The sequence below is a fragment of the Manacus candei genome, unplaced genomic scaffold, assembly GCF_025592945.1.
Source record: "Manacus candei isolate 608988 ecotype Guabito, Panama unplaced genomic scaffold, ASM2559294v1 h1tg000119l, whole genome shotgun sequence".
Classification (NCBI taxonomy): Eukaryota; Metazoa; Chordata; class Aves; order Passeriformes; family Pipridae; genus Manacus; species Manacus candei.
This window is the reverse complement of record NW_026138167.1, coordinates 377,758-521,413: the sequence shown is the minus strand read 5'-3', so window position 1 is coordinate 521,413 and position 143,656 is coordinate 377,758. Positions and strand designations below refer to the sequence as shown.

Sequence of the window (143,656 nt, the reverse complement as noted above, 5' to 3'; positions counted from 1 at the left end):
ACCCCAACATTAAAAGAGAGACTGGAAGCTATGCGCAAACCCTGTTCCCTAACCCTAACCCTAACCAAGAGACTGCAAGCTATGCGCAAACCCTTTACCCTAACCCTAACCCTAAAAACGAGACTGCAAGTTATGCGCAAACCCTCTTCCCTAACCCTAACCTTAAAAAAGAGACTGCAAGCTACTAGGGTTAGTGTTAGGGTTAGGGTTAGGGTTAGGGTTAGGATTCGGGTTAGGGTTAAGGTTAGGGTTAGGGTAAGGGTTAGGGGTTAGGGTTGGGGTTAGGGTTAGGGTTAGTCAGAATCTGTCTCAATGCGCGATCTAACTATTGCGGGTTTACCCCATTCCTGGAACGCAGTGGTGCCCACTAAACCCCTCTCGGGCTATAAACCCGATTCAGTGCCCACCGCTGTCAGAATCTTTTGCTTTTTCTCTTGGGTCTCTGCTTTTGCTGTTGCTGTTCTGTTGCGTGTCTGGCAGAATACCCACCGCCGTCCGGTATGTACTCTGCTTCTATAGAGCACTGGCCCCGCCCACTGGGTGGACTCAAGAGGTGGAGTCCGTGTTGATTGTTCTGTGTCACTGGCTCCGCCTACTGGGCGGAGTCAGTGCTGATTGGTGTTACAACCCGCCCCAGGAAAAGGGGAGAGGGGGTAACTCAGGTTTTTATTAATAATTCCCTTGGGGTGGATTAAAGTGAAACGACACTAAATAATCGGTGTCTGAAAACATATACTGGCAAGGTTTATTTTAACAGTTCTGTATCAACAGGCATGCTAGCAGTTTGGGTGCTGTCATACCACAATGTGACACGGTGTAAGGGGGGGACTTTTGAATTAGATGATCAATGGAGCATAGAGGCGTGAGAACGGAATCATATTAGGATGTGAAACCAGCTAGAGTATGGTACAATGTAACTTCATGGCAGAAGCTAATTTTAAGGTCCATTGTGCTTTTTAGCAAGTCAGCCTGATATCCCCTATTATCAGAGCTGAGTTCTTCCTTGGTTTTGTTACATATTGCAAGATAGATACATCTACCCTTGAAACACAATGGTAGAGGTCATCCATAGGGGTGAGAAAGATGATGATGGGAGGAAGATTATGTGGGCAGGGGTCGCTCGCCCCTTGCCCTACAAGTAGGGCATGCGCAGACTGCTGCCATGAGGTAATGATCAGGCGGTGTTTGGCTGCCATTCAGGCATCACCTTATACTGCGTACTGGCCCTACGTCGTGTAATGTGGAACTGATAAAAATGGGGTGTCGGAGCTGCTGAGTTGAGCGATACTCATCCTACCACCGAGACTGTGTTGCTCCGTGGGGACGCCCGCTAAGCATGGGTACCGACCAGCTGCTGCAGATCCTGACAGCCCTGGCCTGTCTGTGTGGGTAAGCACAGTTTTTTGATAGGAAGCAACTGAGAGAACAAACTTTTTTAATATCCTTTTAGTGTTCCTTTAATTCCCCTTTTATGTTTATCGTATTTTTCCTTTAGTTTTCCCTTTTTACTAACCAATATCGTGTTATCCATGATATTGTTTTAAGATCCTTCTTTGGTATCCCTTTTTCACTAGTTAATACTGTATTAAATGATGTTCGTAGTATTTGTTTTAATGCCACCTGATAAGATAGTTATTTTGTATCCCTTTTTCTTTTTAGTTTTTAATCCCTCTTGTTAAGTTTATTACTAGTGTTATTATTCTCACTGTAATAAAAGATATTTTGTGTGCTTGAGTATTTTTGGCGCTTGTCTTTATTCCGGACATGTATCCGAACGTACTGCTACATAAATTGGCGTAGTCGGCAGGATACATGGAGGAATAAGCAGTGCCCCAGGGAATTCGTTGGTGGAGTACTCAGCTGACGTGTCCCTGTGTATTGGTGGGAGATCTTCAGGTGGAGTGCACAGCCTGGAGAGCCGCGTCCCCGTGTGTGTTGTGTAAAAGGGAGATTCTCAGGTGGAGAGCATAGCCTGGGAAGCCGCGTCCCTGTGTGTGTGGTGAACTCTGTGTGGGTGCCGTGAGTGCCAGTGTCTGGGTTCATATCTTATAATTGTTTTGTTTTAAAGTGGTTTTTGTTGTTCTTGTTGATTAAGTTACTATATGGGTGGCAATGCTTGTGTTTTATATGCTTTGTTTGTTTTTTGCATATGGGAGGTAGTTCTGAGCAATTAATTGTGAGTATACCACACTTCTTGAGACCTAGAATTAAGATTTGTCCTTTTTTGCAACTGTTGTTTATATGTACGACTTTGTTGTATTAACTGTAATAAATATATCTTGGGACCTAGAGGCAGCCAGGAGATAAGGCTAGATCGGACTTTAAATTTTTATTGTATTCGGTGTGGAGCGAATCAAAGCCTAAAAGATACCCAGTGGATTAGGTTTTATTGTTGTTTCACTCATAGATATGTCTTTCTGAGGATTCATTTAGAGTTACTGTAGAGTGTGTATTTTGTGGTTGGTATATAGAGATTTTAGATTTGATGTGTATGTGTAGTTAGGCTTGTTTGTGATGTAAGAGCCATAGTTTGTGGATTAGTGTGTCTCATTGTGTTTAGCTTAAAAATTGAGAATCTTTTGTCATTGTTCCGTTAGTGAGAACATTAGTAGATTAAGATGAAAAAGTGGTTAGGAGGGTCAGCCGCAGGTGGCAATGAACCTAAGAAAGCTCCTCCCCGTGAATTAATAGAATTGGGGCAGGAGCCATAGATTACTTTGTAGAATAAGTGGGAAGCATGTACAAAGATTCCTCTTGAGTATTGGGGGCAGCAGACCCCAATGGAGGTATTGCAATACTGGGAGCAGTTTACCCCTACTACTAAATCAAGCAGTAATCTGGAACAGGTTGGACGAATGGGGGGGTGCACTGCTTACTGCATACAAGTTAACTGTGGAAAAATGCAAAAAACTGCAGGAGCAGCTGAATGCTGTAAGAGCCACTCAGCTGGTACAACGCCAGACTTTACTTGACCTTCAGGCCTAAAAGAACAGGGTAGAAGATAAATGTGTTACTTTAGCTGAGAAATATGCTGTGAGAACTGTTTGGCACAGACAAAGGAAAATAGACCCAAGTGATCGGGGACCAGGGGTGCGAGCTATAATCACTTCCCCTGATTGAGATCCAGAGAAGTGGGATAGTAACATATAGAGTAGTAGTGATGATTCTGATGAGGACGATTTTATAGAAAATTCAGAGAAGTTATCAACATCAGATGAATTGGCACACAGAGCAAGGGGCTGACTCTGTGATAATAGACGATGTTGATGCCACGAAGTTTTTAGGGTTAACTAATGATGTATATGTACAAAATGCCCTTCGACGTTTAAGACAAACACCAGGAGTTGATAGAACTTTGGTTTCAGTTATTGCTGAAGGTCTCAGTGACCGTTTTACTAATGATGGATCATGGCAGGATGGAAGTTCATCCTGGGTAACTCTGCATCAAGCAATCAAAATATTAAAGGGGGAAGAAATGAAAATAGCTATTGAGCTGCAAAGCCCTGAACTTTACATGCAACAGCCTTTAATTCCAGTAATGCAAAACAAATTGTTAGAAGGCTGTCCTGTACCCTGGAAACCATACATTATTCCACTGTTAGTGTCTAACTCAGGGGCACCCATAGAAGAGATCATAGAGAGGTTGCAGCAACTTGGTGACCTTCCAGGCCTCCCACCCACAGAACAAAACCTTAACTTGATACTGTTGTAATGAGGAGGGGTAATATGATACCTCAAGTAAATATTAAGTTGTTAGTATTTGGAAGGGGGGAGTTGTTTGTGTTTTGTCTCCCACAGGACCCTGCTGGCTTCCAGCATGTTTGATGAAACCTTATCATGAGCGGCAAGAATTCTGGACAGAGATCAGTGAATGCTGAGCAGCAAAAGACCAGTCCGAATATCACATGGAAGAAAAACATATCCTAAATATAATTAATTGTGTCTACTAACTTTTGCTAACTGGTGTAATGACTCAGTTATCGTGTACCTGTCTCTCGTGTGTCTTGTCCACACCTGATGTTGTGATTTATGTAATGAACAATGTCCTGGCCAGAGGCTGGGAGGCTATAGCTACCAAAGCCATGATTACTCCTGCATTAGCCTATTCAGTGCAGGTCATGTATCTTGAATAACAAGATGGATTGGTTATTCTTTCCTGCATAGCAAGTCTCGTGTCCCAATAGATCCCTGGATCTACTGCTCCAGAGATAAGAAGGTTTATATTTCTTAGATGAGTTGCACCAACGATCTGTATGCTTCGTTTTGTATTACTGGTAAGCAACAATCAGAATTGGAATCTTATTCCTGAACAGTGTGCTGCCAAGTTGTTCTGGCAGCAGTGTTAAAGGTAAAGGCTAAAGCTAAGCCCTGGCTTCAAGAAGTGAAGGACATATGTGATGCCGTGTGCAGAGGGACTGCAATTGTACTTGGTTTTGTCTCCTGGGATGGGGCAGACGTGCCATTAAGGGGGGAAAGAAGACAATAGAAAACTATAAAACTTGTAACATCCTGAAGCCTAATGGTCATCACTGTATAGAATGATCTGTTTCTGTGCTATTCATGCCACACCAATGATGTTTGTGAAGATCAGGCAGAACGGTGTGGTTTGGGAATTCTAAATCAGACACTGATTGTTTTGCAGTGCTCATATTTGTATGTGTTTCATCCCGGTAGTGTTACAGCAAGTGGCAAGAATTATTTGGAATCAACAAATGACAGAAACCTTTTGGCTTATGAGTCTATACAAGAATATATGTGATTGTGAAATAACCATGTGTGAGGTGCTGGGCCTCGCAGAAGAAAAGCTTATGTTGAAAAGCTGGTTGGTGAGACTGCAAATGAAGGACTGATGTTTGTGGACCTCCCTATGGGCTCTGGTTCGCATCATGTTTACAATTTTCTTATGATGAACTGGTAATATTCTAGTTAAGTACAGAAATGATTTCACACTCAATGGTATAGTTAATATGAAGATGGATAAAATTCTTTTATAGCATGGAGGCAAGAGATAACCTTTACTATCACTCCATGAGGTGAAGGGGGATTGACTGCAGTCAGGGGTAAACTGGGGCAGGACGGTTTGCTCCCGATGAGGCCTGGAATCTGTACAGAGAGTGCAAGCTTTCTGTGGGAGCGGTTGGTGAGACCAGGATGTTGTCTGGTGTTGCATCAAACTCCAGATAAACATTGCCTGTGATAGCTCCTAACAGACCTATAAACGTGTGACTGGCAGTCAACCACTTCATACTATAAAAGATGAATCCAGACTATAAAATTCTGAAATGAGAAGTTCTGTTGTACTAGACTTTCTATTTTGCAGAAATTCCTGAGATTCATTGTGTTGTCCGGGCCCATACGATTGGACACACCTGTTCACCTGCCCAAACTTGGAAACTAGGTCTGCCAACCGGCAAAAGATTATCTCAAGTACTGTTGACTCCAAGTAAATGACCACTGTAATCCACTTAGATCTCCTCACTGGGGATGGACATGATTATATTATTGTCTGTATTTTCACTGTTACTCAGTTGTTATGTTGTTTACATTTTTAGAAATGACACTTCATCAATACACTGTTGGAGTCATTCACCAGTGTCATGGTCCAACCATGGACCACGCGGTGGGATGGAATCCAACAGCCCCCAGGAGCTGGTTTCTCCCCTGAGGGTGCAGAGCAGCAGGGCCTTTTCCAGACCCAACTGTACCTTCCAGAAAGATATCAGCTATACTTTGCTTCTTTGCTGACTTCTGTTTTAGATGTCAATGTGTGGACCACCCTGGCCAACGTGACGAAGATGGACGTGATATGTGTGTCCATGGTAACTCCCACGAGTCCTTTTCGCACCTGTCTGGTTGGAGTACCCATTGATAACTACTGGTGGGGAACTCTATATAATGAGACCATGTTAGCAAACTGCACATATCCAGGAGTTGACATTTTTTCTTAGAGATATATACCAGAACGCATCAACTTGGTGCAATGAGACTCTGCAAAAACAATTTATTCCTGGATCTGATGCAATAGGTCTCCCAAAGGATCTGTTTCTCATTTGTGGACAAAGAGCATGGAAAGGTATTCCGGGAAAGGCTGTAGGAGGCCCTTGTACCTTTGGATGATTAACCTTTTTTCATCCTCGCAGCGTAACCTTGCCTAAACTAAGAAGACGCAGACGTAGCACACGGCGATTTATTCCAGACTGTAACTCTGATGTAGAGTTTTGGAATAAGGCTGAAAGAATAACTGCTAGTGTAATATCTCAGATAGGGACTGCTCATGCTTTGGCTTCTCTAAATAAACTAGGATGCTGGTTGGTTAAAGAAGCTAATGCTACTTCTGCTGCTTTGAGTGCATTGCTCACAGATGTAGACTCTGTTAGACATGCAAGTTTACAAAATAGAGCTGCTATTGATTTTTTTTTTTGTTGTTAGCCCAGGTACATGGCTGTCAAGATTCTGAGGGCATGTGTTGCATGAATTTAAGTGATCATTCTGAATCTGTTCATGCTAGCATCCAGAAATTAAAAGCCCTTACTCAACAATTACATGTTCATGATGAATGGAACCTCTTTGGTGATTGGAAATGGGGATGGCCCTGGTTACGAAAAGCGTTAATAGGTTTGTCAATAGTTGGATGTATAATAACATGCATATTGTGCATGATTCCCTGTATACTAACATGCGTACGTCAAATGATAAACACCAGGCTAAATGCGTTGCAATTTTGAGTAGTTCGTTATCACCCTCTTGCTACCATTGATCACGCGGTGGTATGTAAGGGGGGTACTTTTGAATTAGATGATCAATGGAGCATAGAGGCGTGAGAACGGAATCATATTAGGATGTGAAACCAGCTAGAGTATGGTACAATGTAACTTCATGGCAGAAGCTAATTGTAAGGTCCATTTTGCTTTTTAGCAAGTCAGCCTGATATCCCCTATTATCAGAGCTGAGTTCTTCCTTGGTTTTGTTACATATTGCAAGATAGATACATCTACCCTTGAAACACAATGGTAGAGGTCATCCATAGGGGTGAGAAAGATGATGATGGGAGGAAGATTATGTGGGCAGGGGTCGCTCGCCCCTTGCCCTACAAGTAGGGCATGCGCAGACTGCTGCCATGAGGTAATGATCAGGCGGTGTTTGGCTGCCATTCAGGCATCACCTTATACTGCGTACTGGCCCTACGTCGTGTAATGTGGAACTGATAAAAATGGGGTGTCGGAGCTGCTGAGTTGAGCGATACTCATCCTACCACCGAGACTGTGTTGCTCCGTGGGGACGCCCGCTAAGCATGGGTACCGACCAGCTGCTGCAGATCCTGACAGCCCTGGCCTGTCTGTGTGGGTAAGCACAGTTTTTTGATAGGAAGCAACTGAGAGAACAAACTTTTTTAATATCCTTTTAGTGTTCCTTTAATTCCCCTTTTATGTTTATCGTATTTTTCCTTTAGTTTTCCCTTTTTACTAACCAATATCGTGTTATCCATGATATTGTTTTAAGATCCTTCTTTGGTATCCCTTTTTCACTAGTTAATACTGTATTAAATGATGTTCGTAGTATTTGTTTTAATGCCACCTGATAAGATAGTTATTTTGTATCCCTTTTTCTTTTTAGTTTTTAATCCCTCTTGTTAAGTTTATTACTAGTGTTATTATTCTCACTGTAATAAAAGATATTTTGTGTGCTTGAGTATTTTTGGCGCTTGTCTTTATTCCGGACATGTATCCGAACGTACTGCTACATAAATTGGCGTAGTCGGCAGGATACATGGAGGAATAAGCAGTGCCCCAGGGAATTCGTTGGTGGAGTACTCAGCTGACGTGTCCCTGTGTATTGGTGGGAGATCTTCAGGTGGAGTGCACAGCCTGGAGAGCCGCGTCCCCGTGTGTGTTGTGTAAAAGGGAGATTCTCAGGTGGAGAGCATAGCCTGGGAAGCCGCGTCCCTGTGTGTGTGGTGAACTCTGTGTGGGTGCCGTGAGTGCCAGTGTCTGGGTTCATATCTTATAATTGTTTTGTTTTAAAGTGGTTTTTGTTGTTCTTGTTGATTAAGTTACTATATGGGTGGCAATGCTTGTGTTTTATATGCTTTGTTTGTTTTTTGCATATGGGAGGTAGTTCTGAGCAATTAATTGTGAGTATACCACACTTCTTGAGACCTAGAATTAAGATTTGTCCTTTTTTGCAACTGTTGTTTATATGTACGACTTTGTTGTATTAACTGTAATAAATATATCTTGGGACCTAGAGGCAGCCAGGAGATAAGGCTAGATCGGACTTTAAATTTTTATTGTATTCGGTGTGGAGCGAATCAAAGCCTAAAAGATACCCAGTGGATTAGGTTTTATTGTTGTTTCACTCATAGATATGTCTTTCTGAGGATTCATTTAGAGTTACTGTAGAGTGTGTATTTTGTGGTTGGTATATAGAGATTTTAGATTTGATGTGTATGTGTAGTTAGGCTTGTTTGTGATGTAAGAGCCATAGTTTGTGGATTAGTGTGTCTCATTGTGTTTAGCTTAAAAATTGAGAATCTTTTGTCATTGTTCCGTTAGTGAGAACATTAGTAGATTAAGATGAAAAAGTGGTTAGGAGGGTCAGCCACAGGCGGCAATGAACCTAAGAAAGCTCCTCCCCGTGAATTAATAGAATTGGGGTAGGAGCCATAGATTACTTTGTAGAATAAGTGGGAAGCATGTACAAAGATTCCTCTTGAGTATTGGGGGCAGCAGACCCCAATGGAGGTATTGCAATACTGGGAGCAGTTTACCCCTACTACTAAATCAAGCAGTCATCTGGAACAGGTTGGACGAATGGGGGGGTGCACTGCTTACTGCATACAAGTTAACTGTGGAAAAATGCAAAAAACTGCAGGAGCAGCTGAATGCTGTAAGAGCCACTCAGCTGGTACAACGCCAGACTTTACTTGACCTTCAGGCCTAAAAGAACAGGGTAGAAGATAAATGTGTTACTTTAGCTGAGAAATATGCTGTGAGAACTGTTCGGCACAGACAAAGGAAAATAGACCCAAGTGATCGGGGACCAGGGGTGCGAGCTATAATCACTTCCCCTGATTGAGATCCAGAGAAGTGGGATAGTAACATATAGAGTAGTAGTGATGATTCTGATGAGGACGATTTTATAGAAAATTCAGAGAAGTTATCAACATCAGATGAATTGGCACACAGAGCAAGGGGCTGACTCTGTGATAATAGACGATGTTGATGCCACGAAGTTTTTAGGGTTAACTAATGATGTATATGTACAAAATGCCCTTCGACGTTTAAGACAAACACCAGGAGTTGATAGAACTTTGGTTTCAGTTATTGCTGAAGGTCTCAGTGACCGTTTTACTAATGATGGATCATGGCAGGATGGAAGTTCATCCTGGGTAACTCTGCATCAAGCAATCAAAATATTAAAGGGGGAAGAAATGAAAATAGCTATTGAGCTGCAAAGCCCTGAACTTTACATGCAACAGCCTTTAATTCCAGTAATGCAAAACAAATTGTTAGAAGGTTGTCCTGTACCCTGGAAACCATACATTATTCCACTGTTAGTGTCTAACTCAGGGGCACCCATAGAAGAGATCATAGAGAGGTTGCAGCAACTTGGTGACCTTCCAGGCCTCCCACCCACAGAACAAAACCTTAACTTGATACTGTTGTAATGAGGAGGGGTAATATGATACCTCAAGTAAATATTAAGTTGTTAGTATTTGGAAGGGGGGAGTTGTTTGTGTTTTGTCTCCCACAGGACCCTGCTGGCTTCCAGCATGTTTGATGAAACCTTATCATGAGCGGCAAGAATTCTGGACAGAGATCAGTGAATGCTGAGCAGCACAAGACCAGTCCGAATATCACATGGAAGAAAAACATATCCTAAATATAATTAATTGTGTCTACTAACTTTTGCTAACTGGTGTAATGACTCAGTTATCGTGTACCTGTCTCTCGTGTGTCTTGTCCACACCTGATGTTGTGATTTATGTAATGAACAATGTCCTGGCCAGAGGCTGGGAGGCTATAGCTACCAAAGCCATGATTACTCCTGCATTAGCCTATTCAGTGCAGGTCATGTATCTTGAATAACAAGATGGATTGGTTATTCTTTCCTGCATAGCAAGTCTCGTGTCCCAATAGATCCCTGGATCTACTGCTCCAGAGATAAGAAGGTTTATATTTCTTAGATGAGTTGCACCAACGATCTGTATGCTTCGTTTTGTATTACTGGTAAGCAACAATCAGAATTGGAATCTTATTCCTGAACAGTGTGCTGCCAAGTTGTTCTGGCAGCAGTGTTAAAGGTAAAGGCTAAAGCTAAGCCCTGGCTTCAAGAAGTGAAGGACATATGTGATGCCGTGTGCAGAGGGACTGCAATTGTACTTGGTTTTGTCTCCTGGGATGGGGCAGACGTGCCATTAAGGGGGGAAAGAAGACAATAGAAAACTATAAAACTTGTAACATCCTGAAGCCTAATGGTCATCACTGTATAGAATGATCTGTTTCTGTGCTATTCATGCCACACCAATGATGTTTGTGAAGATCAGGCAGAACGGTGTGGTTTGGGAATTCTAAATCAGACACTGATTGTTTTGCAGTGCTCATATTTGTATGTGTTTCATCCCGGTAGTGTTACAGCAAGTGGCAAGAATTATTTGGAATCAACAAATGACAGAAACCTTTTGGCTTATGAGTCTATACAAGAATATATGTGATTGTGAAATAACCATGTGTGAGGTGCTGGGCCTCGCAGAAGAAAAGCTTATGTTGAAAAGCTGGTTGGTGAGACTGCAAATGAAGGACTGATGTTTGTGGACCTCCCTATGGGCTCTGGCTCGCATCATGTTTACAATTTTCTTATGATGAACTGGTAATATTCTAGTTAAGTACAGAAATGATTTCACACTCAATGGTATAGTTAATATGAAGATGGATAAAATTCTTTTATAGCATGGAGGCAAGAGATAACCTTTACTATCACTCCATGAGGTGAAGGGGGATTGACTGCAGTCAGGGGTAAACTGGGGCAGGACGGTTTGCTCCCGATGAGGCCTGGAATCTGTACAGAGAGTGCAAGCTTTCTGTGGGAGCGGTTGGTGAGACCAGGATGTTGTCTGGTGTTGCATCAAACTCCAGATAAACATTGCCTGTGATAGCTCCTAACAGACCTATAAACGTGTGACTGGCAGTCAACCACTTCATACTATAAAAGATGAATCCAGACTATAAAATTCTGAAATGAGAAGTTCTGTTGTACTAGACTTTCTATTTTGCAGAAATTCCTGAGATTCATTGTGTTGTCCGGGCCCATACGATTGGACACACCTGTTCACCTGCCCAAACTTGGAAACTAGGTCTGCCAACCGGCAAAAGATTATCTCAAGTACTGTTGACTCCAAGTAAATGACCACTGTAATCCACTTAGATCTCCTCACTGGGGATGGACATGATTATATTATTGTCTGTATTTTCACTGTTACTCAGTTGTTATGTTGTTTACATTTTTAGAAATGACACTTCATCAATACACTGTTGGAGTCATTCACCAGTGTCATGGTCCAACCATGGACCACGCGGTGGGATGGAATCCAACAGCCCCCAGGAGCTGGTTTCTCCCCTGAGGGTGCAGAGCAGCAGGGCCTTTTCCAGACCCAACTGTACCTTCCAGAAAGATATCAGCTATACTTTGCTTCTTTGCTGACTTCTGTTTTAGATGTCAATGTGTGGACCACCCTGGCCAACGTGACGAAGATGGACGTGATATGTGTGTCCATGGTAACTCCCACGAGTCCTTTTCGCACCTGTCTGGTTGGAGTACCCATTGATAACTACTGGTGGGGAACTCTATATAATGAGACCATGTTAGCAAACTGCACATATCCAGGAGTTGACATTTTTTCTTAGAGATATATACCAGAACGCATCAACTTGGTGCAATGAGACTCTGCAAAAACAATTTATTCCTGGATCTGATGCAATAGGTCTCCCAAAGGATCTGTTTCTCATTTGTGGACAAAGAGCATGGAAAGGTATTCCGGGAAAGGCTGTAGGAGGCCCTTGTACCTTTGGATGATTAACCTTTTTTCATCCTCGCAGCGTAACCTTGCCTAAACTAAGAAGACGCAGACGTAGCACACGGCGATTTATTCCAGACTGTAACTCTGATGTAGAGTTTTGGAATAAGGCTGAAAGAATAACTGCTAGTGTAATATCTCAGATAGGGACTGCTCATGCTTTGGCTTCTCTAAATAAACTAGGATGCTGGTTGGTTAAAGAAGCTAATGCTACTTCTGCTGCTTTGAGTGCATTGCTCACAGATGTAGACTCTGTTAGACATGCAAGTTTACAAAATAGAGCTGCTATTGATTTTTTTTTTTGTTGTTAGCCCAGGTACATGGCTGTCAAGATTCTGAGGGCATGTGTTGCATGAATTTAAGTGATCATTCTGAATCTGTTCATGCTAGCATCCAGAAATTAAAAGCCCTTACTCAACAATTACATGTTCATGATGAATGGAACCTCTTTGGTGATTGGAAATGGGGATGGCCCTGGTTACGAAAAGCGTTAATAGGTTTGTCAATAGTTGGATGTATAATAACATGCATATTGTGCATGATTCCCTGTATACTAACATGCGTACGTCAAATGATAAACACCAGGCTAAATGCGTTGCAATTTTGAGTAGTTCGTTATCACCCTCTTGCTACCATTGATCACGCGGTGGTATGTAAGGGGGGTACTTTTGAATTAGATGATCAATGGAGCATAGAGGCGTGAGAACGGAATCATATTAGGATGTGAAACCAGCTAGAGTATGGTACAATGTAACTTCATGGCAGAAGCTAATTGTAAGGTCCATTTTGCTTTTTAGCAAGTCAGCCTGATATCCCCTATTATCAGAGCTGAGTTCTTCCTTGGTTTTGTTACATATTGCAAGATAGATACATCTACCCTTGAAACACAATGGTAGAGGTCATCCATAGGGGTGAGAAAGATGATGATGGGAGGAAGATTATGTGGGCAGGGGTCGCTCGCCCCTTGCCCTACAAGTAGGGCATGCGCAGACTGCTGCCATGAGGTAATGATCAGGCGGTGTTTGGCTGCCATTCAGGCATCACCTTATACTGCGTACTGGCCCTACGTCGTGTAATGTGGAACTGATAAAAATGGGGTGTCGGAGCTGCTGAGTTGAGCGATACTCATCCTACCACCGAGACTGTGTTGCTCCGTGGGGACGCCCGCTAAGCATGGGTACCGACCAGCTGCTGCAGATCCTGACAGCCCTGGCCTGTCTGTGTGGGTAAGCACAGTTTTTTGATAGGAAGCAACTGAGAGAACAAACTTTTTTAATATCCTTTTAGTGTTCCTTTAATTCCCCTTTTATGTTTATCGTATTTTTCCTTTAGTTTTCCCTTTTTACTAACCAATATCGTGTTATCCATGATATTGTTTTAAGATCCTTCTTTGGTATCCCTTTTTCACTAGTTAATACTGTATTAAATGATGTTCGTAGTATTTGTTTTAATGCCACCTGATAAGATAGTTATTTTGTATCCCTTTTTCTTTTTAGTTTTTAATCCCTCTTGTTAAGTTTATTACTAGTGTTATTATTCTCACTGTAATAAAAGATATTTTGTGTGCTTGAGTATTTTTGGCGCTTGTCTTTATTCCGGACATGTATCCGAACGTACTGCTACATAAATTGGCGTAGTCGGCAGGATACATGGAGGAATAAGCAGTGCCCCAGGGAATTCGTTGGTGGAGTACTCAGCTGACGTGTCCCTGTGTATTGGTGGGAGATCTTCAGGTGGAGTGCACAGCCTGGAGAGCCGCGTCCCCGTGTGTGTTGTGTAAAAGGGAGATTCTCAGGTGGAGAGCATAGCCTGGGAAACCGCGTCCCTGTGTGTGTGGTGAACTCTGTGTGGGTGCCGTGAGTGCCAGTGTCTGGGTTCATATCTTATAATTGTTTTGTTTTAAAGTGGTTTTTGTTGTTCTTGTTGATTAAGTTACTATATGGGTGGCAATGCTTGTGTTTTATATGCTTTGTTTGTTTTTTGCATATGGGAGGTAGTTCTGAGCAATTAATTGTGAGTATGCCACACTTCTTGAGACCTAGAATTAAGATTTGTCCTTTTTTGCAACTGTTGTTTATATGTACGACTTTGTTGTATTAACTGTAATAAATATATCTTGGGACCTAGAGGCAGCCAGGAGATAAGGCTAGATCGGACTTTAAATTTTTATTGTATTCGGTGTGGAGCGAATCAAAGCCTAAAAGATACCCAGTGGATTAGGTTTTATTGTTGTTTCACTCATAGATATGTCTTTCTGAGGATTCATTTAGAGTTACTGTAGAGTGTGTATTTTGTGGTTGGTATATAGAGATTTTAGATTTGATGTGTATGTGTAGTTAGGCTTGTTTGTGATGTAAGAGCCATAGTTTGTGGATTAGTGTGTCTCATTGTGTTTAGCTTAAAAATTGAGAATCTTTTGTCATTGTTCCGTTAGTGAGAACATTAGTAGATTAAGATGAAAAAGTGGTTAGGAGGGTCAGCCGCAGGCGGCAATGAACCTAAGAAAGCTCCTCCCCGTGAATTAATAGAATTGGGGCAGGAGCCATAGATTACTTTGTAGAATAAGTGGGAAGCATGTACAAAGATTCCTCTTGAGTATTGGGGGCAGCAGACCCCAATGGAGGTATTGCAATACTGGGAGCAGTTTACCCCTACTACTAAATCAAGCAGTAATCTGGAACAGGTTGGACGAATGGGGGGGTGCACTGCTTACTGCATACAAGTTAACTGTGGAAAAATGCAAAAAACTGCAGGAGCAGCTGAATGCTGTAAGAGCCACTCAGCTGGTACAACGCCAGACTTTACTTGACCTTCAGGCCTAAAAGAACAGGGTAGAAGATAAATGTGTTACTTTAGCTGAGAAATATGCTGTGAGAACTGTTCGGCACAGACAAAGGAAAATAGACCCAAGTGATCGGGGACCAGGGGTGCGAGCTATAATCACTTCCCCTGATTGAGATCCAGAGAAGTGGGATAGTAACATATAGAGTAGTAGTGATGATTCTGATGAGGACGATTTTATAGAAAATTCAGAGAAGTTATCAACATCAGATGAATTGGCACACAGAGCAAGGGGCTGACTCTGTGATAATAGACGATGTTGATGCCACGAAGTTTTTAGGGTTAACTAATGATGTATATGTACAAAATGCCCTTCGACGTTTAAGACAAACACCAGGAGTTGATAGAACTTTGGTTTCAGTTATTGCTGAAGGTCTCAGTGACCGTTTTACTAATGATGGATCATGGCAGGATGGAAGTTCATCCTGGGTAACTCTGCATCAAGCAATCAAAATATTAAAGGGGGAAGAAATGAAAATAGCTATTGAGCTGCAAAGCCCTGAACTTTACATGCAACAGCCTTTAATTCCAGTAATGCAAAACAAATTGTTAGAAGGCTGTCCTGTACCCTGGAAACCATACATTATTCCACTGTTAGTGTCTAACTCAGGGGCACCCATAGAAGAGATCATAGAGAGGTTGCAGCAACTTGGTGACCTTCCAGGCCTCCCACCCACAGAACAAAACCTTAACTTGATACTGTTGTAATGAGGAGGGGTAATATGATACCTCAAGTAAATATTAAGTTGTTAGTATTTGGAAGGGGGGAGTTGTTTGTGTTTTGTCTCCCACAGGACCCTGCTGGCTTCCAGCATGTTTGATGAAACCTTATCATGAGCGGCAAGAATTCTGGACAGAGATCAGTGAATGCTGAGCAGCAAAAGACCAGTCCGAATATCACATGGAAGAAAAACATATCCTAAATATAATTAATTGTGTCTACTAACTTTTGCTAACTGGTGTAATGACTCAGTTATCGTGTACCTGTCTCTCGTGTGTCTTGTCCACACCTGATGTTGTGATTTATGTAATGAACAATGTCCTGGCCAGAGGCTGGGAGGCTATAGCTACCAAAGCCATGATTACTCCTGCATTAGCCTATTCAGTGCAGGTCATGTATCTTGAATAACAAGATGGATTGGTTATTCTTTCCTGCATAGCAAGTCTCGTGTCCCAATAGATCCCTGGATCTACTGCTCCAGAGATAAGAAGGTTTATATTTCTTAGATGAGTTGCACCAACGATCTGTATGCTTCGTTTTGTATTACTGGTAAGCAACAATCAGAATTGGAATCTTATTCCTGAACAGTGTGCTGCCAAGTTGTTCTGGCAGCAGTGTTAAAGGTAAAGGCTAAAGCTAAGCCCTGGCTTCAAGAAGTGAAGGACATATGTGATGCCGTGTGCAGAGGGACTGCAATTGTACTTGGTTTTGTCTCCTGGGATGGGGCAGACGTGCCATTAAGGGGGGAAAGAAGACAATAGAAAACTATAAAACTTGTAACATCCTGAAGCCTAATGGTCATCACTGTATAGAATGATCTGTTTCTGTGCTATTCATGCCACACCAATGATGTTTGTGAAGATCAGGCAGAACGGTGTGGTTTGGGAATTCTAAATCAGACACTGATTGTTTTGCAGTGCTCATATTTGTATGTGTTTCATCCCGGTAGTGTTACAGCAAGTGGCAAGAATTATTTGGAATCAACAAATGACAGAAACCTTTTGGCTTATGAGTCTATACAAGAATATATGTGATTGTGAAATAACCATGTGTGAGGTGCTGGGCCTCGCAGAAGAAAAGCTTATGTTGAAAAGCTGGTTGGTGAGACTGCAAATGAAGGACTGATGTTTGTGGACCTCCCTATGGGCTCTGGTTCGCATCATGTTTACAATTTTCTTATGATGAACTGGTAATATTCTAGTTAAGTACAGAAATGATTTCACACTCAATGGTATAGTTAATATGAAGATGGATAAAATTCTTTTATAGCATGGAGGCAAGAGATAACCTTTACTATCACTCCATGAGGTGAAGGGGGATTGACTGCAGTCAGGGGTAAACTGGGGCAGGACGGTTTGCTCCCGATGAGGCCTGGAATCTGTACAGAGAGTGCAAGCTTTCTGTGGGAGCGGTTGGTGAGACCAGGATGTTGTCTGGTGTTGCATCAAACTCCAGATAAACATTGCCTGTGATAGCTCCTAACAGACCTATAAACGTGTGACTGGCAGTCAACCACTTCATACTATAAAAGATGAATCCAGACTATAAAATTCTGAAATGAGAAGTTCTGTTGTACTAGACTTTCTATTTTGCAGAAATTCCTGAGATTCATTGTGTTGTCCGGGCCCATACGATTGGACACACCTGTTCACCTGCCCAAACTTGGAAACTAGGTCTGCCAACCGGCAAAAGATTATCTCAAGTACTGTTGACTCCAAGTAAATGACCACTGTAATCCACTTAGATCTCCTCACTGGGGATGGACATGATTATATTATTGTCTGTATTTTCACTGTTACTCAGTTGTTATGTTGTTTACATTTTTAGAAATGACACTTCATCAATACACTGTTGGAGTCATTCACCAGTGTCATGGTCCAACCATGGACCACGCGGTGGGATGGAATCCAACAGCCCCCAGGAGCTGGTTTCTCCCCTGAGGGTGCAGAGCAGCAGGGCCTTTTCCAGACCCAACTGTACCTTCCAGAAAGATATCAGCTATACTTTGCTTCTTTGCTGACTTCTGTTTTAGATGTCAATGTGTGGACCACCCTGGCCAGCGTGACGAAGATGGACGTGATATGTGTGTCCATGGTAACTCCCACGAGTCCTTTTCGCACCTGTCTGGTTGGAGTACCCATTGATAACTACTGGTGGGGAACTCTATATAATGAGACCATGTTAGCAAACTGCACATATCCAGGAGTTGACATTTTTTCTTAGAGATATATACCAGAACGCATCAACTTGGTGCAATGAGACTCTGCAAAAACAATTTATTCCTGGATCTGATGCAATAGGTCTCCCAAAGGATCTGTTTCTCATTTGTGGACAAAGAGCATGGAAAGGTATTCCGGGAAAGGCTGTAGGAGGCCCTTGTACCTTTGGATGATTAACCTTTTTTCATCCTCGCAGCGTAACCTTGCCTAAACTAAGAAGACGCAGACGTAGCACACGGCGATTTATTCCAGACTGTAACTCTGATGTAGAGTTTTGGAATAAGGCTGAAAGAATAACTGCTAGTGTAATATCTCAGATAGGGACTGCTCATGCTTTGGCTTCTCTAAATAAACTAGGATGCTGGTTGGTTAAAGAAGCTAATGCTACTTCTGCTGCTTTGAGTGCATTGCTCACAGATGTAGACTCTGTTAGACATGCAAGTTTACAAAATAGAGCTGCTATTGATTTTTTTTTTTGTTGTTAGCCCAGGTACATGGCTGTCAAGATTCTGAGGGCATGTGTTGCATGAATTTAAGTGATCATTCTGAATCTGTTCATGCTAGCATCCAGAAATTAAAAGCCCTTACTCAACAATTACATGTTCATGATGAATGGAACCTCTTTGGTGATTGGAAATGGGGATGGCCCTGGTTACGAAAAGCGTTAATAGGCTTGTCAATAGTTGGATGTATAATAACATGCACATTGTGCATGATTCCCTGTATACTAACATGCGTACGTCAAATGATCAACACCAGGCTAAATGCGTTGCAATTTTGAGTAGTTCGTTATCACCCTCTTGCTACCATTGATCACGCGGTGGTATGTAAGGGGGGTACTTTTGAATTAGATGATCAATGGAGCATAGAGGCGTGAGAACGGAATCATATTAGGATGTGAAACCAGCTAGAGTATGGTACAATGTAACTTCATGGCAGAAGCTAATTGTAAGGTCCATTTTGCTTTTTAGCAAGTCAGCCTGATATCCCCTATTATCAGAGCTGAGTTCTTCCTTGGTTTTGTTACATATTGCAAGATAGATACATCTACCCTTGAAACACAATGGTAGAGGTCATCCATAGGGGTGAGAAAGATGATGATGGGAGGAAGATTATGTGGGCAGGGGTCGCTCGCCCCTTGCCCTACAAGTAGGGCATGCGCAGACTGCTGCCATGAGGTAATGATCAGGCGGTGTTTGGCTGCCATTCAGGCATCACCTTATACTGCGTACTGGCCCTACGTCGTGTAATGTGGAACTGATAAAAATGGGGTGTCGGAGCTGCTGAGTTGAGCGATACTCATCCTACCACCGAGACTGTGTTGCTCCGTGGGGACGCCCGCTAAGCATGGGTACCGACCAGCTGCTGCAGATCCTGACAGCCCTGGCCTGTCTGTGTGGGTAAGCACAGTTTTTTGATAGGAAGCAACTGAGAGAACAAACTTTTTTAATATCCTTTTAGTGTTCCTTTAATTCCCCTTTTATGTTTATCGTATTTTTCCTTTAGTTTTCCCTTTTTACTAACCAATATCGTGTTATCCATGATATTGTTTTAAGATCCTTCTTTGGTATCCCTTTTTCACTAGTTAATACTGTATTAAATGATGTTCGTAGTATTTGTTTTAATGCCACCTGATAAGATAGTTATTTTGTATCCCTTTTTCTTTTTAGTTTTTAATCCCTCTTGTTAAGTTTATTACTAGTGTTATTATTCTCACTGTAATAAAAGATATTTTGTGTGCTTGAGTATTTTTGGCGCTTGTCTTTATTCCGGACATGTATCCGAACGTACTGCTACATAAATTGGCGTAGTCGGCAGGATACATGGAGGAATAAGCAGTGCCCCAGGGAATTCTTTGGTGGAGTACTCAGCTGACGTGTCCCTGTGTATTGGTGGGAGATCTTCAGGTGGAGTGCACAGCCTGGAGAGCCGCGTCCCCGTGTGTGTTGTGTAAAAGGGAGATTCTCAGGTGGAGAGCATAGCCTGGGAAGCCGCGTCCCTGTGTGTGTGGTGAACTCTGTGTGGGTGCCGTGAGTGCCAGTGTCTGGGTTCATATCTTATAATTGTTTTGTTTTAAAGTGGTTTTTGTTGTTCTTGTTGATTAAGTTACTATATGGGTGGCAATGCTTGTGTTTTATATGCTTTGTTTGTTTTTTGCATATGGGAGGTAGTTCTGAGCAATTAATTGTGAGTATACCACACTTCTTGAGACCTAGAATTAAGATTTGTCCTTTTTTGCAACTGTTGTTTATATGTACGACTTTGTTGTATTAACTGTAATAAATATATCTTGGGACCTAGAGGCAGCCAGGAGATAAGGCTAGATCGGACTTTAAATTTTTATTGTATTCGGTGTGGAGCGAATCAAAGCCTAAAAGATACCCAGTGGATTAGGTTTTATTGTTGTTTCACTCATAGATATGTCTTTCTGAGGATTCATTTAGAGTTACTGTAGAGTGTGTATTTTGTGGTTGGTATATAGAGATTTTAGATTTGATGTGTATGTGTAGTTAGGCTTGTTTGTGATGTAAGAGCCATAGTTTGTGGATTAGTGTGTCTCATTGTGTTTAGCTTAAAAATTGAGAATCTTTTGTCATTGTTCCGTTAGTGAGAACATTAGTAGATTAAGATGAAAAAGTGGTTAGGAGGGTCAGCCACAGGCGGCAATGAACCTAAGAAAGCTCCTCCCCGTGAATTAATAGAATTGGGGTAGGAGCCATAGATTACTTTGTAGAATAAGTGGGAAGCATGTACAAAGATTCCTCTTGAGTATTGGGGGCAGCAGACCCCAATGGAGGTATTGCAATACTGGGAGCAGTTTACCCCTACTACTAAATCAAGCAGTCATCTGGAACAGGTTGGACGAATGGGGGGGTGCACTGCTTACTGCATACAAGTTAACTGTGGAAAAATGCAAAAAACTGCAGGAGCAGCTGAATGCTGTAAGAGCCACTCAGCTGGTACAACGCCAGACTTTACTTGACCTTCAGGCCTAAAAGAACAGGGTAGAAGATAAATGTGTTACTTTAGCTGAGAAATATGCTGTGAGAACTGTTCGGCACAGACAAAGGAAAATAGACCCAAGTGATCGGGGACCAGGGGTGCGAGCTATAATCACTTCCCCTGATTGAGATCCAGAGAAGTGGGATAGTAACATATAGAGTAGTAGTGATGATTCTGATGAGGACGATTTTATAGAAAATTCAGAGAAGTTATCAACATCAGATGAATTGGCACACAGAGCAAGGGGCTGACTCTGTGATAATAGACGATGTTGATGCCACGAAGTTTTTAGGGTTAACTAATGATGTATATGTACAAAATGCCCTTCGACGTTTAAGACAAACACCAGGAGTTGATAGAACTTTGGTTTCAGTTATTGCTGAAGGTCTCAGTGACCGTTTTACTAATGATGGATCATGGCAGGATGGAAGTTCATCCTGGGTAACTCTGCATCAAGCAATCAAAATATTAAAGGGGGAAGAAATGAAAATAGCTATTGAGCTGCAAAGCCCTGAACTTTACATGCAACAGCCTTTAATTCCAGTAATGCAAAACAAATTGTTAGAAGGTTGTCCTGTACCCTGGAAACCATACATTATTCCACTGTTAGTGTCTAACTCAGGGGCACCCATAGAAGAGATCATAGAGAGGTTGCAGCAACTTGGTGACCTTCCAGGCCTCCCACCCACAGAACAAAACCTTAACTTGATACTGTTGTAATGAGGAGGGGTAATATGATACCTCAAGTAAATATTAAGTTGTTAGTATTTGGAAGGGGGGAGTTGTTTGTGTTTTGTCTCCCACAGGACCCTGCTGGCTTCCAGCATGTTTGATGAAACCTTATCATGAGCGGCAAGAATTCTGGACAGAGATCAGTGAATGCTGAGCAGCACAAGACCAGTCCGAATATCACATGGAAGAAAAACATATCCTAAATATAATTAATTGTGTCTACTAACTTTTGCTAACTGGTGTAATGACTCAGTTATCGTGTACCTGTCTCTCGTGTGTCTTGTCCACACCTGATGTTGTGATTTATGTAATGAACAATGTCCTGGCCAGAGGCTGGGAGGCTATAGCTACCAAAGCCATGATTACTCCTGCATTAGCCTATTCAGTGCAGGTCATGTATCTTGAATAACAAGATGGATTGGTTATTCTTTCCTGCATAGCAAGTCTCGTGTCCCAATAGATCCCTGGATCTACTGCTCCAGAGATAAGAAGGTTTATATTTCTTAGATGAGTTGCACCAACGATCTGTATGCTTCGTTTTGTATTACTGGTAAGCAACAATCAGAATTGGAATCTTATTCCTGAACAGTGTGCTGCCAAGTTGTTCTGGCAGCAGTGTTAAAGGTAAAGGCTAAAGCTAAGCCCTGGCTTCAAGAAGTGAAGGACATATGTGATGCCGTGTGCAGAGGGACTGCAATTGTACTTGGTTTTGTCTCCTGGGATGGGGCAGACGTGCCATTAAGGGGGGAAAGAAGACAATAGAAAACTATAAAACTTGTAACATCCTGAAGCCTAATGGTCATCACTGTATAGAATGATCTGTTTCTGTGCTATTCATGCCACACCAATGATGTTTGTGAAGATCAGGCAGAACGGTGTGGTTTGGGAATTCTAAATCAGACACTGATTGTTTTGCAGTGCTCATATTTGTATGTGTTTCATCCCGGTAGTGTTACAGCAAGTGGCAAGAATTATTTGGAATCAACAAATGACAGAAACCTTTTGGCTTATGAGTCTATACAAGAATATATGTGATTGTGAAATAACCATGTGTGAGGTGCTGGGCCTCGCAGAAGAAAAGCTTATGTTGAAAAGCTGGTTGGTGAGACTGCAAATGAAGGACTGATGTTTGTGGACCTCCCTATGGGCTCTGGCTCGCATCATGTTTACAATTTTCTTATGATGAACTGGTAATATTCTAGTTAAGTACAGAAATGATTTCACACTCAATGGTATAGTTAATATGAAGATGGATAAAATTCTTTTATAGCATGGAGGCAAGAGATAACCTTTACTATCACTCCATGAGGTGAAGGGGGATTGACTGCAGTCAGGGGTAAACTGGGGCAGGACGGTTTGCTCCCGATGAGGCCTGGAATCTGTACAGAGAGTGCAAGCTTTCTGTGGGAGCGGTTGGTGAGACCAGGATGTTGTCTGGTGTTGCATCAAACTCCAGATAAACATTGCCTGTGATAGCTCCTAACAGACCTATAAACGTGTGACTGGCAGTCAACCACTTCATACTATAAAAGATGAATCCAGACTATAAAATTCTGAAATGAGAAGTTCTGTTGTACTAGACTTTCTATTTTGCAGAAATTCCTGAGATTCATTGTGTTGTCCGGGCCCATACGATTGGACACACCTGTTCACCTGCCCAAACTTGGAAACTAGGTCTGCCAACCGGCAAAAGATTATCTCAAGTACTGTTGACTCCAAGTAAATGACCACTGTAATCCACTTAGATCTCCTCACTGGGGATGGACATGATTATATTATTGTCTGTATTTTCACTGTTACTCAGTTGTTATGTTGTTTACATTTTTAGAAATGACACTTCATCAATACACTGTTGGAGTCATTCACCAGTGTCATGGTCCAACCATGGACCACGCGGTGGGATGGAATCCAACAGCCCCCAGGAGCTGGTTTCTCCCCTGAGGGTGCAGAGCAGCAGGGCCTTTTCCAGACCCAACTGTACCTTCCAGAAAGATATCAGCTATACTTTGCTTCTTTGCTGACTTCTGTTTTAGATGTCAATGTGTGGACCACCCTGGCCAGCGTGACGAAGATGGACGTGATATGTGTGTCCATGGTAACTCCCACGAGTCCTTTTCGCACCTGTCTGGTTGGAGTACCCATTGATAACTACTGGTGGGGAACTCTATATAATGAGACCATGTTAGCAAACTGCACATATCCAGGAGTTGACATTTTTTCTTAGAGATATATACCAGAACGCATCAACTTGGTGCAATGAGACTCTGCAAAAACAATTTATTCCTGGATCTGATGCAATAGGTCTCCCAAAGGATCTGTTTCTCATTTGTGGACAAAGAGCATGGAAAGGTATTCCGGGAAAGGCTGTAGGAGGCCCTTGTACCTTTGGATGATTAACCTTTTTTCATCCTCGCAGCGTAACCTTGCCTAAACTAAGAAGACGCAGACGTAGCACACGGCGATTTATTCCAGACTGTAACTCTGATGTAGAGTTTTGGAATAAGGCTGAAAGAATAACTGCTAGTGTAATATCTCAGATAGGGACTGCTCATGCTTTGGCTTCTCTAAATAAACTAGGATGCTGGTTGGTTAAAGAAGCTAATGCTACTTCTGCTGCTTTGAGTGCATTGCTCACAGATGTAGACTCTGTTAGACATGCAAGTTTACAAAATAGAGCTGCTATTGATTTTTTTTTTTGTTGTTAGCCCAGGTACATGGCTGTCAAGATTCTGAGGGCATGTGTTGCATGAATTTAAGTGATCATTCTGAATCTGTTCATGCTAGCATCCAGAAATTAAAAGCCCTTACTCAACAATTACATGTTCATGATGAATGGAACCTCTTTGGTGATTGGAAATGGGGATGGCCCTGGTTACGAAAAGCGTTAATAGGCTTGTCAATAGTTGGATGTATAATAACATGCACATTGTGCATGATTCCCTGTATACTAACATGCGTACGTCAAATGATCAACACCAGGCTAAATGCGTTGCAATTTTGAGTAGTTCGTTATCACCCTCTTGCTACCATTGATCACGCGGTGGTATGTAAGGGGGGTACTTTTGAATTAGATGATCAATGGAGCATAGAGGCGTGAGAACGGAATCATATTAGGATGTGAAACCAGCTAGAGTATGGTACAATGTAACTTCATGGCAGAAGCTAATTGTAAGGTCCATTTTGCTTTTTAGCAAGTCAGCCTGATATCCCCTATTATCAGAGCTGAGTTCTTCCTTGGTTTTGTTACATATTGCAAGATAGATACATCTACCCTTGAAACACAATGGTAGAGGTCATCCATAGGGGTGAGAAAGATGATGATGGGAGGAAGATTATGTGGGCAGGGGTCGCTCGCCCCTTGCCCTACAAGTAGGGCATGCGCAGACTGCTGCCATGAGGTAATGATCAGGCGGTGTTTGGCTGCCATTCAGGCATCACCTTATACTGCGTACTGGCCCTACGTCGTGTAATGTGGAACTGATAAAAATGGGGTGTCGGAGCTGCTGAGTTGAGCGATACTCATCCTACCACCGAGACTGTGTTGCTCCGTGGGGACGCCCGCTAAGCATGGGTACCGACCAGCTGCTGCAGATCCTGACAGCCCTGGCCTGTCTGTGTGGGTAAGCACAGTTTTTTGATAGGAAGCAACTGAGAGAACAAACTTTTTTAATATCCTTTTAGTGTTCCTTTAATTCCCCTTTTATGTTTATCGTATTTTTCCTTTAGTTTTCCCTTTTTACTAACCAATATCGTGTTATCCATGATATTGTTTTAAGATCCTTCTTTGGTATCCCTTTTTCACTAGTTAATACTGTATTAAATGATGTTCGTAGTATTTGTTTTAATGCCACCTGATAAGATAGTTATTTTGTATCCCTTTTTCTTTTTAGTTTTTAATCCCTCTTGTTAAGTTTATTACTAGTGTTATTATTCTCACTGTAATAAAAGATATTTTGTGTGCTTGAGTATTTTTGGCGCTTGTCTTTATTCCGGACATGTATCCGAACGTACTGCTACATAAATTGGCGTAGTCGGCAGGATACATGGAGGAATAAGCAGTGCCCCAGGGAATTCTTTGGTGGAGTACTCAGCTGACGTGTCCCTGTGTATTGGTGGGAGATCTTCAGGTGGAGTGCACAGCCTGGAGAGCCGCGTCCCCGTGTGTGTTGTGTAAAAGGGAGATTCTCAGGTGGAGAGCATAGCCTGGGAAGCCGCGTCCCTGTGTGTGTGGTGAACTCTGTGTGGGTGCCGTGAGTGCCAGTGTCTGGGTTCATATCTTATAATTGTTTTGTTTTAAAGTGGTTTTTGTTGTTCTTGTTGATTAAGTTACTATATGGGTGGCAATGCTTGTGTTTTATATGCTTTGTTTGTTTTTTGCATATGGGAGGTAGTTCTGAGCAATTAATTGTGAGTATACCACACTTCTTGAGACCTAGAATTAAGATTTGTCCTTTTTTGCAACTGTTGTTTATATGTACGACTTTGTTGTATTAACTGTAATAAATATATCTTGGGACCTAGAGGCAGCCAGGAGATAAGGCTAGATCGGACTTTAAATTTTTATTGTATTCGGTGTGGAGCGAATCAAAGCCTAAAAGATACCCAGTGGATTAGGTTTTATTGTTGTTTCACTCATAGATATGTCTTTCTGAGGATTCATTTAGAGTTACTGTAGAGTGTGTATTTTGTGGTTGGTATATAGAGATTTTAGATTTGATGTGTATGTGTAGTTAGGCTTGTTTGTGATGTAAGAGCCATAGTTTGTGGATTAGTGTGTCTCATTGTGTTTAGCTTAAAAATTGAGAATCTTTTGTCATTGTTCCGTTAGTGAGAACATTAGTAGATTAAGATGAAAAAGTGGTTAGGAGGGTCAGCCACAGGCGGCAATGAACCTAAGAAAGCTCCTCCCCGTGAATTAATAGAATTGGGGTAGGAGCCATAGATTACTTTGTAGAATAAGTGGGAAGCATGTACAAAGATTCCTCTTGAGTATTGGGGGCAGCAGACCCCAATGGAGGTATTGCAATACTGGGAGCAGTTTACCCCTACTACTAAATCAAGCAGTCATCTGGAACAGGTTGGACGAATGGGGGGGTGCACTGCTTACTGCATACAAGTTAACTGTGGAAAAATGCAAAAAACTGCAGGAGCAGCTGAATGCTGTAAGAGCCACTCAGCTGGTACAACGCCAGACTTTACTTGACCTTCAGGCCTAAAAGAACAGGGTAGAAGATAAATGTGTTACTTTAGCTGAGAAATATGCTGTGAGAACTGTTCGGCACAGACAAAGGAAAATAGACCCAAGTGATCGGGGACCAGGGGTGCGAGCTATAATCACTTCCCCTGATTGAGATCCAGAGAAGTGGGATAGTAACATATAGAGTAGTAGTGATGATTCTGATGAGGACGATTTTATAGAAAATTCAGAGAAGTTATCAACATCAGATGAATTGGCACACAGAGCAAGGGGCTGACTCTGTGATAATAGACGATGTTGATGCCACGAAGTTTTTAGGGTTAACTAATGATGTATATGTACAAAATGCCCTTCGACGTTTAAGACAAACACCAGGAGTTGATAGAACTTTGGTTTCAGTTATTGCTGAAGGTCTCAGTGACCGTTTTACTAATGATGGATCATGGCAGGATGGAAGTTCATCCTGGGTAACTCTGCATCAAGCAATCAAAATATTAAAGGGGGAAGAAATGAAAATAGCTATTGAGCTGCAAAGCCCTGAACTTTACATGCAACAGCCTTTAATTCCAGTAATGCAAAACAAATTGTTAGAAGGTTGTCCTGTACCCTGGAAACCATACATTATTCCACTGTTAGTGTCTAACTCAGGGGCACCCATAGAAGAGATCATAGAGAGGTTGCAGCAACTTGGTGACCTTCCAGGCCTCCCACCCACAGAACAAAACCTTAACTTGATACTGTTGTAATGAGGAGGGGTAATATGATACCTCAAGTAAATATTAAGTTGTTAGTATTTGGAAGGGGGGAGTTGTTTGTGTTTTGTCTCCCACAGGACCCTGCTGGCTTCCAGCATGTTTGATGAAACCTTATCATGAGCGGCAAGAATTCTGGACAGAGATCAGTGAATGCTGAGCAGCACAAGACCAGTCCGAATATCACATGGAAGAAAAACATATCCTAAATATAATTAATTGTGTCTACTAACTTTTGCTAACTGGTGTAATGACTCAGTTATCGTGTACCTGTCTCTCGTGTGTCTTGTCCACACCTGATGTTGTGATTTATGTAATGAACAATGTCCTGGCCAGAGGCTGGGAGGCTATAGCTACCAAAGCCATGATTACTCCTGCATTAGCCTATTCAGTGCAGGTCATGTATCTTGAATAACAAGATGGATTGGTTATTCTTTCCTGCATAGCAAGTCTCGTGTCCCAATAGATCCCTGGATCTACTGCTCCAGAGATAAGAAGGTTTATATTTCTTAGATGAGTTGCACCAACGATCTGTATGCTTCGTTTTGTATTACTGGTAAGCAACAATCAGAATTGGAATCTTATTCCTGAACAGTGTGCTGCCAAGTTGTTCTGGCAGCAGTGTTAAAGGTAAAGGCTAAAGCTAAGCCCTGGCTTCAAGAAGTGAAGGACATATGTGATGCCGTGTGCAGAGGGACTGCAATTGTACTTGGTTTTGTCTCCTGGGATGGGGCAGACGTGCCATTAAGGGGGGAAAGAAGACAATAGAAAACTATAAAACTTGTAACATCCTGAAGCCTAATGGTCATCACTGTATAGAATGATCTGTTTCTGTGCTATTCATGCCACACCAATGATGTTTGTGAAGATCAGGCAGAACGGTGTGGTTTGGGAATTCTAAATCAGACACTGATTGTTTTGCAGTGCTCATATTTGTATGTGTTTCATCCCGGTAGTGTTACAGCAAGTGGCAAGAATTATTTGGAATCAACAAATGACAGAAACCTTTTGGCTTATGAGTCTATACAAGAATATATGTGATTGTGAAATAACCATGTGTGAGGTGCTGGGCCTCGCAGAAGAAAAGCTTATGTTGAAAAGCTGGTTGGTGAGACTGCAAATGAAGGACTGATGTTTGTGGACCTCCCTATGGGCTCTGGCTCGCATCATGTTTACAATTTTCTTATGATGAACTGGTAATATTCTAGTTAAGTACAGAAATGATTTCACACTCAATGGTATAGTTAATATGAAGATGGATAAAATTCTTTTATAGCATGGAGGCAAGAGATAACCTTTACTATCACTCCATGAGGTGAAGGGGGATTGACTGCAGTCAGGGGTAAACTGGGGCAGGACGGTTTGCTCCCGATGAGGCCTGGAATCTGTACAGAGAGTGCAAGCTTTCTGTGGGAGCGGTTGGTGAGACCAGGATGTTGTCTGGTGTTGCATCAAACTCCAGATAAACATTGCCTGTGATAGCTCCTAACAGACCTATAAACGTGTGACTGGCAGTCAACCACTTCATACTATAAAAGATGAATCCAGACTATAAAATTCTGAAATGAGAAGTTCTGTTGTACTAGACTTTCTATTTTGCAGAAATTCCTGAGATTCATTGTGTTGTCCGGGCCCATACGATTGGACACACCTGTTCACCTGCCCAAACTTGGAAACTAGGTCTGCCAACCGGCAAAAGATTATCTCAAGTACTGTTGACTCCAAGTAAATGACCACTGTAATCCACTTAGATCTCCTCACTGGGGATGGACATGATTATATTATTGTCTGTATTTTCACTGTTACTCAGTTGTTATGTTGTTTACATTTTTAGAAATGACACTTCATCAATACACTGTTGGAGTCATTCACCAGTGTCATGGTCCAACCATGGACCACGCGGTGGGATGGAATCCAACAGCCCCCAGGAGCTGGTTTCTCCCCTGAGGGTGCAGAGCAGCAGGGCCTTTTCCAGACCCAACTGTACCTTCCAGAAAGATATCAGCTATACTTTGCTTCTTTGCTGACTTCTGTTTTAGATGTCAATGTGTGGACCACCCTGGCCAACGTGACGAAGATGGACGTGATATGTGTGTCCATGGTAACTCCCACGAGTCCTTTTCGCACCTGTCTGGTTGGAGTACCCATTGATAACTACTGGTGGGGAACTCTATATAATGAGACCATGTTAGCAAACTGCACATATCCAGGAGTTGACATTTTTTCTTAGAGATATATACCAGAACGCATCAACTTGGTGCAATGAGACTCTGCAAAAACAATTTATTCCTGGATCTGATGCAATAGGTCTCCCAAAGGATCTGTTTCTCATTTGTGGACAAAGAGCATGGAAAGGTATTCCGGGAAAGGCTGTAGGAGGCCCTTGTACCTTTGGATGATTAACCTTTTTTCATCCTCGCAGCGTAACCTTGCCTAAACTAAGAAGACGCAGACGTAGCACACGGCGATTTATTCCAGACTGTAACTCTGATGTAGAGTTTTGGAATAAGGCTGAAAGAATAACTGCTAGTGTAATATCTCAGATAGGGACTGCTCATGCTTTGGCTTCTCTAAATAAACTAGGATGCTGGTTGGTTAAAGAAGCTAATGCTACTTCTGCTGCTTTGAGTGCATTGCTCACAGATGTAGACTCTGTTAGACATGCAAGTTTACAAAATAGAGCTGCTATTGATTTTTTTTTTTGTTGTTAGCCCAGGTACATGGCTGTCAAGATTCTGAGGGCATGTGTTGCATGAATTTAAGTGATCATTCTGAATCTGTTCATGCTAGCATCCAGAAATTAAAAGCCCTTACTCAACAATTACATGTTCATGATGAATGGAACCTCTTTGGTGATTGGAAATGGGGATGGCCCTGGTTACGAAAAGCGTTAATAGGCTTGTCAATAGTTGGATGTATAATAACATGCACATTGTGCATGATTCCCTGTATACTAACATGCGTACGTCAAATGATCAACACCAGGCTAAATGCGTTGCAATTTTGAGTAGTTCGTTATCACCCTCTTGCTACCATTGATCACGCGGTGGTATGTAAGGGGGGTACTTTTGAATTAGATGATCAATGGAGCATAGAGGCGTGAGAACGGAATCATATTAGGATGTGAAACCAGCTAGAGTATGGTACAATGTAACTTCATGGCAGAAGCTAATTGTAAGGTCCATTTTGCTTTTTAGCAAGTCAGCCTGATATCCCCTATTATCAGAGCTGAGTTCTTCCTTGGTTTTGTTACATATTGCAAGATAGATACATCTACCCTTGAAACACAATGGTAGAGGTCATCCATAGGGGTGAGAAAGATGATGATGGGAGGAAGATTATGTGGGCAGGGGTCGCTCGCCCCTTGCCCTACAAGTAGGGCATGCGCAGACTGCTGCCATGAGGTAATGATCAGGCGGTGTTTGGCTGCCATTCAGGCATCACCTTATACTGCGTACTGGCCCTACGTCGTGTAATGTGGAACTGATAAAAATGGGGTGTCGGAGCTGCTGAGTTGAGCGATACTCATCCTACCACCGAGACTGTGTTGCTCCGTGGGGACGCCCGCTAAGCATGGGTACCGACCAGCTGCTGCAGATCCTGACAGCCCTGGCCTGTCTGTGTGGGTAAGCACAGTTTTTTGATAGGAAGCAACTGAGAGAACAAACTTTTTTAATATCCTTTTAGTGTTCCTTTAATTCCCCTTTTATGTTTATCGTATTTTTCCTTTAGTTTTCCCTTTTTACTAACCAATATCGTGTTATCCATGATATTGTTTTAAGATCCTTCTTTGGTATCCCTTTTTCACTAGTTAATACTGTATTAAATGATGTTCGTAGTATTTGTTTTAATGCCACCTGATAAGATAGTTATTTTGTATCCCTTTTTCTTTTTAGTTTTTAATCCCTCTTGTTAAGTTTATTACTAGTGTTATTATTCTCACTGTAATAAAAGATATTTTGTGTGCTTGAGTATTTTTGGCGCTTGTCTTTATTCCGGACATGTATCCGAACGTACTGCTACATAAATTGGCGTAGTCGGCAGGATACATGGAGGAATAAGCAGTGCCCCAGGGAATTCGTTGGTGGAGTACTCAGCTGACGTGTCCCTGTGTATTGGTGGGAGATCTTCAGGTGGAGTGCACAGCCTGGAGAGCCGCGTCCCTGTGTGTGTTGTGTAAAAGGGAGATTCTCAGGTGGAGAGCATAGCCTGGGAAACCGCGTCCCTGTGTGTGTGGTGAACTCTGTGTGGGTGCCGTGAGTGCCAGTGTCTGGGTTCATATCTTATAATTGTTTTGTTTTAAAGTGGTTTTTGTTGTTCTTGTTGATTAAGTTACTATATGGGTGGCAATGCTTGTGTTTTATATGCTTTGTTTGTTTTTTGCATATGGGAGGTAGTTCTGAGCAATTAATTGTGAGTATACCACACTTCTTGAGACCTAGAATTAAGATTTGTCCTTTTTTGCAACTGTTGTTTATATGTACGACTTTGTTGTATTAACTGTAATAAATATATCTTGGGACCTAGAGGCAGCCAGGAGATAAGGCTAGATCGGACTTTAAATTTTTATTGTATTCGGTGTGGAGCGAATCAAAGCCTAAAAGATACCCAGTGGATTAGGTTTTATTGTTGTTTCACTCATAGATATGTCTTTCTGAGGATTCATTTAGAGTTACTGTAGAGTGTGTATTTTGTGGTTGGTATATAGAGATTTTAGATTTGATGTGTATGTGTAGTTAGGCTTGTTTGTGATGTAAGAGCCATAGTTTGTGGATTAGTGTGTCTCATTGTGTTTAGCTTAAAAATTGAGAATCTTTTGTCATTGTTCCGTTAGTGAGAACATTAGTAGATTAAGATGAAAAAGTGGTTAGGAGGGTCAGCCGCAGGCGGCAATGAACCTAAGAAAGCTCCTCCCCGTGAATTAATAGAATTGGGGCAGGAGCCATAGATTACTTTGTAGAATAAGTGGGAAGCATGTACAAAGATTCCTCTTGAGTATTGGGGGCAGCAGACCCCAATGGAGGTATTGCAATACTGGGAGCAGTTTACCCCTACTACTAAATCAAGCAGTAATCTGGAACAGGTTGGACGAATGGGGGGGTGCACTGCTTACTGCATACAAGTTAACTGTGGAAAAATGCAAAAAACTGCAGGAGCAGCTGAATGCTGTAAGAGCCACTCAGCTGGTACAACGCCAGACTTTACTTGACCTTCAGGCCTAAAAGAACAGGGTAGAAGATAAATGTGTTACTTTAGCTGAGAAATATGCTGTGAGAACTGTTCGGCACAGACAAAGGAAAATAGACCCAAGTGATCGGGGACCAGGGGTGCGAGCTATAATCACTTCCCCTGATTGAGATCCAGAGAAGTGGGATAGTAACATATAGAGTAGTAGTGATGATTCTGATGAGGACGATTTTATAGAAAATTCAGAGAAGTTATCAACATCAGATGAATTGGCACACAGAGCAAGGGGCTGACTCTGTGATAATAGACGATGTTGATGCCACGAAGTTTTTAGGGTTAACTAATGATGTATATGTACAAAATGCCCTTCGACGTTTAAGACAAACACCAGGAGTTGATAGAACTTTGGTTTCAGTTATTGCTGAAGGTCTCAGTGACCGTTTTACTAATGATGGATCATGGCAGGATGGAAGTTCATCCTGGGTAACTCTGCATCAAGCAATCAAAATATTAAAGGGGGAAGAAATGAAAATAGCTATTGAGCTGCAAAGCCCTGAACTTTACATGCAACAGCCTTTAATTCCAGTAATGCAAAACAAATTGTTAGAAGGCTGTCCTGTACCCTGGAAACCATACATTATTCCACTGTTAGTGTCTAACTCAGGGGCACCCATAGAAGAGATCATAGAGAGGTTGCAGCAACTTGGTGACCTTCCAGGCCTCCCACCCACAGAACAAAACCTTAACTTGATACTGTTGTAATGAGGAGGGGTAATATGATACCTCAAGTAAATATTAAGTTGTTAGTATTTGGAAGGGGGGAGTTGTTTGTGTTTTGTCTCCCACAGGACCCTGCTGGCTTCCAGCATGTTTGATGAAACCTTATCATGAGCGGCAAGAATTCTGGACAGAGATCAGTGAATGCTGAGCAGCACAAGACCAGTCCGAATATCACATGGAAGAAAAACATATCCTAAATATAATTAATTGTGTCTACTAACTTTTGCTAACTGGTGTAATGACTCAGTTATCGTGTACCTGTCTCTCGTGTGTCTTGTCCACACCTGATGTTGTGATTTATGTAATGAACAATGTCCTGGCCAGAGGCTGGGAGGCTATAGCTACCAAAGCCATGATTACTCCTGCATTAGCCTATTCAGTGCAGGTCATGTATCTTGAATAACAAGATGGATTGGTTATTCTTTCCTGCATAGCAAGTCTCGTGTCCCAATAGATCCCTGGATCTACTGCTCCAGAGATAAGAAGGTTTATATTTCTTAGATGAGTTGCACCAACGATCTGTATGCTTCGTTTTGTATTACTGGTAAGCAACAATCAGAATTGGAATCTTATTCCTGAACAGTGTGCTGCCAAGTTGTTCTGGCAGCAGTGTTAAAGGTAAAGGCTAAAGCTAAGCCCTGGCTTCAAGAAGTGAAGGACATATGTGATGCCGTGTGCAGAGGGACTGCAATTGTACTTGGTTTTGTCTCCTGGGATGGGGCAGACGTGCCATTAAGGGGGGAAAGAAGACAATAGAAAACTATAAAACTTGTAACATCCTGAAGCCTAATGGTCATCACTGTATAGAATGATCTGTTTCTGTGCTATTCATGCCACACCAATGATGTTTGTGAAGATCAGGCAGAACGGTGTGGTTTGGGAATTCTAAATCAGACACTGATTGTTTTGCAGTGCTCATATTTGTATGTGTTTCATCCCGGTAGTGTTACAGCAAGTGGCAAGAATTATTTGGAATCAACAAATGACAGAAACCTTTTGGCTTATGAGTCTATACAAGAATATATGTGATTGTGAAATAACCATGTGTGAGGTGCTGGGCCTCGCAGAAGAAAAGCTTATGTTGAAAAGCTGGTTGGTGAGACTGCAAATGAAGGACTGATGTTTGTGGACCTCCCTATGGGCTCTGGCTCGCATCATGTTTACAATTTTCTTATGATGAACTGGTAATATTCTAGTTAAGTACAGAAATGATTTCACACTCAATGGTATAGTTAATATGAAGATGGATAAAATTCTTTTATAGCATGGAGGCAAGAGATAACCTTTACTATCACTCCATGAGGTGAAGGGGGATTGACTGCAGTCAGGGGTAAACTGGGGCAGGACGGTTTGCTCCCGATGAGGCCTGGAATCTGTACAGAGAGTGCAAGCTTTCTGTGGGAGCGGTTGGTGAGACCAGGATGTTGTCTGGTGTTGCATCAAACTCCAGATAAACATTGCCTGTGATAGCTCCTAACAGACCTATAAACGTGTGACTGGCAGTCAACCACTTCATACTATAAAAGATGAATCCAGACTATAAAATTCTGAAATGAGAAGTTCTGTTGTACTAGACTTTCTATTTTGCAGAAATTCCTGAGATTCATTGTGTTGTCCGGGCCCATACGATTGGACACACCTGTTCACCTGCCCAAACTTGGAAACTAGGTCTGCCAACCGGCAAAAGATTATCTCAAGTACTGTTGACTCCAAGTAAATGACCACTGTAATCCACTTAGATCTCCTCACTGGGGATGGACATGATTATATTATTGTCTGTATTTTCACTGTTACTCAGTTGTTATGTTGTTTACATTTTTAGAAATGACACTTCATCAATACACTGTTGGAGTCATTCACCAGTGTCATGGTCCAACCATGGACCACGCGGTGGGATGGAATCCAACAGCCCCCAGGAGCTGGTTTCTCCCCTGAGGGTGCAGAGCAGCAGGGCCTTTTCCAGACCCAACTGTACCTTCCAGAAAGATATCAGCTATACTTTGCTTCTTTGCTGACTTCTGTTTTAGATGTCAATGTGTGGACCACCCTGGCCAACGTGACGAAGATGGACGTGATATGTGTGTCCATGGTAACTCCCACGAGTCCTTTTCGCACCTGTCTGGTTGGAGTACCCATTGATAACTACTGGTGGGGAACTCTATATAATGAGACCATGTTAGCAAACTGCACATATCCAGGAGTTGACATTTTTTCTTAGAGATATATACCAGAACGCATCAACTTGGTGCAATGAGACTCTGCAAAAACAATTTATTCCTGGATCTGATGCAATAGGTCTCCCAAAGGATCTGTTTCTCATTTGTGGACAAAGAGCATGGAAAGGTATTCCGGGAAAGGCTGTAGGAGGCCCTTGTACCTTTGGATGATTAACCTTTTTTCATCCTCGCAGCGTAACCTTGCCTAAACTAAGAAGACGCAGACGTAGCACACGGCGATTTATTCCAGACTGTAACTCTGATGTAGAGTTTTGGAATAAGGCTGAAAGAATAACTGCTAGTGTAATATCTCAGATAGGGACTGCTCATGCTTTGGCTTCTCTAAATAAACTAGGATGCTGGTTGGTTAAAGAAGCTAATGCTACTTCTGCTGCTTTGAGTGCATTGCTCACAGATGTAGACTCTGTTAGACATGCAAGTTTACAAAATAGAGCTGCTATTGATTTTTTTTTTTGTTGTTAGCCCAGGTACATGGCTGTCAAGATTCTGAGGGCATGTGTTGCATGAATTTAAGTGATCATTCTGAATCTATTCATGCTAGCATCCAGAAATTAAAAGCCCTTACTCAACAATTACATGTTCATGATGAATGGAACCTCTTTGGTGATTGGAAATGGGGATGGCCCTGGTTACGAAAAGCGTTAATAGGTTTGTCAATAGTTGGATGTATAATAACATGCATATTGTGCATGATTCCCTGTATACTAACATGCGTACGTCAAATGATAAACACCAGGCTAAATGCGTTGCAATTTTGAGTAGTTCGTTATCACCCTCTTGCTACCATTGATCACGCGGTGGTATGTAAGGGGGGTACTTTTGAATTAGATGATCAATGGAGCATAGAGGCGTGAGAACGGAATCATATTAGGATGTGAAACCAGCTAGAGTATGGTACAATGTAACTTCATGGCAGAAGCTAATTGTAAGGTCCATTTTGCTTTTTAGCAAGTCAGCCTGATATCCCCTATTATCAGAGCTGAGTTCTTCCTTGGTTTTGTTACATATTGCAAGATAGATACATCTACCCTTGAAACACAATGGTAGAGGTCATCCATAGGGGTGAGAAAGATGATGATGGGAGGAAGATTATGTGGGCAGGGGTCGCTCGCCCCTTGCCCTACAAGTAGGGCATGCGCAGACTGCTGCCATGAGGTAATGATCAGGCGGTGTTTGGCTGCCATTCAGGCATCACCTTATACTGCGTACTGGCCCTACGTCGTGTAATGTGGAACTGATAAAAATGGGGTGTCGGAGCTGCTGAGTTGAGCGATACTCATCCTACCACCGAGACTGTGTTGCTCCGTGGGGACGCCCGCTAAGCATGGGTACCGACCAGCTGCTGCAGATCCTGACAGCCCTGGCCTGTCTGTGTGGGTAAGCACAGTTTTTGATAGGAAGCAACTGAGAGAACAAACTTTTTTAATATCCTTTTAGTGTTCCTTTAATTCTCCTTTTATGTTTATACTATTTTTCCTTTAGTTTCCCCTTTTACTAAGATCCTTTTTTTTTTTTGGTATCCCTTTTCACTAGTTAATACTGTATTAAATGCTGTTTGTAGTATTTGTTTTAATGCCACCCGATAAGATAGTTACTTTGTATCCTTTTTTAGTTTTTAATTCCTCTTGCTAAGTTTATTACTATTATTATTATTCTCACTGTAATAAAAGATATTTTGTGTGCTTGAGTATTTTTTGGTACTTGTCTTTATTCCGGACATGTATCCGAAGGTACTGCTACACACAGAGATAACCTTTGGTGGGGGGAAAGAAAATGCATAGGGGAGAGAAAGGCAGGATAAGAGCAAGGGAGAGTAAGAGAAAGAAAAGCTGAGAGTGGACAGATGTATATAGTCACCGCCCACGGGGTCCAGCGATGCTTCCATGTCTGTCAGGTGAAGTGGTGGCCTTGATCTGCCGGGGGTGAAGGAGGGAAGTCCCCATACTCCAAGAAGTTAGGAGTTATAGCCATGATTAGTGTCACGGACCATGCCTCGAGCCTCCAACATCTCGAGGGTTGCAGTCTCTCTTCTAAGGTTAGGGAACAGGCTTTGGGCATAGCTTGCAGTTACTGTGTGGACCAATTGTCAGAGACTGAAATGGTTAATGATTTATGCATTCTAGGAGACTTTTCAGGCTTTTGACTTGCATGATACCTCTGATGAGCAGTCGGGCCCCTCCCTCCCTCCAGTGTTGACGGTGTGAAGCCCTTAAAAGGCAAGAGCTGAGCTTACAGGCTTTTGACTGTTGATATATCTGATGAGGAATCAGGCCCCTCCCTCCCTCTGCTATGAGATGTTAGGGTTAGGGTTAGGGTTAAGGTTAGCAAGGGTTAGGGTTTAGGTTTTAGGGTTTACGGTTTGCGTTCCTGGAATGGGGTAAACCCACGATAGTTAGATCGCGCATTGAGACAGATTCTGACTAACCCTAACCCTAACCCCAACTCTAACCCCTAACCCTTACACTAACCCTAACCTTAACCCTAACCCGAACCCTAACCCTAAACCCGAACCCCAACCCTAACCCTTACCCTAACCCTAACCCTAACCCTAGTAGCTTGCAGTCTCTTTTTTAAAGTTAGGGTTAGGGAACTGGTTTTGTGCATAGCTTGCAGTCACTTTTTTAAGGTTAAGGTTAGGGAACAGGGTTTGCACATAGCTTGCATTCACTTTTTTAGGATTAGGGTCAGGGAATCGGGTTTGCGCATAGCAACACTAACCCTAAAAAAGAGACTGCAAGCTATGCGCAAACCCGGTTCCCTAACCCTAAAAAAAACCCTAACCCTAACCCTAACCCTAACCCTAACCCTAAACCCTAACCCCAACCCTAAACCTAACTCTAACCCTAACCCTAACCCTGATTCTAAGTCTGAGGAGAGACAGAAACCAGGAGACTTTGAAGTTCAACTGGTGTTTCTACAGTCTCTCAACTTTCCTCACATTAATGAAAATTGGCTCATTGAGGATAATGAGGATGCAGCTTCTGCTATGGGGAATTCTAAGCATTCTGGGGTCGGTAAGACAACCTGGTAAGTAACACTTGAGTGAATGGGGGGTCGTCTTGGGGGCTTGTTTCCCTTCTCTTTTCTGTCTCTCGGTTTCTCATTTTGTTTGCTACTTTCTTTGGAATAAATGTTGTTTTGTTCAGCTTTCAACTGTGTACTGGTTTCAGTTTTGGCAATCTCCCTGCTGCCACGGTCCAGGGGGATGGGAAATAGGACAGAGCACTGCAATAACGGTTCTTGGCACAGTTGAGGGTTCGTGCAGCAATGCCACTTTATTCAGGGACAACAGGGGTTTAAATAAGGGGTTTAAAGTCTGAGGGGAGGATTCTGAACTGGGGAGGAGCATGGGACTGACAACTCAGGGAAAAGTGTGATAGGGAGACAGGGAAAAGGTGGGTGGAACTTCGGAGTCTCCAGGAGAAAGGGCCAATGGGAGCTCTCTTTGCACTGCAGCAAACTGTAGCCAATCAGTGGCAGAGGAGCGGGAAAGCAGGGGAGGACAGGGTGACAAACAACTTTGGGCGGGAAAATCTGAGGGAGAAAGGGGAACAATATGGAGGTATAACAAACTTCATAAAAATTCAACAGTAAACTGGGGTACATAAAACTCCATGACAATACAGCAATAAACTGGGGTAAAACTGGGGAACAACTGTCAATCCGGTGGATGAATTGTCCAGTGTATAAAAGTCCATCTAGTTCCCATAGATGCTTCTCCATGCCACATATCTTTCCCAATTGGTTTTTTCTTCCACCACACCCTGCTACATGCAAACATAAAAAATGACAGCATCAGCAGATGTCTTTCCATTCCTCTTTCCCTTCCCATTCTCCGTTCCTCTTCCCTTCCCATTCCTACAGCCAACACACTATTTCACTTCTCACTTTAACAAAGCTCTTTTCTCCTTCAAGCCCCTCAAAGGCGCCAAGGCCACATAGGAGGCCACACACAAACAGTACTCCTCTTCCCACTTGACTACACCTTCTCCCTCACTGTTCTACAGGGAACACCAGGAATCTGCTCGCAGAGGCCTCTCGTTTCCCATCAGTAGCTCAGCACAAGGAGCTAAAGGAGTTCAAGCCTTAGGCCACAAGAGCTGACAGCGAGGAAACTTTGGGAGCAAACTAATGCTGCTAACACGGACCCAGCTGAATCCAGCACACAATCACAGAATCCAAGAGTCCTTCAGCTTGGAAAAGACCTCCAAGCTCACTGAGTCTTGTGCAGCCCCTCCCCGACCGCCTGCAGGGATTGGATGATGCTTTGCACAAGCACCAAAAGGAATGTTGTGAAAGCCATGGCCTGCAGGACACAGAGAAGGGCTTGGTTGGGGCTGGGAAGGAGGGAGCTGGCGCTGGGGGAGCGGGGATGGAGCCTCGGGGATGTGGCACAGCAAGGACAGGGGCCCGGGCAGCTGGCAGGCGGCAAGGCATCATCCCCTGCCCCAGCAGCAGCACCGGGCCCTGCCCAAGGCGCTCCTGCCAGGGGCTGGGCCCTGCAGGCAGGGGCAGAACCCACTCCCTGGGGCGGCCTTGCTGCCCCGGCCCTCGTCCGGCCCAACCTCTCCCTGTGTGCGTGCTCCCCACAGCACAGGCTGCACTGGGCAGCATCCCCTGATGGGCCCTGCAGAGCTGCCCCACGGGGACACTTCCCTTTTATGTCACAGGTGCCACAGCCTGTCCCAGCCAGCCCTGTCCATTGTCCCCACCCCGGCTCAGTGACTCACAGTGGCCCCTGGCAACCAAAGAACCAAAGCCCCACACCCCCAGAGTGCAGCCCTACCCATGTGCAAGGGGCCCCCAAAGGGTTCCCTGCACAAAGCAGCCCCTCCAAACCCTTGTCAGATAGAAAACTGGGGGACGTGACCCTTGGATGCTTTTAGGACAGAGATACAAGCTTTTCTTGAATAATGGAGGGGGTCACTTTTTTATTATTAATATTTACAGTTATCCATTTGGGGACAGGATGTCCTACAGGCTAATGTGGTGTCACATTTGGAGTGAAAAGTACTTTTCAAAGAAACCCAGGGTGCATGGGTGATGCAGAGGAAGCTGCCAAGTCACCCAATGTGAAGCTCAACACTGCTTTGCAACAGCACTGCCCTTTCACACACATCTTTGGCAAAGACAAAGATGTCAGGGTTTAGTTTCTAAATCAGTAACACTTGACAAGACCTCTTTATGAACTGACAGCAAGAGAACTTAGGAGCAGCTTAGGGTTGGCAAGTGTAGGAGCCAAGAAGAGAAGGGTTGATGGGTATGTCATGAACACTGACAGCTGGATGGTCGTGGAGCGGACCAAGGACTGCCAGATACAAAAGACATCACCTGCTGGACTTGGCCCAAACACCAGCCCCCTCCTCTCCCTTCTCAACCACTCAACCACAGCCTGCACACACCCACACCTGCCAGGGCCAACTGGCTGTTTCTCTTCTCTTTTCTACCTGGGGGCAAAGGAAGAAGGACAGGGAGGGCATTTGCCTTCGGGCCAGAGGGAAGGGGAAGGAGATCCCCCCAAATCCATCCCTGGCAGGATGGGGGTTGGAGGAGACATTGGGGGACCCCCAAGAATATTTTCAAGGGGAAGAAAGGATGGGGGCACCCACAGGGGGTTGGGGGGGGGGAGGGACCCAGGAATCTCGTGGTGGGACACTGGGGAGTTCCCAGTAGTTTCTTGGGGGAGTGGACCCCCAGCAGTCCGGGGTGGAAAAATGGAAGGCGGAATCCGCCGTAAAGGGTGGGTGACACCCAAAAGACTCTAGGAGGGGGTCGGGAGGGGCCCCGGAGTCCTGAAGAGTGTTTGGGGGTCCCCAGGAGGGAGTCTGGGGGTCTGAGGTGGTCCCAGGAGATTTTCAAGGGTTAAGGGGATGCACAGGAGATTTGGGGGACGAGGGGGAAAGGCGGAGGGTCCCCATGAGTCTTGGGGGGGATCTGGGTGGTTCCCGAGAGTCTTGGGGGAGATTCGGAGGGGTCACCAGGAGCCCCCGGACCCCCTGAACTCACCCCACACCACCATGGCCTCGTTGGGGTTGCACATGAAAAACAGCGCGGCGGGGGGAGATCCTGGGGCCGGGATCGATCGGGACCAATCGGGTTCAATCGTGATCCTCCCCTCCCCCGCCATCACCGCCCCGCTCCCGGCAGCCCCCGCGGAAGTTTCGACGTTCTATTGGGTGACTCACCGGCACAAGGACAGGGGTCCAGCAGAATTTGGCAATGGCGTCATTCCAGCAGAGCCGTTCTATTGGCTGCGACCCATGAGGGAGCCCCAAAACCTGTCCTTGGTTTGGGGGGGAAGGACAGCCGGCACGGCCGGGAACAGGGGTGCAGAGGGTGTTCAAGTGCCCAGGAAAGGGGCAAAAAACTTTCCCCTCTCCCTCCCAGTGCCCCCTCAGCCCATCCCAGTGTCTCCCCTCACTCCCAGTGCCCCCTCAGCCCATCCCGGTCTCTCCCCTGCTCTCCCAGTGCCCCCGTCCATCGAGGTCCCAGCCCGGCCCTGCCCCCTGCTCTGCTCCGGCCTGGATTTCTCCCCCGCAGGGGCAGCTGAGGTGGCTCCAGGGCGGGCGGGAGCTTTCGGGGCAGGGGGTGGCTCCTGACATGCTGCTGGAACCGCCCCTGCCTGGGCGGGCCCGTCAGCCTGGGGCACCTCCTCACCCGAGCCTGGGGGACGGGCCGGCAACTGGGAGGGGCTTTGGGAAGGAATGGGGAGGCTGAGAAGGGCTTGGAGGTCGTGGGGGTAACTGGGAAGGTGTTTGGGGGAGTTTGGGGGTTTGGGAGGGAGGTTTGGAGATTGGGGCAGCTGTGAGGGGTTTTGGGGAATCGTCGGGGATGTGGGAAGGAACTGGGAGAGAGTTTGGGGGCATACTCAAGGGGAAGGGGGCAACTAGGAGAGGGTTTGAAAGGTCCTGGGAGGGCTGGAGGTAACTGGTAGGGGTTTGGGGGCATCTTGTGGGTTTTTGTGGGTCTGGGAGGCAGTCTGGGGGCCTCGGAGGGTTTAAGGGGAAGTTGGGAGTGTCCTGTGGGACCGGGATGGGATTTGAGGGTTCCTGGAGGGGCTGGGAGGGCTTTATGCCTTTATCCTGCGGGCATTGTCTAGTATTGATGGGGGTAATCCGTGAGTTGACTGTTTCATAATCATCCAAATTTTAACAAGACTTTTAAGGTGGTCAACCTCAGTTTGAAGCAGCTCATTTTTAGCAACAAATTTATCCGATTTTTCTCCTGTTTCCCTCTCAAAGGCTAACAATGACTTCAACACCACATTTTCTGATTTCAAAACAGTAGACTCAACATCAGAAATCCATTCATGACTTCCCTGTCAGCACTCCATGCGAATGTCTGTGCACTCACTGTGACCTGAGAGAAACCTGCCTGTTTGCAGCGCACTGACTGGGCAACTTTTCTTTTTGCAGGTGGAAAAGGGCAGATAAAGAAAAAACAGATGGGTTCAGCAGAAGTGATACTGCTTCTGTCAAAAGCAGAGCAGAGACCGAAAGCATAGGTTGCAGTCTCTTTTTTAAGGTTAGGTTCAGAGAAAAGGGTTTGCTTATAGCTTGCAGTCTCTTTTTTAAGGTTAGGGTTAGGTAACAGGGTTTGCGCATAGTTTGCAGTCTCTTTTTTAAGGTTAGGGTTAGGGAAGAGGGTTTGCGCATAACTTGCAGTCTCTTGGTTAGGGTTAGGGTTAGGGAACAGGGTTTGCACATAGCTTCCAGTCTCTCTTTTAATGTTGGGGTTAGGGGACAGTGCTCTATAGAAGCAGAGTACATACTGGACGGCGGTGGGTATTCTGCCAGACACGCAACAGAACAGCAACAGCAAAAGCAGAGACCCAAGAGAAAAAGTAAAAGATTCTGACAGCGGAGGGCAGTGAATCGGGCTTATAGCCTGAGAGGGGCTTATTGGGCACCGCTGCGTGTCCAGAATGGGCTAAAACCGCGATTGTTAGATCGCGCACTGAGACAAATTCTTCCTAACCGTAACCCTTACACATACCCCTAACCCTAACCCTAACCCTAACCCTAACAGTAACCCTGTCTTTTGCTAACCCTAAACCTAACCCTAACCCTAACCCTAACCCTAACCCTAACCCTAAACCTAAACCCTAACCCTAACCCTAACACTAAACCCTAAACCAAAAGGAAACTTCCTTTGCTATGCCTACTGGGCGGAGTCAGTGCTGATTGGTGTTACAACCCGCCCCAGTAAAAGGGGAGAGGGGGTAACTCAGGTTTTTATTAATAATTCCCTTGGGGTGGATTAAAATGAAACGACACTAAATAATCGGTGTCTGAAAACATATACTGGCAAGGTTTATTTTAACAATTCTGTATCAACAGGCATGCTAGCAGTTTGGGAGTTGGGCTATCAGTTGGGAGGCATGGCTGAAAATAGGAAACAACAGCCCTAATTCCCAGGAAAGAAAGCCTGGAAGCTTTGGCTTTGTGGTGCAGTTGGTGGGCCACACTGGGCACTCCATGGGCAGGCAGCAAGAGTTTTCTGGATCTGGGAGTCAATCTGGGGGCCTCGGAGTGTTTGAGGGGAAGTTGGGAGTGTCCTGTGGGACCAGGATGGGATTTGAGGGTTCCTGGAGGGGCTGGGACGGGTGTATACTGCGGGCATTGTCTAGTATTGATGGGGGTAATCAGTGAGCTGACTGTTTCATAATCATCCAAATTTTAACATACAATATGATTATTAGAATAAAAAGCAAAAAGGTAATATCACCAAAACAGTAACAGGGTGAAGCTCTTGGTTGAAGACTGGTTTCTTCTTTTTCTCCAGTGATTTTAATTCTTTTTCGTCTGGGTTTTAATCCCATCTTTGGCATTTTGCTGCGAACATTTTGTCCCCAATTGGAAATTGTATTAACTGTTGATGAGAACAAAGTGGAATCCCAAGGTATGTGATATATTGATAGGATTTCACTGGTTGGCTTTTAATTTGTCCAGGTTTATCGCCATAATGCTTCTGCTCTTTAACCACTTGAATCAGAATGAATTGAGTTGTTTTCTGGGTCGGGTTCTCTTTTTGAGTCCAAGGTTTTTTAGTGGATTCAGTATCAGGCACAAAGGAAATTGAGGGAGGTAAAGAATAATCTTCCCTTTGTTCATTATCACAGGGATCACTCAGTGTATTTTCATTAATGTGAGGAAAGCTGGGAGACTCTAGAAACATCAGTTGAACTTCAAATTCTCCTTGTTTCTTTCTCTCCTGAGACTTAGAATCAGGGTTCTCTGTGGTTTCCCAAGTCTCAATGCCAGGGTAAGACACTGGTTTATGAAGTTGCCTGACCAAACCAGGAGCCTGTTTTTTTAGCAACAGTTTTCTCTCTGCACTCTGGCGCAACAAGACTTTGAAGGTGGTCAACCTCAGTTTGAAGCAGCTCATTTTTAGCAACAAGTTTATCCGATTTTTCTCCCGTTTCCCTCTCAAAGGCTAACGATGACTTCAGCACCACATTTTCTGATTTAAAAACAGTAGATTCAACATCAGAAATCCATTCACGACTTCCCTGTCAGAACTCCATCCAAATGTCTGTGCTCTCACTTTGACCTGAGAGAAACCTCAGGCAGGTGGAAAAGGGCAGATAAAGAAAAAACAGATGGGTCCAGCAGAAGTGATGCTGCTTCTGTCAAAAGCAGAGCAGAGACCGAAAGCACTTTAGGAAGTTGCTTACAGAAGCACTTGTGCATTCCAAGTTACAGCTCAGGAGTCTCAGTGACTTGTCCAACATGAGAGTTTCTTTTCCATTTCTCAACCCCCAGATTCCTCAGGAGTAGGAAACTGGAAACACTGACTGAGAAAAGCTCCATTCCTTCCTAATAATTGTGCTTTGCCCTTCCCATTTGACAGTGCTCTTGGAAATATGCTGCTGTGATCTGGATCTGTGAGCAGCCCTGACCTCCCAGAGCACTCATCCAATGGCAGGAAGACCCCACCTGGCTCCTGCTGGGGTTCTTGCCACCACGACCCAGTATGGGTCAATGGAATGGGGAGCAGGGCGGTGGGACCAGTAAGGACCAGTTAAGGGGGTTGGGGGCACTTCAGCATCTCCATCAAGGTCAGAGCAGTACAGACCAGTATAAACCAGTATGGACCAGTATAGACCATTATAAACCAGGGTAGAGCAGTATAAACCGATATAAACCAGTACGGGTCACTGAAACAGGGAATGGGGTGGTGGGATCAGTAAGGACCAGTTAAGGGGGTTGGGGGCGCTTCATCATCTCCGCCAAGGTCAGACCAGTACAGACCAGTATAAACCAGTATAGACCAGTATGGACTGGTATAGACCGGTATAGACCAGTATAAACCAGTACAGACCGGTACGGGTCATTGGAATGGGGAATGGGGCAGTGGGACCAGTAAGGACCAGTTAAGGGGGTTGGGGACACTTCATCATCTCCATCAAGGTCAGACCAGTACAGACCAGTATAAACCAGGGTAGAGCAGTATAAACCAGTATAAACCAGTACGGGTCCCTGGAATGGGGAATGGGGTGGTGGGACCAGTAAGAACCAGTTAAGGGGGTTGGGGGCGCTTCAGCATCTCCATCAAGGTCAGACCAGTACAGACCAGTATAAACCAGGGTAGAGCAGTATAAACCAGTATAAACCAGTACGGGTCCCTGGAACGGGGAATGAGGTGGTGGGACCAGTAAGAACCAGTTAAGGGGGTTGGGGGCACTTCAGCATCTCCATCAAGGTCAGGTCAGTATAAACCCATATAGACCAGTATGGGCCAGTATAAACCGGTATAAACCAGTATGGACCAGTACAGGTCAGTGGAACGCGGAATGGGGTGGTGGGACCAGTAAGGACCAGTTAAGGCAAAACTCAACTGGGACTTAGTGGTTTGGGGGTGGGCGTGTCCCTTGTTTAGGTGGGCGTGGTCTCTCCCTGGTGGGCGTGTCCCATCCCAAGGTGGCCATAGCCTCTGCAAGTGGGCGTGTCTTTTGCATCCTCTCCCCCTCCCTGAACTGGGAGCTCAACTGGGACTTACTGGGTTTTGGGTGGGCGTGTCCCCTCCCAATGATGGACCCACTTTCAGCCCCTCCCCCCACCTTTAAGGGCCCCCAAAAGCCCCTCCCCCCCCTTCCTGCACCTCCCCAACCCTCAGGGTCCCTCCTGTCCCTCCCCCACCCTCAGGGTCCCTTCCTTCCCCTCCCCCCAGTGAACCTGCTACCCCTCCCCCACTCTCAGGAGCCCTCCCTGCCCCTCCCCCACCTTCAGGGGCCCTCAGGACCCCTCCCCCAACCTCAGAGACTCTCCTGCCCCTCCCCCACCCTCGGGGAACTTCCTACCCTTCCCCCACCCTCAGGGACCCTCAGGGCTCCACCTTCACTTTCAGGGTCCCTCCCTGCCCCTCCCCAACCCTCAGGACCCTCCTGCCCCTCCCCCCACCTCGGGGTCCCTCCTGCCCCTCCCCCACCCTCAGGGACCCGCCTACCCCTCCCCCACCCTCAGGGACGGTCCTGCCCTTCCTCCACCCTCAGGGAACCTCCTGCCCTTCCCCCACGCTCAAGGACCATCCTGCTCCATCCCCACCCTCAGTGTTCCCTCCTTCCCCTCCCCCCCCACTGGGGCCGTTACTGGTCCCTTACTGGTCTGTACTGGGAAGGGAGAGGGGAGGGGCCGCCGCCTCGAGGCCCCTCCCCCCCAGTGACGTCACCGGGTCCCAAAAATAGCCCTGGGGGCCCAAACTGGAGGGGGGACCTGGAGCCGCTCCCAGTGTGACCAGTTCAGGTACTGGGAGGGACTGGGAGGGAACTGGGAGGGACTGGGAGGGGGCAGGGCTTCCCCCCCTCCCCCCCTCCGTGTCCTTGGGGTGACCTTGGGGAGGGAGGGGGATGGGCCGCTCCCAGTGGCTCCCAGTAGCTCCCAGTAACCCCAGTAATGCCTCCGGTATCTCCAGCGACCCCCCCAGTAACCCCAGTCACCCCCCCAGTAGCTCCTAGTAGCTCCCAGTAACCCCAGTGTCTATCCCAGTAGCTCCCAGTAACTCCCAGTAATCCTAGTGTCCATCCCAGTAACTCCCAGTAACCCCAGTGTCCACCCCAGGAGCTCCCAGGAACTCCCAGTAAGCCCCCCAGTAGCTCCCAGTAACTCCCAGTAACCCCAGTGACCCCCCCAGTAGCTCCCAGTAACCCCAGTGTCCATCCCAGTAACCCCAGTGACCCCCCCAGTAGCTCCCAGGAACTCCCAGTACGCCCCCCAGTAGCTCCCAGTAACTCCCAGTAACCCCAGTGACCCCCCCAGTAGCTTCCAGTAGCTCCCGGTAACTCCCAGTGTCCCCCCCAGTGCCTCCCAGTATGTCCCAGTTTAACCCAGTTCCCCCCCCCCGTGGGCCCTGGGCCGGGTGGGGGAGGGGCGGGCTCACATTTCCATGGCAACATCCCTTTCCCTCTGGCCCAGTTTCTCCCAGTTCCTCCCAGTTTAACCCAGTTTTTCCACATTTTTCCACATTTCCCCCCATTTTCCCCATTTTTCCCAGATTTTCCCCCATTTTTCCACATTTTCCTGAATTTTTCCCCATTTCCCACTGTCCTAGTTAGGACAGCTGAGATCAGTTCATCATGGTGGGTGTAACCCAAAACTGTATTCTATAGCCTTCCATGTCATTTCCCAGAAACTAGACTATTGTTGTCAATAGACTATTCGCACCCTCTGCCCATAGAGCCTGACTCCTCAGGCTATAGACTAGGTGTTAAGAGGCCTGTGAGATAGGAGGATGTTTCTGTCCTCACACCCTTTGTGGAACTCCCCGCCCTGAGGGGAGCACTGAACATTCCTGCCTGAACTGGAGGATATATAATCTTGGAGTTTTGGAACATTTTTCAACCCACTCGTGGGATCCAGAGGACGGCTGCATCTCATCGCTCTCAACCAGACTTAGACCACCACTGGACTGCGATCACCAGTTCTGGCCAGACTGCAGCAGCTCTCCCACCAGCAGGTTCTTCCCCTCTCCCTTTACTTTGGACTCAAACAGGGCCCAAGGAACACCACTTTGTTCATGCCCCAGGGCACTGGGTTATACATTTGGGTTTTTGTGGGTTGAGACCAATTGTTTGTTTGTATTATTGTACTTACTGTATTATTTTAATAAATTGTTATTCTGACTTATAATCTCTCCTTTGAGTTGAGTTCATGCCCCCTGCTGGTTAACTTTTAAACCAGCACACCCCCATTTTCCAGATTTTTCCCAATTTTCCTACATTTTCCCAGATTTTTTCCCATTTTTACCCCATTTTCCCAGATTTTTCCCCATTTTGTCCAGATTTTCCAAGATTTCCCCCCCATTTTCCCAGATTTTTCCCCATTTTTTCCACATTTTCCTGGATTTTTTCCACATTTTCCCAGATTTTTCCCAGATTTTTCCTCCACTTTTCCCAGAATTTCCCACATTTTTCCAGATTTTTCCCACATTTTTTCCCATTTTTCCCACATTTTCTCAGATTTTTCTCCAGATTTTCTTCCAGATTTTCCCACATTTTCCCACATTTTCCCACATTTTTCTTGATTTTTCCCGATTTTCCCCATTTTCCCAGATTTTTTTCCCATTTTTTCCCATTTTCACACATTTTTCCTCATTTTCCCCCATTTTCACGGATTTCTCCTCATTTCCCCCATTTTCCCACAGTTTTTCCCAATTTTTTCACATTTTCCCAGATTTTTCCCCATTTTCCCCATTTTCCCCAGATTTTCCCCCATTTCGCCCCCATTTTCTCCGATTTTTCCCCATTTTCCCCCATTTTCCCAAATTTTTTCCCACATTTTCCCAGATTTTCTCCCTCTTTCCCCAGATTTTTCCTCATTTTTCCCATTTTTTCCCAGATTTTTTCCCGATTATTTTCCCACATTTTCCCAGATTTCCCCCCTTTTTTTCCCACATTTCCTCGGATTTTTTCCCAATTTCCCCCCATTTTCCATGATTTTTCCCACATTTTCCCAGATTTTTCCTCATTTTCCCCCATTTTTCCCAGATTTTTCCCCATTTTCTCAGATTTTTCCCCCATATTTCCAGATTTTCCCAGAATATTCCCCATTTTCCCAGATTTTTTCCATTTTTTCCCCTTTCCCCCCCATTTTTTCCACATTTTTCCCAGATTTTCTCCCATTTTCCCCAGAATTTCCCAGGTTTTTTTCCCAATTTTTCCCCATTTTCCCAGTTTTTTCCCAATTTTTTCCCCATTTTCCCAGAGTTTTTCTCGATTTCCCCCCATTTTCCCAGATTTTCCCCCCATTTTTCCCACATTTTCCCAGATTTTCACACATTTTTCCCCATTTTCCCCCTTTTTTTCCTCATTTTTCCATATTTTCCCATATTTTTCCCCATTTTCCCCAGAATTTCCCACATTTTCCCCCATTTTTCCCCATTTCCCCGGATTTTTCTCACATTTTTCCCAGAATTTTCCGCAATTTCCCCATTTGCCCACATTTTCCCAGATTTTTCACCATTTTCCTGATTTTCCCCCCATTTTTCCCACATTTTCACACATTTCTCTCCAGATTTTTCCCCCCATTTTCCCCCCATTTCCCCACATTTTCTTGGATTTTTGGGTCCCCAGTTTTCCAAATTTCCCAAATTTCCCCAGTGGGAAAAAATGGGGGGGAAAAAACAGGAATTTTGGGGAAAATGGGGAAAAATTGGGGAAAAAAGTGGGAAATTTGGTGAACACGAATGAAAAATTGGGAAAAATGGGGGGAAATTTGAGAAAAAAGTGGGAAATTTGGGGAAAATTGATAAAAATGGGGAAAAATGGGGGGAAATTTAGGAAAACTGGGGGAAAATCTGGGAAAATGTGGACAAACGGGGGAAATTTTGGGGAAAAAGTCAGAAATTTGGGGAAATGGGGGATTTTGAGGGGAACTGGAGGGAAAATTGGGAAAAGAGTAAGAAATTTGGGGAAAACGGGTGAAAAATCAGGAAAAATGGGGGATAATTGGGAAAAATTAGGGGAAATTTAGGAAAAAATTGGGAAAAAATGGCGGAATTTGGGGAAAATGGCGGAATTTGGGAAAAATGGGGTGAATTGAGAAAAAATGGGGGAATTTGGGTAAAATTGGATGAAAAATTGGGGAAAGTTGGGAAAAATGGGGGGAAATTTGGGGAAAATGGGAAAAAATGGGGGAAATTTGGGAACAATGGAAGGAATTTGGAAAAGAAATGGGGAAAAATTGAGAAAAATGGGGAAATTTGGGAAAAATGGGGGAAATGGGGGGAAAATTGGGGAAAGAGTGGGAAATTTGGGAGAAATGGATGAAAAACTGGGAAAAATGAGGGGAAATTTGGGAAAAACTTGGGTGTCCCCACCAGGTTCGGCCCCGCCATGGTCCCGATAGCCCCAGGATCAGGTGAGACCCCTACCCCATGCCCTGACCCCTCCCCCTCCCCGAGGTCACTGCCCTGACCGCCCGAGTCCAGGTTGTGACCCCTCCCCCACGCCGTGGCCCCTCGCACACTTTATGGCCCCTTCCCCATTCTGTGACCCCTACCCCATTCTGTAGCCCCTACCCCACTCTGTGACCCCTCTCCCACTTCATGGCCTCTCCCCCACTCTCTGACCCCTCCCCCACTCGATGGCCCCTCATCCACTTTATGGCCCCTCCCCCACTCTCAGACCCTTCCCCCACTTTATGGCCCCTCCCCCACTCTGTGGTTCCTCCCCCACTCGTTGACCCCTCCCCCATTCTGTGACCCCTCTCCCACTCTGTGGCCCCTCCCCCACTTTACGGCCTCTCCCCCACTCTGTGACCCCTCCCCCATTCTGTGACCCCTCTCCCACTCTGTGACCCCTCCCCCACTGACAGCTTCTCCCTGCAGAGAGAACAGCCAACACACTATTTCACTTCTCACTTTAACAAAGCTCTTTTCTCCTTCAAGCCCCTCAAAGGCGCCAAGGCCACATAGGAGGCCACACACAAACAGTACTCCTCTTCCCACTTGACTACACCTTCTCCCTCACTGTTCTACAGGGAACACCAGGAATCTGCTCGCAGAGCCCTCTCGTTTCCCATCAGTAGCTCAGCACAAGGAGTTAAAGGAGCTCAAGCCTTAGGCCACAAGAGCTGACAGCGAGGAAACTTTGGGAGCAAACTAATGCTGCTAACACGGACCCAGCTGAATCCAGCACACAATCACAGAATCCAAGAGTCCTTCAGCTTGGAAAAGACCTCCAAGCTCACTGAGTCTTGTGCAGCCCCTCCCCGACCGTCTGCAGGGACTGGATGATGCTTTGCACAAGCACCAAAAGGAATGTTGTGAAAGCCATGGCCTGCAGGAGGACACAGAGAAGGGCTTGGTTGGGGCTGGGAAGGAGGGAGCTGGCGCTGGGGGAGCGGGGATGGAGCCTCGGGGATGTGGCGCAGCAAGGACAGGGGCCCGGGCAGCTGGCAGGCGGCAAGGCCTCACCCCCTGCCCCAGCAGCAGCACCGGGCCCTGCCCAAGGCGCTCCTGCCAGGGGCTGGGCCCTGCAGGCAGGGGCAGGACCCACTCCTTGGGGCGGCCTTGCTGCCCCGGCCCTCGTCCGACCCAGCCTCTCCCTGTGTGCGTGCTCCCCACAGCACAGGCTGCACTGGGCAGCATCCCCTGATGGGCCCTGCAGAGCTGCCCCACGGGGACACTTCCCTTTTATGTCACAGGTGCCACAGCCTGTCCCAGCCAGCCCTGCCCATTGTCCCCACCCCGGCTCAGTGACTCACAGTGGCCCCAGGCAACCAAAGAACCAAAGTCCCACACCCCGAGAGTGCAGCCCTACCCATGTGCAAGGGGCCCCCAAAGGGTTCCCTGCACAAAGCAGCCCCTCCAAACCCTTGTCAGATAGAAAACTGGGGGACGTGACCCTTGGATGCTTTTAGGACAGAGATACAAGCTTTTCTTGAATAATGGAGGGGGTCACTTTTTAATTATTAATATTTACAGTTATCCATTTGGGGACAGGATGTCCTACAGGCTAATGTGGTGTCACATTTGGAGTGAAAAGTACTTTTCAAAGAAACCCAGGGTGCATGGGTGATGCAGAGGAAGCTGCCAAGTCACCCAATGTGAAGCTCAATACTACTTTGCAACAGCACTGCCCTTTCACACACATCTTTGGCAAAGACAAAGATGTCAGGGTTTAGTTTCTAAATCAGTAACACTTGACAAGACCTCTTTATGAACTGACAGCAAGAGAACTTAGGAGCAGCTTAGGGTTGGCAAGTGTAGGAGCCAAGAAGAGAAGGGCTGATGGGTATGTCATGAACACTGACAGCTGGATGGTCGTGGAGCGGACCAAGGACTGCCAGATACAAAAGACATCACCTGCTGGACTTGGCCCAAACACCAGCCCCCTCCTCTCCCTTCTCAACCACTCAACCACAGCCTGCACACACCCACACCTGCCAGGGCCAACTGGCTGTTTCTCTTCTCTTTTCTGCCTGGGGGCGAAGGAAGAAGGACAGGGAGGGCATTTGCCTTCGGGCCAGAGGGAAGGGGAAGGAGATCCCCCCAAATCCATCCCTGGCAGGATGGGGGTTGGAGGAGACATTGGGGGACCCCCAAGAATATTTTCGAGGGGAAGAAAGGATGGGGGTACCCACAGGGGGTTGGGGGGGGGAGGGACCCAGGAATCTCGTGGTGGGACACTGGGGAGTTCCCAGTAGTTTCTTGGGGGGGTGGACCCCCAGCAGTCCGGGGTGGAAAAATGGACAGAGGAATCTGCCGTAAAGGGTTGATGACACCCAAAAGACTCTAGGAGGGGGTCGGGAGGGGCCCCGGAGTCCTGAAGAGTGTTTGGGGGTCCCCAGGAGGGAGTCTGGGGGTCTGAGGTAGTCCCAGGAGATTTTCAAGGGTTAAGGGGATGCACAGGAGATTTGGGGGACGAGGGGGAAAGGCGGAGGGTCCCCAGGAGTATTGGGGGGGATCTGGGTGGTTCCCGAGAGTCTTGGGGGAGATTCAGAGGGGTCACCAGGAGCCCCCGGACCCCCTGAACTCACCCCACACCACCATGGCCTCGTTGGGGCCGCACGTGAAAAACAGCGCGGCGGGGGGAGACCCTGGGGCCGGGATCGATCGGGACCAATCGGGTTCAATCGCGATCCTCACCTCCCCCGCCATCACCGCCCCGCTCCCGGCAGCCCCCGCGGAAGTTTCGACGTTCTATTGGGTGACTCACCGGCACAAGGACAGGGGTCCAGCAGAATTTGGCAATGGCGTCATTCCAGCAGAGCCGTTCTATTGGCTGCGACCCACGAGGGAGCCCCAAAACCTGTTCATGGCTTGGGGGGGAAGGACAACCGGCACGGCCGGGAACGGGGGTGCAGAGGGTGTTCAAGTGCCAGGAAAGGGGCAAAAAACTTTCCCCTCTCCCTCCCAGTGCCCCCTCAGCCCATCCCAGTGTCTCCCCTCTCCCCCAGTGCCCTCTCAGCCCATCCCGGTCTCTCCCCTGCTCTCCCAGTGCCCTCTCAGCCCATCCTGGTCTCACCCCTGCTCTCCCAGTGCCCCCGTCCATCGAGGTCCCAGCCCGGCCCTGCCCCCTGCTCTGCTCCGGCCTGGATTTCTCCCCTGCAGGGGCAGCTGAGGTGGCTCCAGGGCGGGCGGGAGCTTTCGGGGCAGGGGGTGGCTCCTGACATGCTACTGGAACCGCCCCTCTCTGGGCGGGCCCGTCAACCTGGGGCACCTCCTCACCCGAGCCTGGGGGACGGGCCGGCAACTGGGAGGGGCTTTGGGAAGGAATGGGGAGGCTGAGAAGGGCTTGGAGGTCGTGGGGGTAACTGGGAAGGTGTTTGGAGGAGTTTGGGGGTTTGGGAGGGAGGTTTGGAGATTGGGGCAGCTGTGAGGGGTTTTGGGGAATCGTCGGGGATGTGGGAAGGAACTGGGAGAGAGTTTGGGGGCATACTCAAGGGGAAGGGGGCAACTAGGAGAGGGTTTGAAAGGTCCTGGGAGGGCTGGAGGTAACTGGGAGGGGTTTGGGGGCATCTTGTGGGTTTTTGTGGGTCTGGGAGGCAGTCTAGGGGCATCGGAGGGTTTAAGGGGAAGTTGGGAGTGTCCTGTGGGACCGGGATGGGATTTGAGGGTTCCTGGAGGGGCTGGGAGGGCTTTATGCCTTTATACTGCGGGCATTGTCTAGTACTGATGGGGGTAATCCGTGAGTTGACTGTTTCATAATCATCCAAATTTTAACAAGACTTTTAAGGTGGTCAACCTCAGTTTGAAGCAGCTCATTTTTAGCAACAAATTTATCCGATTTTTCTCTTGTTTCCCTCTCAAAGGCTAACAATGACTTCAACACCACATTTTCTGATTTCAAAACAGTAGACTCAACATCAGAAATCCATTCATGACTTCCCTGTCAGCACTCCATGCGAATGTCTGTGCACTCACTGTGGCCTGAGAGAAACCTCAGGCAGGTGGAAAAGAGCAGATAAAGAAAAAACAGATATAAAGGCAGCACAGTAAGAGCCAAAGGCAACCCTTTCTCTGCCCCTCTGGGTTCCCCGCAGGTGTCCCTGGGGCTCCAGAGGAACCTGCTGTGGAACAGACTGAAGGAAACAATGATGTTCCCTCTTCTCACCTCTTCAGTGACACTTCTTTCCAGCAGTGACACTTCTTTCCAGCAGTGACATTTCTCCTCTTAGAAAATTACCAGGGTATGATGATCACCTTTTCTAGTTTCATCATTACACAGGACACCAGGAGGGTGACAGCAAAGGATCTGGTAACTCCCTGGCACAGTGGGGGTTTTCCTGGAGTCACACAGAGAAATGTGTCAGGGCTCTGAGAGGTGTCCAACCCTGAGCTGGACTGATGCACACACGGGGGTGTTCAGAGACACGAGTCCTTCCCTGGCACACACACAGGCAGTTCATTGCAGCAGGGGCAGTGTCTCCCTGGGCTCCTGCTACCACTCCCAGAACCTGGAGCCACCTCAGCCCTGTAATGCTCCCACCCTGCCCACTCCTACACTTCAGATGAACATTGGGGTTTTCTAGTCACTGGAACTGCCCAGACCAGCCCCTCCCTGGTCCTCCCATCTCCCTGCCCCACCCCAGCCCAGCAGAGCAGCACAGTCTTTTCTGGTCCTGCAGCAAGAAAGGGAGGCAATAGAGGACAGGGACAGTGACTGCATGTCTGGACTGCTCAGGAGATCATCAGCTCAGGCGGCAGCTCCTGCAGCCCCAGGGCCAGACCCTCTTCCCAGTGGCCCAGGTAGCTGCTGCCACGTGGGCACAAGCTCTGCTGCCCAGGAGGGTCCTGTAGTGAAGGGCTTTGCAGATGGCCACGTAGCGGTCATAGGACATGATGGTGAGAAGGGCAAGCTCTGCTGTGATCAAGAAGAAAAGCAAAAAACACCTGTGCAGCTCATCCTGAGTAGGACATGCCCCTGGTGTTCCAGAGGGAATTGGCCATGGCTTTGGGGAGAGTGGTGCAGATGCAGCCCGGGTGTGTGAGGGAGAGGTGGAGCAGGAAGAAGTCCCTGGGGGGTGTGCGGGTGGTGGTGGCAGGCTACGGCACTGAGGATGAGGCCGTTGCCCAGGAGGGCAGCCAGGGAGATGCCCAGGAAGAAGCAGAAGTGCAAGAGCTGCAGCCAGGAGGAGGAAGTGGGGGATGGAGCTGCTGTTGGACATGAGCTTCCTCCGGGCATCAGGAAATGTCCAAGGAGGAAAAGGCAGTGAAAACTTTGGGACAGGTTTCCTAGATCAAACCCATGAATTCCTCTGAGCATCTACCCTCATCCCAAGTATCTGCAGTCACACATATATAGATTCTGGACTGTAGAAGACAGGCTTAGCATGACTTTAAGATGATTTCTTCTCAATTTTTTGATTTATTTTTCTACTGCCAGGTCTGAGAGGGGCATCGTGGAACCAAAGGAACCCTGAGACATTTCAGAATCCCACATGTGTTCGGTCTGTCTGAGTTGGAGTTCATTTTCTCACTGCAGGCATCAGAGTGCTGTGCTTTGCATTGGGAGCTACAAAGGGGTTAATCACACCAGTGCTTTGGCAACTGCTGAGCAGGGCTGGTGCAGCATCTGCATTGTCGGCTTCGTCCCCTGAATCGGGGGCAAGATCATGGGAGGCCATACAGACAGGTCAGTTGAGCCAAATGGACCAAAGGGACATTGCAGAATATATGGCATCAGCTCAGCTACAAGAGCTCAGGAAAGGAACAGGAAAGGGGGAAAATCCATTTTTTACAATACCTGCCTTCTGAGCGGCTTCTCTGTGTGGTGAAGCCCTGCTTCCCATGAAGTGGCCAGGTATCGCTGCTGACAGGAAGTAGAGAGAAAATCTTTTTATTTTCCTCTTCACTTATGCATGCGCAAACTTTGGCTTTTGCTTTAGTAAAGTGCCTGATCTCAAGGTAGAAATAATTTTCCATCTTATTCTGTCTCTTCTGTCTGGCTGGGAAGGGCAGCAATAGAGCAGCTTGGTGGGCACCTGGCATCCAGGTAAGGTCAACCCACTGCAACATTGCAGGGTCTCATGGAACCAAAGGACTGCTGGGAGACTGGGGGAACTCACGGAATCAAGTGGCCGTCGTGGCACTGCCCTGCATCATAGAAGCAAATGTTCCCTGGGAAACTACAGAAACCAGGGACTTAAGGGACATCATTGGGATGTGCGGGACCTCATGGAATTAAACAAAGCGTGGGATATCTTTGGAACTTCATGGAATCAAAGGGATAAAACAAAAGAATTAAACCCCATGACCAGAAACCATTGGATCGAACATTTCTTTAATATGCCAGCTGGGGATTCATGGGGGTACTCTGCCATGCATGAATCAAAGAATCAGTATAAATTTCGGAGTATAAATACAGTGATACTTGAAAGACCCTCCCCTTCACAAGCAGTCCAAAATTCCCTTATGATTTTAGGGTCAAATGGCCTCTTGGATTTTATTCGTGGAGCAAGACTGCCATCTAGCGTCCATTTCTTCTGGGAGGGGCAGTCATTTTCACAGAGTGGTCTTCTCCCTTAGCAGGCCTCGTAGCATCTCTGATTGATCTATCCGACCCCTAATCCCTAAACTAAATGCTTTAGGGCCAGCTAAGACGTGTCTTAGAACTTCCCATTTGCTTAAACAATGTATAATTGACTTTCTTCTTAACAGAACAATCTCTTATTAAAGAAGTTTTCTGAGGCCTGTAAGCTAATTTCTTGAAGATGGGCATATGATACACTCTCTATTAGTTTCCATGTATCATCTACATTCTCTCTCCTACAACTAAGTGTAGTCTTAAAAGAAAGGAAAAGACTGCTACCATGCCAAGAAAGCAAACCCCTTTGTTGATTAGGATTTTTATCTAAGAAAAACTTCTGATTTACGAAGCCATTAAGGATAGAGATCCTCTCTCATTTCAGTGCCATTGTGACAATATGGGACCTCATGTAACACATGGAACACAGAACACTGCACATTCCCAAGCAATCAAGGGGCCATTGTAACACTCCAGGGCCTCATGGAAGACGGAGGCCCCGCAGAGAGACCTCAAATCAGAGGTTTGGGCAATCCTCAACCAGAGGAAGTTCAACAAGGGGAAGTGCCAGATTCTGTCCCTGGGATGGGGCAACCCCGAATGTCCGGACAGACTGGGAATGATATTCTGCATAGCAGCGCTGGAAAATGGCCTCTGGGGTCCTGGTGGATGGCCAGTTGGCCAAGAGTCAGTGGTGCCCTGGCGGGGGCTCCCTGCTCGGTCACAGGAGGGTTTTCAGACACACGAGTCCTTCGTTTGCACACAGACACAGACAGTTCATGGCAGCAGGGGCAGTATCTCCTGGGGTTCCTGCTGCCACGCCAGGAGCCTGGATGCACCTAAGCCCTTGTGGGGTGCCACCTGCTCTGCCACTATCTGAGATGCCCCACCGCCTCAGAGATGGAAACGCGGAGCTCTGTCCAAGAGAAGCACATCCCAGAGCTGCACGCATGGGCTTTGCCAGGATTTAGAACCGTAAATGCAAAGTGACACCGAGACACTCTTTGTCCCACATAACTTCAAGGTCTCCCCAGGAGGTTGATGGCAATTGTTCTTGCTCAGGGTCATCTCCCCACACCAACAGCACGTGTGTGCTCAAGACTTGTCTGTGCAATGCAAACAGATACACGCTGTATAGTTCTTCGGTCTCTCCAAGGAAGGCAAAAGCATCTCTGTGTGCCGGGTGAGAAGACAGTGCTGGAAGTTGTGGTTCTATTGTGAGTGCCAAGAGCGGACGGTAGGTCTGTGATGAATGCCCTGAGGAGATGACCTGGGTTTTCCAGTGCACATGGCAATAGATCACACCCTGCTTTGGTGGTCATTTATGTCCTACGGAGGTGACAGAGATGGGAAAGAGAATGAAATTTTTGAATGTGCCTCTGAGTGCCCCTCAACCTGCTGCAAATATGCAGATTCCAGTACATCCAGTTCAGGTGTGAGAGGCTGTTCCCTGGTCCTCTGAGCAAGAAGAACTGGACGAGGGACACAGCAGAACTCGCTTACTGAGACTGCATCTCCATGAATCCCAAAGCAAGTGCGAGGGGTTATGCCGCGTCCGAGTTTTCTCAGGGGAAGGTGTTTCTCCCATGCACTGCCTCCCCGTGGCACTGGTGCCACAGCCCCCGACAAAACCACAAGTGGTCTTTGTCCCTAGAAAAAGTGATCCTACTGCTAGCAGGGATGATCCACGGGAAAGGCCAGGAGAGGTTGAGCCCAGAGGGCACTGAGCCCGGACGGATGTTCTGCCTCTCGTGCCCCTCGACCATTCTCGCAAGCCCAGCCCGGCCCCGCCGGTACTACGGTGCAGAGCACGGACCGCCGCCGCGCTGCCGCCGCTGTCGCCTGGCCTCCGCCTCCAGCCAGCACCCGAGGAGAGCCCGAGAGGCGTCGGCGCCTCTCCCAGCCCCGGGCGGATTTGTCGGAAGAGGACAGGGGAGGAGGGAGAGGAAGGCAGAGGAGGTGGAGAGGAGGCGGCCCACCAGGAGCAGAGAGTCGGGGCTGGCGAGGGCAGCGGGGCGCCGGGAAGCGGATCGGCGGCTGCGGCGCTGTCGGGGAGCGGGGCTGGTGGCGCTGACCGCGGTTTTGATCTGTGCGCAGGGCTGGCGGCCGGAGACCGTAAGGCCCGGAGTAGCCCCCTAGGGTGGACGTGCATATTCCTCGAGGCTGCCCTGCTATCTGGTAGGTTCTTCACAAAGCTCTTCTCCCGAACTATCTTCCCAGCCCTCCCTCCGGTCCATAAAGTATTCCCTGGGAACACTCATCGCTTTTTTCTTTGTCGAGCCGTTATTCTTTCCTTGCTTTACTCTCTGTCCTTCAGTGAATTCGTGCAGTCCGTCCTTCCCCTTTCCTACTTTTCTTCCTCTCTTCGCTTGGCTTAATCCCGCAGCTTTCCATTCTTCAGTGACTTTACCAATCCACTTCTCTTTTCCGCTCACCTCTCTCCAGCAAATATTAATGGACATTTCAACTACTACACGTTTTTATATCCTCTTAAAATTCTTCTCCGTATTGGTTTGAGTGCTGCTGTGCCCTTTGTTTTTGGAAAAAACATCTAGTGCAAAAACACTTCCGACGGCTTTTCTTCATCTCCCTGCCAGTGTCTGCAGGTAGAGCCCAGGTGCAGCAGGACCCATTGGTAGAGACCACCGAGAGCAGTGAAATCACCAAGTGCTCACACGCCAACATACGAAATGGTGAATTTATCCATTCCTACCGACAGCTCCTGGGTCACAGCCCCGAATTCCTCCTACGCGCTACTAAATGGTCCAGAGAGCTGCAGACACCAACGGTCTTTCCGCCGTCCTCTGGTTCTCCGGACCCCATCATGGGAGCGCAGGCTTGCGACAGAATGCCTGAGTGCAAAGTGATTTATACAGCACTGGGCATCCTGCAGTCAGCTGCCATGTGTGTCCCTATCTTCTCTTGAGGCATTTTCTCCTGGTTACTCTGATCCACTCCAGGCAGGAACCGCGATTCTCTGGTTCATGAAGATCTTTCTCTTTGGATAGGAGGAGGGGTTCTTGCCTTGCCTGGAGTGTGGAAAAGACAGAGAATAATGGTCCGCAAGATTTGGAGTGTCACTCGTCAAGGATCTGAACACTACATCTCGGATGTGTTCTGAAGAAGCTGTGAAGGCAGACAGTGCGAAGGAGCGAGGTGCAACCAAGCCAGACCAAGCGTTAGAAGTGGTGAGAGAGGAAAGCAAAGCAGAGAGAAAGGAGAGACCTCCAGTCATGTGGCCCTGGCCTCAGGAAGGATGTTTGGACCATCCTTCATTAGCCTCTCAGTAAAAATGCAGAATTCTCAGCTTCCTCTAAATATGTTATCTCTCCTCTGATACTTAAGATGGTAGAAAATTTTCAGGAGCACAGAGGCATAAGGAGGGTGAACTCGATAATGCTCTTCCACCTGGGAAGCATATGAAAACCTCTGTTTCCTGTGGTGTGATGGGTGCCTGGGATCCCTCTGGACTTGGTTTAGGGAAGGGGCTGGGTGTAAGGGTCTCCATCTGCCATGCCCCCAGACCTTCAACTACCCTGTGTGGGCCAGGGCTCTCCTAGCCCCACCACTCGCAAGCAGCACTCTGGCAATTGCCCCATATGCTCCCTGCATGTGCGTCAGGGTCCTCATCCTGTTCCCTGCTCATCCCTCAGTACATTCCCTAGGGCATATGCTCTCCTTGCCATCACTGGAGCCATCCAACAGCCCTGCTGGAGCCACGTTCCTCTCAGACTTTGCGTTTTCGCAGAAGAGAAAGGCAAATCTAGAGACACTGTGTTGCTGCCCAGCAGGGCTCATCTCCCTTTCCCGGGATGCTGGGAGAGAGGCGTTCTTCCCAGGTGGATGAAGAAGGACAGGGGAAAAGCCACGGAGGAGACACGTGATCCCGGAGGAAGTTGCAAGCAGCCCAGAGAGTTGAGGACAGCACGGGAAGATGTGAAAGATGCAATACTGTAGAAGCCTGGAGCTCCCAAAAGCACATCAGTGGGTGTGCAGCAGAGCAGGCGATTGCAACAGGGGAGGGGAGGACTGCACTGCGATCTGACCGGGAAAAATCTCTGCCCATGAGTGAGACCCCAGAACCAGGCAATGCTCAGAATGCCATCGGCTGGGGGAGCCAGACGGGCTGCTGCTTGGGGAGGGAGAAACCCAAAGAGAGCATTTGAAGTACGGAAAGCACAGTTCATTTCTCGGCCCTCCTGCTTCCTTTGCTCCCCCTCTAAGAGATTCGTTTCTGGCAACTCTCTTCTCTCGGCACAGGGTGGAGATTTCTGACACTCTCAGCAAACAGGCAGGTTTGTCTCAGCATGAATTTTGGCTAGCTCGTCGTCACTTTCTGCCTGGTACACCTCCTCTCTATATCCCAGCTTTTCATAAATGCATTCTTTTTCCTCCCAGGAAATATTCAACTGCCTTTTCAGGCCCCGTGGGCCTGAATAGAGAAACATCGCTGCAGATCATGTACTTGCTGTCTTTCATGTGTTCACTCCAAGCGATCTTACTTCCCTAAAGAAATAAAGAGGGAAAGAAAAGAAAACCCAGGCCTCCTTCTCTCTCTCTGCTCGCCACTTCAACTTCGCTATCCCTCTCCGTCTGTCCTCTCCTCCACATCCTGCCACCAAAAGATATCTCGGCTCTCTCTGCAGTCACACATTTCTCCTTTTCTAAAGAAAATCAGGAGATCATTCCAAAGCTGCTCCAGGTCTATCAAACTCTCATCTCACTAACTTTATTAATGCATCCCTTTCTACCTGCAGGCTGCCTCTTTCACGACTTCCAGTTTTCCCCGGCTGGCAACATATTCAAATCTCTCTGTTTGCAGTGGACCATGGCTTACGGGGGTGGCGATACACCGGGAGACCGATCGACGTCTGTGGGGAGCGGAGCTGTCAGCAGGAGCATTTCTGCTGGAGACAAATAGCACCTTAGTTTTAGACTTGGGCTGTGACACCATTTCTAAGCCGAAGCAGTGCATGGGTGAAACACCTGCTCATGAGAAACCACGGTATGGCATCTCCCACCCGCTCTGGACCAATGGAGATACAGTCTCCGTGATGAGATCCCAGTTGTGTCACTTCTCCTGCTCAGAAGACAAGGGAACACCTGAAATATGCATGCTTGTCCTGAAAACAGAGAGCTCTAACTATTTGGGCAGCCTGGAGAAAACTGTAGTCGTACCAGAGGCAGCCTGGATGCAGAATCTGACGCATTATTAAGTTTAGTGAGATGAGGATTTGATAGTCCGGGGTAAATTCAGTGGTCTAGCACTGGTGCCTCTTGCGCTGCGCTGTGTTTTTTACGTCACTTGGCACCCAGGTACTCAAACCTGTTCTCTTTGTTTGGCTGAAAACCCTGTTTTAATAGAAGCACTAATACCCAACTCGTCTCCATGACGGTGCCCGGAGAGCCAGAGGACGGAGGAAAGATCATCACCTGTCACCCACAGCCGCCCCATTGGCGCCCGCAGCTCTCTGGACCATTTAGCAGCTCTCTGGAGCATTTAGCACAGAGGAACTCGGGGCTGTGTCCCGGCAGCTGCCGGTAGGAATGGATAAATTCACCATTTCGTATGTTGGCGTGTGAGCACTTGGTGATTTCACTGCTCTCGGTGGTCTCTACCAATGGGTCCTGCTGCACCTGGGCTCTACCTGCAGACACTGGCAGGGAGATGAAGAAAAGCCGTCGGAAGTGTTTTTGCACTTTATGTTTTTTCCAAAAACACAAGGGCACAGCAGCAGTCAAGCCAATACGGAGAATTTTAAGAGGATATAAAGGCGTGTAGTAGTTGAAATGTCCATTAATATTTGCTGGAGAGAGGTGAGCGGAAAAGAGAAGTGGATTGGTGAAGTCACTGAAGAATGGAAAGCTGCGGGAATAAGCCAAGCGAAGAGAGGAAGAAAAGTAGAAAAGGGGAAGGACGGACTGCACGAATTCACTGAAGGACAGAGAGTAAAGCAAGGAAAGAATAACGGCTCGACAAAGAAAAAAGCGATGAGTGTTCCCAGGGAATACTTTATGGACCAGAGGGAGGGAGGGCTGGGAAGAGAGTTCGGGAGAAGAGCTTTGTGAAGAACCTACCAGACAGGAGGGCAGCCTCGAGGAATATGCACGTCCACCCCGCCAGCCCTGCGCACAGATCAAAACCGCGGCCAGCGCCGCCAGCCCCGCTCTCCGACAGCGCCGCAGCCGCCGATCTGCTTCCAGGCACCATGCTGCCCCCGCCAGCCCCGACTCTCTGCTCCTGGTGGGCCGCCTCCTCTCCGCCTCCTCTGCCTTCCTCTCCCTCCTCCCCTGCCATCCTCCGACAAATCCGCCCCGGGGATGGGACAGGCGCCGAAGCCTCTCGGGCTCTCCTCGGGTGCTGGCTGGAGGCGGAGGCCAGGCGACAGCGGCGGCAGCGCGGCTGCGGTCCATGCTCTGCAGGAGTATTTTTGCTAGGGACAAAGACCACTTGTGGTTTTGTCTGGGGCTGTGGCACCAGTGCCACGGGGAGGCAGTGCATGGGAGAAACACCTTTCCCTGAGAAAACTCGGACGTGGCATAACCCCTCGCACTTGCTTTGGGATTCATGAAGATGCAGTCTCAGTAAGCGAGTTCTGCTGTGTCCCTCGTCCAGCTCTTCTTGCTCAGAGGACCAGGGAACAGCCTCTCACACCTGAACTGGATGTACTGGAATCTGCACATTTGCAGCAGGTTGAGGGGCACTCAGAGGCACATTCAAAAATTTCATTCTCTTTCCCATCTCTGTCACCTCCGTAGGACATAAATGACCACCAAAGCAGGGTGTGATCTATTACCATGTGCACTGGAAAACCCAGGTCATCTCCTCAGGGCAATCATCACAGACCTACCGTCCGCTCTTGGCACTCACAATAGAACCACAACTTCCAGCACTGTCTTCTCACCCGGCACACAGAGATGCTTTTACCTTCCTTGGAGAGACTGTATCTGTTTGCATTGCACAGACAAGTCTTGAGCACACACGTGCTGTTGGTGTGGGGAGATGACCCTGAGCAAGAACAATTGCCATCAACCTCCTGGGGAGACCTTGAAGTTATGTGGGACAAAGAGTGTCTCGGTGTCACTTTGCATTTACGGTTCTAAATCCTGGCAAAGCCCATGCGTGCAGCTCTGGGATGTGCTTCTCTTGGACAGAGCTCCGCGTTTCCATCTCTGAGGCGGTGGGGCATCTCAGATAGTGGCAGAGCAGGTGGCACCCCACAAGGGCTTAGGTGCATCCAGGCTCCTGGCGTGGCAGCAGGAACCCCAGGAGATACTGCCCCTGCTGCCATGAACTGTCTGTGTCTGTGTGCAAACGAAGGACTCGTGTGTCTGAAAACCCTCCTGTGACCGAGCAGGGAGCCCCCGCCCGGGCACCAATGACTGGCCATCCACCAGGACCCCAGAGGCCATTTTCCAGCGCTGCTATGCAGAATATCATTCCCAGTCTGTCCGGACATTCGGGGTTGCCCCATCCCAGGGACAGAATCTGGCACTTCCCCTTGTTGAACGTCCTCTGGTTGAGGATTGCCCAAACCTCTGATTTGAGGTCTCTCTGCGGGGCCTCCGTCTTCCATGAGGCCCTGGAGTGTTACAATGGCCCCTTGATTGCTTGGGAATGTGCAGTGTTCTCTGTTCCATGTGTTACATGAGGCCCCATATTGTCACAATGGCACTGAAATGAGAGAGGATCTCTATCCTTAATGGTTTCGTAAATCAGAAGTTTTTCTTAGATAAAAATCCTAATCAACAAAGGGGTTTGCTTTCTTGGCATGGTAGCAGTCTTTTCCTTTCTTTTAAGACTACACTTAGTTGTAGGAGAGAGAATGTAGATGATACATGGAAACTAATAGAGAGTGTATCATATGCCCATCTTCAAGAAATTAGCTAACAGACCTCAGAAAACTTCTTTAATAAGAGATTGTTCTGTTAAGAAGAAAGTCAATTATACATTGTTTAAGCAAATGGGAAGTTCTAAGACACGTCTTAGCTGGTCCTAAAGCATTTAGTTTAGGGGTTAGGGGTCGGATAGATCAATCAGAGATGCTACGAGGCCTGCTAAGGGAGAAGACCACTCTGTGAAAATGACTGCCCCTCCCAGAAGAAATGGACGCTAGATGGCAGTCTTGCTCCACGAATAAAATCCAAGAGGCTATTTGACCCTAAAATCATAAGAGAATTTTGGACTGCTTGTGAAGGGGAGGGTCTTTCAAGTATCACTGTATTTATACTCCGAAATTTATACTGATTCTTTGATTCATGCATGGCAGAGTACCCCCATGAATCCCCAGCTGGCATATTAAAGAAATGTTCGATCCAATGGTTTCTGGTCATGGGGTTTAAATCTTTTGTTTTATCCCTTTGATTCCATGAAGTTCCAAAGATATCCCACACTTTGTTTAATTCCATGAGGTCCCACATATCCCAATGATGTCCCTTAAGTCCCTGGTTTCTGTAGTTTCCCAGGGAACATTTGCTTCTATGATGCAGGGCAGTGCCACGACGGCCACTTGATTCTGTGAGTTCCCCCAGTCTCCCAGCAGTCCTTTGGTTCCATGAGACCCTGCAATGTTGCAGTGGGTTGACCTTACCTGGATGCCAGGTGCCCACCAAGCTGCTCTATTGCTGCCCTTCCCAGCCAGACAGAAGAGACAGAATAAGATGGAAAATTATTTCTACCTTGAGATCAGGCACTTTACTAAAGCAAAAGCCAAAGTTTCGCATGCATAAGTGAAGAGGAAAATAAAAAGATTTTCTCTCTACTTCCTGTCAGCAGCGATACCTGGCCACTTCATGGGAAGCAGGGCTTCACCACACAGAGAAGCCGCTCAGAAGGCATGTATTGTAAAAAAATGGATTTTCCCCCTTTCCTGTTCCTTTCCTGAGCTCTTGTAGCTGAGCTGATGCCATATATTCTGCAATGTCCCTTTGGTCCATTTGGCTCAACTGACCTGTCTGTATCGCCTCCCATGATCTTGCCCCCGATTCAGGGGACAAAACCGACAATGCAGATGCTGCACCAGCCCTGCTCAGCAGTTGCCAAAGCACTGGTGTGATTAACCCCTTTGTAGCTCCCAATGCAAAGCACAGCACTGTGACGCCTGCAGTGAGAAAATGAATTCCAGCTCAGACAGACCCAACACATGTGGGATTCTGAAATGTCTCAGGGTTCCTTTGGTTCCACGATGCCCCTCTCAGACCTGGCAGTAGAAAAATAAATCAAAAAATTGAGAAGAAATCATCTTAAAGTCATGCTAAGCCTGTCTTCTACAGTCCAGAATCTATATATGTGTGACTGCAGATACTTGGGGTGAGGGTAGATGCTCAGAGGAATTCATGGGTTTGATCTAGGAAACCTGTCCCAAAGTTTCAACTACCTTTTCCTCCTTGGACATTTCCTGATACCCGGAGGAAGCTCATGTCCAACAGCAGCTCCATCCCCCACTTCCTCCTCCTGGCTGCAGCTCTTGCACTTCTGCTTCTTCCTGGGCATCTCCTTGGCTGCCCTCCTGGGCAACAGCCTCATCCTCAGCGCCGTAGTCTGCCACCACCACCTCCAAACCCCCAGGGACTTCTTCCTGCTCCACCTCTCCCTCACACACCCGGGCTGCATCTGCACCACTCTCCCCAAAGCCATGGCCAATTCCCTCTGGAACACCAGGGGCATGTCCTACTCAGGATGAGCTGCACAGGTGTTTTTTGCTTTTCTTCTTGATCACAGCAGAGCTTGCCCTTCTCACCGTCATGTCCTATGACCGCTACGTGGCCATCTGCAAAGCCCTTCACTACAGGACCCTCCTGGGCAGCAGAGCTTGTGCCCACGTGGCAGCAGCTGCCTGGGCCACTGGGAAGAGGGTCTGGCCCTGGGGCTGCAGGAGCTGCCACCTGAGCTGATGATCTCCTGAGTAGTCCAGACATGCAGTCACTGTCCCTGTCCTCTCTTGCCTCCCTTTCTTGCTGCAGGACCAGAAAAGACTGTGCTGCTCTGCTGGGCTGGGGCGGGGCAGGGAGATGGGAGGACCAGGGAGGGGCTGGTCTGGGCAGTTCCAGTGACTAGAAAACCCCAATGTTCATCTGAAGTGTAGGAGTGGGCAGGGTGGGAGCATTACAGGGCTGAGGTGGCTCCAGGCTCTGGGAGTGGTAGCAGGAGCCCAGGGAGACACTGTCCCTGCTGCAATGAACTGCCTGTGTGCGTGCCAGGGAAGGACTCGTGTCTCTGAACACCCCCGTGTGTGCATCAGTCCAGCTCAGGGTTGGACACCTCTCAGAGCCCTGACACATTTCTCTGTGTGACTCCAGGAAAACCCCCACTGTGCCAGGGAGTTACCAGATCCTTTGCTGTCACCCTCCTGGTGTCCTGTGTAATGATGAAACTAGAAAAGGTGATCATCATACCCTGGTAATTTTCTAAGAGGAGAAATGTCACTGCTGGAAAGAAGTGTCACTGCTGGAAAGAAGTGTCACTGAAGAGGTGAGAAGAGGGAACATCATTGTTTCCTTCAGTCTTTCCACAGTAGGTTCCTCTGGAGCCCCAGGGACACCTGCGGGGAACCCAGAGGGGCAGAGAAAGGGCTGCCTTTGGCTCTTGCTGTGCTGCTCAGCTGGGTCGGGCTCCTGGCACACAGGGAAATCCTGGCAAGCGGGCAGCACTGCAGAGAGACAGCTCTGCCCAGGAGCAGCTCCTCTGCACAGCCCAGCAGGGCCGAGGGCACTGCCTGTAGGCACGAGAGAAGAGAAGAAAGGCAAAGGGAGGTTAAAGGCAGCAGAAAGATGGGAGGTGTTCAGCTGAGACACAACTTGGGGACACAACTTCACACTCCTCTGCAGAGTGAGTCTACAGGTACAGGGCAATGTCGCTTGTGTTCCTGGAGGAATCTCCTAAAGCTACCACATGCCACAGCCTTGCACATCTGTCAGGACTCTCCCAGTTTCTCTGTCGCGCTGGAGGAGGATGTTCTCCAGGGCAGGCCTTCCCTACAGCACCGTCAGAGGGACAGAGCAGGTGGGCTCCTTCTCCCAGGGATGGCTGCGGGTTGGGAAGGTGGGGGTGCAGCCAGGGATGCCCAGGGCTGTCCTGCAGAGCAGGGTCCCTGTGCTCTGGGGTTCTTTGTGCCAGGGCAGGGACTTTGCTGCCTGCTGGGGTCAGGTCTCATCCTGCCTGGGTAGTTGCCCACCCCTCTGCAGGGAGAAGCTGTCGGTGGGTGATGAGAACCCCAGCAGGAGCCAGGCAGGTTCTTCCTACCGTTGGATGAGGTGTGTGTGGTCAGGGCTGTGGGAGGTCAGGGCTGCTCCCAGATCCAGATCACACCAGCACATTTCCAAGAGCACTGTCAAATGGGAAGGACAAAGCACAATTATTAGGAAGGAATGGAGTTTTTCTGAGTCAGTGCTTTCAGTTTCCTACTCCTGAGGAATCTGGGGGTTGAGAAATGGAAAAGGAGCTCCCATGTTGGACAAGTCACTGAGACTGCTGAGCTGTAACTTGGAATGCACAAGTGCTTCTGTAAGCAACTTCCTAAAGTGCTGTCGGCCTCTGCTCTGCTTTTGACAGAAGCAGCATCACTTCTGCTGAACCCATCTGTTTTTTCTTTATCTGCCCTTTTCCACCTGCAAAAAGAAAAGTTGCCCAGTCAGTGCGCTGCAAACAGGCAGGTTTCTCTCAGGTCACAGTGAGTGCACAGACATTCGGATGGAGTGGTGACAGGGAAGTCATGAATGGATTTCTGATGTTGAGTCTACTGTTTTGAAATCAGAAAATGTGGTGTTGAAGTCATCGTTAGCCTTTGAGAGGGAAACAGGAGAAAAATTGGATAAATTTGTTGCTAAAAATGAGCTGCTTCAAACTGAGGTTGACCACCTTGAAAGTCTTGTTAAAATTTGGATGATTATGAAACAGTCAACTCACGGATTACCCCCATCAATACTAGACAATGCCCGCAGTATAAAGGCATAAAGCCCTCCCAGTCCCTCCAGGAACCCTCAAATTGGACCTGATTGGTCCCGATCGATCCCGGCCCCAGGGTCTCCCCCCGGCGCGCTGTTTTTCACATGCGGCCCCAACGAGGCCATGGTGGTGTGGGGTGAGTTCAGGGGGTCCGGGGGCTCCTGGTGACCCCTCTGAATCTCCCCCAAGACTCTCGGGAACCACCCAGATCCCCCCCAAGACTCCTGGGGACCCTCCGCCTTTCCCCCTCCTCCCCCAAATCTCCTGTGCATCCCCTTAACCCTTGAAAATCTCCTGGGACCACCTCAGACCCCCAGACTCCCTCCTGGGGACCCCCAAACACTCTTCAGGACTCTGGAGCCCCTCCCGACCCTTTCCTAGAGTCTTTTGGGTGTCACCAACCCTTTACGGCGGATTCCTCCGTCCATTTTTCCACCCCGGACTGCTGGGGGTCCACCCCCCCAAGAAACTACTGGGAACTCCCCAGTGTCCCACCACGAGATTCCTGGGTCCCTCCCCCCCAACCCCCTGTGGGTGCCCCCATCCTTTCTTCCCCTTGAAAATATTCTTGGGGGTCCCCCAATGTCTCCTCCAGCCCCCATCCTGCCAGGGATGGATTTGGGGGGATCTCCTTCCCCTTCCCTCTGGCCCGAAGGCAAATGCCCTCCCTGTCATTCTTCCTTCGCCCCCAGGTAGAAAAGAGAAGAGAAACAGCCAGTTGGCCCTGGCAGGTGAGGGTGTGTGCAGGCTGTGGTTGAGTGGTTGAGAAGGGAGAGGAGGGGGCTGGTGTTTGGGCCAAGTCCAGCAGGTGATGTCTTTTGTATCTGGCAGTCCTTGGTCGGCTCCACGACCATCCAGCTGTCAGTGTTCATGACATACCCATCAGCCCTTCTCTTCTTGGCTCCTTGTGGTGGTTTCACTCTAGGCCTTCCTGGAAACCAACTTGTAACCAGGAAGGAACTAGAAAAGTGATCATGGAAGTATTCCATGCTATTCCTTTACGTAACTTGAGGTATAAATAAAGCCAGCGGGAGGCATCTCGCTCTCTTCCTTTCCGGCGAGGTTCGAGAACGGCGGGTCCCTGTTTTGGTCTGGTTTATCTGGAGCCGAGGCCTACAGTGACTACCGTTATCTGCCACGCGTGAGGGGAGAGCCTTGGGCCGTGTCTAGCCATCCTGCCTGTTCGAAGGGAAGTGGTGAGATTTTTGCTAGTTTGCCTTCGGTCGGCTGGTTGGCTTGTTCGGTCCTTGACCCTTTTTGTCCTTCTCCCTTCCCCTTCCCCCCCCCCCCCCTTCTGGTGTGTGGTATTCTCCTTTTGTGTATCTGTCTCATATGTAAAATATATATATATATATATATATATTTGCTATAGTTTTGGCTACTTGGTTTTTTTTTTTCTTTTCCCTCTCTGGGAGGCGGGTCCTTGTTGTCGAGTTTTGGGCACTTGGCGGGAAGCCCCAGGGAGTGGGTCCTGCCCCTGCCTGCAGGGCCCAGCCCCTGGCAGGAGCGCCTTGGGCAGGGCCCGGTGCTGCTGCTGGGGCAGGGGGTGAGGCCTTGCCGCCTGCCAGCTGCCTGGACCCCTGTCCTTGCTGCGCCACATCCCCGAGGTTCCATCCCCGCTCCCCCAGCGCCAGCTCCCTCCTTCCCAGCCCCAACCAAGCCCTTCTCTGTGTCCTCCTGCAGGCCATGGCTTTCACAACATTCCTTTTGGTGCTTGTGCAAAGTATCATCCAGTCCCTGCAGGCGGTCGGGGAGGGGCTGCACAAGACTCAGTGAGCTTGGAGGTCTTTTCCAAGCTGAAGGACTCTTGGATTCTGTGATTGTGTGCTGGATTCAGCTGGGTCCGTGTTAGCAGCATTAGTTTGCTCCCAAAGTTTCCTCGCTGTCAGCTCTTGTGGCCTAAGGCTTGAGCTCCTTTAACTCCTTGTGCTGAGCTACTGATGGGAAACGAGAGGCCTCTGCGAGCAGATTCCTGGTGTTCCCTGTAGAACAGTGAAGGAGAAAGTGTAGTCAAGTGGGAAGAGGAGTACTGTTTGTGTGTGGCCTCCTATGTGGCCTTGGCGCCTTTGAGGGGCTTGAAGGAGAAAAGAGCTTTGTTAAAGTGAGAAGTGAAATAGTGTGTTGGCTGTTCTCTCTGCAGGGAGAAGCTGTTGGTGGGGGAGGGGTCACCGAGTGGGGGAGAGGCCGTAAAGTGGGGGAGGGGCCACAGAGTGGGAGAGGGGTCACAGAATGGGGGAGGGGTCACAGAGTGGGGGAGGAGCCACAGAGTGGGGGAGGGGCCATAAAGTGGGGGAAGGGTCTGAGAGTGGGGGAGGGGCCATGAAGTGGGAGAGGGGTCACAGAGTGGGGTAGGGGCTACAGAATGGGGTAGGGGCCACAGAATGGGGAAGGGGTCATAAAGTGTGGGAAGGGCCACGGCGTGGGGGAGGGGTGACAGCCTGGACTCGGGGGGTCAGGGCAGTGACCTCGGGGAGGGGGAGGGGTCAGGGCATGGGGTAGGGGTCTCAGCTGATCCCGGGGCTATCGGGGCCATGGCGGGGCCGAACCTGGTGGGGACACCCAAGTTTTTCCCAAATTTCCCCTCATTTTTCCCAGTTTTTCATCCATTTCTCCCAAATTTCCCACTCTTTCCCCAATTTTCCCCCCATTTCCTCCATTTTTCCCAAATTTCCCCATTTTTATCAATTTTTCCCCATTTCTTTCCCAAGTTCCTTCCATTGTTCCCAAATTTCCCCCATTTTTTCCCATTTTCCCCAAATTTCCCCCCATTTTTCCCAACTTTCCCCAATTTTTCATCCAATTTTACCCAAATTCCCCCATTTTTTTCTCAATTCACCCCATTTTTCCCAAATTTCCCCATTTCCCCCAAATTCCGCCATTTTTTCCCAATTTTTTCCTAAATTTCCCCTAATTTTTCCCAATTATCCCCCATTTTTCCTGATTTTTCACCCGTTTTCCCCAAATTTCTTACTCTTTTCCCAATTTTCCCTCCATTTCCCCTCAAAATCCCCCATTTCCCCAAATTTCTGACTTTTTCCCCAAAATTTCCCCCGTTTATCCACATTTTCCCGGATTTTCCCCCAGTTTTCCTAAATTTCCCCCCATTTTTCCCCATTTTTATCAATTTTCCCCAAATTTCCCACTTTTTTCTCAAATTTTCCCCCATTTTTCCCAATTTTTCATTCGTGTTCACCAAATTTCCCACTTTTTTCCCCAATTTTTCCCCATTTTCCCCAAAATTCCTGTTTTTTCCCCCCCATTTTTTCCCACTGGGGAAATTTGGGAAATTTGGAAAACTGGGGACCCAAAAATCCAAGAAAATGCGGGGAAATGGGGGAAAAATGGGGGGAAAGTCTGGAGAAAAGTCTGTGAAAATGTGGGCAAAATGGGGGGAAAATCAGGAAAATGGTGAAAAATCTGGGAAAATGTGGGCAAATGGGGAAATTGCGGAAAATTCTGGGAAAAATGTGAGAAAAATCCGGGGAAATGGGACAAAATGGGGGAAAATGTGGGAAATTCTGGGGAAAATGGGGAAAAATATGGGAAAATCTGGGAAAATGAGGAAAAAAGGGGGAAAATGGGGAAAAATGTATGAAAATCTGGGAAAATGTGGGAAAAATGGGGGGAAAATCTGGGAAAATGGGGGGAAATCGAGAAAAACTCTGGGAAAATGAGGAAAAAATTGGGAAAAAACTGGGAAAATGGGGAAAAATTGGGAAAAAACCTGGGAAATTCTAGGGAAAATGGGAGAAAATCTGGGAGAAATGTGGAAAAAATGGGGGGGAAAGGGGAAAAAATGGAAAAAATCTGGGAAAATAGGGGAAAAATGGGGGGAAAATGGGGAATATTCTGGGAAAATCTGGAAATATGGGGAAAAAATCTGAGAAAAATGGGGAAAAATCTGGGAAAAATGGGTGGAAATGAGGAAAAATCTGGACAAATGTGGAAAAAATGTGGGAAAAATCATGGAAAATGGGGGGAAATTGGGAAAAAATCCGGGGAAATGTGGGAAAAAAAGGGGGGAAATGCGGGAAAATGGGGAAAATAATCGGGAAAAAATCTGGGAAAAAAGAGGAAAAATCTGGGGAAAGAGGGAGAAAATCTGAGAAAATGTGGGGAAAAATTTGGGAAAATGTGGGAAAATGGGGAAAAATCGGAGAAAATGGGGGCGAAATGGGGGAAAATCTGGGGAAAATGGGGAAAATGGGGAAAAATCTGGGAAAATGTGAAAAAATTGGGAAAAAGTGTGGGAAAATGGGGGAAATGAGGAGAAATCCGGGAAAATGGGGGAAATGAGGAAAAATGTGTGAAAATGGGAAAAAATGGTAAAAAAATCCGGCAAAATGGGGAAAATCGGGAAAAATCAAGAAAAATGTGGGAAAATGTGGGAAAATGTGGGAAAATGTGGGAAAATCTGGAAGAAAATCTGGAGAGAAATCTGAGAAAATGTGGGAAAAATGGGAAAAAATGTGGGAAAAATCTGGGAAAATGTGGGAAATTCTGGGAAAAGTGGAGGAAAAATCTGGGAAAAATCCGGGAAAATGTGGAAAAAATGGGGAAAAATCTGGGAAAATGGGGGGAAAATCTGGGAAAATGGGGACAAAATGGGGAAAAATCTGGGAAAAGTGGAGGAAAAATCTGGGAAAAAATCTGGGAAAATGTAGGAAAATTGGGAAAAATCTGGAAAATGGGGGGGAAATGGGGAAAAATTCAGGAAAATGTGGAAAAATGGGGGAAAATCTGGGGAAAATGGGGAAAATGGGGGGAAATGTGGAAAAATGGGGAAAAATGTGGAAAAACTGGGTTAAACTGGGAGGAACTGGGAGAAACTGGGCCAGAGGGAAAGGGATGTTGCCATGGAAATGTGAGCCCGCCCCTCCCCCACCCGGCCCAGGGCCCAAGGGGGGGGGGGAACTGGGTTAAACTGGGACATACTGGGAGGCACTGGGGGGGACACTGGGAGTTACTGGGAGCTACTGGAAGCTACTGGGGGGGTGACTGGGAGTTACTGGGAGCTACTGGGATAGACACTGGGGTTACTGGGAGCTACTAGGAGCTACTGGGGGGGTGACTGGGGTTACTGGGGGGGTCGCTGGAGATACCGGAGGCATTACTGGGGTTACTGGGAGCTACTGGGAGCCACTGGGAGCGGCCCATCCCCCTCCCTCCCCAAGGTCACCCCAAGGACACGGAGGGGGGGCGAGGGGGAAGCCCTGCCCCCTCCCAGTCCCTCCCAGTCTCTCCCAGTTCCCTCCCAGTCCCTCCCAGTACCTGAACTGGTCATACTGGGAGCGGCTCCAGGTCCCCCCTCCAGTTTGGGCCCCCCGGGCTATTTTTGGGACCCGGTGATGTCACTGGGGGGAGGGGCCTCGAGGGGGCGGCCCCTCCCCTCTCCCTTCCCAGTACAGACCAGTAAGGGACCAGTAACGGCCCCAGTGGGGGGGGGAGGGGAAGGAGGGAACACTGAGGGTGGGGATGGAGCAGGATGGTCCTTGAGCATGGGGGAAGGGCAGGAGGTTCCCTGAGGGTGGGGGAAGGGCAGGACCGTCCCTGAGGGTGGGGGAGGGGTAGGCGGGTCCCTGAGGGTGGGGGAGGGGCAGGAGGGACCCCGAGGTGGGGGGAGGGGCAGGAGGGTCCTGAGGGTTGGGGAGGGGCAGGGAGGGACCCCGAAAGTGAAGGAGGGGCCCTGAGGGTCCCTGAGGGTGGGGGAAGGGTAGGAAGTTCCCCGAGGGTGGGGGAGGGGCAGGAGAGTCTCTGAGGTTGGGGGAGGGGTCCTGAGGGCCCCTGAAGGTGGGGGAGGGACAGGGAGGGCTCCTGAGAGTGGGGGAGGGGTAGCAGGTTCACTGGGGGGAGGGGAAGGAAGGGACCCTGAGGGTGGGGAGGGACAGGAGGGACCCTGAGGGTTGGGGAGGTGCAGGAAGGGGGGGGAGGGGCTTTGGGGGGGCCCTTAAAAGTGGGGGGAGGGGCTGAAAGTGGGTCCATCATTGGGAGGGGACACGCCCACCCAAAACCCAGTAAGTCCCAGTTGAGCTCCCAGTTCAGGGAGGGGGAGAGGATGCAAAAGACACGCCCACTTGCAGAGGCTATGGCCACCTTGGGATGGGACACGCCCACCAGGGAGAGACCACGCCCACCTAAAGAAGGGACACGCCCACCCCCAAACCACTAAGTCCCAGCTGAGTTCTGCCTTAACTGGTCCTTACTGGTCCCACCACCCCATTCCGCGTTCCAGTGACCCGTACTGGTCCATACTGGTTTATACTGGTCTACCCTGGTTTATACTGGTCTGTACTGGTCTGACCTTGATGGAGATGCTGAAGTGCCCCCAACCCCCTTAACTGGTCCTTACTGGTCCCACCACCCTATTCCGTGTTCCAGTGACCCGTACTGGTTTATATTGGTCTATACTGGTCCATACTGGTTTATACTAATCTATACTGGTCTATACTGGTCTGTACTGGTCTGACGTTGACGGAGATGTTGAAGTGCCCCCAACCCCCTTAACTGGTCCTTACTGGTCCCACCGCCCCATTCCCCGTTCCAGTCACCTGTACTGGTCCATACTGGTTTATACCGGTTTATACTGGCCCATACTGGTCTATACGGGTTTATACTGACCTGACCTTGATGGAGATGCTGAAGTGCCCCCAACCCCCTTGACTGGTTCTTACTGGTCCCACCACCCCATTCCCCGTTCCAGGGACCCGTACTGGTTTATACTGGTTTATACTGCTCTACCCTGGTTTATACTGGTCTGTACTGGTCTGACCTTGATGGAGATGCTGAAGTGCCCCCAACCCCCTTAACTGGTCCTTACTGGTCCCACTGCCCCATTCCCCAATCCAATGACCCGTACCGGTCTGTACTGGTTTATACTGGTCTATACCGGTCTATACCAGTCCATACTGGTCTATACTGGTTTATACTGGTCTGTACTGGTCTGACCTTGACGGAGATGATGAAGCACCCCCAACCCCCTTAACTGGTCCTTACTGATCCCACCACCCCATTCCCTGTTTCAGTGACCCGTACTGGTTTATATCGGTTTATACTGCTCTACCCTGGTTTATACTGGTCTATACTGGTCCATACTGGTTTGTACCGGTCTGTACTGGTCTGACCTTGATGGAGATGCTGAAGTGCCCCCAACCCCCTTAACTGGTCCTTACTGGTCCCACCACCCTGCTCGCTGTTCTAGTGACCTGTACTGGTCCATACCGGTCCATACTGGTCCGTACTGGTTTTTTACTGGTCTACACTGGTCTATACTGGTCTATAATGGTCTGACCTTGATGGAGATGCTGAAGTGCCCCCAACCCCCTTAACTGGTCCTTATCGGTCCCACTGCCCCATTTCCCATTCCAGTGACCCATATTGGTCTATACTGGTCCATACTGGTTTATACTGGTCTATACCGATCTATACTGGTCTATGCTGCTCTGTACTGGTCTGACCTTGATGGAGATGCTGAAGTGTCCCCAACCCCCTTAACTGGTCCTTACTGGTCCCACCGCCCTGCTCCCCATTCCATTGACCCATACTGGGTCGTGGTGGCAAGAACCCCAGCAGGAGCCAGGTGGGGTCTTCCTGCCGTTGGATGAGTGCTCTGGGAGGTCAGGGCTGCTCACAGATCCAGATCACACCAGCACATTTCAAAGAGCACTGTCAAATGGGAAGGGCAAAGCACAATTATTAGGAAGGAATGGAACTTTTCTCAGTCAGTGTTTCCAGTTTCCTACTCCTGAGGAATCTGGGGGTTGAGAAATGGAAAAGAAACTCTCATGTTGGACAAGTCACTGAGACTCCTGAGCTGTAACTTGGAATGCACAAGTGCTTCTGTAAGCAACTTCCTAAAGTGCTTTCGGTCTCTGCTCTGCTTTTGACAGAAGCAGCATCACTTCTGCTGGACCCATCTGTTTTTTCTTTATCTGCCCTTTTCCACTTGCCTGAGGTTTCTCTCAGGCCACAGTGGGTGCACAGACATTTGGATGGAGTGGTGACAGGGAAGTCATGAATGGATTTCTGATGTTGAGTCTACTGTTTTGAAATCAGAAAATGTGGTGTTGAAGTCATCGTTAGCCTTTGAGAGGGAAACAGGAGAAAAATTGGATAAATTTGTTGCTAAAAATGAGCTGCTTCAAACTGAGGTTGACCACCTTAAAAGTCTTGTTAAAATTTGGATGATTATGAAACAGTCAACTCACGGATTACCCCCATCAGTACTAGACAATGCCCGCAGTATAAAGGCATAAAGCCCTCCCAGCCCCTCCAGGAATCCCATCCTGGTCCCACAGGACACTCCCAACTTCCCCTTAAACCCTCCGAGGCCCCCAGACTGCCTCCCAGACCCACAAAAACCCACAAGATGTCCCCAAACCCCTCCCAGTTACCTCCAACCCTCCCAGGACCTTTCAAACCCTCTCCTAGTTGCCCCCTTCCCCTTGAGTATGCCCCCAAACTCTCTCCCAGTTCCTTCCCACATCCCCGACGATTCCCCAAAACCCCTCACAGTTGCCCCAATCTCCAAACCTCCCTCCCAAACCCCCAAACTCCCCCAAACACCTTCCCAGTTACCCCCACGACCTCCAAGCCCTTCTCAGCCTCCCCATTCCTTCCCAAAGCCCCTCCCAGTTGCCGGCCCGTCCCCCAGGCTCGGGTGAGGAGGTGCCCCAGGCTGACGGGCCCGCCCAGACAGGGGCGGTTCCAGCAGCATGTCAGGAGCCACCCCCTGCCCCGAAAGCTCCCGCCCGCCCTGGAGCCACCTCAGCTGCCCCTGCAGGGGAGAAATCCAGGCCGGAGCAGAGCAGGGGGCAGGGCCGGGCTGGGACCTCGATGGACGGGGCCACTGGGAGAGCAGGGGAGAGACCAGGATGGGCTGAGGGGGCACTGGGGGAGAGGGGAGACACTGGGATGGGCTGAGGGGGCACTGGGAGGGAGAGGGGAAAGTTTTTTGCCCCTTTCCTGGGCACTTGAACACCCTCTGCACCCCCGTTCCCGGCCGTGCCGGCTGTCCTTCCCCCCCAAGCCATGAACAGGTTTTGGGGCTCCCTCGTGGGTCGCAGCCAATAGAACGGCTCTGCTGGAATGACGTCATTGCCAAATTCTGCTGGGCCCCTGTCCTTGTGCCGGTGAGTCACCCAATAGAACGTGGAAACTTCCGCGGGGGCTGCCGGGAGCGGGGCGGTGATGGCGGGGGAGGGGAGGATCGGGATTGAACCCGATTGGTCCCGATCGATCCCGGCCCCAGGGTCTCCCCCCACCGCGCTGTTTTTCACGTGCGGCCCCAACGAGGCCATGGTGGTGTGGGGTGAGTTCAGGGGGTCCGGGGGCTCCTGGTGACCCCTCCGATTTAGAAACTAAACCCTGACATCTTTGTCTTTGCCAAAGATGTGTGTGAAAGGGCAGTGCTGTTGCAAAGCAGTGTTGAGCTTCACATTGGGTGACTTGGCAGCTTCCTCTGCATCACCCATGCACCCTGGGTTTCTTTGAAAAGTACTTTTCACTCCAAATGTGACACCACATTAGCCTGTAGGACATCCTGTCCCCAAATGGATAACTGTAAATATTAATAATTAAAAAGTGACCCCCTCCATTATTCAAGAAAAGCTTGTATCTCTGTCCTAAAAGCATCCAAGGGTCACGTCCCCCAGTTTTCTATCTGACAAGGGTTTGGAGGGGCTGCTTTGTGCAGGGAACCCTTTGGGGACCCCTTGCACATGGGTAGGGCTGCACTCTCGGGGTGTGGAGCTTTGGTTCTTTGGTTGCCAGGGGCCACTGTGAGTCACTGAGCCGGGGTGGGGACAATGGGCAGGGCTGGCTGGGACAGGCTGTGGCACCTGTGACATAAAAGGGAAGTGTCCCCATGGGGCAGCTCTGCAGGGCCCATCAGGGGATGCTGCCCAGTGCAGCCTGTGCTGTGGGGAGCACGCACACAGGGAGAGGCTGGGCCGGACGAGGGCCGGGGCAGCAAGGCCGCCCCAGGGAGTGGGTTCTGCCCCTGCCTGCAGGGCCCAGCCCCTGGCAGGAGCACCTTGGGCAGGGCCCGGTGCTGCTGCTGGGGCAGGGGGTGAGGCCTTGCCGCCTGCCAGCTGCCTGGGCCCCTGTCCTTGCTGCGCCACATCCCCGAGGTTCCATCCCCGCTCCCCCAGCGCCAGCTCCCTCCTTCCCAGCCCCAACCAAGCCCTTCTCTGTGTCCTCCTGCAGGCCATGGCTTTCACAACATTCCTTTTGGTGCTTGTGCAAAGCATCATCCAGTCCCTGCAGGCGGTCGGGGAGGGGCTGCACAAGACTCAGTGAGCTTGGAGGTCTTTTCCAAGCTGAAGGACTCTTGGATTCTGTGATTGTGTGCTGGATTCAGCTGGGTCCGTGTTAGCAGCATCAGTTTGCTCCCAAAGTTTCCTCGCTGTCAGCGAGAAAAACTCCGGGAAAATGGGGAAAAATTGGGAAAAAACCTGGGAAATTCTGGGGAAAATGGGAGAAAATCTGGGAGAAATGTGGAAAAAATGGGGGGAAAGGGGAAAAAATGGAAAAAATCTGGGAAAATAGGGGGAAAATGGGGGGAAAATGGGGAATATTCTGGGAAAATCTGGAAATATGGGGAAAAAATCTGAGAAAAATGGGGAAAAATCTGGGAAAAATGGGTGGAAATGAGGAAAAATCTGGACAAATGTGGAAAAAATGTGGGAAAAATCATGGAAAATGGGGGGAAATTGGGAAAAAATCCGGGGAAATGTGGGAAAAAAAGGGGGGAAATGCGGGAAAATGGGGAAAATAATCGGGAAAAAATCTGGGAAAAAATGGGAAAAATGAGGAAAAATCTGGGGAAAGAGGGAGAAAATCTGGGAAAATGTGGGAAAAAGTTTGGGAAAATGTGGGAAAATGGGGAAAAATCTGGGGAAAATGGGGGCGAAATGGGGAAAAATCTGGGGAAAATGGGGAAAAATCTGGGAAAATGTGAAAAAATTGGGAAAAACTGTGTGAAAATGGGGGAAATGAGGAGAAATCCGTGAAAATGGGGGAAATGAGGAAAAATGTGTGAAAATGGGAAAAAATGGTAAAAAAATCCGGCAAAATGGGGAAAATCGGGAAAAATCAAGAAAAATGTGGGAAAATGTGGGAAAATGTGGGAAAATCTGGAAGAAAATCTGGAGAGAAATCTGAGAAAATGTGGGAAAAATGGGAAAAAATGTGGGAAAAATCTGGGAAAATGTGGGAAATTCTGGGAAAAGTGGAGGAAAAATCTGGGAAAAATCCGGGAAAATGTGGAAAAAATGGGGAAAAATCTGGGAAAATGGGGGGAAAATCTGGGAAAATGGGGACAAAATGGGGAAAAATCTGGGAAAATGGGGTAAAACTGGGAAAAAATCTGGGAAAATGTAGGAAAATTGGGAAAAATCTGGAAAATGGGGGGGAAATGGGGAAAAATTCAGGAAAATGTGGAAAAATGGGGGAAAATCGGGGAAAATGGGGAAAATGGGGGGAAATGTGGAAAAATGGGGAAAAATGTGGAAAAACAGGGTTAAACTGGGAAGAACTGGGAGAAACTGGGCCAGAGGGAAAGGGATGTTGCCATGGAAATGTGAGCCCGCCCCTCCCCCACCCGGCCCAGGGCCCACGGGGGGGGGGGAACTGGGTTAAACTGGGACATACTGGGAGGCACTGGGGGGGACACTGGGAGTTACTGGGAGCTACTGGAAGCTACTGGGGGGGTCACTGGGGTTACTGGGATGGACACCGGAGTTACTGGGAGCTACTGGGGGGGTCACTGGGGTTACTGGGATGGACACTGGGGTTACTGGGAGCTACTGGGGGGGTCACTGGGGTTACTGGGAGTTACTGGGAGCTACTGGGATAGACACTGGGGTTACTGGGAGCTACTAGGAGCTACTGGGGGGTGACTGGGGTTACTGGGGGGATCGCTGGAGATACCGGAGGCATTACTGGGAGTTACTGGGAGCTACTGGGAGCCACTGGGAGCGGCCCATCCCCCTCCCTCCCCAAGGTCACCCCAAGGACACGGAGGGGGGGCGGGGGGGAAGCCCTGCCCCCTCCCAGTCCCTCCCAGTCCCTCCCAGTTCCCTCCCAGTCCCTCCCAGTACCTGAACTGGTCACACTGGGAGCGGCTCCAGGTCCCCCCTCCAGTTTGGGCCCCCGGGGCTATTTTTGGGACCCGGTGACGTCACTAGGGGGGAGGGGCCTCGAGGGGGCGGCCCCTCCCCTCTCCCTTCCCAGTACAGACCAGTAAGGGACCAGTAACGGCCCCAGTGGGGGGGGAGGGGAAGGAGGGAACACTGAGGGTGGGGATGGAGCAGGATGGTCCTTGAGCATGGGGGAAGGGCAGGAGGTTCCCTGAGGGTGGGGGAAGGGCAGGACCGTCCCTGAGGGTGGGGGAGGGGTAGACGGGTCCCTGAGGGTGGGGGAGGGGCAGGAGGGACCCCGAGGTGGGGGGAGGGGCAGGAGGGTCCTGAGGGTTGGGGAGGGGCAGGGAGGGACCCCGAAAGTGAAGGAGGGGCCCTGAGGGTCCCTGAGGGTGGGGGAAGGGTAGGAAGTTCCCCGAGGGTGGGGGAGGGGCAGGAGAGTCTCTGAGGTTGGGGGAGGGGTCCTGAGGGCCCCTGAAGGTGGGGGAGGGACAGGGAGGGCTCCTGAGAGTGGGGGAGGGGTAGCAGGTTCACTGGGGGGAGGGGAAGGAAGGGACCCTGAGGGTGGGGAGGGACAGGAGGGACCCTGAGGGTTGGGGAGGTGCAGGAGGGGGGGAGGGGCTTTGGGGGGGCCCTTAAAAGTGGGGGGAGGGGCTGAAAGTGGGTCCATCATTGGGAGGGGACACGCCCACCCAAAACCCAGTAAGTCCCAGTTGAGCTCCCAGTTCAGGGAGGGGGAGAGGATGCAAAAGACACGCCCACTTGCAGAGGCTATGGCCACCTTGGGATGGGACACGCCCACCAGGGAGAGACCGCGCCCACCTAAAGAAGGGACACGCCCACCCCCAAACCACTAAGTCCCAACTGAGTTCTACCTTAACTGGTCCTTACTGGTCCCACCACCCCATTCCGCGTTCCAGTGACCCGTACTGGTCCATACTGGTTTATACTGGTCTACCCTGGTTTATACTGGTCTGTACTGGTCTGACCTTGATGGAGATGCTGAAGTGCTCCCAACCCCCTTAACTGGTCCTTACTGGTCCCACCACCCTATTCCGTGTTCCAGTGACCCGTACTGGTTTATATTGGTCTATACTGGTCCATACTGGTTTATACTAATCTATACTGGTTTATACTGGTCTGTACTGGTCTGACGTTGACGGAGATGTTGAAGTGCCCCCAACCCCCTTAACTGGTCCTTACTGGTCCCACCGCCCCATTCCCCGTTCCAGTCACCTGTACTGGTCCATACTGGTTTATACCGGTTTATACTGGCCCATACTGGTCTATACGGGTTTATACTGACCTGACCTTGATGGAGATGCTGAAGTGCCCCCAACCCCCTTGACTGGTTCTTACTGGTCCCACCACCCCATTCCCCGTTCCAGGGACCCGTACTGGTTTATACTGGTTTATACTGCTCTACCCTGGTTTATACTGGTCTGTACTGGTCTGACCTTGATGGAGATGCTGAAGTGCCCCCAACCCCCTTAACTGGTCCTTACTGGTCCCACTGCCCCATTCCCCAATCCAATGACCCGTACCGGTCTGTACTGGTTTATACTGGTCTATACCGGTCTATACCAGTCCATACTGGTCTATACTGGTTTATACTGGTCTGTACTGGTCTGACCTTGACGGAGATGATGAAGCGCCCCCAACCCCCTTAACTGGTCCTTACTGATCCCACCACCCCATTCCCTGTTTCAGTGACCCGTACTGGTTTATATCGGTTTATACTGCTCTACCCTGGTTTATACTGGTCTATACTGGTCCATACTGGTTTGTACCGGTCTGTACTGGTCTGACCTTGATGGAGATGCTGAAGTGCCCCCAACCCCCTTAACTGGTCCTTACTGGTCCCACCACCCTGCTCGCTGTTCTAGTGACCTGTACTGGTCCATACTGGTCCATACTGGTCCGTACTGGTTTTTTACTGGTCTATACTGGTCTATACTGGTCTATACTGGTCTATACTGGTCTACACTGGTCTATACTGGTTAATAATGGTCTGACCTTGATGGAGATGCTGAAGTGCCCCCAACCCCCTTAACTGGTCCTTATCGGTCCCACTGCCCCATTCCCCATTCCAGTGACCCATATTGGTCTGTACTGGTCCATACTGGTTTATACTGGTCTATACCGATCTATACTGGTCTATGCTGCTCTGTACTGGTCTGACCTTGATGGAGATGCTGAAGTGCCCCCAACCCCCTTAACTGGTCCTTACTGGTCCCACCGCCCTGCTCCCCATTCCATTGACCCATACTGGGTCGTGGTGGCAAGAACCCCAGCAGGAGCCAGGTGGGGTCTTCCTGCCATTGGATGAGTGCTCTGGGAGGTCAGGGCTGCTCACAGATCCAGATCACAGCAGCACATTTCCAAGAGCACTGTCAAATGGGAAGAGCAGAGCACAATTATTAGGAAGGAATGGAACTTTTCTCAGTCAGTGTTTCCAGTTTCCTACTCCTGAGGAATCTGGGGGTTGAGAAATGGAAAAGAAACTCTCATGTTGGACAAGTCACTGAGACTCCTGAGCTGTAACTTGGAATGCACAAGTGCTTCCGTAAGCAACTTCCTAAAGTGCTTTCGGTCTCTGCTCTGCTTTTGTCAGAAGCAGCATCACTTCTGCTGGACCCATCTGTTTTTTCTTTATCTGCCCTTTTCCACCTGCCTGAGGTTTCTCTCAGGTCAAAGTGAGAGCACAGACATTTGGATGGAGTGGTGACAGGGAAGTCATGAATGGATTTCTGATGTTGAATCTACTGTTTTGAAATCAGAAAATGTGGTGCTGAAGTCATCGTTAGCCTTTGAGAGGGAAACAGGAGAAAAATCGGATAAACTTGTTGCTAAAAATGAGCTGCTTCAAACTGAGGTTGACCACCTTCAAAGTCTTGTTGCGCCAGAGTGCAGAGAGAAAACTGTTGCTAAAAAAACAGGCTCCTGGTTTGGTCAGGCAACTTCATAAACCAGTGTCTTACCCTGGCATTGAGACTTGGGAAACCACAGAGAACCCTGATTCTAAGTCTCAGGAGAGAAAGAAACAAGGAGAATTTGAAGTTCAACTGATGTTTCTAGAGTCTCCCAGCTTTCCTCACATTAATGAAAATAGACTGAGTGATCCCTGTGATAATGAACAAAGGGAAGATTATTCTTTACCTCCCTCAATTTCCTTTGTGCCTGATACTGAATCCACTAAAAAACCTTGGACTCAAAAAGAGAACCCGACCCAGAAAACAACTCAATTCATTCTGATTCAAGTGGTTAAAGAGCAGAAGCATTATGGCGATAAACCTGGACAAATTAAAAACCAACCAGTGAAATCCTATCAATATATCACATACCTTGGGATTCCACTTTGTTCTCATCAACAGTTAATACAATTTCCAATGGATATGGGGACAAAATGTTGGCAGCAAAATGCCAAAGATGGGATTAAAACCCAGACGAAAAAGAATTAAAATCACTGGATAAAAAGAAGAAACCAGTCTTCAACCAAGAGCTTCACCCTGTTACTGTTTTGGTGATATTACCTTTTTGCTTTTTATTCTAATAATCATATTGTATGTTAAAATTTGGATGATTATGAAACAGTCAACTCACTGATTATCCCCATCAATACTAGACGATGCCCGCAGTATACACCCGTCCCAACCCCTCCAGGAACCCTCAAATCCCATCCTGGTCCCACAGGACACTCCCAACTTCCCCTCAAACACTCCGAGGCCCCCAGATTGACTCCCAGATCCAGAAAACTCTTGCTGCCTGCCCATGGAGTGCCCAGTGTGGCCCACCAACTGCACCACAAAGCCAAAGCTTCCAGGCTTTCTTTCCTGGGAATTAGGGCTCTTGTTTCCTGTTTTCAGCCATGCCTCCCAACTGATAGCCCAACTCCCAAACTGCTAGCATGCCTGTTGATACAGAATTGTTAAAATAAACCTTGCCAGTATATGTTTTCAGACACCGATTATTTAGTGTCGTTTCACTTTAATCCACCCCAAGGGAATTATTAATACAAACCTGAGTTACCCCCTCTCCCCTTTTCCTGGGGCGGGTTGTAACACCAATCAGCACTGACTCCGCCCAGTAGGCATAGCAAAGGAAGTTTCCTTTTGGTTTAGGGTTTAGTGTTAGGGTTACGGTTATGGTTTAGGGTTAGGGTTAGGGTTAGGGTTAGGGTTTGGGTTAGGGTTAGGTTTTGAGTTAGGGTTAGGGTTAGAAAGGGTTCGGGTTAGGAAATTTAGGGTTAGGGTTAGAGTTAGCAAAAGTTAGGGTTAGGGTTAGGGTTAGGGGTATGGGTAAGGGTTAGGGTTAGGGTTAGGGTTAGGGTTAGGGTTAGGGGTATGGGTAAGGGTTAGGGTTAGGAAGAATTTGTCTCAGTGCGCGATCTAACAATCGTGGTTTTAGCCCATTCTGGACACACAGCAGTGCCCAATAAGCCCCTCTCAGGCTATAAGCCCGATTTACTGCCCACCGCTGTCAGAATCTTTTGCTTTTTCTCTTGGGTCTCTGCTTTTGCTGTTGCTGTTCTGTTGCATGTCTGACAGAATACCCACCGCCGTCCAGTATGTACTCTGCTTCTATAGAGCACTGTCCCCTAACCCCAACATTAAAAGAGAGACTGGAAGCTATGTGCAAACCCTGTTCCCTAACCCTAACCCTAACCAAGAGACTGCAAGCTATGCGCAAACCTTTTTCCCTAACCCTAACGTTAAAAGTGAGAATGCAAGCTATGCGCAAACCCTTTTCCCTAACCCTAACCCTAAAAACGAGAGTGCAAGTTTTGCGCAAACCCTCTTCCCTAACCCTAACCTTAAAAAAGAGACTGCAAGCTATGCGCAAACCCGATTCCCTGACCCTAATCCTAAAAAAGCGAATGCAAGCTCTGTGCAAACCCTGTTCCCTAACCTTAACTTTAAAAAAGAGACTGCAAGCTATGCACAAAACCAGTTCCCTAACCCTAACTTTAAAAAAGAGACTGCAAGCTACTAGGGTTAGGGTTAGGGTTAGGGTTAGGGTTAGGGTTGGGGTTAGGGTTTAGGGTTAGGGTTAGGGTTCGGGTTCGGGTTTGGGTTGGGGTAGGATTCGGGTTAGGGTTAAGGTTCGGGTTAGGGTAAGGGTTAGGGGTTAGGGTTGGGGTTTGGGTTAGGGTTAGTCAGAATCTGTCTCAATGCGCGATCTAACTATCGCGGGTTTACCCCATTCCAGGAACGCAGTGTTGCCCACTAAACCCCTCTCGGGCTATAAGCCCGATTCAGTGCCCACCGCTGTCAGAATCTTTTGCTTTTTCTCTTGGGTCTCTGCTTTTGCTGTTGCTGTTCTGTTGCGTGTCTGGCAGAATACCCACCGCCGTCCAGTATGTACTCTGCTTCTATAGAGCACTGGCCCCGCCCACTGGGTGGAGTCAAGAGGTGGAGTCCCTGTTGGTTGTTCTGCGTCACTGGTTTTGCCTACTGGGCGGAGTCAGTGCTGATTGGTGTTACAACCCGCCCCAGGAAAAGGGGAGAGGGGGTAACTCAGGTTTTTATTAATAATTCCCTTGGGGTGGATTAAAGTGAAACGACACTAAATAATCGGTGTCTGAAAACATATACTGGCAAGGTTTATTTTAACAGTTCTGTATCAACAGGCATGCTAACAGTTTGGGTGCTGTCATACCACAATGTGACACAGTGTAAGGGGGGTACTTTTGAATTAGATGATCAATGGAGCATAGAGGCGTGAGAACGGAATCATATTAGGATGTGAAACCAGCTAGAGTATGGTACAATATAACTTCATGGCAGAAGCTAATTGTAAGGTCCATTTTGCTTTTTAGCAAGTCAGCCTGATATCCCCTATTATCAGAGCTGAGTTCTTCCTTGGTTTTGTTACATATTGCAAGATAGATACATCTACCCTTGAGACACAATGGTAGAGGTCATCCATAGGGGTGAGAAAGATGATGATGGGAGGAAGATTATGTGGGCAGGGGTCGCTCGCCCCTTGCCCTACAAGTAGGGCATGCGCAGACTGCTGCCATGAGGTAATGATCAGGCGGTGTTTGGCTGCCATTCAGGCATCACCTTATACTGCGTACTGGCCCTACGTCGTGTAATGTGGAACTGATAAAAATGGGGTGTCGGAGCTGCTGAGTTGAGCGATACTCATCCTACCACCGAGACTGTGTTGCTCCGCGGGGACGCCCGCTAAGCATGGGTACCGACCAGCTGCTGCAGATCCTGACAGCCCTGGCCTGTCTGTGTGGGTAAGCACAGTTTTTTGATAGGAAGCAACTGAGAGAACAAACTTTTTTAATATCCTTTTAGTGTTCCTTTAATTCCCCTTTTATGTTTATCGTATTTTTCCTTTAATTTTCCCTTTTTACTAACCAATATCGTGTTATCCATAATATTGTGTTAAGATCCTTCTTTGGTATCCCTTTTTCACTAGTTAATACTGTATTAAATGATGTTCGTAGTATTTGTTTTAATGCCACCCGATAAGATAATTATTTTGTATCCCTTTTTCTTTTTAGTTTTTAATCCCTCTTGTTAAGTTTATTACTAGTGTTATTATTCTCACTGTAATAAAAGATATTTTGTGTGCTTGAGTATTTTTGGCGCTTGTCTTTATTCCGGACATGTATCCGAACGTACTGCTACATAAATTGGCGTAGTCGGCAGGATACATGGAGGAATAAGCAGTGCCCCAGGGAATTCGTTGGTGGAGTACTCAGCTGACGTGTCCCTGTGTATTGGTGGGAGATCTTCAGGTGGAGTGCACAGCCTGGAGAGCTGCGTCCCCGTGAGTGTTGTGTAAAAGGGAGATTCTCAGGTGGAGAGCATAGCCTGGGAAACCGCGTCCCTGTGTGTGTGGTGAACTCTGTGTGGGTGCCGTGAGTGCCAGTGTCTGGGTTCATATCTTATAATTGTTTTGTTTTAAAGTGGTTTTTGTTGTTCTTGTTGATTAAGTTACTATATGGGTGGCAATGCTTGTGTTTTATATGCTTTGTTTGTTTTTTGCATATTGGAGGTAGTTCTGAGCAATTAATTGTGAGTATACCACACTTCTTGAGACCTAGAATTAAGATTTGTCCTTTTTTGCAACTGTTGTTTATATGTACGACTTTGTTGTATTAATTGTAATAAATATATCTTGGGACCTAGAGGCAGCCAGGAGATAAGGCTAGATCGGACTTTAAATTTTTATTGTATTCGGTGTGGAGCGAATCAAAGCCTAGAAGATACCCAGTGGATTAGGTTTTATTGTTGTTTCACTCATAGATATGTCTTTCTGAGGATTCATTTAGAGTTACTGTAGAGTGTGTATTTTGTGGTTGGTATATAAAGATTTTAGATTTGATGTGTATGTGTAGTTAGGCTTGTTTGTGATGTAAGAGCCATAGTTTGTGGATTAGTGTGTCTCATTGTGTTTAGCTTAAAAATTGAGAATCTTTTGTCATTGTTCCGTTAGTGAGAACATTAGTAGATTAAGATGAAAAAGTGGTTAGGAGGGTCAGCCGCAGGCGGCAATGAACCTAAGAAAGCTCCTCCCCGTGAATTAATAGAATTGGGGCAGGAGCCATAGATTACTTTGTAGAATAAGTGGGAAGCATGTACAAAGATTCCTCTTGAGTATTGGGGGCAGCATACCCCAATGGAGGTATTGCAATACTGGGAGCAGTTTACCCCTACTACTAAATCAAGCAGTCATCTGGAACAGGTTGGACGAATGGGGGGGTGCACTGCTTACTGCATACAAGTTAACTGTGGAAAAATGCAAAAAACTGCAGGAGCAGCTGAATGCTGTAAGAGCCACTCAGCTGGTACAACGCCAGACTTTACTTGACCTTCAGGCCTAAAAGAACAGGGTAGAAGATAAATGTGTTACTTTAGCTGAGAAATATGCTGTGAGAACTGTTCGGCACAGACAAAGGAAAATAGACCCAAGTGATCGGGGACCAGGGGTGCGAGCTATAATCACTTCCCCTGATTGAGATCCAGAGAAGTGGGATAGTAACATATAGAGTAGTAGTGATGATTCTGATGAGGACGATTTTATAGAAAATTCAGAGAAGTTATCAACATCAGATGAGTTGGCACACAGAGCAAGGGGCTGACTCTGTGATAATAGACGATGTTGATGCCACGAAGTTTTTAGGGTTAACTAATGATGTATATGTACAAAATGCCCTTCGGCGTTTAAGACGAACACCAGGAGTTGATAGAACTTTGGTTTCAGTTATTGCTGAAGGTCTCAGTGACCGTTTTACTAATGATGGATCATGGCAGGATGGAAGTTCATCCTGGGTAACTCTGCATCAAGCAATCAAAATATTAAAGGGGGAAGAAATGAAAATAGCTATTGAGCTGCAAAGCCCTGAACTTTACATGCAACAGCCTTTAATTCCAGTAATGCAAAACAAATTGTTAGAAGGCTGTCCTGTACCCTGGAAACCATACATTATTCCACTGTTAGTGTCTAACTCAGGGGCACCCATAGAAGAGATCATAGAGAGGTTGCAGCAACTTGGTGACCTTCCAGGCCTCCCACCCACAGAACAAAACCTTAACTTGATACTGTTGTAATGAGGAGGGGTAATATGATACCTCAAGTAAATATTGTTAGTATTTGGAAGGGGGGAGTTGTTTGTGTTTTGTCTCCCACAGGACCCTGCTGGCTTCCAGCATGTTTGATGAAACCTTATCATGAGCGGCAAGAATTCTGGACAGAGATCAGTGAATGCTGAGCAGCACAAGACCAGCCCGAATATCACATGGAAGAAAAACATATCCTAAATATAATTAATTGTGTCTACTAACTTTTGCTAACTGGTGTAATGACTCAGTTATCGTGTACCTGTCTCTCGTGTGTCTTGTCCACACCTGATGTTGTGATTTATGTAATGAACAATGTCCTGGCCAGAGGCTGGGAGGCTATAGCTACCAAAGCCATGATTACTCCTGCATTAGCCTATTCAGTGCAGGTCATGTATCTTGAATAACAAGATGGATTGGTTATTCTTTCCTGCATAGCAAGTCTCGTGTCCCAATAGATCCCTGGATCTACTGCTCCAGAGATAAGAAGGTTTATATTTCTTAGATGAGTTGCACCAACGATCTGTATGCTTCGTTTTGTATTACTGGTAAGCAACAATCAGAATTGGAATCTTATTCCTGAACAGTGTGCTGCCAAGTTGTTCTGGCAGCAGTGTTAAAGGTAAAGGCTAAAGCTAAGCCCTGGCTTCAAGAAGTGAAGGACATATGTGATGCCGTGTGCAGAGGGACTGCAATTGTACTTGGTTTTGTCTCCTGGGATGGGGCAGACGTGCCATTAAGGGGGGAAAGAAGACAATAGAAAACTATAAAACTTGTAACATCCTGAAGCCTAATGGTCATCACTGTATAGAATGATCTGTTTCTGTGCTATTCATGCCACACCAATGATGTTTGTGAAGATCAGGCAGAACGGTGTGGTTTGGGAATTCTAAATCAGACACTGATTGTTTTGCAGTGCTCATATTTGTATGTGTTTCATCCCGGTAGTGTTACAGCAAGTGGCAAGAATTATTTGGAATCAACAAATGACAGAAACCTTTTGGCTTATGAGTCTATACAAGAATATATGTGATTGTGAAATAACCATGTGTGAGGTGCTGGGCCTCGCAGAAGAAAAGCTTATGTTGAAAAGCTGGTTGGTAAGACTGCAAATGAAGGACTGATGTTTGTGGACCTCCCTATGGGCTCTGGCTCGCATCATGTTTACAATTTTCTTATGATGAACTGGTAATATTCTAGTTAAGTACAGAAATGATTTCACACTCAATGGTATAGTTAATATGAAGATGGATAAAATTCTTTTATAGCATGGAGGCAAGAGATAACCTTTACTATCACTCCATGAGGTGAAGGGGGATTGACTGCAGTCAGGGGTAAACTGGGGCAGGACGGTTTGCTCCCGATGAGGCCTGGAATCTGTACAGAGAGTGCAAGCTTTCTGTGGGAGCGGTTGGTGAGACCAGGATGTTGTCTGGTGTTGCATCAAACTCCAGATAAACATTGCCTGTGATAGCTCCTAACAGACCTATAAACGTGTGACTGGCAGTCAACCACTTCATACTATAAAAGATGAATCCAGACTATAAAATTCTGAAATGAGAAGTTCTGTTGTACTAGACTTTCTATTTTGCAGAAATTCCTGAGATTCATTGTGTTGTCCGGGCCCATACGATTGGACACACCTGTTCACCTGTCCAAACTTGGAAACTAGGTCTGCCAACCGGCAAAAGATTATCTCAAGTACTGTTGACTCCAAGTAAATGACCACTGTAATCCACTTAGATCTCCTCACTGGGGATGGACATGATTATATTATTGTCTGTATTTTCACTGTTACTCAGTTGTTATGTTGTTTACATTTTTAGAAATGACACTTCATCAATACACTGTTGGAGTCATTCACCAGTGTCATGGTCCAACCATGGACCACGCGGTGGGATGGAATCCAACAGCCCCCAGGAGCTGGTTTCTCCCCTGAGGGTGCAGAGCAGCAGGGCCTTTTCCAGACCCAACTGTACCTTCCAGAAAGATATCAGCTATACTTTGCTTCTTTGCTGACTTCTGTTTTAGATGTCAATGTGTGGACCACCCTGGCCAGCGTGACGAAGATGGACGTGATATGTGTGTCCATGGTAACTCCCACGAGTCCTTTTCGCACCTGTCTGGTTGGAGTACCCATTGATAACTACTGGTGGGGAACTCTATATAATGAGACCATGTTAGCAAACTGCACATATCCAGGAGTTGACATTTTTTCTTAGAGATATATACCAGAACGCATCAACTTGGTGCAATGAGACTCTGCAAAAACAATTTATTCCTGGATCTGATGCAATAGGTCTCCCAAAGGATCTGTTTCTCATTTGTGGACAAAGAGCATGGAAAGGTATTCCGGGAAAGGCTGTAGGAGGCCCTTGTACCTTTGGATGATTAACCTTTTTTCATCCTCGCAGCGTAACCTTGCCTAAACTAAGAAGACGCAGACGTAGCACACGGCGATTTATTCCAGACTGTAACTCTGATGTAGAGTTTTGGAATAAGGCTGAAAGAATAACTGCTAGTGTAATATCTCAGATAGGGACTGCTCATGCTTTGGCTTCTCTAAATAAACTAGGATGCTGGTTGGTTAAAGAAGCTAATGCTACTTCTGCTGCTTTGAGTGCATTGCTCACAGATGTAGACTCTGTTAGACATGCAAGTTTACAAAATAGAGCTGCTATTGATTTTTTTTTTTGTTGTTAGCCCAGGTACATGGCTGTCAAGATTCTGAGGGCATGTGTTGCATGAATTTAAGTGATCATTCTGAATCTGTTCATGCTAGCATCCAGAAATTAAAAGCCCTTACTCAACAATTACATGTTCATGATGAATGGAACCTCTTTGGTGATTGGAAATGGGGATGGCCCTGGTTACGAAAAGCGTTAATAGGCTTGTCAATAGTTGGATGTATAATAACATGCATATTGTGCATGATTCCCTGTATACTAACATGCGTACGTCAAATGATAAACACCAGGCTAAATGCTTGCAATTTTGAGTAGTTCGTTATCACCCTCTTGCTACCATTGATCACGCGGTGGTATGTAAGGGGGGTACTTTTGAATTAGATGATCAATGGAGCATAGAGGCGTGAGAACGGAATCATATTAGGATGTGAAACCAGCTAGAGTATGGTACAATGTAACTTCATGGCAGAAGCTAATTGTAAGGTCCATTTTGCTTTTTAGCAAGTCAGCCTGATATCCCCTATTATCAGAGCTGAGTTCTTCCTTGGTTTTGTTACATATTGCAAGATAGATACATCTACCCTTGAGACACAATGGTAGAGGTCATCCATAGGGGTGAGAAAGATGATGATGGGAGGAAGATTATGTGGGCAGGGGTCGCTCGCCCCTTGCCCTACAAGTAGGGCATGCGCAGACTGCTACCATGAGGTAATGATCAGGCGGTGTTTGGCTGCCATTCAGGCATCACCTTATACTGCGTACTGGCCCTACGTCGTGTAATGTGGAACTGATAAAAATGGGGTGTCGGAGCTGCTGAGTTGAGCGATACTCATCCTACCACCGAGACTGTGTTGCTCCGCGGGGACGCCCGCTAAGCATGGGTACCGACCAGCTGCTGCAGATCCTGACAGCCCTGGCCTGTCTGTGTGGGTAAGCACAGTTTTTTGATAGGAAGCAACTGAGAGAACAAACTTTTTTAATATCCTTTTAGTGTTCCTTTAATTCTCCTTTTATGTTTATACTATTTTTCCTTTAGTTTCCCCTTTTACTAAGATCCTTTTTTTTTTTTGGTATCCCTTTTCACTAGTTAATACTGTATTAAATGCTGTTTGTAGTATTTGTTTTAATGCCACCCGATAAGATAGTTACTTTGTATCCTTTTTTAGTTTTTAATTCCTCTTGCTAAGTTTATTACTATTATTATTATTCTCACTGTAATAAAAGATATTTTGTGTGCTTGAGTATTTTTTGGTACTTGTCTTTATTCCGGACATGTATCCAAAGGTACTGCTACACACAGAGATAACCTTTGGTGGGGGGAAAGAAAATGCATAGGGGAGAGAAAGGCAGGATAAGAGCAAGGGAGAGTAAGAGAAAGAAAAGCTGAGTGGACAGATGTATATAGTCACCGCCCACGGGGTCCAGCGATGCTTCCATGTCTGTCAGTTGAAGTGGTGGCCTTGATCTGCCGGGGGTGAAGGAGGGAAGTCCCCATACTCCAAGAAGGTATGAGTTATAGCCATGATTAGTGTCACGGACCATGCCTCGAGCCTCCAACATCTCGAGGGTTGCAGTCTCTCTTCTAAGGTTAGGGAACAGGCTTTGGGCATAGCTTGCAGTTACTGTGTGGACCAATTGTCAGAGACTGAAATGGTTAATGATTTATGCATTCTAGGAGACTTTTCAGGCTTTTGACTTGCATGATACCTCTGATGAGCAGTCGGGCCCCTCCCTCCCTCCAGTGTTGACGGTGTGAAGCCCTGAAAAGGCAAGAGCTGAGCTTACAGGCTTTTGACTTTTGATATATCTGATGAGGAATCAGGCCCCTCCCTCCCTCTGCTATGAGATGTTAGGGTTAGGGTTAGGGTTAAGGTTAGCAAGGGTTAGGGTTTAGGTTTTAGGGTTTACGGTTTGGGATTTAAGGTTGGGGTGTGGGTTTGGGTTAGGGTTTAGTGTTAGGGTTAGGATTAGGGTTAGGCAGAATCGGTCTCAATGCGCGATCTAACAATCGTGGGCTTAGCCCATTCCAGACATGCAGCGGTGCCCAATAAGCCCCTCTGGGGCTATAAGCCCGATTCACTGCCCACCGCTGTCAGAATCTTTTGCTTTTTCTCTTGGGTCTCTGCTTTTGCTGTTGCTGTTCTGTTGCGTGTCTGGCAGAATACCCACCGCCGTCCGGTATGTACTCTGCTTCTATAGAGCACTGGCCAAGCCCACTGGGTGGAGTCAAGAGGTGGAGTCCGTGTTGATTGTTCTGCATCACTGGCTTCGACTACTGGGAGGAGTCAGTGCTGATTGGTGTTACAACCCACCCCAGGAAAAGGGGAGAGGGGGTAACTCAGGTTTTTATTAATAATTCCCTTGGGGTGGATTAAAGTGAAACGACACTAAATAATCGGTGTCTGAAAACATATACTGACAAGGTTTATTTTAACAATTCTGTATCAACAGGCATGCTAGCAGTTTGGGAGTTGGGCTATCAGCTGGGAGGCATGGCTGAAAACAGGAAACAAGAGCCCTAATTCCCAGGAAAGAAAGCCTGGAAGCTTTGGCTTTGTGGTGCAGTTGGTGGGCCACACTGGGCACTCCATGGGCAGGCAGCAAGAGTTTTCTGGATCTGGGAGTCAATCTGGGGGCCTCGGAGTGTTTGAGGGGAAGTTGGGAGTGTCCTGTGGGACCAGGATGGGATTTGAGGGTTCCCGGAGGGGTTGGGACGGGTGTATACTGCGGGCATCGTCTAGTATTGATGGGGGTAATCAGTGAGCTGACTGTTTCATAATCATCCAAATTTTAACATACAATATGATTATTAGAATAAAAAGCAAAAAGGTAATATCAACAAAACAGTAACAGGGTGAAGCTCTTGGTTGAAGACTGGTTTCTTCTTTTTATCCAGTGATTTTAATTCTTTTTCGTCTGGGTTTTAATCCCATCTTTGGCATTTTACTGCCAACATTTTGTCCCCATATCCATTGGAAATTGTATTAACTGTTGATGAGAACAAAGTGGAATCCCAAGGTATGTGATATATTGATAGGATTTCACTGGCTGGCTTTTAATTTGTCCAGGTTTATCGCCATAATGCTTCTGCTCTTTAACCACTTGAATCAGAATGAATTGAGTTGTTTTCTGGGTCGGGTTCTCTTTTTGAGTCCAAGGTTTTTTAGTGGATTCAGTATCAGGCACAAAGGAAATTGAGGGAGGTAAAGAATAATCTTCCCTTTGTTCATTATCACAGGGATCACTCAGTGTATTTTCATTAATGTGAGGAAAGCTGGGAGACTCTAGAAACATCAGTTGAACTTCAAATTCTCCTTGTTTCTTTCTCTCCTGAGACTTAGAATCAGGGTTCTCTGTGGTTTCCCAAGTCTCAATGCCAGGGTAAGACACTGGTTTATGAAGTTGCCTGACCAAACCAGGAGCCTGTTTTTTTAGCAACAGTTTTCTCTCTGCACTCTGGCGCAACAAGACTTTGAAGGTGGTCAACCTCTGTTTGAAGCAGCTCATTTTTAGCAACAAATTTATCCGATTTTTCTCCTGTTTCCCTCTCAAAGGTTAACGATGACTTCAGCACCACATTTTCTGATTTCAAAACAGTAGATTCAACATCAGAAATCCATTCATGACTTCCCTGTCAGCACTCCATCCAAATGTCTGTGCTCTCACTTTGACCTGAGAGAAACCTCAGGCAGGTGGAAAAGGGTAGATAAAGAAAAAACAGATGGGTCCAGCAGAAGTGATGCTGCTTCTGTCAAAAGCAGAGCAGAGACCGAAAGCACTTTAGGAAGTTGCTTACAGAAGCACTTGTGCATTCCAAGTTACAGCTCAGGAGTCTCAGTGACTTGTCCAACATGAGAGTTTCTTTTCCATTTCTCAACCCCCAGATTCCTCAGGAGTAGGAAACTGGAAACAATGACTGAGAAAAGCTCCATTCCTTCCTAATAATTGTGCTTTGCCCTTCCCATTTGACAGTGTTCTTGGAAATGTGCTGCTGTGATCTGGATCTGTGAGCAGCCCTGACCTCCCAGAGCACTCATCCAATGGCAGGAAGACCCCACCTGGCTCCTGCTGGGGTTCTTGCCACCACGACCCAGTATGGGTCAATGGAATGGGGAGCAGGGCGGTGGGACCAGTAAGGACCAGTTTAGGGGGTTGGGGGCACTTCAGCATCTCCATCAAGGTCAGACCAGTACAGAGCAGCATAGACCAGTATAGATCGGTATAGACCAGTATAAACCAGTATGGACCAGTATAGACCAGTAAAAAACCAGTACGGACCAGTACAGGTCACTAGAACAGCGAGCAGGGTGGTGGGACCAGTAAGGACCAGTTAAGGGGGTTGGGGGCACTTCAGCATCTCCATCAAGGTCAGACCAGTACAGACCGGTACAAACCAGTATGGACCAGTATACACCAGTATAAACCAGGGTAGAGCAGCATAAACCGATATAAACCAGTACGGGTCACTGAAACAGGGAGTGGGGTGGTGGGATCAGTAAGGACCAGTTAAGGGGGTTGGGGGCGCTTCATCATCTCCGTCAAGGTCAGACCAGTACAGACCAGTATAAACCAGTATAGACCAGTATGGACTGGTATAGACCGGTATAGACCAGTATAAACCAGTACAGACCGGTACGGGTCATTGGAATGGGGAATGGGGCAGTGGGACCAGTAAGGACCAGTTAAGGGGGTTGGGGGCACTTCAGCATCTCCATCAAGGTCAGGTCAGTATAAACCCGTATAGACCAGTATGGGCCAGTATAAACCGGTATAAACCAGGGTAGAGCAGCATAAACCGATATAAACCAGTACGGGTCACTGAAACAGGGAGTGGGGTGGTGGGATCAGTAAGGACCAGTTAAGGGGGTTGGGGGCGCTTCATCATCTCCGTCAAGGTCAGACCAGTACAGACCAGTATAAACCAGTATAGACTAGTATGGACTGGTATAGACCGGTATAGACCAGTATAAACCAGTCCAGACCGGTACGGGTCATTGGATTGGGGAATGGGGCAGTGGGACCAGTAAGGACCAGTTAAGGGGGTTGGGAGCACTTCAGCATCTCCATCAAGGTCAGACCAGTACAGACCAGTATAAACCAGGGTAGAGCAGTATAAACCAGTATAAACCAGTACGGGTCCCTGGAACGGGGAATGGGGTGGTGGGACCAGTAAGAACCAGTTAAGGGGGTTCGGGGCACTTCAGCATCTCCATCAAGGTCAGGTCAGTATAAACCCGTATAGACCAGTATGGGCCAGTATAAACCGGTATAAACCAGTATGGACCAGTACAGGTTACTGGAACGGGGAATGGGGCGGTGGGACCAGTAAGGACCAGTTAAGGGGGTTGGGGGCACTTCAGCATCTCCATCAAGGTCAGACCAGTACAGACCAGTATAAACCAGGATAGACCAGTATAAACCAGCATGGACCAGTACAGGTCAGTGGAACGCGGAATGGGGTGGTGGGACCAGTAAGGACCAGTTAAGGCAGAACTCAGCTGGGACTTAGTGGTTTGGGGGTGGGCGTGTCCCTTCTTTAGGTGAGCGTGGTCTCTCCCTGATAGGCGTGTCCCATCCCAAGGTGGCCATAGCCTCTGCAAGTGGGCGTGTCTTTTGCATCCTCTCCCCCTCCCTGAACTGGGAGCTCAACTGGGACTTACTGGGTTTTGGGTGGGCGTGTCCCCTCCCAATGATGGACCCACTTTCAGCCCCTCCCCCCACCTTTAAGGGCCCCCCCAAAGCCCCTCCCCCCCCTTCCTGCACCTCCCCAACCCTCAGGGTCCCTCCTGTCCCTCCCCCACCCTCAGGGTCCCTTCCTTCCCCTCCCCCCAGTGAACCTGCTACCCTCCCCCACTCTCAGGAGCCCTCCCTGTCCCTCCCCCACCTTCAGGGGCCCTCAGGACCCCTCCCCCAACCTCAGAGACTCTCCTGCCCCTCCCCCACCCTCGGGGAACTTCCTACCCTTCCCCCACCCTCAGGGACCCTCAGGGCCCCTCCTTCACTTTCGGGGTCCCTCCCTGCCCCTCCCCAACCCTCAGGACCCTCCTGCCCCTCCCCCCACCTCGGGGTCCCTCCTGCCCCTCCCCCACCCTCAGGGACCCGCCTACCCCTCCTCCACCCTCAGGGACGGTCCTGCCCTTCCCCCACCCTCAGGGAACCTCCTGCCCTTCCCCCACGCTCAAGGACCATCCTGCTCCATCCCCACCCTCAGTGTTCCCTCCTTCCCCTCCCCCCCCACTGGGGCCGTTACTGGTCCCTTACTGGTCTGTACTGGGAAGGGAGAGGGGAGGGGCCGCCCCCTCGAGGCCACTCCCCCCCAGTGACGTCACCGGGTCCCAAAAATAGCCCCGGGGGCCCAAACTGGAGGGGGGACCTGGAGCCACTCCCAGTGTGACCAGTTCAGGTACTGGGAGGGACTGGGAGGGAACTGGGAGGGACTGGGAGGGACTGGGAGGGGGCAGGGCTTCCCCCCCGCCCCCCCTCCGTGTCCTTGGGGTGACCTTGGGGAGGGAGGGGGATGGGCCGCTCCCAGTGGCTCCCAGTAGCTCCCAGTAACCCCAGTAATGCCTCCGGTATCTCCAGCGATCCCCCCAGTAACCCCAGTCACCCCCCAGTAGCTCCTAGTAGCTCCCAGTAACCCCAGTGTCTATCCCAGTAGCTCCCAGTAACTCCCAGTAATCCTAGTGTCCATCCCAGTAACTCCCAGTAACCCCAGTGTCCACCCCAGGAGCTCCCAGGAACTCCCAGTAAGCCCCCCAGTAGCTCCCAGTAACTCCCAGTAACCCCAGTGACCCCCCCAGTAGCTCCCAGTAACCCCAGTGTCCATCCCAGTAAGCCCAGTGACCCCCCCAGTAGCTCCCAGGAACTCCCAGTAAGCCCCCCAGTAGCTCCCAGTAACTCCCAGTAACCCCAGTGACCCCCCCAGTAGCTCCCAGTAACCCCAGTGTCCATCCCAGTAACCCCAGTGACCCCCCCAGTAGCTCCCAGTAACTCCGGTGTCCATCCCAGTAACCCCAGTGACCCCCCCAGTAGCTTCCAGTAGCTCCCAGTAACTCCCAGTGTCCCCCCCAGTGCCTCCCAGTATGTCCCAGTTTAACCCAGTTCCCCCCCCCCCTTGGGCCCTGGGCCGGGTGGGGGAGGGGCGGGCTCACATTTCCATGGCAACATCCCTTTCCCTCTGGCCCAGTTTCTCCCAGTTCCTCCCAGTTTAACCCAGTTTTTCCACATTTTCCCCCATTTTTCCACATTTCCCCCCATTTTCCCCATTTTTCCCAGATTTTCCCCCATTTTTCCACATTTTCCTGAATTTTTCCCCATTTCCCCCCCATTTTCCAGATTTTTCCCAATTTTCCTACATTTTCCCAGATTTTTTCCCATTTTTACCCCATTTTCCCAGATTTTTCCCCATTTTGTCCCCATTTTCCCAGATTTTCCCCCCATTTTCCCAGATTTTCCCCCCATTTTCCCAGATTTTTCCCCATTTTTTCCACATTTTCCCGGATTTTTCCCAGATTTTTCCTCCACTTTTCCCAGAATTTCCCACATTTTCCCAGATTTTTCCCACATTTTTTCCCATTTTTCCCACATTTTCTCAGATTTCTCTCTCAGATTTTCTTCCAGATTTTCTTCCAGATTTTCCCACATTTTCCCACATTTTCCCACATTTTTCTTGATTTTTCCCGATTTCCCCCATTTTGCCGGATTTTTTTCCCATTTTTTCCCATTTTCACACATTTTTCCACATTTTCCCCCATTTTCCCGGATTTCTCCTCATTTCCCCCATTTTCACACAGTTTTTCCCAATTTTTTCACATTTTCCCAGATTTTTCCCCATTTTCCCCAGATTTTTCCCCATTTCGCCCCCATTTTCTCGGATTTTTTCCCATTTTCCCACATTTTCCCAATTTTTTTCCCACATTTTCCCAGATTTTCTCCCTCTTTCCCCAGATTTTTCCTCAGTTTTCCCATTTTTTCCCAGATTTTTTCCCGATTATTTTCCCCATTTTCCCAGATTTCCCCCCTTTTTTTCCCACATTTCCCCGGATTTTTTCCCAATTTCCCCCCATTTTCCATGATTTTTCCCACATTTTCCCAGATTTTTCCTCATTTTTCCCCAATTTTCCCAGATTTTTTTCCCCATATTTCCAGATTTTCCCAGAATATTCCCCATTTTCCCCCCATTTTGTCCCTATTTTCCCAGATTTTTCCCATTTTTTCCCCTTTCCCCCCCATTTTTTCCACATTTTCCCCAGATTTTCTCCCATTTTCCCCAGAATTTCCCAGGTTTTTTCCCAATTTTTCCCCATTTTCCCGGAGTTTTTCTCGATTTCCCCCCATTTTCCCAGATTTTCCCCCATTTTTCCCACATTTTCCCAGATTTTCACACATTTTTCCCCATTTTCCCCCCTTTTTCCTCATTTTTCCATATTTTCCCAATTTCCCCCCATTTTCCATGATTTTTCCCACATTTTCCCAGATTTTTCCTCATTTTTCCCCATTTTTCCCAGATTTTTTCCATTTTTTCCCCTTTCCCCCCCATTTTTTCCACATTTTTCCCCCCATTTTCTCCCATTTTCCCCAGAATTTCCCAGGTTTTTTCCCAATTTTTCCCCATTTTCCCAGTTTTTTCCCAATTTTTTCCCCATTTTCCCAGAGTTTTTCTCGATTTCCCCCCATTTTCCCAGATTTTCCCCCCATTTTTCCCACATTTTCCCAGATTTTCACACATTTTTCCCCATTTTCCCCCTTTTTTCCTCATTTTCCCAGATTTTCCCATATTTTTCCCCATTTTCCCCAGAATTTCCCACATTTTCCCCCATTTTGTCCCATTTCCCCGGATTTTTCTCACATTTTTCCCAGAATTTTCCGCAATTTCCCCATTTGCCCACATTTTCCCAGATTTTTCACCATTTTCCTGATTTTCCCCCCATTTTGCCCACATTTTCACAGATTTTTCTCCAGATTTTCCCCCCATTTCCCCGCATTTTCTTGGATTTTTGGGTCCCCAGTTTTCCAAATTTCCCAAATTTCCCCAGTGGGAAAAAATGGGGGGAAAAAACCAGGAATTTTGGGGAAAATGGGGAAAAATTGGGGAAAAAAGTGGGAAATTTGGTGAACACGAATGAAAAATTGGGAAAAATGGGGGAAAATTTGAGAAAAAAGTGGGAAATTTGGGGAAAATTGATAAAAATGGGGGAAAATGGGGGGAAATTTAGGAAAACTGGGGGAAAATCCGGGAAAATGTGGACAAACGGGGGAAATTTTGGGGAAAAAGTCAGAAATTTGGGGAAATGGGGGATTTTGAGGGGAAATGGAGGGAAAATTGGGAAAAGAGTAAGAAATTTGGGGAAAACGGGTGAAAAATCAGGAAAAATGGGGGATAATTGGGAAAAATTAGGGGAAATTTAGGAAAAAATTGGGAAAAAATGGCGGAATTTGGGGAAAATGGTAAAATTTGGGAAAAATGGGGTGAATTGAGAAAAAAATGGGGGAATTTGGGTAAAATTGGATGAAAAATTGGGGAAAGTTGGGAAAAATGGGGGGAAATTTGGGGAAAATGGGAAAAAATGGGGGAAATTTGGGAACAATGGAAGGAATTTGGAAAAGAAATGGGGAAAAATTGAGAAAAATGGGGAAATTTGGGAAAAATGGGGGAAATGGGGGGAAAATTGGGGAAAGAGAGGGAAATTTGGGAGAAATGGATGAAAAACTGGGAAAAATGAGGGGAAATTTGGGAAAAACTTGGGTGTCCCCACCAGGTTCGGTCCCGCCATGGCCCCGATAGCCCCGGGATCAGCTGAGACCCCTACCCCATGCCCTGACCCCTCCCCCTCCCCGAGGTCACTGCCCTGACCCCCCGAGTCCAGGCTGTGACCCCTCCCCCACCCCGTGGCCCCTCCCACACTTTATGGCCCCTTCCCCATTCTGTGGCCCCTACCCCATTCTGTAGCCCCTACCCCACTCTGTGACCCCTCTCCCACTTCATGGCCCCTCCCCCACTCTCTGACCCCTCCCCCACTCTATGGCCCCTCATCCACTTTATGGCCCCTCCCCCGCTCTGTGACCCCTCCCCCTCCGACAACTTCTCCCTGCAGAGAGAACAGCCAACACACTATTTCACTTCTCACTTTAACAAAGCTCTTTTCTCCTTCAAGCCCCTCAAAGGCGCCAAGGCCACATAGGAGGCCACACACAAACAGTACTCCTCTTCCCACTTGACTACACCTTCTCCCTCACTGTTCTACAGGGAACACCAGGAATCTGCTCGCAGAGGCCTCTCGTTTCCCATCAGTAGCTCAGCACAAGGAGCTAAAGGAGCTCAAGCCTTAGGCCACAAGAGCTGACAGCGAGGAAACTTTGGGAGCAAACTAATGCTGCTAACACAGACCCAGCTGAATCCAGCACACAATCACAGAATCCAAGAGTCCTTCAGCTTGGAAAAGACCTCCAAGCTCACTGAGTCTTGTGCAGCCCCTCCCCGACCGCCTGCAGGGACTGGATGATGCTTTGCACAAGCACCAAAAGGAATGTTGTGAAAGCCATGGCCTGCAGGAGGACACAGAGAAGGGCTTGGTTGGGGCTGGGAAGGAGGGAGCTGGTGCTGGGGGAGCGGGGATGGAGACTCGGGGATGTGACGCAGCAAGGACAGGGGCCCAGGCAGCTGGCAGGCGGCAAGGCCTCACCCCCTGCCCCAGCAGCAGCACCGGGCCCTGCCCAAGGCGCTCCTGCCAGGGGCTGGGCCCTGCAGGCAGGGGCAGAACCCACTCCCTGGGGCGGCCTTGCTGCCCCGGCCCTCGTCCGGCCCAGCCTCTCCCTGTGTGCGTGCTCCCCACAGCACAGGCTGCACTGGGCAGCATCCCCTGATGGGCCCTGCAGAGCTGCCCCACGGGGACACTTCCCTTTTATGTCACAGGTGCCACAGCCTGTCCCAGCCAACCCTGCCCATTGTCCCCACCCCGGCTCAGTGACTCACAGTGGCCCCTGGCAACCAAAGAACCAAAGCCCCACACCCACAGAGTGCAGCCCTACCCATGTGCAAGGGGCCCCCAAAGGGTTCCCTGCATAAAGCAGCCCCTCCAAACCCTTGTCAGATAGAAAACTGGGGGACGTGACCCTTGGATGCTTTTAGGACAGAGATACAAGCTTTTCTTGAATAATGGAGGGGGTCACTTTTTAATTATTAATATTTACAGTTATCCATTTGGGGACAGGATGTTCCACAGGGGGCTGGGGGGGGGGAGGGACCCAGGAATCTCGTGGTGGGACACTGGGGAGTTCCCAGTAGTTTCTTGGGGGGGTGGACCCCCAGCAGTCCGGGGTGGAAAAATGGACGGAGGAATCCGCCGTAAAGGGTTGGTGACACCCAAAAGACTCTAGGAGGGGGTCGGGAGGGGCCCCGGAGTCCTGAAGAGTGTTTGGGGGTCCCCAGGAGGGAGTCTGGGGGTCTGAGGTAGTCCCAGGAGATTTTCAAGTGTTAAGGGGATGCACAGGAGATTTGGGGGAGGAGGGGGAAAGGCGGAGGGTCCCCAGAAGTCTTGGGGGGGATCTGGGCGGTTCCCGAGAGTCTTGGGGGAGATTTGGAGGGGTCACCAGGAGCCCCCGGACCCCCTGAACTCACCCCACACCACCATGGCCTCGTTGGGACCGCACGTGAAAAACAGCGCGGCGGGGGGAGACCCTGGGGCCGGGATCGATCGGGACCAATCAGGTCCAATTTGAGGGTTCCTGGAGGGACTGGGAGGGCTTTATGCCTTTATACTGCGGGCATTGTCTAGTATTGATGGGGGTAATCCGTGAGTTGACTGTTTCATAATCATCCAAATTTTAACAAGACTTTCAAGGTGGTCAACCTCAGTTTGAAGCAGCTCATTTTTAGCAACAAATTTATCCAATTTTTCTCCTGTTTCCCTCTCAAAGGCTAACGATGACTTCAACACCACATTTTCTGATTTCAAAACAGTAGACTCAACATCAGAAATCCATTCATGACTTCCCTGTCACCACTCCATCCGAATGTCTGTGCACTCACTGTGACCTGAGAGAAACCTGCCTGTTTGCAGCGCACTGACTGGGCAACTTTTCTTTTTGCAGGTGGAAAAGGGCAGATAAAGAAAAAACAGATGGGTTCAGCAGAAGTGATGCTGCTTCTGTCAAAAGCAGAGCAGAGGCCGACAGCACTTTAGGAAGTTGCTTACAGAAGCACTTGTGCATTCCAAGTTACAGCTCAGGAGTCTCAGTGACTTGTCCAACATGGGAGCTCCTTTTCCATTTCTCAACCCCCAGATTCCTCAGGAGTAGGAAACTGAAAACACTGACTCAGAAAAGCTCCATTCCTTCCTAATAATTGTGCTTTGTCCTTCCCATTTGACAGTGTTCTTGGAAATGTGCTGCTGTGATCTGGATCTGTGAGCAGCCCTGACCTCCCACAGCCCTGACCACACACACCTCATCCAACGGTAGGAAGAACCTGCCTGGCTCCTGCTGGGGTTCTCTCCACCCACCAACAAGCTTCTCCCTGCAGAGGGGTGGGCAACTACCCAGGCAGGATGAGACCTGACCCCAGCAGGCAGCAAAGTCCCTGCCCTGGCACAAAGAACCCCGGAGCACAGGGACCCTGCTCTGCAGGACAGCCCCGGGCATCCCTGGCTGCACCCCCACCTTCCCACCCCGCAGCCATCCCTGGGAGAAGGAGCCCACCTGCGCTGTCCCTCTGACGGTGCTGCAGGGAAGGCCTGCCCTGGAGAACATCCTCCTCCGGCGCAACAGAGAAACTGGGAGAGTCCTGACAGATGTGCAAGGCTGTGGGATGTGGTAGCTTTAGGAGATTCCTCCAGGAACACAAGCGACATTGCCCTGCACCTGTAGACTCACTCTGCAGAGGAGTGTGAAGTTGTGTCCCCAAGTTGTGTCTCAGCTGAACACCTCCCATCTTTCTGCTGCCTTTAACCTCCCTTTGCCTTTCTTCTCTCGTGCCTACAGGCAGTGTCCTCGGCCCTGCTGGGCTGTGCAGAGGAACTGCTCCTGGGCAGAGCTGTCTCTCTGCAGTGCTGCCCGCTTGCCAGGATTTCCCTGTGTGCCAGGAGCCCGGCCCAGCTGAGCAGCACAGCAAGAGCCAAAGGCAGCCCTTTCTCTGCCCCTCTGGGTTCCCCGCAGGTGTCCCTGGGGCTCCAGAGGAACCTACTGTGGAAAGACTGAAGGAAACAATGATGTTCCCTCTTCTCACCTCTTCAGTGACACTTCTTTCCAGCAGTGACACTTCTTTCCAGCAGTGACATTTCTCCTCTTAGAAAATTACCAGGGTATGATGATCACCTTTTCTAGTTTCATCATTACACAGGACACCAGGAGGGTGACAGCAAAGGATCTGGTAACTCCCTGGCACAGTGGGGGTTTTCCTGGAGTCACACAGAGAAATGTGTCAGGGCTCTGAGAGGTGTCCAACCCTGAGCTGGACTGATGCACACACAGGGGTGTTCAGAGACACGAGTCCTTCCCTGGCACACACACAGGCAGTTCATTGCAGCAGGGACAGTGTCTCCCTGGGCTCCTGCTACCACTCCCAGAACCTGGAGCCACCTCAGCCCTGTAATGCTCCCACCCTGCCCACTCCTACACTTCAGATGAACATTGGGGTTTTCTAGTCACTGGAACTGCCCAGACCAACCCCTCCCTGGTCCCCCCATCTCCCTGCCCCGCCCCAGCCCAGCAGAGCAGCACAGTCGTTTCTGGTCCTGCAGCAAGAAAGGGAGGCAATAGAGGACAGGGACAGTGACTGCATGTCTGGACTGCTCAGGAGATCATCAGTTCAGGCGGCAGCTCCTGCAGCCCCAGGGCAGACCCTCTTCCCAGTGACCCAGGGAGCTGCTGCCACGTGGGCACAAGCTCTGCTGCCCAGGAGGGTCCTGTAGTGAAGGGTTTTGCAGATGGCCACGTAGCGGTCATAGGACATGATGGTGAGAAGGGCAAGCTCCGTTGTGATCAAGAAGAAAAGCAAAAAACACCTGTGCAGCTCATCCTGAGTAGGACATGCCCCTGGTGTTCCAGAGGGAATTGGCCATGGCTTTGGGGAGAGTGGTGCAGATGCAGCCCGGGTGTGTGAGGGAGAGGTGGAGCAGGAAGAAGTCCCTGGGGGGTGTGCGGGTGGTGGTGGCAGACTACGGCGCTGAGGATGAGGCCGTTGCCCAGGAGGGCAGCCAGGGAGATGCCCAGGAAGAAGCAGAAGTGCAAGAGCTGCAGCCAGGAGGAGGAAGTGGGGGATGGAGCTGCTGTTGGACATGAGCTTCCTCCGGGCATCAGGAAATGTCCAAGGAAGGAAAGGGCAGTGAAAACTTTGGGACAGGTTTCCTAGATCAAACCCATGAATTCCTCTGAGCATCTACCCTCATCCCAAGTATCTGCAGTCACACATATATAGATTCTGGACTGTAGAAGACAGGCTTAGCATGACTTTAAGATGATTTCTTCTCAATTTTTTGATTTATTTTTCTACTGCCAGGTCTGAGAGGGGCATCGTGGAACCAAAGGAACCCTGAGACATTTCAGAATCCCACATGTGTTGGGTCTGTCTGAGCTGGAGTTCATTTTCTCACTGCAGGCGTCACAGTGCTGTGCTTTGCATTGGGAGCTACAAAGGGGTTAATCACACCAGTGCTTTGGCAACTGCTGAGCAGGGCTGGTGCAGCATCTGCATTGTCAGCTTCATCCCCTGAATCGGGGGCAAGATCATGGGAGGCGATACAGACAGGTCAGTTGAGCCAAATGGACCAAAGGGACATTGCAGAATATATGGCGTCAGCTCAGCTACAAGAGCTCAGGAAAGGAACAGGAAAGGGGGAAAATCCATTTTTTTACAATACCTGCCTTCTGAGCGGTTTCTCTGTGTGGTGAAGCCCTGCTTCCCATGAAGTGGCCAGGTATCGCTGCTGACAGGAAGTAGAGAGAAAATCTTTTTATTTTCCTCTTCACTTATGCATGCGAAACTTTGGCTTTTGCTTTAGTAAAGTGCCTGATCTCAAGGTAGAAATAATTTTCCATCTTATTCTGTCTCTTCTGTCTGGCTGGGAAGGGCAGCAATAGAGCAGCTTGGTGGGCACCTGGCATCCAGGTAAGGTCAACCCACTGCAACATTGCAGGGTCTCATGGAACCAAAGGACTGCTGGGAGACTGGGGGAACTCACGGAATCAAGTGGCCGTCGTGGCACTGCCCTGCATCATAGAAACAAATGTTCCCTGGGAAACTACAGAAACCAGGGACTTAAGGGACATCATTGGGATGTGTGGGACCTCATGGAATTAAACAAAGCGTGGGATATCTTTGGAACTTCATGGAATCAAAGGGATAAAACAAAAGAATTAAACCCCATGACCAGAAACCATTGGATCGAACATTTCTTTTATATGCCAGCTGGGGATTCTGCCATGCATGAATCAAAGAATCAGTATAAATTTCGGAGTATAAATACAGTGATACTTGAAAGACCCTCCCCTTCACAAGCAGTCCAAAATTCTCTTATGATTTTAGGGTCAAATAGCCTCTTGGATTTTATTCGTGGAGCAAGACTGCCATCTAGCGTCCATTTCTTCTGGGAGGGGCAGTCATTTTCACAGAGTGGTCTTCTCCCTTAGCAGGCCTCGTAGCATCTCTGATTGATCTATCCGACCCCTAATCCCTAAACTAAATGCTTTAGGACCAGCTAAGACGTGTCTTAGAACTTCCCATTTGCTTAAACAATGTATAATTGACTTTCTTCTTAACAGAACAATCTCTTATTAAAGAAGTTTTCTGAGGCCTGTAAGCTAATTTCTTGAAGATGGGCATATGATACACTCTCTATTAGTTTCCATGTATCATCTACATTCTCTCTCCTACAACTAATTGTAGTCTTAAAAGAAAAGAAAAGACTTCTACCATGCCAAGAAAGCAAACCCCTTTGTTGATTAGGATTTTTATCTAAGAAAAACTTCTGATTTACGAAGCCATTAAGGATGGAGATCCTCTCTCATTTCAGTGCCATTGTGACAATATGGGGCCTCATGTAACACATGGAACACAGAACACTGCAAATTCCCAAGCAATCAAGGGGCCATTGTAACACTCCAGGGCCTCATGGAAGACGGAGGCCCCGCAGAGAGACCTCAAATCAGAGGTTTGGGCAGTCCTCAACCAGAGGAAGTTCAACAAGGGGAAGTGCCAGATTCTGTCCCTGGGATGGGGCAACCCCGAATGTCCGGACAGACTGGGAATGATATTCTGCATAGCAGCGCTGGAAAATGGCCTCTGGGGTCCTGGTGGATGGCCAGCCATTGGTGCCCGGGCGGGGGCTCCCTGCTCGGTCACAGGAGGGTTTTCAGACACACGAGTCCTTCGTTTGCACACAGACACAGACAGTTCATGGCAGCAGGGGCAGTATCTCCTGGGATTCCTGTTGCCACGCCAGGAGCCTGGATGCACCTAAACCCTTGTGGGGTGCCACCTGCTCTGCCACTATCTGAGATGCCCCACCGCCTCAGAGATGGAAACGCGGAGCTCTGTCCAAGAGAAGCACATCCCAGAGCTGCACGCATGGGCTTTGCCAGGATTTAGAACCGTAAATGCAATGTGACACCGAGACACTCTTTGTCCCACATAACTTCAAGGTCTCCCCAGGAGGTTGATGGCAATTGTTCTTGCTCAGGGTCATCTCCCCACACCAACAGCACGTGTGTGCTCAAGACTTGTCTGTGCAATGCAAACAGACACACGCTGTCTTGTTCTTCCGGTCTCTCCAAGGAAGGCAAAAGAATCTCTGTGGGCTGTGTGAGAAGCCAGTGTTGGAAGTTGTGGTTCTATTGTGAGTGCCAAGGGCGGATGGCAGGTCTGTGATGAATGCCCTGAGGAGATGACCTGGGTTTTCCAGTGCACATGGCAATAGATCACACCCTGCTTTGGTGGTCATTTATGTCCTACGGAACTGATAGAGATGGGAAAGAGAATGAAATTTTTGAATATGCCTCTGAGTGCCCCTCAACCTGCTGCAAATGTGCAGATTCCAGTACATCCAGTTCAGGTGTGAGAGGCTGTTCCCTGGTCCTCTGAGCAAGAAGAGCTGGACGAGGGACACAGCAGAATTCGCTTACTGAGACTGCATCTCCATGAATCCCAAAGCAAGTGCGAGCGGTTATGCCGCGTCCGAGTTTTCTCAGGGGAAGGTGTTTCTCCCATGCACTGCCTCCCCGTGGCAGAGGTGCCACAGCCCCCGACAAAACCACAAGTGGTCTTTGTCCCTAGTAAAAGTGATCCTACTGCTAGCAGGGATGATCCACGGGAAAGGCCAGGAGAGGTTGCACCCGGAGGGCACTGAACCCGGACGGATGTTCTGCCTCTCGTGCCCCTCGACCATTCTCGCAAGCCCAGCCCGGCCCCGCCGGTACTACGGTGCAGAGCACGGACCGCCGCCGCGCTGCCGCCGCTGTCGCCTGGCCTCCGCCTCCAGCCAGCACCCGAGGAGAGCCCGAGAGGCGTCGGCTCCTGTCCCAGTCCCGGGGCGGATTTGTCGGAAGAGGACAGGGGAGGAGGGAGAGGAAGGCAGAGGAGGCGGAGAGGAGGCGGCCCACCAGGAGCAGAGAGTCGGGACTGGCGAGGACAGTGAGTCACCGGGAAGCGGATCGGCGGCTGTGGCGCTGTCGGGGAGCGGGGCTGGCAGAGCTGGCCGCGGTTTTGATCTGTGCGCAGGGCTGGCGGCCGGAGACCGTAGGGGCCGGGGTAGCCCCCTGGGGTGGACGTGCATATTCCTCGAGGCTGCCCTCCTGTCTGGTAGGTTCTTCACAAAGCTCTTCTCCCGAACTATCTTCCCAACCCTCCCTCCCTCTGGTCCATAAAGTATTCCCTGGGAACACTCATCGTTTTTTTCTTTGTCGAGCCGTTATTCTTTCTTTGCTTTACTCTCTGTCCTTCAGTGAATTCGTGCAGTCCCTCCTTCCCCTTTCCTACTTTTCTTCCTCTCTTCGCATGGTTTAATCCCGCAGCTTTCCATTCTTCAGTGACTTTACCAATCCACTTCTCTTTTCCGCTCACCTCTCTCCAGCAAATATTAATGGACATTTCAACTACTACACGCCTTTATATCCTCTTAAAATTCTTCTCCGTATTGGCTTGACTGCTGCTGTGCCCTTTGTTTTGGGAAAAAACATCCAGTGCAAAAACACTTCCGACGGCTAATCTTCATCTCCCTGCCAGTGTCTGCAGTTAGAGCCAAGGTGCAGCAGGACCCATTGGTAGAGACCACCGAGAGCAGTGAAATCACCAAGTGCTCACACGCCAACATACGAAATGGTGAATTTATCCATTCCTACCGGCAGCTCCCGGGTCACAGCCCCGAATTCCTCCTACGCGCTGCTAAATGGTCCAGAGAGCTGCAGACACCAACGGTCTTTCCGCCGTCCTCTGGTTCTCCGGACCCCATCATGGGAACGCGGTTCTGTATTCCTGGGCCCTGGCGGTCACGGACTCATTGACACTGTCGTCTTCAGAGATTTCAGGGGATTCTCTTAGAAACAAAACTGGGTTAATTGATTTTACGGCAGAGCAAAATAACACCTCTATGAAAACATGGCCTTTTATTCCTACACAGAGCGCAGGCTTGCGACAGAATGCCTGAGTGCAAAGTGATTTATACAGCACAGGGCAGCGCAAATCTGGGCATCCTGCAGTCAGCTGCCATGTGTGTCCCTAGCTTCTCTTGAGGCATTTTCTCCTGGTTACTCTGATCCACTCCAGGCAGGAGCCGCGATTCTCTGGTTCATGAAGATATCTCTCTTTGGATAGGAGGAGGGGTTCTTGCGTTGCCTGGAGTGTGGAAAAGACAGAGATTTGGAGTGTCACTCGTCAAGGATCTGAACACTACATCTCGGATGTGTTCTGAAGAAGCTGTGAAGGCAGACAGTGCGAAGGAGCGAGGTGCAACCAAGCCAGACCAAGCGTTAGAAGTGGTGAGAGAGGAAAGCAAAGCAGAGAGAAAGGAGAGACCTCCAGTCATGTGGCCCTGGCCTCAGGAAGGATGTTTGGACCATCCTTCATTAGCCTCTCAGTAAAAATGCAGAATTCTCAGCTTCCTCTAAATATGTTATCTCTCCTCTGATACTTAAGATGGTAGAAAATTTTCAGGAGCACAGAGGCATAAGGAGGGTGAACTCGATAATGCTCTTCCACCTGGGAAGCATGTGAAAGCCTCTGTTTCCTGTGGTGTGATGGGTGCCTGGGATCCCTCTGGACTTGGTTTAGGGAAGGGGCTGGGTGTAAGGGTCTCCATCTGCCATGCCCCCAGACCTTCAACTACCCTGTGTGGGCCAGGGCTCTCCTAACCCCACCACTCGCAAGCAGCACTCTGGCAGTTGCCCAATATGCTCCCTGCATGTGCGTCAGGGTCCTCAACCTGTTCCCTGCTCATCCCTCAGTACATTCCCTAGGGCATATGCTCTCCTTGCCATCGCTGGAGCCATCCAACAGCCCTGCTGGAGCCACTTTCCTCTCAGACTTTGCGTTTTCGCAGAAGAAAAAGGCAAATCTAGAGACACTGGGCTGCTGCCCAGCAGGGCTCATCTCCCTTTCCCGGGGAGCTGGGAGAGAGGTATTCTTCCCAGGCAGATGAAGACGGACAGAGGAAAAGCCACAGAAGCGGAGGAGACACGTGTTCCCGGAGGAAGTTGCAAGCAGCCCAGAGAGCTGAGGACAGCACGGGAAGATGTGAAAGATGCAGAAGTGTAGAAGCCCGGAGCTCCCAAAAGCACATCAGTGGGTGTGCAGCAGAGCAGGCGATTGCAACAGGGGAGGGGAGGACTGCACTGCGATCTGACCGGGAAAAATCTCTGCCCATGAGTGAGACCTCAGAACCAGGTAATGCTCAGAATGCCATCGGTTGGGGGAGCCAGACGGGTTGCTGCTTGGGGAGGGAGAAACCCAAAGAGAGCATTTGAGGTACTGAAAGTACAGTTCATTTCTCGGCCCTCCTGTTTCCTTTGCTCCCCCTCTAAGAGATTCGTTTCTGGCAACTCTCTTCTCTCGGCACAGGGTGGAGATTTCTGACACTCTCAGCAAACAGGCAGGTTTGTCTCAGCATGAATTTTGGCTACCTCGTCGTCACTTTCTGCCTGGTACACCTCCTCTCTCTATCCCAGCTTTTCATAAATGCATTCTTTTTCCTCCCAGGAAATATTCAACTGCCTTTTCAGGCCCCGTGGGGGAATACAACTGAATAGAGAAACATCGCTGCAGATCATGTACTTGCTGTCTTTCATGTGTTCACTCCAAGCGATCTTACTTCTCTAAAGAAATAAAGAGGGAAAGAAAAGAAAACCCAGGCCTCCTTCTCTCTCTCTGCTCACCACTTCAACTTCGCCATCCCTCTCCGTCTGTCCTCTCCTCCACATCCTGCCACCAAAAGATATCTCGGCTCTCTCTGCAGTCACACATTTCTCCTTTTCTAAAGAAAATCAGGAGATCATTCCAAAGCTGCTCCAGGTCTATCAAACTCTCATCTCACTAACTTTATTAATGCATCCCTTTCTACCTGCAGGCTGCCTCTTTCACGACTTCCAGTTTTCCCCGGCTGGCAACATATTCAAATCTCTCTGTTTGCAGTGGACCATGGCTTACGGGGGTGGCGATACACCGGGAGACCGATCGACGTCTGTGGGGAGCGGAGCTGTCAGCAGGAGCATTTCTGCTGGAGACAAATAGCACCTTAGTTTTAGACTTGGGCTGTGACACCATTTCTAAGCCGAAGCAGTGCATGGGTGAAACACCTGCCCATGAGAAACCACGGTATGGCATCTCCCACCCGTTTTGGACCAATGGAGATACAGTCTCCGTGATGAGATCCCAGTTGTGTCACTTCTCCTGCTCAGAAGACAAGGGAACACCTGAAATATGCATGCTTGTCCTGAAAACAGAGAGCTCTAACTATTTGGGCAGCCTGGAGAAAACTGTAGTCGTACCAGAGGCAGCCTGGATGCAGAATCTGACGCATTATTAAGTTTAGTGAGATGAGGATTTGATAGGCCGGGGTAAATTCATGGTCTAGCACTGGTGCCTCTTGCGCTGCGGTGTGTTTTTTACGTCACTTGGCACCCAGGTACTCAAACCTGTTCTCTTTGTTTGGCTGAAAACCATGTTTTAATAGAAGCACTAATACCCAACTCATCTCCATGACGGTGCCCGGAGAGCCAGAGGACGGAGGAAAGACCATCACCCGTCACCCACAGCCGCCCCGTTTGCGCCCGCAGCTCTCTGGACTATTTAGCAGCTCTCTGGACCATTTAGCACCGAGGAACTCGGGGTTGTGTCCCGGTAGCTGCAGGTAGGAATGGATAAATTCACCATTTCGTATGTTGGTGTGTGAGCACTTGGTGATTTCACTGCTCTCGGTGGTCTCTACCAATGGGTCCTGCTGCACCTGGGCTCTACCTGCAGACACTGGCAGGGAGATGAAGAAAAGCCGTCGGAAGTGTTTTTGCACTGGATATTTTTTCCCAAAACAAAGGGCACAGCAACAGTCAAGCGACTACGGAGAAGAATTTTAAGAGGATATAAAGGCGTGTAGTAGTTGAAATGTCCATTAATATTTACTGGAGAGAGGTGAGCGGAAAAGAGAAGTGGATTGGTGAAGTCACTGAAGAATGGAAAGCTGCGGGATTAAACCAAGCGAAGAGAGGAAGAAAAGTAGGAAAGGGGAAGGAGGGACTGCACGAATTCACTGAAGGACAGAGAGTAAAGCAAGGAAAGAATAACGGCTCGACAAAGAAAAAAACGATGAGTGTTCCCAGGGAATACTTTATGGACCAGAGGGAGGGAGGGCTGGGAAGAGAGTTCGGGAGAAGAGCTTTGTGAAGAACCTACCAGACAGGAGGGCAGCCTCGAGGAATATGCACGTCCACCCCAGGGGGCTACCCCGGCCCCTACGGTCTCCGGCCGCCAGCCCTGCGCACAGATCAAAACCGGGGCCAGCGCCGCCAGCCCCGCTCCCCGACAGCGCCGCAGCCGCCGATCCGCTTCCTGACGCCTCGCTGCCCCCGCCAGCCCCGACTCTCTGCTCCTGGCGCGCCGCCTCCTCTCCACCTCCTCTGCCTTCCTCTCCCTCCCCCCCTGCCATCCTCCGACAAATCCGCCCAGGGGATGGGACAGGCGCCGAAGCCTCTCAGGCTCTCCTCGGGTGCTGGCTGGAGGCGGAGGCCAGGCGACAGCGGCGGCAGCGCGGCGGCGGACCCTGCTCTGCAGGAGTACTTTTGCTAGGGACAAAGACCACTTGTGGTTTTGTCGGGGGCTGTGGCACCAGTGCCACGGGGAAGCAGTGCATGGGAGAAACACCTTCCCCTGAGAAAACTCGGACGTGGCATAACCCCTCGAACTTGCTTTGGGATTCATGAAGATGCAGTCTCAGTAAGCGAGTTCTGCTGTGTCCCTCGTCCAGCTCTTCTTGCTCAGAGGACCAGGGAACAGCCTCTCACACCTGAACTGGATGTACTGGAATCTGCACATTTGCAGCAGGTTGAGGGGCACTCAGAGGCATATTCAAAAATTTCATTCTCTTTCCCATCTCTACCAGTTCCGTAGGACATAAATGACCACCAAAGCAGGGTGTGATCTATTGCCATGTGCACTGGAAAACCCAGGTCATCTCCTCAGGGCATTCATCACAGACCTACCATCAGCTCTTGGCACTCACAATAGAACCACAACTTCCAGCACTGTCTTCTCACCCGGCACACAGAGATGCTTTTGCCTTCCTTGGAGAGACCGGAAGAACAAGACAGCGTGTGTCTGTTTGCATTGCACAGACAAGTCTTGAGCACACACGTGCTGTTGGTGTGGGGAGATGACCCTGAGCAAGAACAATTGCCATCAACCTCCTGGGGAGACCTTAAAGTTAGGTGGGACAAAGAGTTTCTCGGTGTCACATTGCATTTACGGTTCTAAATCCTGGCAAAGCCCATGCGTACAGCTCTGGGATGTGCTGCTCTTGGACAGAGCTCCGCGTTTCCATCTCTGAGGCGGTGGGGCATCTCAGATAGTGGCAGAGCAGGTGGCACCCCACAAGGGTTTAGGTGCATCCGGGCTCCTGGCGTGGCAGCAGGAACCCCAGGAGATACTGCCCCTGCTGCCATGAACTGTCTGTGTCTGTGTGCAAACGAAGGACTCGTGTGTCTGAAAACCCTCCTGTGACCGAGCAGGGAGCCCCCGCCAGGGCACCACTGACTCTTGGCCAACTGGCCATCCACCAGGACCCCAGAGGCCATTTTCCAGCGCTGCTATGCAGAATATCATTCCCAGTCTGTCCGGACATTCGGGGTTGCCCCATTCCAGGGGCAGAATCTGGCACTTCCCCTTGTTGAACTTCCTCTGGTTGAGGATTGCCCAAACCTCTGATTTGAGGTCTCTCTGCGGGGCCTCCGTCTTCCATGAGGCCCTTGATTGCTTGGGAATGTGCAGTGTTCTGTGTTCCATGTGTTACATGAGGCCCCATATTGTCACAATGGGACTGAAATGAGAGAGGATCTCTATCCTTAATGGCTTCGTAAATCAGAAGTTTTTCTTAGATAAAAATCCTAATCAACAAAGGGGTTTGCTTTCTTGGCATGGTAGCAGTCTTTTCCTTTCTTTTAAGACTACAATTAGTTGTAGGAGAGAGAATGTAGATGACACATGGAAACTAATAGAGAGTGTATCATATGCCCATCTTCAAGAAATTAGCTTACAGGTCTCAGAAAACTTCTTTAATAAGAGATTGTTCTGTTAAGAAGAAAGTCAATTATACATTGTTTAAGCAAATGGGAAGTTCTAAGACACGTCTTAGCTGGTCCTAAAGCATTTAGTTTAGGGATTAGGGGTCGGATAGATCAATCAGAGATGCTACGAGGCCTGCTAAGGGAGAAGACCACTCTGTGAAAATGACTGCCCCTCCCAGAAGAAATGGACGCTAGATGGCAGTCTTGCTCCACGAATAAAATCCAAGAGGCTATTTGACCCTAAAATCATAAGAGAATTTTGGACTGCTTGTGAAGGGGAGGGTCTTTCAAGTATCACTGTATTTATACTCCGAAATTTATACTGATTCTTTGATTCATGCATGGCAGAGTACCCCCATGAATCCCCAGCTGGCATATAAAAGAAATGTTCGATCCAATGGTTTCTGGTCATGGGGTTTAATTCTTTTGTTTTATCCCTTTGATTCCATGAAGTTCCAAAGATATCCCACGCTTTGTTTAATTCCATGAGGTCCCACACATCCCAATGATGTCCCTTAAGTCCCTGGTTTCTGTAGTTTCCCAGGGAACATTTGCTTCTATGATGCAGGGCAGTGCCACGACGGCCACTTGATTCCGTGAGTTCCCCCAGTCTCCCAGCAGTCCTTTGGTTCCATGAGACCCTGCAATGTTGCAGTGGGTTGACCTTACCTGGATGCCAGGTGCCCACCAAGCTGCTCTATTGCTACCCTTCCCAGCCAGACAGAAGAGACAGAATAAGATGGAAAATTATTTCTACCTTGAGATCAGGCACTTTACTAAAGCAAAAGCCAAAGTTTCGCATGCATAAGTGAAGAGGAAAATAAAAAGATTTTCTCTCTACTTCCTGTCAGCAGCGATACCTGGTCACTTCATGGGAAGCAGGGCTTCACCACACAGAGAAGCCGTTCAGAAGGCAGGTATTGTAAAAAAATGGATTTTCCCCCTTTCCTGTTCCTTTCCTGAGCTCTTGTAGCTGAGCTGACGCCATATATTCTGCAATGTCCCTTTGGTCCATTTGGCTCAACTGACCTGTCTGTATCGCCTCCCATGATCTTGCCCCCGATTCAGGGGATGAAACCGACAATGCAGATGCGGCACCAGCCCTGCTCAGCAGTTGCCAAAGCACTGGTGTGATTAACCCCTTTGTAGCTCCCAATGCAAAGCACAGCACTGTGACGCCTGCAGTGAGAAAATGAATTCCAGCTCAGACAGACCCAACACATGTGGGATTCTGAAATGTCTCAGGGTTCCTTTGGTTCCACGATGCCCCTCTCAGACCTGGCAGTAGAAAAATAAATCAAAAAATTGAGAAGAAATCATCTTAAAGTCATGCTAAGCCTGTCTTCTACAGTCCAGAATCTATATATGTGTGACTGCAGATACTTGGGATGAGGGTAGATGCTCAGAGGAATTCATGGGTTTGATCTAGGAAACCTGTCCCAAAGTTTCAACTGCCTTTTCCTCCTTGGACATTTCCTGATGCCCGGAGGAAGCTCATGTCCAACAGCAGCTCCATCCCCCACTTCCTCCTCCTGGCTGCAGCTCTTGCACTTCTGCTTCTTCCTGGGCATCTCCTTGGCTGCCCTCCTGGGCAACAGCCTCATCCTCAGCGCCGTAACCTGCCACCACTACCTGCACACCCCCCAGGGACTTCTTCCTGCTCCACCTCTCCCTCACACACCCGGGCTGCATCTGCACCACTCTCCCCAAAGCCATGGCCAATTCCCTCTGGAACACCAGGGGCATGTCCTACTCAGGATGAGCTGCACAGGTGTTTTTTGCTTTTCTTCTTGATCACAGCAGAGCTTGCCCTTCTCACCATCATGTCCTATGACCGCTACGTGGCCATCTGCAAAGCCCTTCACTACAGGACCCTCCTGGGCAGCAGAGCTTGTGCCCACGTGGCAGCAGCTGCCTGGGCCACTGGGAAGAGGGTCTGACCCTGGGGCTGCAGGAGCTGCCACCTGAGCTGATGATCTCCTGAGCAGTCCAGACATGCAGTCACTGTCCCTGTCCTCTATTGCCTCCCTTTCTTGTTGCAGGACCAGAAACGACTGTGCTGCTCTGCTGGGCTGGGGCGGGGCAGGGAGATGGGAGGACCAGGGAGGGGCTGGTCTGGGCAGTTCCAGTGACTAGAAAACCCCAATGTTCATCTGAAGTGTAGGAGTGGGCAGGGTGGGAGCATTACAGGGCTGAGGTGGCTCCAGGCTCTGGGAGTGGTAGCAGGAGCCCAGGGAGACACTGTCCCTGCTGCAATGAACTGCCTGTGTGTGTGCCAGGGAAGGACTCGTGTCTCTGAACACCCCCGTGTGTGCATCAGTCCAGCTCAGGGTTGGACACCTCTCAGAGCCCTGACACATTTCTCTGTGTGACTCCAGGAAAACCCCCACTGTGCCAGGGAGTTACCAGATCCTTTGCTGTCACCCTCCTGGTGTCCTGTGTAATGATGAAACTAGAAAAGGTGATCATCATACCCTGGTAATTTTCTAAGAGGAGAAATGTCACTGCTGGAAAGAAGTGTCACTGCTGGAAAGAAGTGTCACTGAAGAGGTGAGAAGAGGGAACATCATTGTTTCCTTCAGTCTGTTCCACAGTAGGTTCCTCTGGAGCCCCAGGGACACCTACGGGGAACCCAGAGGGGCAGAGAAAGGGCTACCTTTGGCTCTTGCTGTGCTGCTCAGCTGGGCCGGGTTCCTGGCACACAGGGAAATCCTGGCAAGCGGGCAGCACTGCAGAGAGACAGCTCTGCCCAGGAGCAGCTCCTCTGCACAGCCCAGCAGGGCCGAGGGCACTGCCTGTAGGCACGAGAGAAGAAAGGCAAAGGGAGGTTAAAGGCAGCAGAAAGATGGGAGGTGTTCAGCTGAGACACAACTTGGGGACACAACTTCACACTCCTCTGCAGAGTGAGTCTACAGGTGCAGGGCAATGTCGCTTGTGTTCCTGGAGGAATCTCCTAAAGCTACCACATCCCACAGCCTTGCACATCTGTCAGGACTCTCCCAGTTTCTCTGTTGCGCCGGAGGAGGATGTTCTCCAGGGCAGGCCTTCCCTGCAGCACCGTCAGAGGGACAGCGCAGGTGGGCTCCTTCTCCCAGGGATGGCTGGGAAGGTGGGGGTGCAGCCAGGGATGCCCAGGGCTGTCCTGCAGAGCAGGGTCCCTGTGCTCCGGGGTTCTTTGTGCCAGGGCAGGGACTTTGCTGCCTGCTGGGGTCAGGTCTCATCCTGCCTGGGTAGTTGCCCACTCCTCTGCATCGAGAAGCTGTCGGTGGGTGGTGAGAACCCCAGCAGGAGCCAGGCAGGTTCTTCCTGCCGTTGGATGAGGTGTGTGTGGTCAGGGCTGCTCACAGATCCAGATCACAGCAGCACATTTCCAAGAACACTGTCAAATGGGAAGGACAAAGCACAATTATTAGGAAGGAATGGAGCTTTTCTCAGTCAGTGCTTTCAGTTTCCTACTCCTGAGGAATCTGGGGGTTGAGAAATGGAAAAGGAGCTCCCATGTTGGACAAGTCACGGAGACTGCTGAGCTGTAACTTGGAATGCACAAGTGCTTCTGTAAGCAACTTCCTAAAGTGCTTTCGGCCTCTGCTCTGCTTTTGACAGAAGCAGCATCACTTCTGCTGGACCCATCTGTTTTTTCTTTATCTGCCCTTTTCCACCTGCAAAAAGAAAAGTTGCCCAGTCAGTGCGCTGCCAACAGGCAGGTTTCTCTCAGGCCACAGTGAGTGCACAGACATTCGGATGGAGTGGTGACAGGGAAGTCATGAATGGATTTCTGATGTTGAGTCTACTGTTTTGAAATCAGAAAATGTGGTGTTGAAGTCATCGTTAGCCTTTGAGAGGGAAACAGGAGAAAAATTGGATAAATTTGTTGCAAAAAATGAGCTGCTTCAAACAGAGGTTGACTACCTTAAAAGTCTTGTTAAAATTTGGATGATTATGAAACAGTCAACTCACGGATTACCCCCATCAATACTAGACAATGCCCGCAGTATAAAGGCATAAAGCCCTCCCAGGCCCTCCAGGAACCCTCAAATCCCATCCTGGTCCCACAGGACACTCCCAACTTCCCCTTAAACCCTCCGAGGCCCCCAGACTGCCTCCCAGACCCACAAAAACCCACAAGATGCCCCCAAACCCCTCCCAGTTACCTCCAACCCTCCCAGGACCTTTCAAACCCTCTCCTAGTTGCCCCCTTCCCCTTGAGTATGCCCCCAAACTCTCTCCCAGTTCCTTCCCACATCCCCGACGATTCCCCAAAACCCCTCACAGCTGCCCCAATCTCCCCAACCTCCCTCCCAAACCCCCAAACTCCCCCAAACACCTTCCCAGTTACCCCCACGACCTCCAAGCCCTTCTCAGCCTCCCCATTCCTTCCCAAAGCCCCTCCCAGTTGCCAGCCCGTCCCCCAGGCTCGGGTGAGGAGGTGCCCCAGGCTGACGGGCCCGCCCAGGCAGGGGCGGTTCCAGCAGCATGTCAGGAGCCACCCCCTGCCCCGAAAGCTCCCGCCCGCCCTGGAGCCACCTCAGCTACCCCTGCAGGGGAGAAATCCAGGCCGGAGCAGAGCAGGGGGCAGGGCCGGGCTGGGACCTCGATGGACGGGGGCACTGGGAGAGCAGGGGAGAGACCGGGATGGGCTGAGGGGGCACTGGGGGAGAGGGGAGACACTGGGATGGGCTGAGGGGGCACTGGGGGAGAGGGGAAAGTTTTTTGCCCCTTTCCTGGGCACTTGAACACCCTCTGCACCCCCGTTCCCGGCCGTGCCGGCTGTCCTTCCCCCCCAAGCCATGAACAGGTTTTGGGGCTCCCTCGTGGGTCGCAGCCAATAGAACGGCTCTGCTGGAATGACGTCATTGCCAAATTCTGCTGGGCCCCTGTCCTTGAGCCGGTGAGTCACCCAATAGAACGTCGAAACTTCCGCGGGGGCTGCCGGGAGCGGGGCGGTGATGACGGGGGAGGGGAGGATCGGGATTGAACCCGATTGGTCCCGATCGATCCCGGCCCCAGGGTCTCCCCCCACCGCGCTGTTTTTCACGTGCGGCCCCAACGAGGCCATGGTGGTGTGGGGTGAGTTCAGGGGGTCCGGGGGCTCCTGGTGACCCCTCCGATTTAGAAACTAAACCCTGACATCTTTGTCTTTGCCAAAGATGTGTGTGAAAGGGCAGTGCTGTTGCAAAGCAGTGTTGAGCTTCACATTGGGTGACTTGGCAGCTTCCTCTGCATCACAAATGCACCCTGGGTTTCTTTGAAAAGTACTTTTCACTCCAAATGTGACACCACATTAGCCTGTAGGACATCCTGTCCCCAAATGGATAACTGTAAATATTAATAATTAAAAAGTGACCCCCTCCATTATTCAAGAAAAGCTTGTATCTCTGTCCTAAAAGCATCCAAGGGTCACGTCCCCCAGTTTTCTATCTGACAAGGGTTTGGAGGGGCTGCTTTATGCAGGGAACCCTTTGGGGGCCCCTTGCACATGGGTAGGGCTGCACTCTCGGGGTGTGGAGCTTTGGTTCTTTGGTTGCCAGGGGCCACTGTGAGTCACTGAGTCGGGGTGGGGACAATGGGCAGGGCTGGCTGGGACAGGCTGTGGCACCTGTGACATAAAAGGGAAGTGTCCCCGTGGGGCAGCTCTGCAGGGCCCATCAGGGGATGCTGCCCAGTGCAGCCTGTGCTGTGGGGAGCACGCACACAGGGAGAGGCTGGGCCGGACGAGGGCCGGGGCAGCAAGGCCGCCCCAGGGAGTGGGTCCTACCCCTGCCTGCAGGGCCCAGCCCCTGGCAGGAGCGCCTTGGGCAGGGCCCGGTGCTGCTGCTGGGGCAGGGGGTGAGGCCTTGCCACCTGCCAGCTGCCTGGGCCCCTGTCCTTGCTGCGCCACATCCCCGAGGCTCCATCCCCGCTCCCCCAGCGCCAGCTCCCTCCTTCCCAGCCCCAACCAAGCCCTTCTCTGTGTCCTCCTGCAGGCCATGGCTTTCACAACATTCCTTTTGGTGCTTGTGCAAAGCATCATCCAGTCCCTGCAGGCGGTCGGGGAGGGGCTGCACAAGACTCAGTGAGCTTGGAGGTCTTTTCCAAGCTGAAGGACTCTTGGATTCTGTGATTGTGTGCTGGATTCAGCTGGGTCCGTGTTAGCAGCATTAGTTTGCTCCCAAAGTTTCCTTGCTGTCAGCTCTTGTGGCCTAAGGCTTGAGCTCCTTTAACTCCTTGTGCTGAGCTACTGATGGGAAACGAGAGGCCTCTGCGAGCAGATTCCTGGTGTTCCCTGTAGAACAGTGAGGGAGAAGGTGTAGTCAAGTGGGAAGAGGAGTACTGTTTGTGTGTGGCCTCCTATGTGGCCTTGGCGCCTTTGAGGGGCTTGAAGGAGAAAAGAGCTTTGTTAAAGTGAGAAGTGAAATAGTGTGTTGGCTGTTCTCTCTGCAGGGAGAAGCTGTCGGTGGGGGAGGGGTCACCGAGTGGGGGAGAGGCTGTAAAGTGGGGGAGGGGCCACAGAGTGGGAGAGGGGTCACAGAATGGGGGAGGGGTCACAGAGTGGGGGAGGAGCCACAGAGTGGGGGAGGGGCCATAAAGTGGGGGAAGGGTCTGAGAGTGGGGGAGGGGCCATAAAGTGGATGAGGGGCCATGAAGTGGGAGAGGGGTCAGAGAGTGGGGGAGGGGCCATGAAGTGGGAGAGGTGTCACAGAGTGGGGTAGGGGCTACAGAATGGGGTAGGGGCCACAGAATGGGGAAGGGGCCATAAAGTGTGGGAGGGGCCACAGCGTGGGGGAGGGGTGACAGCCTGGACTCGGGGGGTCAGGGCAGTGACCTCGGGGAGGGGGAGGGGTCAGGGCATGGGGTAGGGGTCTCACCTGATCCCGGGGCTATCGGGGCCATGGCGGGACCGAACCTGGTGGGGACACCCAAGTTTTTCCCAAATTTCCCCTCGTTTTTCCCAGTTTTTCATCCATTTCTCCCAAATTTCCCACTCTTTCCCCAATTTTCCCCCCATTTCCCCCATTTTTCCCAAATTTCCCCATTTTTCTCAATTTTTCCCCATTTCTTTTCCAAATTCCTTCCATTGTTCCCAAATTTCCCCCATTTTTTCCCATTTTCCCCAAATTTCCCCCCATTTTTCCCAACTTTCCCCAATTTTTCATCCAATTTTACCCAAATTCCCCCATTTTTTTCTCAATTCACCCCATTTTCCCCAAATTCTGCCATTTTTTCCCAATTTTTTCCTAAATTTCCCCTAATTTTTCCCAATTATCCCCCATTTTTCCTGATTTTTCACCCGTTTTCCCCAAATTTCTTACTTTTTTCCCAATTTTCCCTCCATTTCCCCTCAAAATCCCCCATTTCCCCAAATTTCTGACTTTTTCCCCAAAATTTCCCCCGTTTGTCCACATTTTCCCGGATTTTCCCCCAGTTTTCCTAAATTTCCCCCCATTTTTCCCCATTTTTATCAATTTTCCCCAAATTTCCCACTTTTTTCTCAAATTTTCCCCCATTTTTCCCAATTTTTCATTCGTGTTCACCAAATTTCCCACTTTTTTCCCCAATTTTTCCCCATTTTCCCCAAAATTCCTGGTTTTCCCCCCCCATTTTTTCCCACTGGGGAAATTTGGGAAATTTGGAAAACTGGGGACCCAAAAATCCAAGAAAATGCGGGGAAATGGGGGGAAAATGGGGGGAAAATCTGGAGAAAAATGTGTGAAAATGTGGGCAAAATGGGGGGAAAATCAGGAAAATGGTGAAAAATCTGGGAAAATGTGGGCAAATGGGGAAATTGCGGAAAATTCTGGGAAAAATGTGAGAAAAATCCGGGGAAATGGGACAAAATGGGGGAAAATGTGGGAAATTCTGGGGAAAATGGGGAAAAATATGGGAAAATACGGGAAAATGAGGAAAAAAGGGGGAAAATGGGGAAAAATGTGTGAAAATCTGGGAAAATGTGGGAAAAATGGGGGGAAAATCTGGGAAAATGGGGGGAAATCGAGAAAAACTCTGGGAAAATGGGGAAAAAATTGGGAAAAAACTGGGAAAATGGGGAAAAATTGGGAAAAAACCTGGGAAATTCTGGGGAAAATGGGAGAAAATCTGGGAGAAATGTGGAAAAAATGGGGGGGAAAGGGGAAAAAATGGAAAAAATCTGGGAAAATAGGGGAAAAATGGGGGGAAAATGGGGAATATTCTGGGAAAATCTGGAAATATGGGGAAAAAATCTGAGAAAAATGGGGAAAAATCTGGGAAAAATGGGGGGAAATGAGGAAAAATCTGGACAAATGTGGAAAAAATGTGGGAAAAATCATGGAAAATGGGGGGAAATTGGGAAAAAATCCGGGGAAATGTGGGAAAAAAAGGGGGGAAATGCGGGAAAATGGGGAAAATAATCGGGAAAAAATCTGGGGAAAAATGAGGAAAAATCTGGGGAAAGAGGGAGAAAATCTGGGAAAATGTGGGGAAAAATTTGGGAAAATGTGGGAAAATGGGGAAAAATCGGAGAAAAGGGGGGCGAAATGGGGAAAAATCTGGGGAAAATGGGGAAAATGGGGAAAAATCTGGGAAAATGTGAAAAAATTGGGAAAAACTGTGGGAAAATGGGGGAAATGAGGAGAAATCCGTGAAAATGGGGGAAATGAGGAAAAATGTGTGAAAATGGGAAAAAATGGGAAAAAAATCCGGTAAAATGGGGAAAATCGGGAAAAATCAAGAAAAATGTGGGAAAATGTGGGAAAATGTGGGAAAATCTGGAAGAAAATCTGGAGAAAAATCTGAGAAAATGTGGGAAAAATGGGAAAAAATGTGGGAAAAATGTGGGAAAATGTGGGAAATTCTGGGAAAAGTGGAGGAAAAATCTGGGAAAAATCCGGGAAAATGTGGAAAAAATGGGGAAAAATCTGGGAAAATGGGGGGAAAATCTGGGAAAATGGGGACAAAATGGGGAAAAATCTGGGAAAATGGGGTAAAAATGGGAAAAAATCTGGGAAAATGTAGGAAAATTGGGAAAAATCTGGAAAATGGGGGGGAAATGGGGAAAAATTCAGGAAAATGTGGAAAAATGGGGGAAAATCTGGGAAAAATGGGGAAAATGGGGGGAAATGTGGAAAAATGGGGAAAAATGTGGAAAAACTGGGTTAAACTGGGAGGAACTGGGAGAAACTGGGCCAGAGGGAAAGGGATGTTGCCATGGAAATGTGAGCCCGCCCCTCCCCCACCCGGCCCAGGGCCCACGGGGGGGGGAACTGGGTTAAACTGGGACATACTGGGAGGCACTGGAGAGGACACTGGGAGTTACTGGGAGCTACTGGAAGCTACTGGGGGGGTCACTGGGGTTACTGGGATGGACACCGGAGTTACTGGGAGCTACTGGGGGGGGTCACTGGGGTTACTGGGAGTTACTGGGAGCTACTGGGGGGCTTACTGGGAGTTACTGGGAGCTACTGGGATAGACACTGGGGTTACTGGGAGCTACTAGGAGCTACTGGGGGGGTGACTGGGGTTACTGGGGGGATCGCTGGAGATACCGGAGGCATTACTGGGGTTACTGGGAGCTACTGGGAGCCACTGGGAGCGGCCCATCCCCCTCCCTCCCCAAGGTCACCCCAAGGACACGGAGGGGGGGCGGGGGGGAAGCCCTGCCCCCTCCCAGTCCCTCCCAGTCCCTCCCAGTTCCCTCCCAGTCCCTCCCAGTACCTGAACTGGTCACACTGGGAGCGGCTCCAGGTCCCCCCTCCAGTTTGGGCCCCCGGGGCTATTTTTGGGACCCGGTGACGTCACTGGGGGGGAGAGGCCTCGAGGGGGCGTCCCCTCCCCTCTCCCTTCCCAGTACAGACCAGTAAGGGACCAGTAACGGCCCCAGTGGGGGGGGGAGGGGAAGGAGGGAACACTGAGGGTGGGGATGGAGCAGGATGGTCCTTGAGCATGGGGGAAGGGCAGGAGGTTCCCTGAGGGTGGGGGAAGGGCAGGACCGTCCCTGAGGGTGGGGGAGGGGTAGGCGGGTCCCTGAGGGTGGGGGAGGGGCAGGAGGGACCCCGAGGTGGGGGGAGGGGCAGGAGGGTCCTGAGGGTTGGGGAGGGGCAGGGAGGGACCCCGAAAGTGAAGGAGGGGCCCTGAGGGTCCCTGAGGGTGGGGGAAGGGTAGGAAGTTCCCCGAGGGTGGGGGAGGGGCAGGAGAGTCTCTGAGGTTGGGGGAGGGGTCCTGAGGGCCCCTGAAGGTGGGGGAGGGACAGGGAGGGCTCCTGAGAGTGGGGGAGGGGTAGCAGGTTCACTGGGGGGAGGGGAAGGAAGGGACCCTGAGGGTGGGGAGGGACAGGAGGGACCCTGAGGGTTGGGGAGGTGCAGGAAGGGGGGGGAGGGGCTTTGGGGGGGCCCTTAAAGGTGGGGGGAGGGGCTGAAAGTGGGTCCATCATTGGGAGGGGACACGCCCACCCAAAACCCAGTAAGTCCCAGTTGAGCTCCCAGTTCAGGGAGGGGGAGAGGATGCAAAAGACACGCCCACTTGCAGAGGCTATGGCCACCTTGGGATGGGACACGCCCACCAGGGAGAGACCACGCCCACCTAAAGAAGGGACACGCCCACCCCCAAACCACTAAGTCCCAGCTGAGTTCTGCCTTAACTGGTCCTTACTGGTCCCACCACCCCATTCCGCGTTCCAGTGACCCGTACTGGTCCATACTGGTTTATACTGGTCTACCCTGGTTTATACTGGTCTGTACTGGTCTGACCTTGATGGAGATGCTGAAGTGCTCCCAACCCCCTTAACTGGTCCTTACTGGTCCCACCACCCTATTCCGTGTTCCAGTGACCCGTACTGGTTTATATTGGTCTATACTGGTCCATACTGGTTTATACTAATCTATACTGGTCTATACTGGTCTGTACTGGTCTGACGTTGATGGAGATGCTGAAGTGCTCCCAACCCCCTTAACTGGTCCTTACTGGTCCCACCGCCCCATTCCCCGTTCCAGTCACCTGTACTGGTCCATACTGGTTTATACTGGTTTATACTGGCCCATACTGGTCTATACGGGTTTATACTGACCTGACCTTGATGGAGATGCTGAAGTGCCCCCAACCCCCTTAACTGGTTCTTACTGGTCCCACCACCCCATTCCCCAATCCAATGACCCGTACCGGTCTATACTGGTCTATACTGGTCTATACTGGTCTACACTGGTTTATAATGGTCTGACCTTGATGGAGATGCTGAAGTGCCCCCAACCCCCTTAACTGGTCCTTATCGGTCCCACTGCCCCATTCCCCATTCCAGTGACCCATATTGGTCTATACTGGTCCATACTGGTTTATACTGGTCTATACTGGTCTATGCTGCTCTGTACTGGTCTGACCTTGATGGAGATGCTGAAGTGCCCCCAACCCCCTTAACTGGTCCTTACTGGTCCCACCGCCCTGCTCCCCATTCCATTGACCCATACTGGGTCGTGGTGGCAAGAACCCCAGCAGAAGCCAGGTGGGGTCTTCCTGCCATTGGATGAGTGCTCTGGGAGGTCAGGGCTGCTCACAGATCCAGATCACAGCAGCACATTTCAAAGAGCACTGTCAAATGGGAAGGACAAAGCACAATTATTAGGAAGGAATGGAGCTTTTCTCAGTCAGTGTTTCCAGTTTCCTACTCCTGAGGAATCTGGGGGTTGAGAAATGGAAAAGAAACTCTCATGTTGGACAAGTCACTGAGACTCCTGAGCTGTAACTTGGAATGCACAAGTGCTTCTGTAAGCAACTTCCTAAAGTGCTTTCGGTCTCTGCTCTGCTTTTGACAGAAGCAGCATCACTTCTGCTGGACCCATCTGTTTTTTCTTTATCTGCCCTTTTCCACCTGCCCGAGGTTTCTCTCAGGCCACAGTGAGTGCACAGACATTCGGATGGAGTGGTGACAGGGAAGTCATGAATGGATTTCTGATGTTGAGTCTACTGTTTTGAAATCAGAAAATGTGGTGTTGAAGTCATCGTTAGCCTTTGAGAGGGAAACAGGAGAAAAATCGGATAAATTTGTTGCTAAAAATGAGCTGCTTCAAACAGAGGTTGACCACCTTAAAAGTCTTGTTCAAATTTGGATGATTATGAAACAGTCAACTCACGGATTACCCCCATCAATACTAGACAATGCCTGCAGTATAAAGGCATAAAGCCCTCCCAGCCCCTCCAGGAACCCTCAAATCCCATCCCGGTCCCACAGGACACTCCCAACTTCCCCTTAAACCCTCCGAGGCCCCCAGACTGCCTCCCAGACCCACAAAAACCCACAAGATGCCCCCAAACCCCTCCCAGTTACCTCCAACCCTCCCAGGACCTTTCAAACCCTCTCCTAGTTGCCCCCTTCCCCTTGAGTATGCCCCCAAACTCTCTCCCAGTTCCTTCCCACATCCCCGACGATTCCCCAAAACCCCTCACAGCTGCCCCAATCTCCCCAACCTCCCTCCCAAACCCCCAAACTCCCCCAAACACCTTCTCAGTTACCCCCACGACCTCCAAGCCCTTCTCAGCCTCCCCATTCCTTCCCAAAGCCCCTCCCAGTTGCCAGCCCGTCCCCCAGGCTCGGGTGAGGAGGTGCCCCAGGCTGACGGGCCCGCCCAGGCAGGGGCGGTTCCAGCAGCATGTCAGGAGCCACCCCCTGCCCCGAAAGCTCCCGCCCGCCCTGGAGCCACCTCAGCTACCCCTGCAGGGGAGAAATCCAGGCCGGAGCAGAGCAGGGGGCAGGGCCGGGCTGGGACCTCGATGGACGGGGGCACTGGGAGAGCAGGGGAGAGACCGGGATGGGCTGAGGGGGCACTGGGGGAGAGGGGAGACACTGGGATGGGCTGAGGGGGCACTGGGGGAGAGGGGAAAGTTTTTTGCCCCTTTCCTGGGCACTTGAACACCCTCTGCACCCCCGTTCCCGGCCGTGCCGGCTGTCCTTCCCCCCCAAGCCATGAACAGGTTTTGGGGCTCCCTCGTGGGTCGCAGCCAATAGAACGGCTCTGCTGGAATGACGTCATTGCCAAATTCTGCTGGGCCCCTGTCCTTGAGCCGGTGAGTCACCCAATAGAACGTCGAAACTTCCGCGGGGGCTGCCGGGAGCGGGGCGGTGATGACGGGGGAGGGGAGGATCGGGATTGAACCCGATTGGTCCCGATCGATCCCGGCCCCAGGGTCTCCCCCCACCGCGCTGTTTTTCACGTGCGGCCCCAACGAGGCCATGGTGGTGTGGGGTGAGTTCAGGGGGTCCGGGGGCTCCTGGTGACCCCTCCGATTTAGAAACTAAACCCTGACATCTTTGTCTTTGCCAAAGATGTGTGTGAAAGGGCAGTGCTGTTGCAAAGCAGTGTTGAGCTTCACATTGGGTGACTTGGCAGCTTCCTCTGCATCACAAATGCACCCTGGGTTTCTTTGAAAAGTACTTTTCACTCCAAATGTGACACCACATTAGCCTGTAGGACATCCTGTCCCCAAATGGATAACTGTAAATATTAATAATTAAAAAGTGACCCCCTCCATTATTCAAGAAAAGCTTGTATCTCTGTCCTAAAAGCATCCAAGGGTCACGTCCCCCAGTTTTCTATCTGACAAGGGTTTGGAGGGGCTGCTTTATGCAGGGAACCCTTTGGGGGCCCCTTGCACATGGGTAGGGCTGCACTCTCGGGGTGTGGAGCTTTGGTTCTTTGGTTGCCAGGGGCCACTGTGAGTCACTGAGTCGGGGTGGGGACAATGGGCAGGGCTGGCTGGGACAGGCTGTGGCACCTGTGACATAAAAGGGAAGTGTCCCCGTGGGGCAGCTCTGCAGGGCCCATCAGGGGATGCTGCCCAGTGCAGCCTGTGCTGTGGGGAGCACGCACACAGGGAGAGGCTGGGCCGGACGAGGGCCGGGGCAGCAAGGCCGCCCCAGGGAGTGGGTCCTACCCCTGCCTGCAGGGCCCAGCCCCTGGCAGGAGCGCCTTGGGCAGGGCCCGGTGCTGCTGCTGGGGCAGGGGGTGAGGCCTTGCCGCCTGCCAGCTGCCTGGGCCCCTGTCCTTGCTGCGCCACATCCCCGAGGCTCCATCCCCGCTCCCCCAGCGCCAGCTCCCTCCTTCCCAGCCCCAACCAAGCCCTTCTCTGTGTCCTCCTGCAGGCCATGGCTTTCACAACATTCCTTTTGGTGCTTGTGCAAAGCATCATCCAGTCCCTGCAGGCGGTCGGGGAGGGGCTGCACAAGACTCAGTGAGCTTGGAGGTCTTTTCCAAGCTGAAGGACTCTTGGATTCTGTGATTGTGTGCTGGATTCAGCTGGGTCCGTGTTAGCAGCATTAGTTTGCTCCCAAAGTTTCCTTGCTGTCAGCTCTTGTGGCCTAAGGCTTGAGCTCCTTTAACTCCTTGTGCTGAGCTACTGATGGGAAACGAGAGGCCTCTGCGAGCAGATTCCTGGTGTTCCCTGTAGAACAGTGAGGGAGAAGGTGTAGTCAAGTGGGAAGAGGAGTACTGTTTGTGTGTGGCCTCCTATGTGGCCTTGGCGCCTTTGAGGGGCTTGAAGGAGAAAAGAGCTTTGTTAAAGTGAGAAGTGAAATAGTGTGTTGGCTGTTCTCTCTGCAGGGAGAAGCTGTCGGTGGGGGAGGGGTCACCGAGTGGGGGAGAGGCTGTAAAGTGGGGGAGGGGCCACAGAGTGGGAGAGGGGTCACAGAATGGGGGAGGGGTCACAGAGTGGGGCAGGAGCCACAGAGTGGGGGAGGGGCCATAAAGTGGGGGAAGGGTCTGAGAGTGGGGGAGGGGCCATAAAGTGGATGAGGGGCCATGAAGTGGGGGAGGGGTCAGAGAGTGGGGGAGGAGCCATGAAGTGGGAGAGGGGTCACAGAGTGGGGTAGGGGCTACAGAATGGGGTAGGGGCCACAGAATGGGGAAGGGGCCATAAAGTGTGGGAGGGGCCACAGCGTGGGGGAGGGGTGACAGCCTGGACTCGGGGGGTCAGGGCAGTGACCTCGGGGAGGGGGAGGGGTCAGGGCATGGGGTAGGGGTCTCACCTGATCCCGGGGCTATCGGGGCCATGGCGGGGCCGAACCTGGTGGGGACACCCAAGTTTTTCCCAAATTTCCCCTCGTTTTTCCCAGTTTTTCATCCATTTCTCCCAAATTTCCCACTCTTTCCCCAATTTTCCCCCCATTTCCCCCATTTTTCCCAAATTTCCCCATTTTTCTCAATTTTTCCCCATTTCTTTTCCAAATTCCTTCCATTGTTCCCAAATTTCCCCCATTTTTTCCCATTTTCCCCAAATTTCCCCCCATTTTTCCCAACTTTCCCCAATTTTTCATCCAATTTTACCCAAATTCCCCCATTTTTTTCTCAATTCACCCCATTTTCCCCAAATTCTGCCATTTTTTCCCAATTTTTTCCTAAATTTCCCCTAATTTTTCCCAATTATCCCCCATTTTTCCTGATTTTTCACCCGTTTTCCCCAAATTTCTTACTTTTTTCCCAATTTTCCCTCCATTTCCCCTCAAAATCCCCCATTTCCCCAAATTTCTGACTTTTTCCCCAAAATTTCCCCCGTTTGTCCACATTTTCCCGGATTTTCCCCCAGTTTTCCTAAATTTCCCCCCATTTTTCCCCATTTTTATCAATTTTCCCCAAATTTCCCACTTTTTTCTCAAATTTTCCCCCATTTTTCCCAATTTTTCATTCGTGTTCACCAAATTTCCCACTTTTTTCCCCAATTTTTCCCCATTTTCCCCAAAATTCCTGGTTTTCCCCCCCCATTTTTTCCCACTGGGGAAATTTGGGAAATTTGGAAAACTGGGGACCCAAAAATCCAAGAAAATGCGGGGAAATGGGGGGAAAATGGGGGGAAAATCTGGAGAAAAATGTGTGAAAATGTGGGCAAAATGGGGGGAAAATCAGGAAAATGGTGAAAAATCTGGGAAAATGTGGGCAAATGGGGAAATTGCGGAAAATTCTGGGAAAAATGTGAGAAAAATCCGGGGAAATGGGACAAAATGGGGGAAAATGTGGGAAATTCTGGGGAAAATGGGGAAAAATATGGGAAAATACGGGAAAATGAGGAAAAAAGGGGGAAAATGGGGAAAAATGTGTGAAAATCTGGGAAAATGTGGGAAAAATGGGGGGAAAATCTGGGAAAATGGGGGGAAATCGAGAAAAACTCTGGGAAAATGGGGAAAAAATTGGGAAAAAACTGGGAAAATGGGGAAAAATTGGGAAAAAACCTGGGAAATTCTGGGGAAAATGGGAGAAAATCTGGGAGAAATGTGGAAAAAATGGGGGGGAAAGGGGAAAAAATGGAAAAAATCTGGGAAAATAGGGGAAAAATGGGGGGAAAATGGGGAATATTCTGGGAAAATCTGGAAATATGGGGAAAAAATCTGAGAAAAATGGGGAAAAATCTGGGAAAAATGGGGGGAAATGAGGAAAAATCTGGACAAATGTGGAAAAAATGTGGGAAAAATCATGGAAAATGGGGGGAAATTGGGAAAAAATCCGGGGAAATGTGGGAAAAAAAGGGGGGAAATGCGGGAAAATGGGGAAAATAATCGGGAAAAAATCTGGGGAAAAATGAGGAAAAATCTGGGGAAAGAGGGAGAAAATCTGGGAAAATGTGGGGAAAAATTTGGGAAAATGTGGGAAAATGGGGAAAAATCGGAGAAAAGGGGGGCGAAATGGGGAAAAATCTGGGGAAAATGGGGAAAATGGGGAAAAATCTGGGAAAATGTGAAAAAATTGGGAAAAACTGTGGGAAAATGGGGGAAATGAGGAGAAATCCGTGAAAATGGGGGAAATGAGGAAAAATGTGTGAAAATGGGAAAAAATGGGAAAAAAATCCGGTAAAATGGGGAAAATCGGGAAAAATCAAGAAAAATGTGGGAAAATGTGGGAAAATGTGGGAAAATCTGGAAGAAAATCTGGAGAAAAATCTGAGAAAATGTGGGAAAAATGGGAAAAAATGTGGGAAAAATGTGGGAAAATGTGGGAAATTCTGGGAAAAGTGGAGGAAAAATCTGGGAAAAATCCGGGAAAATGTGGAAAAAATGGGGAAAAATCTGGGAAAATGGGGGGAAAATCTGGGAAAATGGGGACAAAATGGGGAAAAATCTGGGAAAATGGGGTAAAAATGGGAAAAAATCTGGGAAAATGTAGGAAAATTGGGAAAAATCTGGAAAATGGGGGGGAAATGGGGAAAAATTCAGGAAAATGTGGAAAAATGGGGGAAAATCTGGGAAAAATGGGGAAAATGGGGGGAAATGTGGAAAAATGGGGAAAAATGTGGAAAAACTGGGTTAAACTGGGAGGAACTGGGAGAAACTGGGCCAGAGGGAAAGGGATGTTGCCATGGAAATGTGAGCCCGCCCCTCCCCCACCCGGCCCAGGGCCCACGGGGGGGGGAACTGGGTTAAACTGGGACATACTGGGAGGCACTGGAGAGGACACTGGGAGTTACTGGGAGCTACTGGAAGCTACTGGGGGGGTCACTGGGGTTACTGGGATGGACACCGGAGTTACTGGGAGCTACTGGGGGGGGTCACTGGGGTTACTGGGAGTTACTGGGAGCTACTGGGGGGCTTACTGGGAGTTACTGGGAGCTACTGGGATAGACACTGGGGTTACTGGGAGCTACTAGGAGCTACTGGGGGGGTGACTGGGGTTACTGGGGGGATCGCTGGAGATACCGGAGGCATTACTGGGGTTACTGGGAGCTACTGGGAGCCACTGGGAGCGGCCCATCCCCCTCCCTCCCCAAGGTCACCCCAAGGACACGGAGGGGGGGCGGGGGGGAAGCCCTGCCCCCTCCCAGTCCCTCCCAGTCCCTCCCAGTTCCCTCCCAGTCCCTCCCAGTACCTGAACTGGTCACACTGGGAGCGGCTCCAGGTCCCCCCTCCAGTTTGGGCCCCCGGGGCTATTTTTGGGACCCGGTGACGTCACTGGGGGGGAGAGGCCTCGAGGGGGCGTCCCCTCCCCTCTCCCTTCCCAGTACAGACCAGTAAGGGACCAGTAACGGCCCCAGTGGGGGGGGGAGGGGAAGGAGGGAACACTGAGGGTGGGGATGGAGCAGGATGGTCCTTGAGCATGGGGGAAGGGCAGGAGGTTCCCTGAGGGTGGGGGAAGGGCAGGACCGTCCCTGAGGGTGGGGGAGGGGTAGGCGGGTCCCTGAGGGTGGGGGAGGGGCAGGAGGGACCCCGAGGTGGGGGGAGGGGCAGGAGGGTCCTGAGGGTTGGGGAGGGGCAGGGAGGGACCCCGAAAGTGAAGGAGGGGCCCTGAGGGTCCCTGAGGGTGGGGGAAGGGTAGGAAGTTCCCCGAGGGTGGGGGAGGGGCAGGAGAGTCTCTGAGGTTGGGGGAGGGGTCCTGAGGGCCCCTGAAGGTGGGGGAGGGACAGGGAGGGCTCCTGAGAGTGGGGGAGGGGTAGCAGGTTCACTGGGGGGAGGGGAAGGAAGGGACCCTGAGGGTGGGGAGGGACAGGAGGGACCCTGAGGGTTGGGGAGGTGCAGGAAGGGGGGGGAGGGGCTTTGGGGGGGCCCTTAAAGGTGGGGGGAGGGGCTGAAAGTGGGTCCATCATTGGGAGGGGACACGCCCACCCAAAACCCAGTAAGTCCCAGTTGAGCTCCCAGTTCAGGGAGGGGGAGAGGATGCAAAAGACACGCCCACTTGCAGAGGCTATGGCCACCTTGGGATGGGACACGCCCACCAGGGAGAGACCACGCCCACCTAAAGAAGGGACACGCCCACCCCCAAACCACTAAGTCCCAGCTGAGTTCTGCCTTAACTGGTCCTTACTGGTCCCACCACCCCATTCCGCGTTCCAGTGACCCGTACTGGTCCATACTGGTTTATACTGGTCTACCCTGGTTTATACTGGTCTGTACTGGTCTGACCTTGATGGAGATGCTGAAGTGCTCCCAACCCCCTTAACTGGTCCTTACTGGTCCCACCACCCTATTCCGTGTTCCAGTGACCCGTACTGGTTTATATTGGTCTATACTGGTCCATACTGGTTTATACTAATCTATACTGGTCTATACTGGTCTGTACTGGTCTGACGTTGATGGAGATGCTGAAGTGCTCCCAACCCCCTTAACTGGTCCTTACTGGTCCCACCGCCCCATTCCCCGTTCCAGTCACCTGTACTGGTCCATACTGGTTTATACTGGTTTATACTGGCCCATACTGGTCTATACGGGTTTATACTGACCTGACCTTGATGGAGATGCTGAAGTGCCCCCAACCCCCTTAACTGGTTCTTACTGGTCCCACCACCCCATTCCCCAATCCAATGACCCGTACCGGTCTATACTGGTCTATACTGGTCTATACTGGTCTACACTGGTTTATAATGGTCTGACCTTGATGGAGATGCTGAAGTGCCCCCAACCCCCTTAACTGGTCCTTATCGGTCCCACTGCCCCATTCCCCATTCCAGTGACCCATATTGGTCTATACTGGTCCATACTGGTTTATACTGGTCTATACTGGTCTATGCTGCTCTGTACTGGTCTGACCTTGATGGAGATGCTGAAGTGCCCCCAACCCCCTTAACTGGTCCTTACTGGTCCCACCGCCCTGCTCCCCATTCCATTGACCCATACTGGGTCGTGGTGGCAAGAACCCCAGCAGAAGCCAGGTGGGGTCTTCCTGCCATTGGATGAGTGCTCTGGGAGGTCAGGGCTGCTCACAGATCCAGATCACAGCAGCACATTTCAAAGAGCACTGTCAAATGGGAAGGACAAAGCACAATTATTAGGAAGGAATGGAGCTTTTCTCAGTCAGTGTTTCCAGTTTCCTACTCCTGAGGAATCTGGGGGTTGAGAAATGGAAAAGAAACTCTCATGTTGGACAAGTCACTGAGACTCCTGAGCTGTAACTTGGAATGCACAAGTGCTTCTGTAAGCAACTTCCTAAAGTGCTTTCGGTCTCTGCTCTGCTTTTGACAGAAGCAGCATCACTTCTGCTGGACCCATCTGTTTTTTCTTTATCTGCCCTTTTCCACCTGCCCGAGGTTTCTCTCAGGCCACAGTGAGTGCACAGACATTCGGATGGAGTGGTGACAGGGAAGTCATGAATGGATTTCTGATGTTGAGTCTACTGTTTTGAAATCAGAAAATGTGGTGTTGAAGTCATCGTTAGCCTTTGAGAGGGAAACAGGAGAAAAATCGGATAAATTTGTTGCTAAAAATGAGCTGCTTCAAACAGAGGTTGACCACCTTAAAAGTCTTGTTCAAATTTGGATGATTATGAAACAGTCAACTCACGGATTACCCCCATCAATACTAGACAATGCCTGCAGTATAAAGGCATAAAGCCCTCCCAGCCCCTCCAGGAACCCTCAAATCCCATCCCGGTCCCACAGGACACTCCCAACTTCCCCTTAAACCCTCCGAGGCCCCCAGACTGCCTCCCAGACCCACAAAAACCCACAAGATGCCCCCAAACCCCTCCCAGTTACCTCCAACCCTCCCAGGACCTTTCAAACCCTCTCCTAGTTGCCCCCTTCCCCTTGAGTATGCCCCCAAACTCTCTCCCAGTTCCTTCCCACATCCCCGACGATTCCCCAAAACCCCTCACAGCTGCCCCAATCTCCCCAACCTCCCTCCCAAACCCCCAAACTCCCCCAAACACCTTCTCAGTTACCCCCACGACCTCCAAGCCCTTCTCAGCCTCCCCATTCCTTCCCAAAGCCCCTCCCAGTTGCCGGCCCGTCCCCCAGGCTCGGGTGAGGAGGTGCCCCAGGCTGACGGGCCCGTCCAGACAGGGGCGGTTCCAGCAGCATGTCAGGAGCCACCCCCTGCCCCGAAAGCTCCCGCCCGCCCTGGAGCCACCTCAGCTGCCCCTGCAGGGGAGAAATCCAGGCCGGAGCAGAGCAGGGGGCAGGGCCGGGCTGGGACCTCCATGGACGGGGGCACTGGGAGAGCAGGGGAGAGACCGGGATGGGCTGAGGGGGCACTGGGAGAGCAGGGGAGAGACCGGGATGGGCTGAGGGGGCACTGGGGGAGAGGGAAGACACTGGGATGGGCTGAGGGGGCACTGGGAGGGAGAGGGGAAAGTTTTTTGCCCCTTTCCTGGGACCTTGAACACCCTCTGCACCCCTGTTCCCGGCCGTGCCGGCTGTCCTTCCCCCCCAAGCCATGAACAGGTTTTGGGGCTCCCTCGTGGGTCGCAGCCAATAGAACGGCTCTGCTGGAATGACGTCATTGCCAAATTCTGCTGGGCCCCTGTCCTTGTGCCGGTGAGTCACCCAATAGAACGTCGAAACTTCCGCGGGGGCTGCCGGGAGCGGGGCGGTGATGGCGGGGGAGGGGAGGATCGGGATTGAACCCGATTGGTCCCGATCGATCCCGGCCCCAGGGTCTCCCCCCGCCGCGCTGTTTTTCACGTGCGGCCCCAACGAGGCCATGGTGGTGTGGGGTGAGTTCAGGGGGTCCGGGGGCTCCTGGTGACCCCTCCGATTTAGAAACTAAACCCTGACATCTTTGTCTTTGCCAAAGATGTGTGTGAAAGGGCAGTGCTGTTGCAAAGCAGTGTTGAGCTTCACATTGGGTGACTTGGCAGCTTCCTCTGCATCACCCATGCACCCTGGGTTTCTTTGAAAAGTACTTTTCACTCCAAATGTGACACCACATTAGCCTGTAGGACATCCTGTCCCCAAATGGATAACTGTAAATATTAATAATTAAAAAGTGACCCCCTCCATTATTCAAGAAAAGCTTGTATCTCTGTCCTAAAAGCATCCAAGGGTCACGTCCCCCAGTTTTCTATCTGACAAGGGTTTGGAGGGGCTGCTTTGTGCAGGGAACCCTTTGGGGGCCCCTTGCACATGGGTAGGGCTGCACTCTGGGGGTGTGGGGCTTTGGTTCTTTGGTTGCCAGGGGCCACTGTGAGTCACTGAGTCGGGGTGGGGACAATGGGCAGGGCTGGCTGGGACAGGCTGTGGCACCTGTGACATAAAAGGGAAGTGTCCCCGTGGGGCAGCTCTGCAGGGCCCATCAGGGGATGCTGCCCAGTGCAGCCTGTGCTGTGGGGAGCACGCACACAGGGAGAGGCTGGGCCGGACGAGGGCCGGGGCAGCAAGGCCGCCCCAGGGAGTGGGTCCTGCCCCTGCCTGCAGGGCCCAGCCCCTGGCAGGAGCGCCTTGGGCAGGGCCCGGTGCTGCTGCTGGGGCAGGGGGTGAGGCCTTGCCGCCTGCCAGCTGCCTGGGCCCCTGTCCTTGCTGCACCACATCCCCGAGGCTCCATCCCCGCTCCCCCAGCGCCAGCTCCCTCCTTCCCAGCCCCAACCAAGCCCTTCTCTGTGTCCTCCTGCAGGCCATGGCTTTCACAACATTCCTTTTGGTGCTTGTGCAAAGCATCATCCAGTCCCTGCAGGCGGTCGGGGAGGGGCTGCACAAGACTCAGTGAGCTTGGAGGTCTTTTCCAAGCTGAAGGACTCTTGGATTCTGTGATTGTGTGCTGGATTCAGCTGGGTCCGTGTTAGCAGCATTAGTTTGCTCCCAAAGTTTCCTCACTGTCAGCTCTTGTGGCCTAAGGCTTGAGCTCCTTTAACTCCTTGTGCTGAGCTACTGATGGGAAACGAGAGGCCTCTGCGAGCAGATTCCTGGTGTTCCCTGTAGAACAGTGAGGGAGAAGGTGTAGTCAAGTGGGAAGAGGAGTACTGTTTGTGTGTGGCCTCCTATGTGGCCTTGGCGCCTTTGAGGGGCTTGAAGGAGAAAAGAGCTTTGTTAAAGTGAGAAGTGAAATAGTGTGTTGGCTGTTGTCTCTGCAGGGAGAAGCTGTCGGTGGGGGAGGGGTCACCGAGTGGGGGAGAGGCCGTAAAGTGGGGGAGGGGCCACAGAGTGGGAGAGGGGTCACAGAATGGGGGAGGGGTCACAGAGTGGGGCAGGAGCCACAGAGTGGGGGAGGGGCCATAAAGTGGGGGAAGGGTCTGAGAGTGGGGGAGGGGCCATAAAGTGGATGAGGGGCCATGAAGTGGGGGAGGGGTCAGAGAGTGGGGGAGGAGCCATGAAGTGGGAGAGGGGTCACAGAGTGGGGTAGGGGCTACAGAATGGGGTAGGGGCCACAGAATGGGGAAGGGGCCATAAAGTGTGGGAGGGGCCACAGCGTGGGGGAGGGGTGACAGCCTGGACTCGGGGGGTCAGGGCAGTGACCTCGGGGAGGGGGAGGGGTCAGGGCATGGGGTAGGGGTCTCACCTGATCCCGGGGCTATCGGGGCCATGGCGGGGCCGAACCTGGTGGGGACACCCAAGTTTTTCCCAAATTTCCCCTCGTTTTTCCCAGTTTTTCATCCATTTCTCCCAAATTTCCCACTCTTTCCCCAATTTTCCCCCCATTTCCCCCATTTTTCCCAAATTTCCCCATTTTTCTCAATTTTTCCCCATTTCTTTTCCAAATTCCTTCCATTGTTCCCAAATTTCCCCCATTTTTTCCCATTTTCCCCAAATTTCCCCCCATTTTTTCCAACTTTCCCCAATTTTTCACCCAATTTTACCCAAATTCCCCCATTTTTTTCTCAATTCACCCCATTTTTCCCAAATTTCCCCATTTTCCCCAAATTCCGCCATTTTTTCCCAATTTTTTCCTAAATTTCCCCTAATTTTTCCCAATTATCCCCCATTTTTCCTGATTTTTCACCCGTTTTCCCCAAATTTCTTACTTTTTTCCCAATTTTCCCCCGTTTGTCCACATTTTCCCAGATTTTCCCCCAGTTTTCCTAAATTTCCCCCCATTTTCCCCCATTTTTATCAATTTTCCCCAAATTTCCCACTTTTTTCTCAAATTTTCCCCCATTTTTCCCAATTTTTCATTCGTGTTCACCAAATTTCCCACTTTTTTCCCCAATTTTTCCCCATTTCCCCCAAAATTCCTGTTTTTTCCCCCCCATTTTTTCCCACTGGGGAAATTTGGGAAATTTGGAAAACTGGGGACCCAAAAATCCAAGAAAATGCGGGGAAATGGGGGATAAATGGGGGGAAAATCTGGAGAAAAATGTGTGAAAATGTGGGCAAAATGGGGGGAAAATCAGGAAAATGGTGAAAAATCTGGGAAAATGTGGGCAAATGGGGAAATTGCGGAAAATTCTGGGAAAAATGTGAGAAAAATCCGGGGAAATGGGACAAAATGGGGGAAAATGTGGGAAATTCTGGGGAAAATGAGGAAAAATATGGGAAAATACGGGAAAATGAGGAAAAAAGGGGGAAAATGGGGAAAAATGTGTGAAAATCTGGGAAAATGTGGGAAAAATGGGGGGAAAATCTGGGAAAATGGGGGGAAATCGAGAAAAACTCTGGGAAAATGGGGAAAAAATTGGGAAAAAACTGGGAAAATGGGGAAAAATTGGGAAAAAACCTGGGAAATTCTGGGGAAAATGGGAGAAAATCTGGGAGAAATGTGGAAAAAATGGGGGGGAAAGGGGAAAAAATGGAAAAAATCTGGGAATATAGGGGAAAAATGGGGGGAAAATGGGGAATATTCTGGGAAAATCTGGAAATATGGGGAAAAAATCTGAGAAAAATGGGGAAAAATCTGGGAAAAATGGGGGGAAATGAGGAAAAATCTGGACAAATGTGGAAAAAATGTGGGAAAAATCATGGAAAATGGGGGGAAATTGGGAAAAAATCCGGGGAAATGTGGGAAAAAAAGGGGGGAAATGCGGGAAAATGGGGAAAATAATCGGGAAAAAATCTGGGAAAAAATGGGAAAAATGAGGAAAAATCTGGGGAAAGAGGGAGAAAATCTGGGAAAATGTGGGGAAAAATTTGGGAAAATGTGGGAAAATGGGGAAAAATCGGAGAAAAGGGGGGCGAAATGGGGAAAAATCTGGGGAAAATGGGGAAAATGGGGAAAAATCTGGGAAAATGTGAAAAAATTGGGAAAAACTGTGGGAAAATGGGGGAAATGAGGAGAAATCTGTGAAAATGGGGGAAAATGAGGAAAAATGTGTGAAAATGGGAAAAAATGGTAAAAAAATCCGGCAAAATGGGGGAAATCGGGAAAAATCAAGAAAAATGTGGGAAAATGTGGGAAAATGTGGGAAAATCTGGAAGAAAATCTGGAGAAAAATCTGAGAAAATGTGGGAAAAATGGGAAAAAATGTGGGAAAAATGTGGGAAAATGTGGGAAATTCTGGGAAAAGTGGAGGAAAAATCTGGGAAAAATCCGGGAAAATGTGGAAAAAATGGGGAAAAATCTGGGAAAATGGGGGGAAAATCTGGGAAAATGGGGACAAAATGGGGAAAAATCTGGGAAAATGGGGTAAAAATGGGAAAAAATCTGGGAAAATGTAGGAAAATTGGGAAAAATCTGGAAAATGGGGGGGAAATGGGGAAAAATTCAGGAAAATGTGGAAAAATGGGGGAAAATCTGGGAAAAATGGGGGGAAATGTGGAAAAATGGGGAAAAATGTGGAAAAACTGGGTTAAACTGGGAGGAACTGGGAGAAACTGGGCCAGAGGGAAAGGGATGTTGCCATGGAAATGTGAGCCCGCCCCTCCCCCACCCGGCCCAGGGCCCACGGGGGGGGGGGGGAACTGGGTTAAACTGGGACATACTGGGAGGCACTGGGGGGGACACTGGGAGTTACAGGGAGCTACTGGAAGCTACTGGGGGGGTCACTGGGGTTACTGGGATGGACACCGGAGTTACTGGGAGCTACTGGGGGGGTCACTGGGGTTACTGGGAGTTACTGGGAGCTACTGGGGGGCTTACTGGGAGTTACTGGGAGCTACTGGGATAGACACTGGGGTTACTGGGAGCTACTAGGAGCTACTGGGGGGGTGACTGGGGTTACTGGGGGGGTCGCTGGAGATACTGGAGGCATTACTGGGGTTACTGGGAGCTACTGGGAGCCACTGGGAGCGGCCCATCCCCCTCCCTCCCCAAGGTCACCCCAAGGACACGGAGGGGGGGCGGGGGGGAAGCCCTGCCCCCTCCCAGTCCCTCCCAGTCCCTCCCAGTTCCCTCCCAGTCCCTCCCAGTACCTGAACTGGTCACACTGGGAGCGGCTCCAGGTCCCCCCTCCAGTTTGGGCCCCCGGGGCTATTTTTGGGACCCGGTGACGTCACTGGGGGGGAGGGGCCTCGAGGGGGCGTCCCCTCCCCTCTCCCTTCCCAGTACAGACCAGTAAGGGACCAGTAACGGCCCCAGTGGGGGGGGGAGGGGAAGGAGGGAACACTGAGGGTGGAGATGGAGCAGGATGGTCCTTGAGCGTGGGGGAAGGGCAGGAGGTTCCCTGAGGGTGGGGGAAGGGCAGGACCGTCCCTGAGGGTGGGGGAGGGGTAGGCGGGTCCCTGAGGGTGGGGGAGGGGCAGGAGGGACCCCGAGGTGGGGGGAGGGGCAGGAGGGTCCTGAGGGTTGGGGAGGGGCAGGGAGGGACCCCGAAAGTGAAGGAGGGGCCCTGAGGGTCCCTGAGGGTGGGGGAAGGGTAGGAAGTTCCCCGAGGGTGGGGGAGGGGCAGGAGAGTCTCTGAGGTTGGGGGAGGGGTCCTGAGGGCCCCTGAAGGTGGGGGAGGGACAGGGAGGGCTCCTGAGAGTGGGGGAGGGGTAGCAGGTTCACTGGGGGGAGGGGAAGGAAGGGACCCTGAGGGTGGGGAGGGACAGGAGGGACCCTGAGGGTTGGGGAGGTGCAGGAGGGGGGGAGGGGCTTTGGGGGGGCCCTTAAAGGTGGGGGGAGGGGCTGAAAGTGGGTCCATCATTGGGAGGGGACACGCCCACCCAAAACCCAGTAAGTCCCAGTTGAGCTCCCAGTTCAGGGAGGGGGAGAGGATGCAAAAGACACGCCCACTTGCAGAGGCTATGGCCACCTTGGGATGGGACACGCCCACCAGAGAGAGACCACGCCCACCTAAAGAAGGGACACGCCCACCCCCAAACCACTAAGTCCCAGCTGAGTTCTGCCTTAACTGGTCCTTACT

At 49.3% G+C, this 143,656-nt stretch overlaps 2 long non-coding RNA genes across 2 annotated transcripts; both read right to left on the bottom strand.

Moving 5' to 3' along the window:
• Positions 1–40,643: 40,643 nt before the first annotated feature.
• On the bottom strand, positions 40,644–53,012 carry LOC127462160 (uncharacterized). Its single transcript, XR_007900328.1, has 2 exons — positions 52,897–53,012; positions 40,644–40,920 (listed from the first exon to the last, which is right to left on the bottom strand). It is a non-coding gene; the product is annotated as an uncharacterized LOC127462160 (long non-coding RNA).
• Positions 53,013–78,241: 25,229 nt separating this feature from the next.
• Positions 78,242–139,979, bottom strand: LOC127462154 (uncharacterized). The gene is made up of 3 exons (XR_007900322.1): positions 139,939–139,979; positions 137,822–139,355; positions 78,242–78,624 (listed from the first exon to the last, which is right to left on the bottom strand). It is a non-coding gene; the product is annotated as an uncharacterized LOC127462154 (long non-coding RNA).
• Between the last annotated feature and the right edge of the window lie 3,677 nt (positions 139,980–143,656).